A 144,179-nucleotide genomic window follows, 5' to 3' on the forward strand; every position below is an offset into this window, starting at 1 on the left:
ATGGCTCCAAAGACCATTCTTTCTGCAGAGTGTCGAACGGGGGTCTTTGTACCCTGCAGATGTAGTATGTTGATTTCTTAGGAGCATTCAATTCACGGGATGAATACTGGTAGACGGTCACTGGGGTTTCGCACAGAACTGACATACCTCTTGGCCGAACCGAGGTCTGATTTTCAACCATGGTTGTTGAAGTTGATTTTGGATCCTCATCATCGGTAGAGTATGTCATGACCGGAATTCCGATAGGTATCTCCGTTGAGGAAGTATATGATGCAGTTGCTTGTTCATCATCATCATCTTGGCACGCGTTGCGTTTCTCCTCCGCTTGACGATAAACTCTCTTAACTCTAGCCATTGTTGAACGGGTGTTCTTTTTTCCAATGAATGCTGCATGTAAAGTGCAGAGTTTTATCTCTGTATTTAAAGTAAACACTAAGGCACGCCCTATTGTTTTCATTGGGTTATTCAAGGTTTAACGATGCTTACAAACACACCCCCTCTATTTTTAATTGGTGCTGATGCCAAACAGTTTCCGATAATACCATATTTGTCTTGTTCTATTTATAACAAACACACCCCTGTGTTTTAATTGACTCATTTAAGGTATCGCCCCTAATGACGACAAGCAATCAGCATCCACGGTTACGCCCCCTTGGACACACCACCTGCTTGACCACGTGACCTCCTGCCCACATGGCAACCACATGGCGCCCACATGGCCCCCACCGGAAATCCTACCCTCACTGGAAGTCCCACCCACCTGTCAAAACGTTTGATGAAAGGGTGTACTTAAATTCTCTAACAGGGCCTTAATATATAAGAATACTTTCATCTAATACATGTATTTTCTCTTCAATCCTGATTTAAAGTGGTAATTAGAATACTGATCCAAAATGAGTTTAAAATCTTCTTTACCCCTCAGATCATCAGAGATGTCTCTATCTAAATGTGTTTGTTGTGACAGATAAATGGTGTTAGTGCTCCCCCTGTGGTGGCTTCATGTTAAAACTCTTCATGCACTGCAGAGTTTGTGTTCAGTGTTTCTACTTTCTGTGTCACTGTGGATCTTGAGCACAATAATAAACAGCAGAATCCTCAGCTGTCAGACTGTTCATCTGCAGATACACCTGACTTCTGCTGTTGTCTCTGGAGATGGTGAACCGGTTTCTCACCGAGTCAGAGTAGTAGATGTTCCTGCTGTCATCGCTGATCCAAGCAATCCACTCCAGTCCTTTTCCAGCTGCCTGTCTGATCCAAGCTGTGGGGTAATTCAGAGAATAAGAGACCTGACAGTTGATGGTCAGACACTGACCCGGCTGCAGAGTCACAGAGACTGGCTGTGTCAGCTGTTCACACTTTACATCTGTAGAAAGAGAAAATGTATAGCAGAATGAGAATAGTAAACTAACAGTTTTGTGTGATGATACTGTAAATATTTCTTAAGAGACTCACCGGATCCAGCAGCCAACAGCAGCAGCAGAGCTACAGATAACATGCTGGTGGTGAAGGTGATCTGGTGGGAGCTTCTCTTCTTCTGCAGCTGACAGCATCAGATCAAGAATTTAAAACCTGACTCTTCTGATTTGCATAATACCAAACCATCCCCTTCAGAAACACTCGAATAAATAATAAATAGGAATTCAAAATGAAAATCAGAAGGGGCAAGAAATTATTAATACAAAACAGGTGTACCAATTTACAGTAAAACAAGAAGTAAAATGAAGATTTACTTCTTGTCTTTATTTATTTATAAGATATTGATAAAATTTATGTAATGATTCTAAAAGTGCCCTTTTTACCCAAATATAAAATGTATTTTTAATAGTCACCTCAAACTAGAATAAAAGGTAAAAATCATTTATTCTTACAGATCCAGTTTCCTGACAAGATGAGTAAAGCAATGATGATCCTAGATCTGATCATTGTACAAATCTTTTGTCTCTGCTCAGTCAGCAGTGAGTTTATCGCTGATTTACTGCAGCTCTTCAACTTTGTAACTGAGACATAAAGATGGAAGCAATAAGAGTTTGCATCAACTGTTCCCCTTAAGAAAAAATGTGTTTATCCTGTCTATATTTAGCAAATAATTATAATTTAAGATTGTTGTATTGCAAATAAATGTTTTTCAGGTTAAACAGCACATTTGAGTAAATTAACATTTTACTTAAGATTAATGTGAGGCATAAACATTTAAAGTCTGGTGAAAGGAAATTTTATTAGCAACCACACATTTGATTTTGTATTCTCTTGGATTCTAAAATTTCAGACTTCTCTTTTTACTGTTTTAATCATTAAAACATAATTATAAAGGAACAAAATTATGGTTTAAATATTTTGGTTCAGATTCTCAAACTTATTGGGTAAAACAAGAAAATGTGTTTTTTTTAAAACATAAATCTTGACAGGACCCTTGAAAAACAGGAAATCCAAAGTCAAGATCTCATCTGTTCAGTTTCTGTGTCATTTTTCCACCTTCTGTTTACAGTGTTTTTTTCAAAGCCTCTTTTTATATACGGATCTCTGTGGTTCTAATAAAACACCAGTTTAATCTTCCTGGTTTTTGAGAAACACTAAACTGTTAAGTCAGCATTAAAAATTAAACAAAGAACGCATTAATAAAGAGATAATGGTTAAGAGGAAAACATCCGTTGTAAAATGCCTCTAAACCCTTGCATGTACTTAGAGGTCAGAAGTCCTTGAGTGAAATTATTATTGGAGAATTTTCTTAATAGTGATTTATTTTAGATATTGGCAGTTTTATATAGTTAAAAGCAACTCTGTTCATGCTTGTTTTTATGTCCTCTTTCAACTCTATTTATATTGTGACGTCTAAATCCAGCCTTTATTTAGAACAATAAAACTGTTATCTTTTAAAGATCTACAAATCAATCATGCAAACTTCTTCAGTTACTTCAAGGTAAATTAGAAAACTATTTCTAAACATTTTATCTCTCTATATATCTTAATGCATTCTTTTTTTCTTTTAGCTATGTGTCAACTTGTCAGTGTTTACATAACTATGTTTTAATTTATCCTTTTAAAGAAAATCATATTCATAGAGCTCCTACTCTGGTGGTTTCATATAATGTGCTCAGGCTCTGAGGGGTTTTTGTGCAGCTCTGCTGCTTGTTTGTATGACTGTGGCTATCTGGAACAATAATACACAGCTGAATCCTCAGGCTGCAAGTTCTGTCCTTTCAGAGTCACTGTTTTACTAGCAGAGTCTGCATTGATACTGAATTTGTTCTTCAGTGAATCTTTGTAGTGTGAACCTCTACCAACATGTAGTCCAATCCACTCCAGTCCTTTCCCTGCAGGCTGTCTGATCCAGCCTGACCAGTAGCTGTTCAGATCATAAGAGACCTCACAGCTGATGGTTAGATGCTGACCTGGCTGCATAGTCACAGAGGCTGACTGTGTCAGCTGTTCACACTTCACACCTGTGGAGAAAAAGATTGAGTTTTACTAAAATATCAGTCAGTTTAGTGTGATCATGCTGTAAATGTTTCTGTCTCGCTGAGACTCACAGGATCCAGCAGCAGCAGCACAGCTACAGAGATCATGTTGGTGTTCAAGGTGATCTGATGGAAGTTTCTCATCTTCTGCAGATGCTAGCATCAGATCAAGCCTTTAACACCTGACTCTTCTGATTTGCATAATAGCAACCCTTCCCCTCTAGAAACACATGAATAAAAAGCCTTTTTTTATCTACTATTGACTCGCATGAGGGATAAGTATGATTGCATTTACAATGCTGCTCTAAAATGAATTCTAAATTTTATTGGAAAGGGTAAATTTATACATTTATATCATGTAACGGTTTATACAAATACATCCTGGACATTATATTTTAACAATATATTTAAACCATTCTTTTTTCATGCTTGAATTGCCAAAAATAACTTAAATCATTTTTAGAACAATGAATGGTATACACACAATTTAAGTGATTGTAAGGCTTTTTTATCTACACAGGGTCATAATTATGCTTACAGGCTCATACATTTAGATACACCCCTATGGGTGGATAAAGGCTTATTAAGAAGTTGTACCTCGACCAAACACTTCATGCATTATTCTGGAGATTGAATTATATCTATATTTATTGCTGCTAGAAACAGATGATTCAACCCAAATGTGATCAATTTAATTAGTGCTTTTCCTCTGTGTTGTATAACCCAGTTTATAAAACAGTAAGTGAGGACACAGATTTTAAGCAGGACTGGAAGAAATGACTCCATACTCTGATCTGGACCATCTAACAACAACAAAGACAAAGGAACCAGACAGGTGACAGAGACAGTCATCTATAAGAGCTGTCAGCAGGTCAGACACAAGATCAGACTGTCTTATATCTGTGGTGCTAAATCAATGACCAGTGGCAGTAATTTACTAAATACTCACATACATCAACTGTGTTCTCTTTACATTGAGAAAGTTCATCCAAAAGTTTGTTTTTCTAATATTTTCTGACTTGTTAGGCCCAAGCAGCTAAGTGCTGCGAAGACCTGTTGTAATCGCTCTGTTCATATTATTATTCATCCATCAAATAAATTGTGTTTTTGGAGGCTTTATCATATTCAAACAGTCATCAAAATTCACATACACATCAATCCTAGTGTAAAATTACGTATTTTTGGGGTTTTGTTAAAGTCGCAATAAAAACAGCTCCACAGCGCCCCCCGGAAAGTTTCAAAACAATCTCCTCATTAGCCTTACTTTATTGTACAGGTATGAAATTCTTGTTATATTTGAAGATTTAGTTTTTCCAAGAACTAAACTCAATATTAAGTATTTCATGGCAGTATTTTAACAATGATTAGTTGCTTCTGAACAGCCAGATACAATTTCAGTGTTGGTTCAGATAAACTTAAATAATAGACACATTAAGTTTTGTATTTTCAACAGATATTGTATCGACCTGGCACAAGATCTTAATGAATAAAGTCAATTAACGATATATTATCGTTATCAGAGTCCTTGTTTATTGGTATGAGCATCAATTAATGTACATAAAATGGGGCAATATTGTGTCTGATGCACGTAATACTGGAAATGGACTCAGGCAGGGAAGTATACTGTCTCCTTTCCTCTTTAACATCTATATGGATGAGTTGTCAAAGCTTTTGAATTGCTGCAAAACAGGCTGTGTAGTTGGTGACCGCATAGTTAACCATCTGATGTATGCGGATGATTTGGTGGTCCTATACAGTGCTGGCCTTCAACAGTTACTAAGGATATGCTCTCAATATGGCTATGACTTTGACATTAAATATAACGCCAAGAAGAGCAACATTATGATTGTTAGAAGCAAGGCAGATAAGCATATGATAACCCCTGATTTTTCCCTGTCTGGTACTGTTCTCAACACATGCAATGAGGTTAAATATTTGGGACATTATATAACTGATGACCTGTCTGATGATCATGACATTTACAGGCAGTATTGTGTGATGCATGCAGAAGCTAATAAGATGGTCAGAAAATTTGATGTGTTCACCCTCCACAAAAATAGCTCTTTTTAAATCTTCTGTACTCCAATGTACACTGTCCATCTTTGGCCACAATACAAAAGAGGCAGCATGCAGAAACTTCAGGTAGCATATAATGACGCTATGTGGCTACTACTCAGACTACCCAGATGGAGTAGTGCTAGTCACCTGTTTGCAGGTGTTGGTGTATCCACATGTCCTGCTGTGCTCAGGAATCTTATGTACAGGTGTATGTATAGATTATATGTGTCAAGGAATGGGATAATTGTAATTTTAGTGAATCCTGCGCTGAGTACAGTCAGATTTACTTCAAGACTGTGGAATTATTGGCGTAATAATTTATTTGAGGGTCAATGAACAATATCATGTGTTGTGGTTTTTATAACTTGTCATTTTATTTGTTTTTATTTTCTTTTTTGTATGTGCTTTCTGTTGGTTTTTATTTTATCTTATTTTTATCTTTTTTTTTTACTATGGACTATCCTTGTGTCTGGAATAAAGATTGATTGATTGATTGATTGATTGGCGGCTCTCTGGCAAAGTAATACACAACAGAGTCTTCAGGCTGCAGATTTTGTCTATTTAGAGTCACTGTTTTACTGGAATCCTGTAAAGGTATGCTAAACTTGTTTTTCAGCAAATTATTGTAGCCTGGATTATATCCACTGAGGGCAGCACCAATTCACTCCCGCTGTTTCCCTGCAGCCTGTCTGATCCAGTGTGTCCAGCTGCTTAGGTCATAAGAGACTTGACAGCTGATGGTCAGATGTTGACCTGGCTGAACAATCTGAGTGGCTGGTTGTGTTAACTGTTTACACTTCACACCTAAAAAAGAAAAGACCATTGTATATAATTATGAAAACAGTAAAGCATTTTATATGAATGATCAAACTATTTCTGCCTCACTGAGACTAACAGGAGCCAGCAGCAGCAGCAGCAGGGCTACAGAGAACATGTTGGTGTTGAAGGTGATCTGATGGGAGTTCCTCTTCTTCTGCTGCCACCGAGCCATTTATAGTTGACTGCCTGGAGGTTCACTTTGAATATAGGGAGGGCCAAAGATCAGGTTTTGCTGTTGATATCAATTTTCATGAATAATGAAAGCGATACGATCTTAAAGCATCATAGTAAAAGTTTCTCAGTGCTTTTTCTACCAACAGTGATGCTGTAGCCAAGAGCTCCATGTAATGTGAGTTTCTACAGACCAGTTAACTACAGGTTCAGATTAAATTTGTGTGATTAGAATTACATTAAATGTAAAAGAAAAGCTGGATTTGAGTTTGGGACTATCTTGTTCCGTATTCGGTGTCACCGACAACTATGTTTTCTGCTAACTAATAAAAGCTGTGAATTTTATTTTTCTTATTTATTTTTTGTTGTGTTTTTTTAATAAGAGGTCAGTTGTCCTGTTAAACAAAAGCCAATATAGAATATTACCTGTACACAGCATGTATATAATAAGCGTTTCTGTTAATAAAGCTTTCTGTCTGACATCAGGAAGGTGCATTTAGAGTCATTTCATTTCTGTATTTTTAAATAATAAAGAGGTTTTTGTTCTCGCTCTTAATGCAATAATATAATAATATTAGTATTTCTAACAAGTGTGGAGTTCCAACTTAAAAAGGAATAAGATTTTGAATTTTTCTATCAGTATCAAGGTTTTATGCTGACTTTTGACACACATGCAGGGAAACTCTCAGAAACAATATAGAAGATTTCAATGAATGGTCTCCTTTACTACATTAGCAGTACTACAATTATGTTATTGCATGCATTATTTAGCTCAGGCACATTCATTTCTACTGTTTACATGAACCAGGCCTTCCCTATAAGAAAGATTAACATTTTCCCTTCTAAATGACAACAGAGGCTGAGAAGTTTTCAAACTATCACACTCTGGAGCCTATTTCTAAATTGTGCCATTTTCTGAGAAAACCTGCATCACCTTTAGCAGAACTTTTAGCAGAACTAAACTTTTATATTTCCACAAGAAAATATTGTGGTGTTAACAGGACCTAAATATATAAGAATACTTTCATCTGATGCATGTATTATCTCTTGAATGCTGATGTAATCTAGTCACTAAAAAACTGAAAAACTAAATAATGCAAAAACCGCTTATAAAAGAAAAGATTTAAAAATCTTCTGAATGGTCTACAAGGCACCGAAAGATTTTAGGCGTACAACGTCACAATGTTATTTCTCCAATGTGAACCTTCTTGATCTCTCAGATCATCTGAGATGTGTCTACCTAAATATTTGCTGACAGATAAATGGTGTTAGTGCTCCCCAAGTGGTGGTTTCATGTTGAAACTCTTCATGCACTGAAGAGTTTTTGTTCAGTGTTTCTACTTTCTGTGTCACTGTGGATCTCGAGCACAATAATAAACAGCAGAATCCTCAGCTGTCAGACTGTTCATCTGCAGATACACCTGACTTCTGCTGTTGTCTCTGGAGATGGTGAACCGGTTTCTCACAGAATCAGAGTACCTGATGTACCTGCTGTCATCGCTGATCCTACCAATCCACTCCAGTCCTTTTCCAGCTGCCTGTCTGATCCAAGCTATGTAAGGAGTGCTACTAAACCCAGAATATGTGCAGGTCAGTCTGTGGGATTCTCCAGGTCTTTTAACAACAGGTTCAGACTCAGTCAATGTTTGACCATCAGTACCTGCAGACATACAGATCATCAGGTACCTGAACTATAATAATTGTGTATTTATGACTAAAGAGGTTCCTTTAAGGACCCTTTGTTCTTACCTGTCCAGTTAACTGTCAGGATGAGAAAAGCAATCATAACCTGATGAGGTCTGATCATTGTAGCAGCCATTTGTCTCTGCTCAGTCTGCAGTGTGTTTGTCTCTGATTTACTGCAGGTCTTTAACTCTATCACAGACATGTAAAGGTGGAAGCAGAACAAGTTTTACATCAACTCCTCCCCCTGGAAATGAACTGAACTCATCTTGTTTTTCTGCAGAATTTTGATTTTAATAATTACTTTGGTTTATTTTTGGACATGTTGATGGTTTAAGTTAAACATTCCTTTTAAATTTGTCATTACTTGTGTTCAAAGTTATAAACATTTAAAGCCAAATAATGGCAAATCTTATGAGTGTCTGCAATTATCATGTCACAGGAAACCTTATTAGAAATACTGTGAACACGAAGCAGAGGTGGCTACAAAATGCAGATTTTTCTTTATTTTATAATTCAGGTTTATTTTGTCACTTAAAGCAACTCCGAAACTTGCTTTGATCTAAATAATAATCCAGTTGCCAAAGTCTTTGTGGAAGTGGTTAAACAACATTTATTTCTGTTAAACCACAAAATGAACAGAAGCCTGAAAAACAGGAGAAGACAAATATTAATTTGAGCAATTTTCTTTGTTTTGAAAGACGTCTGAATTTCATTTATTTAATGCCATTTATTCACGCATAAAACAACTTCCAAATTTTAACAGTATTAACAAAACTTGTGATCTAAATAATAAACTTTTGAAAGCTCATTGTAGAAGTGGGAAAACCACATCATGAATAAAAACTGATTAATATGAGCTGTTGCATTGTTTTGGAGCCCTGTGGGGTTTTATTCTGGTTAATTACATATTTGTTTGATAAAACTGTGAAAAGATTTAAAAATATGTCAGGTATATTTAAGATTATGATTTTTTTTATTTGAAAGGTTTTGCTTGTTTTTGTCATTTTAGGTATATATCAACTTGTCAGGGATAAACTTTGTATACCTTTTATTTTTCAATTTAGCCAAACATTAAACTGGTTCAAGAGTGCCTCCTCTGGTGATTTTATATTACATCTGTTATGAGGGGTTTTGTACAGCTCTACTGACTGTTTGTGTCACTGTGGTCTAGTCTGGCACAGTAATAAACAGCAGAGTCTTCAGGCTGCATATTCTGTCCATCCAGAGTCACTGTTTTGCTGGAGGTGTCTAAGTCAATACTGAACTTGTTCTTCAGGGAGTCTTTGTAGGAAGAAGCTCCGGTAGCTTTCATCCCAATCCACTCCAGTCCTTTCCCAGCAGGTTGTCTGATTCAGTGTGTTGCATAGCTGCTCATAGAATAAGAGACCTGACATCTGATGGTCAGATGTTGACCTGGCTGAACAGTCTCAGAGCCTGGCTGTGTCAGCTGTTCACACTTTACACCTGTGGAGAAACACATTAAAAATTAATTGTTACCAACAATTAATATTCAGTTTAGTGTGATCATGCTGTAAAAGTTTCTGTCTCAGTGAGACTCACAGGATCCAGCAGCCAGCAGCAGCAGCAGAGCTACAGAGAACATGGTGGTGCTGAAGGTGATCTGGTGGGAGTTTATCTTCTTCTGCTGCCGCTGAACCATTTATAGTTGACTGCCTGGAGGTTCACTTTGAATATAGGGAGGGCCAAAGATAAATCATAAGAAGTACAGCATCAGGATTTGCTGTTAACATCAATTATCATGAATAATGAAAGTGTAACGATTCTAACGAATGATAATAAAAGTTGCTCATTGCTTTTTTTTCCAACACTGATGGCAACTGTGGTGATCTACTTAACATTGTAGTGAAGTAGTGAAGTATTTAACAGTACTTAACATTAAACGTAAAAGAAAAGCTCTATTTGGGTTTGGTTCTAATGTGTCCCTTCCTGTTGTCACTGGAAACTACAGGTCCTTCTCAAAATATTAGCATATTGTGATAAAGTTCATTATTTTCCATAATGTAATGATGAAAATTTAACATTCATATATTTTAGATTCATTGCACATTAACTGAAATATTTCAGGTCTTTTATTGTCTTAATACAGATGATTTTGGCATACAGCTCATGAAAACCCAAAATTCCTATCTCACAAAATTAGCATATTTCATCCGACCAATAAAAGAAAAGTGTTTTTAACACAAAAAACGTCAACCTTCAAATAATCATGTACAGTTATGCACTCAATACTTGGTCGGGAATCCTTTGGCAGAAATGACTGCTTCAATGCGGCGTGGCATGGAGGCAATCAGCCTGTGGCACTGCTGAGGTCTTATGGAGGCCCAGGATGCTTCGATAGCGGCCTTTAGCTCATCCAGAGTGTTGGGTCTTGAGTCTCTCAACGTTATCTTCACAATATCCCACAGATTCTCTATGGGGTTCAGGTCAGGAGAGTTGGCAGGCCAATTGAGCACAGTGATACCATGGTCAGTAAACCATTTACCAGTGGTTTTGGCACTGTGAGCAGGTGCCAGGTCATGCTGAAAAATGAAATCTTCATCTCCATAAAGCTTTTCAGCAGATGGAAGCATGAAGTGCTCCAAAATCTCCTGATAGCTAGCTGCATTGACCCTGCCCTTGATAAAACACAGTGGACCAACACCAGCAGCTGACACGGCACCCCAGACCATCACTGACTGTGGGTACTTGATACTGGACTTCTGGCATTTTGGCATTTCCTTCTCCCCAGTCTTCCTCCAGACTCTGGCACCTTGATTTCCGAATGACATGCAGAATTTGCTTTCATGCGAAAAAAGTACTTTGGACCACTGAGCAACAGTCCAGTGCTGCTTCTCTGTAGCCCAGGTCAGGCGCTTCTGCCGCTGTTTCTGGTTCAAAAGTGGCTTGACCTGGGGAATGCGGCACCTGTAGCCCATTTCCTGCACACGCCTGTGCACGGTGGCTCTGGATGTTTCTACTCCAGACTCAGTCCACTGCTTCCGCAGGTCCCCCAAGGTCTGGAATCGGCCCTTCTCCACAATCTTCCTCAGGGTCCGGTCACCTCTTCTCGTTGTGCAGCGTTTTCTGCCACACTTTTTCCTTCCCACAGACTTCCCACTGAGGTGCCTTGATACAGCACTCTGGGAACAGCCTATTCGTTCAGAAATTTCTTTCTGTGTCTTACCCTCTTGCTTGAGGGTGTCAATAGTGGCCTTCTGGACAGCAGTCAGGTCGGCAGTCTTACCCATGATTGGGGTTTTGAGTGATGAACCAGGCTGGGAGTTTTAAAGGCCTCAGGAATGTTTTGCAGGTGTTTAGAGTTAACTCGTTGATTCAGATGATTAGGTTCATAGCTCGTTTAGAGACCCTTTTTATGATATGCTAATTTTGTGAGATAGGAATTTTGGGTTTTCATGAGCTGTATGCCAAAATCATCCGTATTAAGACAATAAAAGACCTGAAATATTTCAGTTAGGGTGCAATGAATCTAAAATATATGAATGTTAAATTTTCATCATGACATTATGGAAAATAATGAACTTTATCACAATATGCTAATATTTTGAGAAGGACCTGTATAGGGCTTAGGTCAAGAATCTGTGCAGGACACTCAAGCTCATTCATACCAAACTCACTTCACTATGTCTTTATGGACTTTGCTTTGTGCTGGTGTACTAATTTGTATTCAACAAGGGGAGATATAGATGGTGGTCACTCAAACAGCTTTATTATTGATAACCTCGCAAGGGAGAAGAGTTTACAGCACCAGATATGTGTCTCTCATTGGAACTAAAGGGCAAAGCCCAGCTCCTGAAAAACAACCCCACAGCATAAACCCCCCTCCACCAAACTTTACACTTGGCACAATATAGTCAGACAAGTATTGCTTTGCTCTCAACCACCAAACCCAGACTTGTCCATCAGATTGCCAGACAGAGAAGCGGGATTCGTCACTCCAGAGAACGGGTCTCCACTGCTACAGAGTCCAGTGGCAGGCTGCATATTCTCTCCATTCAGAGTCACTGTTTTACGGGAAGTATCTAAACTGATACTGAACTTGTTCTTCAATGAATCTTTGTAGTGTAAAGAGCTAGAAGATTCCATCCCAATCCACTCCAGTCCTTTCCCAGCAGCTTGTCTGATCCAAGCTGTATAGTAGCTGCCCAGAGAATAGGAGACCTGACATCTGATGGTCAGATGTTGACCCGACTGCAGAGTCACAGAGGCTGGCTGTGTCAACTGTTCACATATCACATCTATGAAGAAAAACATTTATTCAAATTGTTAACAGCAGTAAACCATAGTGGTGGGATAATTATGCCAGTCTTTCTGTGTCAGTGAAACTCACAGGATCCAGCAGCCAGCAGCAGCAGAGCTACAGAGAACATGTTGGTGTTGAAGGTGATCTGATGGGAGTTTCTCATCTTCTGCAGCTCACAGCTTTAGATAAAGCCTTTAAAACCAGCATGTTTAATTTACATAAAGACAAACTAGCCTTGCATTATTTTTATTCTGTCATTGTTAGACCCGTTTATTCAAATTGTTCAGCATGAAGTGAGACTAAAATACTTGCAGAGTTAACACTAGATTTATTTTATGCTTATGAAAGTAACATGCTGTTTGTCGGTGTTGATATTTCTATTTTCATCATTCAAACAATAAAAGATGTGAAAAGACTTGCATTAACTGTTTACAAAGATGGAAATCTCAAAGAAATAATCATATAATAAGATTAGTTCTCCTCATTATTAGTAGTACTTGTAGTATGCCAGAATTTCTTATTTATTTTTTAATGCTTTACTTACTGCTTTTTGTACTCCATGTTAATTTATTATTTTTATTTTTCCGAATCATTTCACTGCCAAGAACTATTCTTTTCAACCATAAACCTTTTTCAAAAGCATTTGAAACTGTTTGGTATCGGTGTGACTTATTTCCATCTAAAACATTTTGTGTTAAATTATGTTAGGAATATTGGATTTTTATTGTTGGTATTTTCTACTCTTCATAAACACTGAAAACTGTGTTTATGAAAATTTCAGTGCCTTGGATAAGAGCCCTCGTCACAACCCAATTTTCTGCAAAACCTAAAATAGTAATAACCCCCTCTCCCAGTTACTAAATCTATGGTCTAACTATGGTTAGACCATAGATTTAGTAACCACAGACATTTTTAAATCTATGGTTAACTTATCAGGGCCCAGAGCAATAGATTTACAGCAGGGTTTGTCTGACCCAGGGATGGTTGTTTGTTTGTTTTGTTTTTTTTAGAATACTCAATAGCGAGTGTGAGGAGCCAGAGACCTGCCCCCTGGGACCACATGGAGGAGATCAAAGCCACAGACATCCAAAGGCCCCCCAGAGCCAGGAAACCCAGGGAAACTACCCAGCAGCTACAATGCAAAAGCCCACAGGCCCCGCCGGCAGACGGAGCCGATCCAGCCATGGACACAGAGACCCAAAAACCAAGGGCACACTAACAGAAGCCCGACAGTGTGTGTCTCAGGCCCCACCAAGCTCATTTGGATCTTTAACTTTCTTCTTAATTACTGATTGCTGCTATAGAGAGGAAGACAGCTGCGGGCTAAATGTTGACCTTGATGACCTTATAGTTTATCGCAACTGATCAAATAAAATACTGTTTGAACTTACTGCACAGTCAACAGTCAATGAGTCTCTCGGTATCAAGTAGCCAGCAGCAGCAAAGCTACAGAGAACATTATAAAGAACAGTTTTCCTTCTTATGCAGCTGAGAATGAGATCAGCTGATCTACAAAACCTGAGTGTTCAGTTTGCATAATGACAAACCAGCCAGTCAGTATTCTAACTTGATATTGATAGATATTTAATATGTTCATTTAAGCAAGCAGAGCAAGTCTGCCTGAATTAACATTGTTGATAAAAACAGTTAGTTCTGTAAGAAACATAAAACTTATTGTAGCCTTCTTTTTTGACTTTTTAATGAAAAAACCATAATGTTTTTTTTCTGAAATCAATTCAGTTCATTTAAAATGGTAAATGAACCAAACTTATATAGCTCTTTTCCAGTCATACCAACTACTCAAAGCCCTTTACACTAGAGCCACATTCACCCAGTTACACTCAGCAGGACAAATTATCTTTATAAGAGAGTGTTTGTTTGTTTGTTTGTTTTGTTTTGTTTTTTATTTTGTTAGCTTTTTTATTTTTGTTGCTTGACTGACTAACTACATTTCTACATCTAATTTATGCATCATTCATATTTCTGATTATATTATGTAGCAGCCATGAACCACAGTTTCTAGCTGTAACATATATTTGAAAAAAATAAACATTTTATATGATACCTGTTGAGAAGTGGCTTGCGTCACTGTATTCAAGAGGATTATGTATCTTCTAGTGCCCCCTATAGGTTTTAATAAAAATATTAAATCTCTATGTTGAAGCGCTGTGTGTCTTCCTTTGCACACTGCAGAAGCATCTACCTTCAAGCTTGAGAGTCCCAAATGAACCATGCTATTAATTTCATCTCTAGTGTTCTCCACACATCCCCTCAGACCGCTGGCATAAGTGTTATAACTAGAGACAGATTAGTCAAACCACATCCATCCCATTGTCTTTCCCCCAAGTTTTCTGATCTAGTGCATATCACAGCAGGTAAATCTGAACCCAAATCCTCTGAGAGTTGGAAGAAATGGACTCCATAGTCTATTCTCTACTATCTTTTAACATAAAAAGAAGACAGATAATATAGTGAGACAATTATCTGGAAGCTTTTTCCCTGACCAACCATCTGCGTTAACAGGAGAACAGGCTGGACAGGAAAGAAGAAGCAGAAGAGTTAGTGGCTTCATTATCCTGAAGTTGGTGAAGATGAGACCCATGATGCTCCACACAAAAAACAGCACAAGTCAGCAGGACAGAAGTACCTGCACAGACTAGATATTTGCATCAGACTATCACCAGGAAGGACTTCATACTCTGAGATTAAATGTAATTTAATGAGAATCTAACTTTATTTCGTATAAACACTGTAATTAAATGTGATCCTCGTGTGTGTCTGCAATCAAAATCATTAAAAATAACCAATTAATTGCAGGTAAATTAAATATCTTAATTCATATATTGATCTATATTTTTGATAATCCACTGCTTTATTAATGCATCAGAAAGCTAATTGATGTTTTATCTAAACAGAACTTATTTCAGTTGAATATTTGTGTTGAATGTGTCTGGTATGGGGTCAAAGGTCAGCCACATGATGAGGGTCAGTCCTCTTTCAATCAGAGGTGCTTTTTAAGACCATTATGTTTATGGTATAACACATTTATATAAATTAACTGGTATTTTCTGTCAAAGAAGCAGTTGCTCCTCTTGTAATTTGAGAAATGGTTGTAAGGATTTAGATTATCATCATGTTTAACACATAAGTATTTCCATTTTTTATTTTTTGCTTTCTTAGTTTTTTTAATCTAAACTAAATCTAATAAAACAACTTTTGCATTACAGTGTTTGTGCTATTATTTGTTGTTAGAGATTGATTACAAATAGCACAAGAAAACAGTAAGATATAGCCACATCTATCTCATATTCTTCCAAATAGATAATCTGCTCCATTTAATAATCTGTTTTAATCTTTATTTAACCTTGGTATAATAAAGTATAGGGTAAAATGTTCATTATACATAACAAAGAAGCAACAAACAAGTGTTATACACAGTAAGGCTAGTTTAGTTTTACGATATTGCAGATTGGTGCAACAAAGATGCAGATGTAATATCTTCATTAACTTATTCTGTCAGAAAATATCAATTAAGATTTTTAAAAAAGGTGATCCAATTGAAATTTCACAACTCCAGCCACTTGGCCTTGGCTGGCATCTATGTGAGAAACTCACCTGTTGTAAAATATTCAATACAGTCCTGTCAAGCAGCATTAATGCAAGAAAAGGCCACAACTCTCAATGCAAAATAATGTATTTTTTAAAACATTACATAACTAGCATATTTATTTTCAGTGAAGTGTCAAACTGAAGAAGAGAATGTTCATGCTAATACAGCATATAGTTATTAAAATTTGCAAATTTCTCTCTTTTTTTAGAATGATTATTTTTAACACTTTTGAGGGTGTTTAACCCTTACTTGGTTGGTTTCTGTTGATTCAACAAAAAATGTTAAACATTGTTATAGAGTTTTAGCCTGAGAGGTGTGTCTGACAGCAGGATGTGTTGGGTTTTCTGATCACGGCTGAGATGTTTTAGACAAATTTACCCACCAGTAAGGTTGATATCTAAAGAAAGTCACGCAATATCAGTTACTTCCATCGCTGTTAATTCTTAATGCTTGATCATTTTATGTCAGGATGTAAGTCAGGAAGCTACTTGAACCGAGAACAACAGCTGACATTCAAATGAAAGGAGTTAGATATGTTTCTGCCATCTGAAAGGTTTATTTATATTTCTGGAGGTTTGTGTAAAGTTTCACAGTTGCAGGTGTTTACTCAGAGGAATACAGAGAAAGAGGAAGTGGCTTTCTGAAAAGAAACTGGAAACCTGCGAAACTCAACCGATAACAGCAGGTCACGCCATGGTGGCTTCAAGAGTTGGTTTCTGAACAAACTGATGTCTTCTCTGATCTGATAACAAAAACCTCAATCTCATTTGTATTTTACATGTTTAATGATTTTAGCACATGTAGAAATGAAAAACTGCATAAGATACAATAATAGCGATTTTTGCTGTACTTTGTCATCTCTATACTGAAAAAAAAGGTTCAGATTTGATCAATTGTATATAGAAAATGATGTCAATACTAACATCAGAGATCAGTAAAAGATGACAAATGATCAATATGCTGTATTTAAACAACCTTTTAACAAAGCAACATTGACAACACCTTTAGGATAACAAGACTTTGACAGTCACTTTATAAACATAAAAGTATTATTGTCAGAGGTCTACTCTCCATTTTATGATAACAGACAGCCATTTCATTAAAAAAATATTTTCAAAAGCATAAACAAGCATAAAAAAACATAAACAGAGCTGATTGCTCAGTAAAACAGAAAAAAACAATCACTGTGTTTGTCCCACATTATTTTCCTCTCGTCTCTAAAAAAGAAACAGATAAAAAAAAATTTTTTTACAGATTGTACTGCAGTTCTGCAACATTTTTTTAATGTATGCTTTCATTCAGTTTGTCAGCCAACAAATTTACCTTCTGCAGGCTGAGCATCAAGTTGCATGAAAGACTGAATATGAAGAGGAATAGGAGAGACAAGGCCGTGAACCACAGGCTGCTGAATTCATCTTCATCACCAACATCGTCTGTGCAGCTCCATGCAAACGTCAGAGTAGAGAATTCTAATAAAACCACAACAGGGACAAATTAGATATATGCCATATACAGGAAAGTAGTTGGTTGCACTGGACTTTGTTTAAGGGAATTACCGGTACATTAGAGGGGGCTGAATACATATGCATGCCACACCTTTCAGATTTTTTTTTTTATGCAAAAGATTTTGAAAACCATGTATCCAGTTTCTTCAACTTCACAGTTATGTGCTATTTTCTGTTTGTCTTCCAAAGAAGGTATTTAAAAATACATTGAAGTTTGATGTAATTTAAAAAAATAAAAGTTTATGAATATTTTTGCAAGGCAAGGACACCTGCGATACAGAGAAAGGTTTGTGTAAGCGCATAAGGATGTGCATGTGAAACAGTTTTGGCTTGCAGCAAGAAGGCCCTTGGTTTGAAACCCTGCCCGGGGTCTGTCTACATGGAGTGTGCATATTCCCCTCTCGTATGTGTTTGTTCTCTCAAAATACCACGGCTTCCTTCCCGTTCCAAAAACATACCGGTAGGGTAATATGGGTAAATTATTTTCTTTAAATAGCTCTTAGGATTGAGTGAGTGTGTGCGTGCATGTGTGTCTATAGGCAGGTATAAACAATTAATGGATGGGTTTTTGCTTGCATATGAGTGTCATGCAGTTCAGTTCTTTCTCATCTGATCAAAATTTTTAAAAACTGTAACTACTGACTTTATAAACTTTTTCTTTTAGACTAACTCTCAACTCCTCATACCCTCAAACTAAACAAAATATTCTGATTTTATACATTTTCCCTGTCTGTCAAATCTGAGATTATTATGTACTTTTTCATTTGTTAGTTATTCACAAACATACAACAAGGTACTTCCATGCAACATTTATTTCAAACATTTATAAGCTGGTTTGGCAGAGACAAATCTATGTTGAATAATTATCACAGTGACAAAAACAACCAACATGACTACATGACCTCTGGACATTCACAGTGACTGGTGGCATCACAAAATACACGTTTTCAAAAAGACAGAGCAACATATTTGCACAAAAAGGCACATTTAACACGTCAACTAGACTGTTTCACACTCAGTTGAGTTACCCATGGCTTGAGACACTCCTCTGGATTTCATGTGATTTTCAGGCCCAGTGGGCCACACGTTGCAATAGAAGATATAGCCCCCATTCCACTTCTCCTTGGTGGTGGTGTAAACACTTGTAACCAAGTAGCCGTTTTTGGTCTTTCTTGGTGGAAAGGTAATACCATCATAATATACTGAGCTGCTTTGTCCAACATCTTCAGTCCAGGCGATGTAGTAATCCTGAACCACATTACTGGAAACCAAACACACCAGAGTGACCTCAGCTGATGCTTCTTGGGCAATATCCTTCTCATGGAGCCGATGGACTGTCACTTTTGGCTCTGTCCCATCTGAAATAAACATGTAGGTTAAACCAGATATGCTTTTAGTGATTGGAATTAAAACAGAACACAGTCCCTTGCAAAAGTATAAATAGCTTTTATAACTGTTTTCTCACATTTTCTCACATTACAAACACAAACCTCTGTGAATTTAACTAGGATTTTATCTGATTGACCAATAGAAAATATAACATGAGTGTGAAGTGGATGTGAAAGGAAAACAGGAATTTCAAAATTGTTTGCTAATAAAAATCTGAAAAGTGTGTTGTGCATATGTATTCAAAGGCCTATGGTAACTCTGGAGGAGCTTCAGAGATCCAATAAGAAAGGCATTCCTGAAAGAAAGTCATAAGAGTTGATATTGAAAAGTTTGTCACAAATGATAAAAGGGTGGAAATAGGTGCTGTGGTCAGACGGGAGCACTATTTAAAATGTTTGGTATAGGGGATAACAAACATAGGGGAAACATAGAGGTGGCAGCATCATGCTGTGGGGGGATGCTTAACTTCAGCAGGGTCTATGAAACTGGTTAAAGTTGAGGGAATTGTATGAAGATGTGCAAGTTGTATGAAGCTAAATAAAGCTGTGAAGAATCTATGGCAAGACTTGAAAATAACTGTTCACAGATGTTCTCCATCCAGTTTAGTGGGGCCTGAGGTAAATTGTAAAAAAGAATGGCACAAGTTAAAAATGTGTAAAGCTGCTAGAGACATACCCTAAAAGACTTGCAGTTGAGATTACACCAAAAGAGGGTTTTACAGTCCTGAATACATTCATTCACATCACTTTTTAGGTTTCTTTATTTCTAAAATTTTAAACGCCATTTTATTTTGGTCTATCACATAACAAGAACAATTGAAGTTTGTAGTTGTGATGTAATAAAATGTCAAAATAATCCAGAGGCATGAATACTTTTGCAAGGTGCTACACATGCAGGCCATCTGAATTGTCTCTCCTCTTCATTGTCTGATTAATGTATTAGTAACATACCTCCTTTGTTGACAGTCAGATCTTGAATAAATGGTCCCATATCTCCTGCGAGAGCAGAACATCTCACTTTGCTCACTGTCCTCCAGTCAGAGTAATTATAAGTGAGGAAGCTCTCTTTGCTGTACTGAGGGCCTTCAACCTTTGTTGCTTCCCTAATGTTGCTGCTCACACATTTATCTTCATTAATATACCAGGTGATTTCAGTCCCAGATACAGTTGCGTTGTCCTGTCCAGAGATGACACACTCTAACTCTACCTGCTTGTTGCTGAACATTTGTTTAGGACTTGGAGGGTTCAGCTTCACTGTGAAAAGAGCTGCAAAACAGAAACAAATGATTTAAATACTACTGCCCCAAAAGATTAATTATTTACCAGCTTTAGCTGTAAAAATCTAGAGTGCATTACCTTTTGAAGCCTTCTTTGTATATGTTTTTCCAAGGTGAGTCACTTCACATGAGTAAACAGCTTCACTGTTCCAGTCCGAGCTCTTCACCTTTAGGACGCTGACAGCTGAATACAAGTCTCCGAGTTGTTTGGGAGGCCATTCGTTGTGTCCATGCACCTCATTGCCATTCTTTTTCCATTTGACTGACAGATTTTCAGTAGAGAAATCCTCAATGGTGCACACTAGTGTTTGACCCTCTCCAGTTGTCGCTGAGAGCAAAGTCAGTTTTGGGGTTGAGGAGGCCCCTGAGCAAGAGAGGAAGAAGACAGAACTTTTCAGTCTATCTCAGATTTTATCATCCAACTTACAAAATATTCAGAAACAAATACAAGGGAAAAATCTAAAGCCAATCTTTAAGTGATTGGTTAAGAAAAATATGAATATTCAAGCTATTAGATATTAAAACAAATGAGAAAACACTTACTTTTTGCATTCACAGTCTTGGTGCCGCCAGGATGAATCACTGAACATCGAAAAGACCTTAAATCTGCTTCAGATCTGGACACTTGAACCACACTGACTTCTGTAAATCTGTTGTTTGCTCCCACTACAGGATAACGTACAGAATCCAGCTGTGCTCCACTCGCATCACTCCACTCAAAAGAAAGACTCTGTGGGTAGAAGTCAAGAGCCAGGCAGCTCACGGTGACTTTATCTCCAGACGCAGAATTAAACCAAACCATTGGCACCAGAGTTGGAGATACAGGCAGTTCTGTCAAGGAAAGGGTTGGTTTGTTTTTTTAAACCACAAACTGGGAATATGACATAATAAAAGACCTAGTCTAATTATTTAATCAGTAATCCATACAAAAAATTTGTTAATTTTTTTCCCAAAGACAAATTCTAACATCTACATTAATAATCTTGCCAGCCAACTACAGTAATTATCTGTACAAAAGAAAATTTGAAGGTTATTTTTCGGAAGCAGTTTTTCTTTGAAATTTTAGATTTTAATTTTGCTGAATAATTTCATATAGCTGCTTGCAGTAATATTTTTCTCCCATTTAGTCAACACCAATCAAAATAAAAAAAATCATTGATTACTACATTTAATTTTAATATTCTATATGGAGAAAATTATAAGGTTTTAAGTGCATTGGCAAAACCCCTAACCCTTACTTACGTATAGAGTACGTGTATGTTTTTTGTTACGTACGAGCATCAAAGTCATTTCTTTTTGTGTGAGTTAAAGAAAATACTGCTAAAGTCAAGTAAAGTAGTAAAAATGTGCTGCTTTAAGGACACATTTCTGTTTTTACTATTGTGATAACAATATCACTAGATGAACATTTTTAAAAGAATAAACCTCTTTAAATATGACATGAAAATGCAACTTACCTGAAGTGACTGTGACTCTGGTCCCTCCACCCCAGTAATCTAAGGCATCACAGTGCAGCGTTCTCTCTCAAAGCCTGAACAAAAACATCAAGCATCAGAAAACACACACACACATTTATATGAAGATAAAACAAACACAGAGCAGGTATGTTTTAACATCTGTATAATATCCCAGTGTGACTCTTTTGAGTTTGTTATTCATTTAAATGATGGATGGATGGATTAATTTTAATCATGTGCAGGAAGGGCAGAGAGCAACTTTTAGCTCTTAACAAACATATTCTTTATCCTGAAAGATCTAAAAAAAATTTTTTTTCATTCATTACATAAACACAGCAATATTGAATATATTTAGTTTTATTTGGAAAAAAAGTGTAATTTCTTGTGTTTTTTCTTTCACCTCTTTCTTTGGTGGCTTTTTGTATTGCTGTTTTTCTCAGTGGCATAGCCTCCTTGCCACCACTGTGACAAACCCTCACACAAAAACATCAAGTTCAGATCTGCATTAGAATATACAGAACCTTGTCCTGTAATCTGAATTTTTCTTTAGAAATGTTTTGTAAAATTGGAATTAACAACTTTCTTTCATCAAATAAAAAGATAGCATCGCTTAAAATATATATATAATATAATTAGACAAAACCTTGTTGATGTTTATACAGTGAAACACATTATATAGATTAATTGCATGCAGACTGATGTTTTCAAGCCTTTATTGATGGACGGATCCTATTAGTAGATTTTATATTGCATATTTTGTTCTGCAGATGCCTTGTTGTATAAGCATAATGGATTTAAATAAAGATTTTAAAACGTATCTTTTTTGGTCATTGCTGATTACATGTTATGAAATGCAAAATGTTTGTTCTACAGCTTCTGAATTTGCATCAATAGTACCCTCTTGATTGGACTGTAACTGAAGGTATTTTAATTAAACCTTTGTTTTCCTGTTGATTTATGATGGGTATATTGTAAGTCTTCCTCCCTGTGCAATCATTATTTTAGATAAATTGTCAAATTAAATGATTTTTGTAACACTTAACTGTTTCACTAGTTGAATTCACCCCAAATTGACATTTGTTTTTGTCATCAAAAGCTTTATTCAGTCTGAAACATCTTTTAGAATGATCCAGGGAAGGAAACTAAGGATTAGGGTTGCGTACAGTGCTGCATAAAACAGAAAAAGCAAATTATCAAACCATCCATCTGGTGATGCACTTGTTGCATTCAGTCGGAGAAAACGACTCCAGATGTTCATGGAGAAAGAGATTACATTTCTCTGAATTCTAAACATTAAATGCAGAAGCCCAAATTTTAATTGTGAAGAGCATGTAACTAAATAATTATCACTGTTATTTTTTATAGAGCAACTACAGTTTTTTTTTTTTTTCCTTTTTTGGGTTTCTTTAACTAAAATGATACATTTTTATTTATTTGGATCTATTTCTTAATGTTGAGCTGATGCTGTTTGTACACTACATTTAGGATATATCCCAATGCTAAAATTGTGATTCCATTGCCTGTAGTTGTCTGGCAGGTTTTTACACTGGCAATGTGGTGTTTTGAGTCACTGTGCTGTATGAGCACAGAAGTAAAGAGCAGAATCTCCCTCTGTCAGACCCCTGATCCTGAGGTGTGCAGTGCTGGGAGACACATCATATGACAGATCAACACGACTTTTAAAGGATGAAGAATATTCCTTTAATGATGTTGATAGTCTTCCAATCCACTCAAGAGCTTTCCCTGTCTTTTGTCGTGTCCAGTGAACAAGTTCACCATCTATGTCAAATCCATTCACAGCACAAGATATCTTTACGGTTTCTCCAGGCTTTTTCACCACAGACGGTGACTGCTTCAGTTTGATTTGACTCCAGACTCCTGCAAGTAAGGAGATGATGTTGGATGAAGAAAAACATCACAAAAACACACAACTACCAAAGAGCATCCAGCATATAAAAGGACTGTGTTTCTCACCATGAATGGCAACTGCAACAAATAAACTCCAGGTTACTAGATTTATCATTTTGCAGGAACTCAGACACACTGGTTTCTGGTTAGTGTTCTTCTCAAAACTAAACCAGCTCCTAATTGTTCTGCCTCAATAGTCTGCTGGTTAAAAAGTCTGTCCCCTATGGCTTTAATATGGGACATACTTCTGAACTATTTACATGTATTTAAAATTTACAAAAGGAAAGTACTTAAATGGCATGGTTGCAAAGCAGCACAACCCACAGGAGGGGTTGACAGGCTTTTTATTTCTCCATAATTGACAATTAAATCACCCCCATCCTAACCACCTTGACTTTTTCAAAAAATATATAACTATAAAGACACTAAGCAGTTGATTCAGCTGCAGCTACCATTTATACAAACAATAACTGGGCATTTTACAGTTAAGTACATTAATCTGGTCAGGAAAACTGGAGCACAACAGCTTGCCATTAAACCTGACTGAGCTAGATTAGTATGTTTTAGCCATTCAAGAAGGAGAGTTATTTAAAAAAAATAAAACTTGTCCAACAATCCTCCAGCTGTTAATGGCATCAAATTATCTGACCCTAAATATTGACTTTATTACACAGAGTTATTCTCTCCTCCCTGAGAGTTTTTAGGAAACAAGTATACTGACATAAGATCACAGTCCAGGCTGAAGAGAATGGGATAAAAGACATTAATGAATGAATTTTGGGACCATTTTGTCACCTTTCTTTCCGTTGCACGGAACATTCAGTTGCATGAGTTAATATTTTGTGTTTTGACTTCATGTTATGGTGTTAGTTTTCTATCACTTTTCTATCTTCATTTCTATTGACTGTTATAGGGTATGTAAGCAGCCTAAAAGCTGTTGGAGACAGAAACTCTTCTTCCCGCTGGTTCAAGTGCATGAAGTGACATGATCATGTCAAATATTTTGCCATCAAAACCTGACATATACCTGTGACCTTCTTCCACCTCTCCTCTGTGCAACAAGAAGTCATTCCGGTGAAGTCACTTGAAGTGACTTCTTTGATAAGAAAAATGAGAGTCTTTTCCTGTCCCTATGACGTTCTTTCCACAGCAGTACTCTAAAAGGTTTTGGATACTATTTGCCCAGGTGTTATAGATATCTCTAATGTGTCTCTTTGGACAGGTGTGGTTTCCAGGTCTTTAAAAATATGCAGTCAGTCCAGACTAATAACCATAGGTCAATATCAAAACCTCAATTTCTGTCTAAAATCTTTGAAAAACTTGTAGTAAAGCAACTCTCTTTTTTGGAGGAAAATAAAATGTTGGGGTTTTTTAAAGATTTATTTCTGGCATTAGTGACCTTTATCTTTTTTGGTGTTGTTTTTTTTTTTTTTTTTTGGACAGACAGGAAATAGGGGAAGACATGTGGTAAATGTTGCTGGGGCCAGGACTCAAACCCAGGACTGCCACGTTGAGGACCAAAGCCTTGGTACATGAGCCACACGCGTAAACCCCTATACCAACAGCACTGCACCCAAAAAATAAAATGTTTGATAAATAGTGTGGATTGAGCAGTATTTGACTGAAACAGGCTTATTTTGAATGTTAAATGACATTATTATGGTGGCTGATAAAAAATCGACAGTAATGGTTTTATTGGATCTCTCTGCCATTTTTCACACTGTTCACCAGAAAATCTAAACCACTAAAGTCGGATCCCTTTGATCGTCATTTTCTGTTTTCCTGCCATGTTTTACCAGTTAAGATCATTTATTTGTCCCTTTTCATCACTCTACTACACCTGGCACTGAAATGTTTATCACAGATAAATTTTACTTAAAATTCTGATAGATATGGTTACAATAAAGATTTAAACATATGCCTTTTACTGAAATAAAGTCACTAGTTAGGTGGAGAAAAATATTCCATTATGATGGCTGGATTTACTGTATGGTTTCACTGAGGATGGAAGATCTTGTGAATTGTGAGATATGACTTAAGTTGGAAAAATAAAAGTATCAGCCAATTTAACATTTTGTCCTGCATTTGCTTTACTTACCACATGGCTGTGACATGCTTATATTTGCTACTAATCAATTTAAATCAAAGTACTGCAAAGTTGATTGAATGAAATGATTACAATGATAGTTTGTGTCATGTCTTAGTTGACCTTTCCTCATAGTGTCTGTTCTGCAAGAAATTTGCTTTTATGACTCTTCTTGGTTCATATATTACATTATTGTTCATTGGAATTTCTTGAGATAAATTTACATTAAATGGACATAAAAAATAAATCTATTCAATGCTTTACTATTTGGCTGTATTCCCTGATAAATGTCAGTTTTTTTAAGGGTTTTTATAATATTTAACTGGACATGACAAAGATTAGAGCAATGATGCAAAACACACAGAAGATTATTAATGGATTTGTAATTTCTGGCTTGATTCCTATTTTGGGCGGCATGGTGGAGTAGTTATTTGCACTGTTGCCTTGCAGCAAGACGGTCCTAAGTCTTTCTACATGGAGTTTGCTTGTTTCCATGTTCTCTCTAGATACTATGGCTTCCTCCCACAGTCCAAAAACATGACTGTTAGGTCAATTGGTCTCTTTAAATTCCCCTTAGGTATGAAAGTGTGCATGCAAGGTTGTCTGTCCTATGTGTCTCTGTTGTTTCCTGTGATGAACTGGAGATAGGCACCAGACCCAAACTACTACCCTCTGAATATGTGAAACTATGGTCCCCATTAAGCCCATGCTGTCTCTCCAGACAAAAGCTGAAAAGATAATCCACACGAGACGTCACCGCTCATCGCTGCAGAGACCAGTTCACCACTGCTGGGCTCAAACACAGAAAGGTCCTCAACAAAGACACCTGTAGATATATGCTGGTGGAATGTAAGGCGGCAGATTTAGTTTCTTTTATTTTTTTTACCAAGCTTTAGCTATTAGAAGAGGATATAGACTGAGCATCTCATCATGAGTGTAAAGCAGCCCTGCATCTTTCTCAGAGGAGGAGGAGGAAAGAAGAGACAAGTAAGTCAGTGAGGTTTGTTGATTTAACAGTAAAGGATAGAATATATGCTTTAAAGTTGTTTTACTATTTTTAAATGTATTCTGATCTTAAAAAAAATATTAATCCAAGTGATTTAAGCAATTTCAAATTCAGTCACTGGCTAATTTCCGTTTCTTGTAGCAGCCAGTTTTTATGTGACCTTTAATTTACTGTACAAAGGAAACTTAAATAACTGTGGTACAGATTAAGGACGGAAGAGCAAACTTTTTGCAAGTTATGGGGATTTATGGGAACTCAATTATTCTTCCATGTCATTATGTTTTATACAGTTCCATTGTAGTCATCACTGATGGTCAGATTTTGACCGTAACCTAAAAATCACAGAAGGCCTGACCTAAAATTTATACATAAACCTTATCTTGGGCTCTAAGATTAATTGCACTAAATGATTTATAGACTCAATTATGTATGTATATTTTAGATGTAATAGATTAATTGTGCATGAAACTACTAGAAGATGTCTAGCAAGATGAAACAGACAGATTTTAGTTCCATTGATGAGTATATGTTTCATTATAGATTATTTCCTCCTAGTTTGGCACGTTTTTTATTATGTAAAATGCATTTCCATACATTTATGCGTGCAACTTAGATCTTTTACAAATGAACATAATGTAAAGGTTCTACAAAACATAACGTTGCGGTGTAACTGCGATGTGCACTTCTTAAGCTGAGACAAAATGCCTCTGAAACAAAGTTTTCATTGCTTTACAGACAAGAAATCTTACTCAGGATGAGCTCGAAGGTAATGTCCATTTGGCGTTTTCAGATGCAATCGTTGAGTTAATGTGGAACAAGTTTGATCATTCTCCATTTGATTTGTAGAGCTACGTGAAGCCTTTATAGAGTTTGATAAAGACAAGGATGGCTTTATCACCTGCAAAGACTTGGGGAACCTGATGAGAACCATGGGCTACATGCCGACTGAAATGGAGCTGATCGAACTGAGCCAAAACATTAACATGAACTGTGAGTACTGTGTAATAAACTGGACTAAAAAATGTTTAATGGAATGACTTCCAATGGTGTTACTTTCTCTTATCTCTGCTTTGAAATAGAGCTCAGGCTATTTTTCAGAAAGGAACATGTACTATAAATTATGGCATCTTTCTTAATGTTTCCCAGGAAAAGAAAAATGAAACAAATTCCACAGTCAAAACTCTCAGAGCAAATATTTATCTAATAATATGGATTTGCTTTGGGCTTTTTTATGCACATCCTGTACTTGCACTGTGAAACAAACAGAGTAATTATGTAATTTTACTGTCTTGTTGGCACAGTGGGGGGACGGGTAAACTTTGAAGATTTTGTGGAACTGATGACCCCCAAGCTTCTGGATGAAACCGCCGGGATGATCGGGTTAAAAGAACTCAGAGATGCTTTCAGAGAGGTGAGCTCAACATGTAGTGCAGCTTTTTTTCTGTCTATGTACCGTATGGGACCTCCTGGGGGATATTAAATGAATTTCATTAATATGGATACATTTTGTTCTTCTTTTTTTTACAGTTTGATATAGATGGTGACGGAGCTATCACATCTGAAGAGCTGAGATTTGCTATGATAAAGCTATTAGGTGAACAGACGAGCAAGAAAGAAATAGATGAAGTGGTCAAAGATGTAGACAACAATGGAGATGGAAAAGTTGACTTTGAGGGTAAGAAACAAGAAGACAGTCATACAGACATTAAAATATCAGCCTTATGTAACCATCTGTAGTCAGATGTTAAGTTAGAGGATTGCTTTGTGAAATTGCATAATTGATGTGGTTCAAAATACGACAATGTAACAGTTGTTATGTAAAAGAGGATTATAATTAACTTCTTTCTAATAATACATTGCAATCTGTTGGCTTTCATTGCTAGAAAACTTTTTTATTCATTATTTCTGACTTGCCAGATCTGACTGCTCTGAATTGAAAAGGAAGGATTAAAATGAACTGGATGGAGTGAAACTGTTATTATTGATAAAGTATAATTACATTTCAGTTGGACTTGTTTATTTTTGTCACAAATGACATCACTTGACTTTTTCTATCCAAATATTTCTATAATGAAATTTATAGTATTGAACAAAATTTACATTAATTCAACTGAATTCCGATGATTTCTGTTGAGCTAAGATGGCTTAAATTGAGTTGGCCTGAGTTTAGTTAAGCTAGCTTTAGCTGAATTCACTTGATATGACTTAAGTTGTACTGAGTTGAATTTTCCTTTTTTTTTTTGTTTGTTTGTTTGTTTTGTTGAGTTTCATGTCAATTTTGGGGAGTAAAATGCATATTCTTGTGGTTGGTGGTGCATTTGTTATTGCACAGGTAAACAATGATCTGAAATCATTCCTAATTCTCAGTTCCCTAATTAAAGGAGCTATTGTATGCCCGTTTTCAGTTTGAATGATTCAGATAAGTAATCTGTTGTGGATTTTCTCCCCAGAGTTTGTGAAAATGATGTCGAAGAATTGAGGACAACAAAATGAAGACAGAAGAGGATCCATGCTGTTTTAAATTCTCATCTGACAAAACCTAATTTTTGTAAATAGTCTCACTATCTACATCCACATTATGTTAATTTTTGTAACAAATAAGTTATTTTGTTTGTTAAAAATTATGTGTATAAATTTCTATTAGCAGTCCTTAATAAAAAAAATAAGAAATAATGTTTTCCTTTGTATTATTTGACAGTTGTTTTAAAAAAAAATTGTTATATTTTTACCTTATGTTCTCCAGAGCACTCCCAGTGAAATAACGGTTTGTGTCAATTGTTAAAAAAAAAGCTAATTAACAAACTCAGAAAAAAACTTTTTAAAGTAATGAGAAATGTTATTACATAAATAGCTGGCATAATAGTAAAAAAATAAAATGATACATTAGCAGAAGTTCAAGTACAGATACCAACTGTATTAAAGAAGCTGCGTTTTGACCAGTAGCTGTAAATTGTATTACTTTGTATTGCACCTTGAGTCTTGAAAAAACAGGCAAATTAGTGAGTCTTAGGTAATTGCATGATAAAGGTGGAGTAAAGTTAGTGCACATGCACTTTACTAACTTTTTACTAACATTTTGATAAGACGATGGTATAGAGTTATGTGCTAGGAAAACATTTTGACATGAAAATCCCTTTTGACTAACTTTCCCCAATAACTGTTACTTGATTGGGGATTAATGTGGACATCCTGATGTGCCATAATAGTACTGTTTTAGTGGCTCCACTGTTTAGTTTGTCCTATTATAGATTTTGTGCAGAGATTTTTCTCGCTCTGCAGTTATCTGTTGTTTGTAAAGCTCATTTGAATGACACAATGTTTATATTGTAATGCTATGTACAGACAATAGTTGCTCTGTTTGTTGGACCAACATTGTTTTGTAACGTGATGATTTCAAGAGGTTGATTAAACGATTATGATGTTAAACACATGAAGACATTATTATGCTTGGTAAACAGCACTAAACAACAGTCAGTGGAAAACATTAAGTGTTAGTATTACAGTTTTGTACACTGGCAATTGGTATTTATATGAGAACGTACAGACTGTGACCAGGAGGAACACTTCTGTAAGGATCGAATGCAGCTTCCTAAATGTTATTGGTTGTATCTGCAGGGGACCGCAGTTGTTTTAATAGGGATCTGCCCCCCAAAGCATTACTGCAACCTTGGAACAGCAAGGCGGTTGTTTGTCTCATTGTTGACACCTAGAGGACAATCTTAGCAGCAAACAGTCTCCTGTCTTCTCTTCACCCCCAAAGGTCTGTTTTACATGGATTCTATCAGCATAAGGTTTTTAATTTTGAGTGTTTTAGCCTTGAATGTACTTTGTCTGAGAGACTTTTGAGATATGTGCTGAACCAGTTGCAATTTTATGAAGAGTGTTTTTTAATAACTCTACTGGGAAACATACTTTAATTAGAAATAAAGTAGGAATTTCTATAAGGTTTTACCCATAAAAACCAATCTGGTTTTGAGAAAATGTATAATTGATGAGACTCTGAAAGCCTTTTTTCTATCTTGCAATACATTCAGAATTTTTCTTTTTAGGCCAGTTTCATTTTAACAATATCTAGAGGAAAAAGCCCAATAAGCAAAACAAAAATGTCAAATTAAAATAAGGCATTCTGTAATACCACAAATAAAACGTTCCACATGTCTTTTGCAGAAGAATAAGAAATCTGATCATAATATATAGATATTGAGCCTGTTCAGTGCAGACGTATAACTGATTACTGTGCTTAATAAATAATATGCATCCACTAAAACATGTAAATTTCTTGCTAAACATTAATCTAAATAAATCACAAGCTTATAGCCACCACATTAATCCGAGCTCAACAAGAATGACTGGCCTGGTATCATGTTTAAATGACAGCTTATTGTTGGTTATACTGGATTTTTTTTTCTCCCCAACCATTTTACTCATCTGCAGATTTTCAGTAATGCTATTGCAAAACCATTTAACCATTAAATAACCATTTAATAATGGGATTCTGCTCTGTTTGCTAACTAAATATGATTACAATAAGAGGTCTAAACATTTAATGTTTTTACCATACATGAATGCAACTAGTGGCCTGCAAACATTTCTGCATAAAATCTGACAGAAAATGCATTCCTGCAATCTCCATAAAACTGGCAGTCTTATGGAGAGAGTCTCGTACTCAGCAACCAGTTACAGGTTTGTTTTTCAATGAACTTGACTTGTAAACCTTTTACTTCCAACTGTTCTTCTTCTGCCCTTTTATGGAACAGAGGCAAACGGGTTATACATCATGGAGCAACATTCATACAACCACATGTCAACAATCTCGGGACTAATCTCTCTGGGGTGGGATTAGTTCCAGTCCTGTAATCCTCAACATGGGACCCTCAGATGAACAGATGGCAGATAAGATAAAATTGCCACACTAATTCTCATCTACTGTCTACAAAAAAACAGAAAGAATGATACCAATGTGATAAATAGGATAGGTGGAAATTCTCAATGTGATGGTGTAATTTTAAATGAAATATATTTTGAATAAATGTATAAATTTTACTGGCCAATCACTGGTATAAGATACTTTTATTAAAACATCACTAAGGTATTTAAAAACAAATTATGAAATATAACAATTTGCAATCAGGCTTTTATATATAATTATCATTAGTAATTCCTTTGTCCTGTCATGTTATTGGCCAAGAATTAACCTTGTTTCTTATATTTTAACTCCATCCATTTCCTATGCCCTTAATCCTGTTTGAGGTCACAGGGGTGCTAGATCCTATCTCTAGTGATCAGTGGGCAAGGGGCATACCCTGGACAGGTCAACAGGCAATCACTGGGTCGACACAGAGACACAAGAGACCGAGAACCATAATCCTAAAGGTAACTTAGAGTCAACAGTTCACTAGTTTAATGTGACATGCAGGCTTTTTCACTCAGGAAAACGGATTACCTGGAGCAAACTCACGCATCCATGGGAACAACATGCATAAGCATTTACACTCACCGGCCACTTTATTAGGTACACCTTGCTAGTACCGGGTTGGACCCCATTTTGCCTTCAGAACTGCCTTAATCCTTCGTGGCCTAAATTCAACAAGGTACTGGAAACATTCCTCAGAGAGTTTGGTCCATATTGACATGATAGCATCACACAGATGCTGCAGATTTGTCGGCTGCACATCCATGATGCAAATCTCCCGTTCCACCACATCCCAAAGGTGCTCTATTGGATTGAGATCTGGTGACTGTGGATGCCATTTGAGTACAGTGAACTCATTGTCATGTTCAAGAAACCAGTCTGAGATGATTTGTGCTTTATGACATGGCGCGTTATCCTGCTGGAAGTAACCATCAGAAGATGGGTACACTGTGGTCATAAAGGGATGGACATGGTCAGCAACAATACTCAGGTAGACTGTGGCGTTGACACGATGCTCAATTGGTACTAAGGGGCCCAAAGTGTGCCAAGAAAATATCCCCCACACCATTACACCACAAACACCAGCCTGAATCGTTGATACAAGGCAGGATGGATCCGTGCTTTCATGTTGTTGACACCTAATTCTGACCCTACCATCTGAATGTCGCAGCAGAAATCGAGACTCATCAGACCAGGCAACGATTTTCCAATCTTCTATTGTCAAAGTTTGGTAAGCCTGTGTGAATTGTAGCCTCATTTTCCTGTTCTTAGCTGGCAGGAGTGGCATCTGGTGTGGTCTTCTGCTGCTGTAGCCCATCCGCCTCGAGGTTCTACGTGTTGTGCGTTCAGAGATGCTCTTCTGCATGCCTTGGTTGTAACGAGTGGTTATTTGAGTTACTGTTGCCTTTCTATCAGCTCGAACCAGTCTGGCCATTCTCCTCTGACCTCTGGCACCAACAAGGCTTTGCGCCCACAGAACTGCCGCTCACTGGATATTTTCTCTTTTTCGGACCACTCTTTGTAAACCCTAGAGATGGTAGTGCATGAAAATCCCAGTAGATCAGCAGTTTCTGAAATACTCAGACCAGCCTGTCTGGCACCAACAACTATGCCACGTTCAAAGTCACGTAAATCACCTTTCTTCCCCATTCTGATGCTCAGTTTGAACTGCAGCAGATCGTCTTGACCATGTCTACATGTCTAAATGCATTAAGTTACTAACGTCTTTCTATTTTTTCATGATGCCACACAAGGAAGCAGAGTGTTTGAGTTTTGGCCTTAAATGCCTCCACAGGTGTGTTTCCATTTAACTCAAATAATGTAAATAAACTTTCAGCAACTTACAAAGCCATTACATCATCATCTGGGCTTTCTCAAATGGTTTGACGGCTTACAAATGTTAGTGTATGTAAACATTTGACTTTGAAGAAAGAAATAAAAACATTTCTATAATCATTCATTAGTATTTATTCTACCATATAACATATAATAATTATAATTTGGTAATCCTAACTAACATCAAGAAAAATGTAGTCCAATTTAGTGTATAAACATTTGCTTTCTATTGTATTTTCTCTTAAATTTTTTTCCATTCTATTCAAATTCCTATTTTTAAAATTCACAACAATTCAGGCTTATTTATCCTTTCAATCATTTTTTATTCAAGTAAACGACATCATAGACAACAAGTCTAATTTCCATATATTTTTTACATTTTACTGTACATAAAATATGTAACAACAAACAAACTAGCAGAGAGAATTTGTTAAGAAAGCAAAAATATAATAACTTTGTCGACAGAAACTTTCAGGCATAAAAAGAGCTGTTATACAAGAAAGAAAAACCATTGTAAATTTGGTTATGTTTTGATTGGGATTATCTTAAGAGAAAAAAATACATTTAAATTTATACATTTATTTAATTTTCATGTAAGTATTCACAGTTTTTTGGGTTGAATCATCTAAAAATTTCCCATGCACGTGCAACAACAGCTCAGATAAGACCAGTAACAATAACAAGTCTGAGGCGTTTCATGCATACATTAGCATATTAAACGGCCTTTAGAGGCTAAAGTTTACAGCAGTTAACCCCTGCTCTGGTTTTTGTGCTTCTAGGTGCTGTCAGTTTGCATTTTCAAATCAGAAGGTCATGCATGAAACATTAGCTAAATACTGCACTGTTTTGACACTTACAAATGTGGACCAAACATACAACGCTGCTTGAATGCATGGATAATGGCTTGTCTAACACTTAAGTGAGGATTCGCACAGTGATTCACTGACTGGAGTGAGACGCGTAAACTGGGACGAGCAGGGCTAAGTTAAGGCATCCCTGCACGGTGTTCACAGGAAGTGCTGGTGCAATCTCAGAGGTCGGGGGTGAACATGAAGTCCAAAGCTTGTCTCTCCGCTGCAGCCACATTTGGATGCCATAGGTCTACGTTTAAAATGACTCTGGGTCCAGACTCTGAAGGACCTTTGAAGAAACAAAGAGATGGGTCTATGGATTGTTTCTCAAAATTAAACTTAATAGAGCTTGTTTTTGCTGGACCTGGCTCTCATACCTTTGTGAGAGATGATGTGAAGGAATGAATCATCAAGAAGCAGGCAGTGCCCCTCTGACCAACACTGAGGCTCCCCTCCAACCACCAACTCACACAAAGGGGGAGTCTTCAAACCTATGGAAGAGAATTTTATGGTATTGTTCAGCTTCCAATATAACAATATACAAAAACGTCCCATCTGTTTTTAAAACTGAGAGGATTATTGACAGATGGCCCAAAGTACAAGATGCACAACATAGAAATTAACCTCAACCTCTTGCTAATGCATTTCTAATAATTTACATAACTTTGAGCACCGTAGTCTCACTGTTTACTGCATTGTACTCACATGAGCTGATTTGTTTTGTAACAATGTGCGAGTGAGAAGTTCATGTAATAATGGAATTGGATTTATAAGACACATTAGCAATGCAATGCATTGAAGTTTATCCTAAAATTCTATGAAAACATAAATAAATCACCTTTAGGTGCATTGAATTTATTTTAACTACAAAGTACATATCATTCACATACCAAGGTGACAGCGAAGGCGTGTGTTTGTTGGTCCATAGGAGCTCCCCAGTATAGCTCCGGGGCCCAGCAGCCAAAATCCCGCAGATCCCAGCGAGTTGCTGTTTATGAATGTACGCAGAGAAAGAAGCGTGCGGTATGTGGAGGGACAGGAGCGGCAGTTTTTTGCCACACAGACACCTGCACTGTACAGGGGAAACACAGCCTGGCTCTGAAAAATAAAACAGTGCACATTAAAATCACAGTCACGATTTAACTTGCACACATACCCCTCGCTTTACACTTTTTGACACATTTGCTCTAATTGTTTTACGAAGGAAATCTGAATTGAGTTCCAGGAATTTGTGTTCAGTTCTCTTGAGTCCATAATTTGTAGATGCTTTCTTTCCTGGTGTTAACCGCTGTAAGGGTTTTGGAGAATATCTCTTCATTGAAAAATTGGTCGAGCTGAGTCAGCTTCAGTGAACAGTAAAACTGAACATCGACTTCCAGGTGTTAGCATAGATTTCCAGTTGAATTTAGGTCTGGAGTTTGATTAGGCCATCTAAAAACATGAATGTGTGTTGATTTAAATCGGTCCTTGTACTGTAGCTCTTCCTGTCAGTATGTTGTGCTCAGAAAGATGTGCAGTGTTATCTTTCTGCTACAATGAGTATTTTGCATATGGGCCAAGAAGTTCAACTTTAGTTTCATCTGACCAGACCACCTTCCTCCAGGTGTATGCTATGCCCTCTACATTTGAAGAAATTTCATAGGGACTACTTATGGCCTTATCTGACTAATGGCTTTCTTTTTTCCTCTCTTTGACAAAACGTTATCCTATCGACAGATTCTCACACCTAAACTGTGAATCTCTGGAGTTCCTCTTGATTTTCCGGACATTTGCGCAGAAATAATGTTCTGCTTGCTAGGCCTGTTAGTTTAGGTGAATGATCAGGTCCTAGTACGTTTGCCTTTGTACCATACTTTTTCCATTATAAGATGATGGATTACAGTGGCAGTTTTTGCATCAGTATCGCCCCAGGTGTTCCAGTCCTTCTCTCATCTTATAATCAATCAAAATATAGAAAATCATCTAAATTCTGGGACAGGATAAAATGTAATGTATTTCCGCATAGAGTGGTTAAAATATTCTCCCCATTCGCACCAGCAAGCATGGGGCGCCAACTCCCCATTGCCAGCATTTGCATAAAAGTAATAGAAAACGTGTTCATATGTTTCATTATCTGTCACCTGTGCTTCCCTAATTACGATCACTTGCCTATCGCTTTCTCTAAGTGTTAGTCCACAGACTGTTGCACTCTGTACTTAAGTTTCTTATTGAAGCAAAAAACATTATTGTCAGTGTAGTGTGTGTGTGTGTGTGTGTGTGTGTGTTCCCAGTAACCCATTACATTTTTGTTGTATACCTTTGGGTTCAGAGAGGTCCAGCCCAATTTGGAATCGATGCCTCTTTGGTAAACAGCCTGGAATTCAGCCAAGATAGCAGGGTAGTTAGCTTCCAAGACCTCAATATCATGTCGATGAGCATCACGTGGGAAAAAAGGAACACTTGGGACATCTGGCAGGAAGAAGAGATGTGGCTTCTGTATGGTGGAGAGATCGTTCAGTCTGACCTGAATTTGGAAAAATGACAAATTAGGGTTTTTTGTTGCAATGTTTCTTTGGATATATATGCATTACATAAAGAGAAATCAGTAACGTTTTAAGTAACTTTCATGAATGATTCTTAACTCTCAGTAGGAGGAACCAGAGTCTCTTACCTGCTCACGAAGGCCTTTATGAATGCGGCCCATGCCCACCCAGCTGTAACGCTTGGCATACTCTTGCAGTGCTGCATACAGCTTCTTGGCTTCTGCAGATGCCTGGGCAGGGAACAAGGTATGACTCAGCACTGGGGTGAGGTAGCCCTGTCCCTGCTCCTCATTCTTCGCTGTTTCCATAGAAATGAAGGGAGCAAGTTGTTCGCTTCTGGACAACTTGGACCGGGCACTGCAGTTTGTTCCTATACACACACCACTACGGGAAATCATGGACCGCCTTGAGCTCGATTTTGAATTTACAGCATGGCCTGGGATTGGAAGGTCAGTACCAATCCTGTAGCAGTGCCACAGAAACAAAAATAGCAGAGTCCACAGAAGGCCACTCAGTGAACGGACACCAAGCTCAACATACTCAGGCAAAGGCAGTGTGTTTATTGACCAGTGCATCCTTTAGACGAGTGAGACACAGAACAACTGCAAACAAAACAAATAAAGAAATCTTTAATAGATGTTTGCTCAACATTAACTTTAAAGTTAATTGTACTGTGTTGCAAACTTATTTATAGCACCAAAACATTTTCATATTGGGTCATTTTACAACTACAAACTTCACTGCCAGGGTGCCTGGTGGCACAAGCAGAATATGCAGCTGCCAGCATGGAAAAAAATAGATAATCAGATGGATTGATAGACAGTAATTTGCATTGTTTATTTGTTATAGGCCACATATTGCATTTTTATGCATTGCAGAAAGTCTGATTTCAATCTCATCTGAGCAGATCAGCTTCCTGCACATCTTTGCTCTGTCCTCTATATAACTTCTTACAAACTGAAAATGAGGCTTTTTTTGTTTGCCTTTTTCTTGAGACTGCACAGTGCTCTGTGGGAAGTTCAGAGCTTGGTGTATTATTTAATAAGCTAACTCTGCAATAAACCTTCTACAAAATGATCCCAGGCCTGTCTTGATAAGGCTGTTATATCATGCTTTTATATAATTTAATAATATGATTAAAATCCAGTAAAACTAATTGTCTTCAAAATAGAGTGCGAACAGTATATATTCTTGCATGGTACTGTATGGTTATATTTGCTATTTTTGTTACAGTCTGTTCCTTATGAATCAGAATAAAAATAATAATAATTATGAAATGTGGAGCTTTCATCTCTGTCTAGCAAATATTCAAGGTTTACAGCAAAGAGGACAACTGTTCCTTTACTCTAATCTCCTTGTGGGTCCGTATGGATTGGGGGCTTTCCCAGCATGCACTGGGAGTCAATTTGCTTGACATTTAGGAGGAGAAAGTTATCCAGCACAGAACCAAGGACCCTTTGGTGTTTCCTCTTGGCCATATGGTGTCTCATACATCCAGATCCCATGTTCTCCTGGCAAATTATAATTAAAGAAAGATTTACCACAGCAAAAAACCTGAGGTCATGCACTCAGTGCCTGGTAAATTTGTCTTAGCCAACATGAGGGTGACACTGGCCTTGTTTAGTGGCTTCTTTTCACAAAGCCAACGGACTGCTTCTGATTTTGTATTTTGAAGAACTGCATCTGATACGATTTGTTTTTGATGATGGACATTTTATTGCAACAAATATATTTGATAGAAAAGACCCAATTAAATGCAGTGCCTGCAACATTTCACACCTTATATTTTTTTCTGTAACTGAAACCCATACTGATAACTTTGGAAAATCCCAACCTTTATTTTGATCAACGCAATTCCAAGACAAAATTACAAATGTTAAGAAAGTGTTTTTATCAACATCACCAGTGACCCTGTTATTGTTAACTCTGCTGCCTTTGTGGCACAATCACCCTTTGCTAACAGGACGACAGTTAGTGTTCTGCAAAAAGATTTCCCAAGGTTGCAGAGAGAATGATCTTTGATACTTCCTCTTTCCACAATCTCTGTAAATCATCCAGAATCCTGGGTCCTCTTTTCTAATATCTTATCTTTAGTTCACCCTGCGACTTTTTATTTGATTTAGGCCTTAGGACTGAGGTGGCTATAGAATAAATTTGATTTGGTGTCTGCTGAACCATTTCTGTGTTGATTTGTAAATATGTTTAGAATTGTTATTCTGCTGTAAAACTAAGTGACAATCCACCTTTATCATATTTAGTTTACTAAAAGAGGCCAAACACATTTTTATTTAAAGTCTCGTGGTATTTTAAAGAGTTTATGATACCATTAGAGATACTCCACCATACATAACATTGGGCATGCAGTATTTTTCTACATAAAAGTGCATTATTTCACACCAATACCATTTGGCTTGCTGTTAAAAAGTTCAACCTCCGTTTTTTCTGACTAAAGCACGTAGTTTGAGTTAAAGTTGAGACCTGTGTTAGGCTGTATTTACACTCTTGTCTTTAAAAAATGTATCTAAATGCTTTAGATGCATCACGTTAAAAGACTTGTTAAGAGTAACAATATTTGTGTCAAATGTTCTTTTATTAAAAACTATGAGTTATTTCATGCCATTGTTTTCCTCTTTGAATAACTAAAGATGTGATTTTCTTTGCCATGGGAGCCATTTTAACTAATAACAACATAGTTATGAACCTTAACAGTTTTTTATTGATTCAGTGAAATGAGCAGAGGTGTTATTTTCTGAATGACACTAAAAACCCAAAAATATTTTGTCAAGCGCTCAGTCATCTGAAGATGGCAAATCATGTGTGATTGTAATAAAGAGACAATAGAGGGAAGATCTTTGTTGTTTGTAATTTTGTTGCAGTATACGGTTAAACTAAGGCAGAAAATTAAAGTGAATTCACAGTTTTATATGTGGGTGCATGCCAGTTTTGTTGCAGCAGACTTGTTGTTGCATCAACATCAGTGATGCACTCCATTGGCAGGCATTGAATGCTTCATAAATTCATGCTTCTTGCAGCGGCGTGAGCATTCATTTTGTTCTTTGCTCTGCCCCAGCCCGCACAGCTCCACTGGCTCTTGTTTACTTACCACATTGGCATAAACATCCACCATTCAATGAAAATCCTACACTAAACGTTTGCCATGCATTACCATACAGCACATGCAAGCGAAAATATCTTATAGCGCTGCATCCCGCATCTCTGTCAGATTACCTTGATGCACCGTGAAGCTCCGTGTCTGACAGCTTCAGCACCGTGTTGGTGGACAGCTCCTCCAGCTCTCCGGCAGACAGAAATGTGGACTTCTGCAGTTTACCGTTCGGCCGCTAGGGCGCACTGGACGCTCCAGCACAAATGCCCTCACATCATAGCCGAATGCGTCAACCACACGGTAACCAGCTAGAGGCAATCTCACAAGCACAAACACAGCCGTGTTTACGGCCTTAAGCAACGCTAAACCCACTGAGATACGAGATTAAAAAGAGAAATAAAGGGCAGTGGACGCGTCCTGGAAGACAGGTAAGCAGCTTGCACCTTTTATTATTGCTGCGGAAACAGCGGTGATGACTGATTTATTATTATTTTTTTTTTAATCGTCCTCCGCACAAAGAAGGCCGGGTTATTCTCCCTCAAATAAAACCCCATCATTTATGCCACAGACCCGGTTGGCATTTTTCACAGAGGAAACGCCTCGAATAGCAGCGAAGAAGCTTTTTGACACTATTAACAGGTTGGAAACAATAGGGACCCTTCGGAGACCATATAGGCTCGCTAGCTGGATTTTGGAATAGCGCATTTTTTTCGGCGTGTTGTTGCAGATTTGGGTGAGAAATTGCGGAGGGAAAAGCCTGAATATCAAACGTGTAAAACCAAGTGTATTCCTATGTTGTATTCTTGAACATCTGTGACAAAGCTTTGCACATGGATATGCATCTTTATGTTTTATTCTACGTATCAATTACATGAGCAGAGCCTTTTACAGTATCATGTCGAGATGATTCCAGTCTGTAATGGCCTGTTTGATGTAAACAGAACATGTGAGACATGCGGTCACTAATAAATTGTTGGCCTTTTCATTACGGCTCTGTGGTTTTTTTTTGCCTCTAGTTGCTATTGTGAGCTATTAATAGGCAGACAAACACGTGCAAAATCACCACTTGTTTCTTTTCATTCTGCTCCCTTTAACCTTCGCAGGTCATTCAGCTTAATCCAGAAACATGGGGTTCGCGCAGCTTGCTGTGATGGTCTCTGTCACCATGATGCACATGGTTTCAGGTGATTTTGTTTGTTTTCTCCATTGCATGCATGTTTTTGATGCATGGATGCATTTTGTATTTTGTTCAATCCAAAGAAAAATATTCCACTCATATTCACATTTTGTCATTTTGCCGCAATAAACTTTAGTTTAATTTAGTGGGATTTCATGCTAAATATCAACTCAAAGTAGCAAATTATTTCTGTAGTGAAAGATAAATGATAAATTCTTTCTAATATCTTTTTTTGCTAATAAAAATATCTCTCCCCTCTTCATTTTGATTCCCCTAAATAAAATTCATTACAAGTAATTGTCTACAGAAGTCAACCCAGTTAGCTAAATCAGTAGAAAGATTTCTTCGAAGACCTCAAAGATTTGTTAGGAAACATTAGTCAACAAACACCAAGAAACACACCAGACACGTCAGGGATGAGGCTGTGGTGAAAGCATATTTAAGTTATAAAAACGATATCCAAAGCATTTGCCATCTCACAGAGCACTGTTTAACGCCAAGCAGTTGTGGAAAGAAAGTCCTGTTTAAACTCTGCAGCAAACCATAAATGGTGGTGGCAACATTATGCTGTTGGAATGCTTTTTCTTTTGTGGAGATTTTGTGGAGAATCCAGTCACAGGACATACGTAGATGGATGGAGCTACATGCAGGGCAGTCCTGAAGAAAAACCTGCTAGAGGTTCTTGTAGCACCAGGAACATTTAGCATAAAGCCAGAGCTACAATTAAATAGTTTAGATCAAAACGCATTCCTGTATCAGAATGACCTAGTCAAAGTCTAAATCCAAGACTTGAACATTGATCAAACATTTAATCCTAGCTGAATAAGCATGAGCTTTTTTGCAAAGAAAAAATCTTTAAATATTGCAGGCTTTAGACATGCAAAGCTTGTAGAAACATAGTCCGAAAAGACAGTAAAAGGTGGTTCTGCAAATTACTGACTCAGACGGGCTGTTTACAAGAGACAACAAACTTTTCAGGAGATAATTTGTGAAGAAACAATAATATTAAAATGCACTAAAATTTGTGGTGGTAATGTGACAAAATGGGAAAAAGTTAAAGAGACAAATAATTTTGCTAGGCATTGTGTTTTGTTTTTATTGTAAATAACAAATACAGTAACTAGTGCTGACTGTTTCAGGTATGAGCTTTATGACTCCTGACCCTGATCCTTCACCAACGCCAGCTCCAGACTCCTATCCACCAGGTGAGCTGATACACGCTGCTCTGCAAAGTAAAGAGTACCTGGGACATGTTTCTGGAGGCACAGGTACACTAACAGAAAACCTTGCCTTAGGTTCTGCACGTACTTTAATCCATGAGGTGATCTCTCATTGGAAAACGCATTAAATTGAAGCTGTTACCTTTGCAGGTACCACCACAAATCCAACACAGGCAGTGCCTGGGCTTGCTTTGGCTGAGTCTACAGCAACAGCCATATCACCGGGGCTTCTCACCACAGCTTTAGGGTCCTCTTCTGCTGCGGGCAAGGCTGGATCAAGGAGTCCCATGTCATCGTTCCCTTTAGAAGAGGAGACCACCACCACGTTGATTACCACCACCACCATAACCACAATGCACATGCCAGGTACAAGTTTGCCTTCTCTTGTTGGTGCCTTGAAATGGGTGTTCTTTTTTAAAAGACTTCATTCTGATAAGAGATGTGGTGACACTTTAAACGAAACATTTGGAATATTAACACCTGTTTTATTGCTGCTCATGTTTTAGTTGTATTTGGATCAGATATCAAACATAAATGAACCACGTTTCTTCATACCATAACATAAAGTATTTTATCTTCCTGGTCCCACTTCGTCAAAGGAATGCTGAATGTACTGATAATAATCACAATGTGAAAAATGTATAAATTATAAATTTATGTAGAAAAATTGTTGTGTTACATATTTTAATCATTTAAAATGTGTTTCATCTTTTAAGTTTTTATTCTGTCCATGTTTTTGACACTGGTACAGATTCCACATTTATCACCTTTTTAACCCTCCAGATTTTAAAACAAACCTTTTAAAATGTGTTTCTTTGACACCTTCATATAGCACTTTCTACAATAGGTGCCTTCTATGTAAACACAGTCATATTCACTCTGATAAACATCTTAGAGGCCAAGGGGGTTGCCCAGTGCCCTTTCCAGAAAAAGTTGGCACGCCACAGGGCTGGGAATGGAAATCCAGTCTTCTGAATGAAATATTCTAGTTTGGCTATCATGCAATGTTGATATGGTTAACTACATTAGAATAACAATGTTGGTTCCAATAAATTAACATTTTCCTCACAACTCTGTTCATCACCTCTCATTTAAATGCTTTCAACCTTCTCTGTGACCTTTAGCGTCTTTGGCACTTTCATCTGCATCAGGTGGGTACCACAGGGAGACTCCACAGGGAGGCTGCATACAGTTAAAACCAGATATTTGCTTACACTGTATAAGATCCATGGCATTTTTTCTTCACTGTCTAAACTTTTCCTATTTAAGGTTAGTTAGGATTATTAAAATTATAATATTTGATAAATTCTAAAATAATAAGGGAGATTGTTTTAAATCAGAGGTTTTAGACTTTTTCCTTAATATTTGGTAGAACAACCTTAAAAAGTGCTTGTTTGTGGCACCCTTCCTCCAGCTTCTCATAATAGTTTACTGGTTTATAGTTTAATTTGTGATTAAGACAAGGGCTTTTTGATGGCCATGTTGAAATATTAACTTTATCATTAATCCACTCCGCATTATTGTTTGGTTATATGCTTAGGGTCAATGTCCATTTATTACGCCCATTTGTATCCAAACTCTTGATGCTGTCATTTTGATACTTAACAGTTGGGATGGTTTTCTCAAGTTTGCAAGCTTCTCCGTTAATGTAACGATGGTCAATATGACCAAATACATTATATTTAGTCTCATCGGAACAAGAGACTTTTTTCCAGAAATGAAGATCCTTTCTCTCAACTGAATTTGCAAACTGTTATATGGCTTTTTATGTTTCTTTTGGCTTCATGGCCTTTTCCTGGTTGAGCTGCCTTACAGTCTATATCAGTAAAAGGACTAGCTTAACCATTGATAATATGGATAATGACACTCTCTGACACTCTCTTACATTTGCATTACAGAAGTCAAACCCTTCTTACAACTGATGATGATCTCCAAGTGTTTAAGGTTGGAAGGCCTCCTTGCCATTACCCTAAACTTTAGCTACCTCCATAGATTCTCTATGAAATTCAAGTAGGGACATGGGCTAGGCCCCTCCAAAATAATAATACATACTCTATTATGCAGCAAAAACATGCTGGTAAAATTAAAATTAAAAGTTTTAAACCTAAATCTGCCAGGGGTATGAATAAGTTTGGTCTTGTACATTCCCATGTTCACCTCCATTTAACCTTATCATCTGAGTTTTCACAAATTGTTTGAAGGTCTTCTAATTTTAGTGTCATTGAATGTCTCAATGTAAATACACTCATAAATAATTTTGTTAATCCTAACTAACCTAAGACAGAAAAAGCTTGGTCTGACTCAATATCAGACCATGAAAAAGAAAGAATATGTATTTTTATGCATGTAAACACCTGGTTTCAGTGGTGTACTTATTAGCATGTAAGTCATTAATCCCTGAGAGTTGACTTCCAACCAGTCCTTTGCCATTTTAATTTGCACACTGGCACTGAGATGATATTATATTTGGTATAATATGTTGGTTTTAGTTTTCTTAGGGCCCTTATAGTTACGTATTATCTCAATAAGCAAAAATTTGCATACTGTGTTTAGACTATATGTTTGCTGTTTATCTACCTGAAAATAGGTCTAGGTTAAGTTCTATAAAACTGTTATTACAGTGCATTACTTTCAGACCTTTTATTATTAGTTTAAAGTTGTTTTTTATTTATTCTTGAAAGCAATAAGAATTCAGTCTAAGTCATGAACACTCATGAGCGACTGGGTTTATTTATTTTTTTTTTTTATATTTCTAAGATTCATGCTTTTAAAACCAGGCAAAAATGAGTTTACAGTCACCTACAAACGTTTGCATACCCCAAACATCAATCTATTTCCTGGGATTTTAAGAGATGCTCCAACCAAACTAGTGGACACATGAAAAGTGTTAGAAACAGAAACAAAATGTTTTAAAATAAGAACCTGAAAAGTTGGGTGTGTATTTATTTTCAACTCCCTTCACTCTAATAGCACTCAATAAAATACTCTGCACCAAAATCTGATTTTTTTCCCCACTTGATAACCATGCTCTACTTTATGTTGGTGAATCACATAAAAGTGAAAGAATGTGCAAAGATTCAAAGGTTATGAATGCTTTTGTAAGGCACTGTATACCGAGCAGAGGGATTAAGATGATGAGCTGCTTTGAAGTGTAGTGTAACCCAAAGCAAGAAAAGAAACTGAAAATGAGTTAAATCTGTTGTTTTTATTCCATAATTTTCTACCATAATATAATGGATAAAGTCAATACTAGACACAGAGCACAGAACATTATTATTTGATGACCATATAAATATTAATAGTAGCACTATCTTTGTCTGCCTGTGGTCTGTCAGTCAATGCTAAGTCTTATAACCAGCATGGGGTGATAGACAATCCTGTTCTAATGAGTGTCAGAAAAAACACTTGAGACTCCAATACAGCATTTCTATTGGCTCGGGTGCCTGAGCAGCTCTCATGGCTTGTGATTGAAAGCTGGTGAGCGGCAGTAACAAATGGGAATGAAGGAAACAAGATTCAGTTGGAGGGGGTCAGCGAATTTGCAGCAAATGTGGGGAGACAAATGTCATGTAAGAAAGATGATCTCTGAGGTGTGAGTGTGCTTGAGAGAAAAAGACGGAGGGAGCGTCACCTGGCTCTTGAAGTGTTTCATTTTGCCGTCAGAGGTCATTCTCATGTAGTCTGCGAGAAATGTGCAAACATGTTTGTTCGCCTGACACAGCAGCAAAGCTGTACCTTAAAGTAATGCTCTTGAAAATGTTCTTGCCGTATCTTGGTTGTGCTGTGGGGCACGCTAAATTTGAGTCTGCAACAAAGTGTTGATTGATATGCAGTCACCCCTCATAAATCTGCAAACAGCGAAGATCATCTAAAAATGATTTGGACAAGAAGGGATAAAGCTGGCCTAACAATGAGAGCATTGTTTGAAAGAGAAATGTTAGACTAGAAATTTTAGAGGTCCTAATCGACCACAGCTGCCTTTCTTTGCCATAATCCGAAAGTTAGTTTAAAGCAGTCAATTTATTAGTAAAACAAGCCAATCTGCACTATTTTTTTCATTAGAATACATCTTTTGGTACATTTATAATGTTTTGTCTGTTATTTCTCTGTTTTTTTTATAGTGCAATGCAATGCCACTTTGTCAGCAATGGAGGATTTCGTTGAGTCTCCAGATCCAGGATCAACGTCCACATTTTCTACTCTGGAATGCACCTACAGCATTACTGTGTATCCAGGCTATGGTGTGGAAATTCAGGTTGTGTGAAATCGAAATCCTTAAGCCTAAATCATTTCAAATTTGATCAACTCTTTCTTACAGGAAAATAAATGTATTGATTTATTTTACTTTAACTTTGAATGAAGTGTGCAGACAATATAATTCATATTATTATTAAATATCAAACCTTATTCAAAGAACACTTTATATAAAAAAGACCAACACAAACTGTTTTAGTGGTTAGAAATGGATGAACAGACAAAAAAAACAACACTAGAAATTATCAAAGTAATTAAATAAACAAAGAACATTGTCAAGATAAGAGACTGGAAAATGTATAGTATAATATAATGTATTGTAGTATAATGTAATATAATATAATTGTTGTTAGTAGCAATAATGTTAATGTTAGACTATCATCCAGGACACTGTTTATTTAAATTCAGACTACAATATAAATAGCAGAAATGCAACACTGTGCAATTTATTATTTTGTGGGCAAAGGTGAAAATCAATAAACAGCAATGCAGGATATACAGTTTGCTCTGACAGTAGGAGTCTTTCATCCGTAACTAAGTTGCTTGCAGGTCGTTTTCTTAAACTTAGGCCGTGTTCATTTTCTTTTTTTCTTCCTCAAGGTGAGGAAGACGAACCTCTCAAAGGAGGAATCTCTGGTGATTATTGGTCAAGGCGGTTCGGGGCCAGAGCTCTTAGCCAATGAGACACTGATGAAAGAGGGCCAGGTGATTCGCAGCACAACCAATCAGGTTTCCATTCACTACCGCAGTCTCCGGCAGACCAACCATGGCACGTTCAGCCTCCACTATCAAGGTAAAATAACCTCAGCCTGTTTAATGTCACCAGTAAGGCCTTTAAAAAATATATACGTGGAGCTATATTTTAGAAAGAATTAGCCTAATTTTGCATCTTTAGCATTACCTTTTCTTCTACCTTTATGCCAGCGTTTCTACTGTCCTGCCCTTTCCCCAAGTCGCCTGAGGGCGGCGGAGTGACTGTGACAGACATCCATCCTGGAGGCCAGGCACACTTCCATTGCGATCCAGGTTTCCAGATCCGTGGCCATGAGGTGGCAACATGTGTCAACACGACGCAGCCACACTGGAGCACTCCTGAGCCTCAATGCGTTGGTTCGTTCGATGATTAAGATGTGTAATAATTACCCCAGCACTGGCTGGTTTGCAGTTTGTAGAAAACAATACTATGTTACTATTTTTCCTCAGTGGTTTCTTGTGGAGGATGGATTCGTAATGCGACTGTGGGACGGATTCTGTCTCCACTTCCTCCGCCTGTCAGCAACCACGGTACTGGAAATAATCTGAGCTGCCACTGGCTGATAGAAGCCAAAGAAGGACACAGGCTGCACCTACACTTTGAGAGGATTGCTCTAGATGAAGATGATGACAAGTAAGCTTGTATTTTGAGATTTCATATCAATACTCTTGCTAATCTGAATCTATAATTGCAAAGAGATTAAATGGATGAGGATAGAAATACCAGACTAGTCTATTTAGAGTAAGAACTGCTTTGGCAGCATGAGCTTTTTACTGCTACAAAGGGTCTTTCATTCTTTCGCTCCTCTCAAGGCATTTGTGTTTTTGCTGTTGTAATGGCCACTGTAGTTTGTGCTACTGCAGAGCTGGGGTAGGGGATAAGCAAACGAAGTTGCTACTTAGGGCCCTTCACCCCAAGTGCTTCTCACACAGAATAAAGACCTCAAAGCCTACTATTTGTAGGTATTGTTAACATACAGAGGAAATTCCTCATAATTTGATAGGTACTAACTATTAGGAAATAATGTTGCAAGTATAATCACGCCTGCTGTGTGTGTTTGTGTTGGAGGTACATTTTATTCAGGCATACTACTGCTGATAATTATTTATATTTAATGAACACCATTCTGTGCTGCTTGTGAGCCCAACCAATTAAACTTCCCCCCTCCTTCCTGACCCTGTAGATAGGTCGGAGAAATAATCTTGTCTCCAAATTTTAACCAATAAATTATGTGAAGTGACTAATGTAAGAGCAAATACTATTTATTCTGTCTAATGGTTAATTTAATTGTTGGCCTACTAATAAATCATGAAGCTAATACAATATAATTGATGCTTAAATCCCTGGTAGGTAAGGGGCTTAACTGGAAGTGAGCCCCCAAATCAAAATATTATTGAGATCGACATCGAACTGTAGGAAGGATAGGGTATGACATTGAGTTACATGAAATTTGCAACTCTCCCACATCTTTTTTTAAAACAAGATGCATTTTCTTTGCAGGTGTGATTCATAAGAAAGAGAGCCAGACAGAAGCAACCTTAGTTGGTCTTTTTTTCTTGTGTTTAATGTCCAGTTGTTGGGGAAAGGTAGTCCAGTAGATACTTGGAAATCACTAAATCAAGACTCACTGCAGACGTTTTTGCAACATGAAAACATTTTGATGTCATAAAATTGATGATACTGTTTCACTCTCACTGGCAAATGCTTCATCTGTAGTACTGAAAGTGCTTTCCAGCTGACTTTTTGATACAGGTAAACAATTACATTTGTAATTTTTTATTTCTTATGCAGTCACCCTCAGCATTCATTGTTTAAAGGGCAGAAAGTGTGATCACCATCAAGACTCTTAGGTGAAAATGTTTGGGTAGTTTTACACAAAAGAAAGATGAGATGAGGAAAAATGGTTCAGAGACCTACATGGTTTACCAGAAAAGTTTTCAGTTTACCTTTCAACCACATTTCTTATTGAGACAGCAATCGTAGTGCTTTAGCACATTTATGTCTTGTCTTTTTACAGGTTAATTGTCCGTAGTGGGAACAGCTCCTTGTCCCCGACTCTCTTTGACTCTGATCTCGATGATGTCCCGGAGCGCGGGCTGCTGAGCGAGGGCTCCATGTTTTACCTGGAGCTCACAGCTGATTCTTCCTCCATCCCGCTGCTGCTGGCACTCAGATATGAGGGTGAGAACGGTCTTCAGATTCTTAACCTGCATCTTACTGTTTACATTTTTGTTTTCCAAATTCTGCCCAACAGGCAGCAGAACTGCACCCCAGGTAGAAATTTATAGCAAGAATTTGTTTCAGTGGGATTTTTTTATATAATCTGTAAAAACATTTTTGTGCTTCACAGCTACATTTTTTCTTACCAACATTGAAAATCAAGATCGGTTTTTTAGCAGCTTCACTGTCCTTTGAAGTATTTTCATCTTTGCAGTGGTAGCCTTATTCTTTTACTCTTTGTCTCTGAAGCTTTTGACGATGAGCACTGCTGGGAGCCCTACATGCCTCATGGAAACTTCAGCAGCAGTGACATCTCATATCAACTGGGCACCATTGTCACCTTCAGCTGCTCTCCAGGCTTCGTCATGGAGCAGGGTTCAGGGACCATCGAGTGTGTTGACCCAGGCAATCCCCACTGGAATGACACTGAGCCTGTGTGCAGGGGTAAGTTTGATCTCTGAGAAGGAATATAATTAGGAAATATATTTTGTTTTCTCAGAGCCCTATATTTTCATTCAGTAAGGTATCTCTAGATAGCTCCAACACTAATCTGTGCTTATTTGAAGCACATGATGCATCCCGTGTGTCTATTTCTGAATATTCACGCTGCATTTTGATAAGGTAGGTGCCTGAAGCTGCAAGATGTTGGATCCACACTGATGGTGTGATATGTTGTTATGCTGTGAACAAAGAACAGCATGGAACCTGTGATTCAGATACAACTGATGCTGTGCTTCAGCAGCTCCTGAAAACACAGGTGCTATAACCTCAACCAAGCACTAAAAGCCAGATAATGCATTCATTTTTTTAATTACAGAAATGCCATCTCCAGTATTTTAGGGAGGTTAATGATTAGACAGTAATAAGTTGAGAATCCAGAGTAGCAGGCTGAGAGGCTCAGAGTGGAAACAGCTAACGGTGATGGTTTGACATCTGTTTGTCAGAACAAGTATCTATGACTGGTAATATTAATTTACTTACAGAGTACAAGCATTTATCAGCAGGGATCTACGTATTCTCTGACATAAGAAGTCTCTGAAATATGCAATAATGTGCTTTCTTTAGTTGTTTAGGTTTTGGTTCCCCCAAATCAGACCTTCTTGTAATCTTTTAAATAAGTTTTACAAAAATGTCTTCAAGCTTTCTGAGCATTTTTAGTGAAACATATTTTTGTTTATTAAGCTTCTAAATACTGGCCTAAATGTTGGTCAGGCATAAAAAGGCTCCCAAAGTCAAGGGTTGAGCAAGTGATGTGCATATTTTCCAATCTCCAATTTCCAGAATTTCCAGCATTCATTTTTGCTGCTTCTTAAACTATGAATAGAAAAGTTCAAGATGGATACACAAAGGCTCAATTTGTTCTAATCCCTTGATCTTTCTAAAAAAAAAACCAGTTTAACACACACATTAGGATTTTAGTATAAACAAGATAATTATTGTGTTTGCCTTGTTTTTATTTAGCTTAAAACCTGTTTTATGTGCTCTATAAATGAATAAAGAGAATGAAAAGTTGTCATTCAGTAGATGATCAGCTGATGCATCTCTCAAAGCCTGCGTCAGATCAGGATGTCATTTATAGATATTGTTCTTCTGCTGCAGAGAAGTAGAAGGACGACTGGGCAGGAAATCAGAGAATGGTAAAAGATTCCAGTAAAAATCTTTAAAACCTTCCTCAAAGCCTGGAGAACTGCTAATTGTGACAACTATGGCAAAGTATAGCAGTATAACCTCAATACCGCAGTTAAACTGTATTGTGTGTATGCATCAGGTTAGCATTAGTTTAAATTAAAGGGCAAAATACAAGAGTTGCCACTGATTCTTGTATCTTCGAACCACTGGATGTCCGTGGACAATATTTATTGTTGTTGGCCAGTTTATGTCTTTATTTATTCAAGAAAAATCCATTAAAATAGACCTTCTCTAGCCCACATGTCCTGTCTAATGTTAGCACAAAAAAAACTTGAAAGCCACCACCTTTCAACCAAATTTTGACTCCTTGCACATATTTATATAGAACAAGTGCTTTTAACAGGGGAATCTATAGCAGCAGGATTAATGTGCTCTTCATTGTTTTTTTTTATTGATTATGAGGCCAACAGCCCATATACAAGTGTTTATTTATGCTCTCTCTTTAATCACATTTGATTCATTTAAACTTTGTTTTGTGATCTGCAATTTAGACATTTCCTGTCTATCAGTCCAGACTCTTACCCAATAATTTCCTGTCTACTGTGCTCTGTAAGCTCTGTGTGGTGGAGAACTGACCGAGCCTTCTGGTACCATTCTGTCCCCTGACTGGCCCCAGAGTTACTCCAAGGGTCTCGACTGTGTTTGGCAGATCCATGTTAATGAGGAGAAACGAATTGAACTGGAGGTCCAGATGTGAGTATACTGATAAAGAAGCTTTAGCCATATTATTACCGATATTATGGAAAAACTAAACTAGTGAGTTATTGCAGTTATTATTCAGAGTTAAGGTCTCTTTAATAAAAATTTGAAAAACAAATCTTGCTCTTGGTAAAATAATTGTTGTAGGAAATTCTCAACTGTGGCAAAAACCCCAATTTCGTTTTTTTTTTTTTAATTAGGCTTCTGAATTTACTTTGGAAATTATAAAACTGCATTAAAATTAGATTAATTGAACTTTAGAGCATAAAAGACAAGTCAACAAAAGACCAGACTATCCACAACTGTTCAGAAATCAGGACAAATGAACTCAAAAGTTTAACAATAAAACATAAAATATTTGTTTTTTCATTTATTTATTTACTATATCTGTTTTTATTTGATTTTTCAGATCATTAAAAAATGTCATATCTCTACAAAGCATAAATAACTTTTATAGGTATATTTTCCTATGATTACTGAATAGCATTTTTCACATATAACATAAATGAGGCAAATTCAAGTCTTACAGTTATTTTCGTTTGCAGTTAATTACTTTTAAAGGCTATAGTGAAAATAATGAACATTTATTATGAGTGAACATAATGCTGAAACATTTTGAAAAGATGAACATGCAGTAATGAAGCATAATATACAAACATGTCAACGCTAACATGCTATATAAGAATGTCAGAGTATTTGTAATAGCCCAGAGGAGGTAAATGAGGTCTACTGGTGAACATAGTATTGGTAAATTCAGCACAAATCAAATCAATTAAAAACTGCAGAAAGGTTGAATAAGGAAAAACTGCTTAACTACTTCCATATCAATTCTTGTTATGTAGTAATTATCAATGAAAGAGACTGATAAATAGCTTAATGGGGACGTTTTATATAATCTACTGCCTGTAGTGCCTTCTCCTTCATTCTCCTCTGTATGATTACAATAATGCGCCAGGTGGGTGGATTAAATTGAAACTGAATTGAAAGCTGATTTCTTTTTTCTCACTTTTTCTTTTAGCTTGAATATTCGTCACACTGATGTGCTGACAGTTTTCGATGGGCATGACCTCATGTCTAACTTGATCGGCCAGTACCTGGGCTCTAAAGAGCGTTTCCAGGTCGTGTCTGGGGGGTCAGAGGTCACTATTCAGTTTCAGAGCAACCCGGATGATTCCAGTTTCATCCTTAGTCAGGGGTTCCTCATTCATTATCGTGGTGAGTCAACCTAAAATCCATCAGTCTCCAAATTGGCCTTATAATTAAGAGTTAGTTGGTGTTTTAGATGTGTTTTACTGATCAGAACCAACAGAATCTCCTACAACTTAGGAGTGGCATGCTTTACCTGATGTCTCTCATTCTCCATCTCGTCTGCAGAGGTTGAACCGAATGATACCTGCTCCTCCCTCCCTCAAATCGAGTTTGGCTGGATCAGCTCATCTCACTCCTCTCCTGTGAGAGGCAGCGTGCTGACCTACCAGTGCCAGCCAGGTTATGACATCAGCGGTTCAGACATCATCACCTGCCAGTGGGACCTGTCCTGGAGCAGCGCTCCACCCACATGTGTTAAAGGTGAGAGAATCAATAGGATAATATAAATTATCAGAAGTTACATATTAAAGTTGGGAAGCTTTTTGCCAATACTTTGCTTTTGTGTATAATGCCAGATTTTCAATACACTTAGCTAATAAAACCTATGCTTTGTTGGAGTTCTTTGTTTTCATCCCATGACGGCTTGCTCTGCTTTAACTCTCATTACAACTGGTTAACACCAAAGAGATTTAAAAACCACTATCTTTGTTAAGAGGCATCTTCTCTCAGACATAATCTACTCCTGCAGGATTCCTATTTACAAATTGTTAGACTCTTAGAATTATTAGTTTGCATTGCTTTTTTGCAGATGTAGAGTAATTATTTTTTTTTGAAGGTGTGTTCCCCTATAGCTACATGCTGTACCTTGAAGAAGTATTCCTACTGCTTGAACTTGCAGGTCCTTCGGGATAAATCTGCCACTTTTGTACTTCTAAAGATTAAAATGTTTTCGCATTCTTCATTGTAAAATAGGTAAAAACCCATTCTATTATATGCATATCCTTTTGATATGCCTCGATCAGACTGTTTGCACTGTGGTCATGGTCCAGCTGGCAGGTGAAACTCTGCCCCAGTCTCAATTCTTGTGCAGCTTATAACAGGTTTCCTTCCAGGATTGCCATGTATGTATGTATCTCTCTCAATCCCAACACGTCCTATCAGCTTCCCTGTCTGAAGTAAGACATCCCCAAAGCATAATGCTGCCTCTCCTGTGTTTCACCAGTGGGATACTGTGTTCAGGGTGATGTGCAGTGTATGTTTTCTACCACGCATGACACTGTAGGACATGGAATTACATTTTGGACTTATCGTACCAGAGTATCTATTTCCACATGCTTGCTGTGTCCTCTACATGGTTGTAGCAAAAAGATGGAGAGGCTTTTTAAAGCTTCACCTTTAACAATTGCTTTTTTCCTGCCAATCATCCATAAGGACCTTATTTGTAGAGGGCACAGCTAATAGTTTGTTTCATACTCTTGTGCAGTTCTGCCATACCCCATAGGATGTATAACACTTTGATATTGTTTTATAATCTAACCTTGTTTTAAACCTGTCCTCAACTTTCTCCCTGACATGTCTGCTGTGTTCCTTAGTCTTCATAATGCTGTTTGTTCACTTGTGTTCTCCAGCAGACCTTTGAGGCATTAATAGAACAACTGGATTTAAGTTGAAAATAAATTACACACATGTGAATTATGTACTAGTTAGGCAACCTCAGATGGAAAGGTTTTGGCCTGGATTTAAGTTAGTAGTATCAGATTATAGGGAGTTAAACCAATACAGTATATGCTACTTTGTGTTGGCCTATCACATTACACCCCAATAAAAGACTTTGTTTGTGCTTGTAATGTGACAAAATAAATAGAATTTGAAGAGGTCCGAACATTTTGTATCAATAGAGACACCAGCATTCATTGAGATCCTAATAATCAATCATCGTCCAATTATACTGCTTTTCTCATTTAGCCTACACCTTCTATGTGAAATATGGAAACTGTGGAGGTGTTTAAATAAGTTTCCGTTGCTTTTGAGCAAAGATTATGTTTAACTAAGCTGACTTGCGTTCATATCTTAGATCTTTAGGCTTGCCATGAACACTATGGCTAATCTGGAGAAAACGTCCCTTAAACAATGGTTTTATAGAAAGCTGGTCATTATATAACTGGACTAAAGAATGAATGGGAAGTTTTATCTTAATATTTATCAATCATTCATGTGGCTACTTGTCTTTTTGTGCAAATGTATTTTGGTCAAATCTGGTTGTGTTCCACTTTCCCCTCACAGTCCAACAGTGTGCTGACCCAGGAGAGGTGGTGAACGGGGCCCGCTCTGTGCGTCCAGAAGCGGGCTTCGCTGTGGGGACAGTTGTGCGTTTCTCTTGTAACCAGGGTTACCAACTTGAAGGCCCCAGCCAAATCTCCTGTCATGGGCGGGATACTGGTACCCCTAAATGGAGTGACCGCAGCCCAAAGTGTGTCTGTAAGGCCCCTTTTTGTTTCTTCTCCAACATCTTTCATGTCCTACATGATTGTTTCTGTCAGTTTAAAAATAAGAGGTATTTTGTTTGTTCTCTGCAGTGAAGTATGACCCATGCCCAAACCCTGGAGTACCTGACAACGGCTACCAAACTTTGTACAAACACAGCTACCAGGCCGGAGAAACTCTGCGCTTCTTCTGCTATGAGGGCTATGAACTCATTGGAGAAGTCATCATCACATGTGTTCCTGGCCACCCATCTCAGTGGAACAACCCACCACCCTTTTGCAAAGGTATTTTAGTTTAGTTTAGTTTAGTTTAGTTTAGCACCTTACGCCTACACTCCACTCAGCCTCAGTGTACTCAGTAGGAAATCTGTTGTGTTTCACTGACTCACTAAAGTCAGGAGGTGCGGTTTGAAACCCCACCTCCAGCCTTCAGCTTGTCGTCATTTTTCCAAGACACCATCGAGCTCCCGCTGAATATTGTCATCTCCTACAGTGTGCAATGAAAAGCCTGCACCTCACTGGTGCACCAAGGGTTAGACTTGTTGGTTCTTGTGAGGATTTCATGGCTTTCCAGTAGTGAAGCGAATTTGGAAAATGGCGGTTGTTTTTCTGCTCACAGACTCATACAGCTCACCACGTCCATGTCCAATCATGTTTATTCACATATAATCTTTGCCCTGCTCAGCCCCAACAAGACCTGCTGCCAATCAGGTACCAAAAAAGCCAGTACCATGCCAGAAAAGCCAGTAATGGAAAAGGTCACAAAACGGGCTGAGTGGAGCCGGCTAATGTAGAGCCCATGAAAAAGGGGTTAAAGGTGAACCTGCTACCAAAAAAACATCAAAAGGGCTCTTTGTGTTTTCACAAATGCAAGCAGGTTATATAACTCTACAACTGTGTTTTAAAGAATAAAGTCGTCATGAATGAAGATTTATTGATTTCAGTACGAAAAAGGCCTTAGTATGAAAAAAGCAAGTGGCAAAAGAAGATCAAATTCACCTTACAGTGGCACACTGAAATAAATATTTAAAATGTCATTAGTTTACATTGCAAATAAAACACAACCAATGTTAACCTTTGTTTTAAATACATTACAATAGTTCAAGTTTGACCAGTTTAAGTGATATATATTTTGAAATAGAGATGAGAAAATACAGTCCAGAGCCATTAAAAACCCTTGAGTTCAAGGCAGGATCAGAAGCTATGAACAAAACCAACTTGAGGATGATGGCGATGTTTTCTTCTATAGATATCACTCTGCATACCACTTTCTGTATGAACTTACAGAAAAGCAAAAGGAAGGTCATTCAGGGGACAACCAAAACATTTAGTTATTTTTTAAATGTTCTCGCCGCCCGCTAACAAAATGGCATCAGGGATGGTGATTTCATAAACCACCATCTATTACTGCTCCGGGTCAAAGAATAGAACAGGAAAGTCTTATTTATTTACTGTTCCTCACTCAGTTTGGGACATAAATAGTTTTAATTTTCAAAACAAAGTTTGACTTCCAGGTTTGTTGGTTATAAATGTATTTTACTCTTGCATGTCATTGTTTTAGTCACGACATATACTTGAAAGAAAACACACTGATGAGATGCTGACTATGTTAATATTTTATTGTTCTCAGTGGCATACGAGGAGCTTTTGGATGACCACAAGTCAGAAGGTGATTTCTTATCTCACCCCCTTTTAAAACTAATTCCTATCTGCTCTCTGTGAGATCTAAATGAGTTTCATTAGTTGTGTTTTTATCACATAGTGAAAGGCACTTTGAAGAACAGAAAATCATCACAGTTGACTTTTGAATGTCTTGCAGTGTCCCAGTCTTTCGAGCCAACCCATCAGATCCTGAGCGAAAACATTGCCTTGGCAATAATTCTGCCCATCATCCTGGTCATCCTCCTGATTGGAGGCATTTACATGTACTATACAAAGTAAGTGTTACGGTTTAAAAGTTACTATTTCAAAACAATACAAAGTGTCCATCATTCCTGTGGTGATGAGATGCCAGCAAAAGTGCCTGAGTGAGCAGAATTTTGTTCCGCATAGGGTAACCCAGCTCTGCTCCTCCCACACCTGTTGCTACACACTGCATGTTTGCTGGCTGAAAAAGGCTACTGAACTCTCCCTTGTTCACAAGAAAAACAAGCTTTGTTAGTGGCAAAAATGCAGCTAATCATAAAATGCAAACTAAAGGAGCACCACATATCACTTTTTAATAATGTATAACTATTATAAAACGACAGTTGGCAAGCTACAACAGACATGTCTGTTAAACAGACAACATCAGGATGGTTACTGGAGGAGCTAATGAACATCTATATATTGGAACAGTGTAATATCCCCGTTACAATTATCCATGTCATCTCAATGGTTTAGGAAAAAGCAATGCCATAGTAAAACTAGAAAAGCACTCAGAGCACACAGACCTCTGCCAAGGCATGAGGGTGACTGACTCAGGTCAGCTTTTTTCTATACTGATGAGGTATACTCTGGATGACCTCTGGCCACTATATGTCAGCTGGTGACAGGGTCGCAAACCATGTGGGAATTCCAAGTTGTTACACCATGGTGTGGCAATGAAAAAGAATCCTTCAAAGCAATCCTGAATCCAGATGCTGCTCCACATCACCACCAAAATTTAATATTCTCTTTCTTTTCCTAATACACACTTTGTCTGAAAAATTCTCCAAATCCATTGAGATATTTTGACAGACACAGACAGACAGACAGTGCTTCCACATTAGTGTGTTTATTGGACGTTATGTTGTGCTGTCTTCGCTGATGCAGATGCACTTATTGCAGCTTGCTGGATGCTTGAAAACAACTGACCTACATTCTGATTATTTCTGCTAATAATTATCCAACTACTTAGGAGCACACTTAAAGTATTGTAGTTTCATACCCAGATCTGCATGAATAAAATAAAATAAAATAAATAAAATAAAATGAGATACTGATGACACAGTGAAACTAACACAACCCATCCTGAAGCCGCAGGACACTGTAACTTACACACTCTTTATATCAATATCCATGCACCATTCAGAATAGAATGCCATCTAAAGTGACGCATACTTCAAAAACGTGATAGGACTATATGTTCAACAAAATCCCCTTCAGTTCCTTATGTTCAGATCTGTGTGACACATGATTTTCAATCTGCCAACATACATGGCAAGATATGAAAATGTGACAGCAGCTCTATTCAGAAAGGCAGAAAGGTAGATTCTGTAGCTGCTTTTTATTCAACATTTCTATATTCTAGGTATTAAAATTAAAATAATAAACACATGTTAGAGATAACATTATTATAAATGTAATAATTAGTATGTTATTTTCTAAAGGGAGATGCAATTAGAGGAATTGTGCAATCAATATGAATGTGTTTACATGTAGTTTAATCTCATCTTTTTTTAACAAACTGCTTCTATTTCTCCATTTTACATAAATTTTCTATGCACAGACCAGATAGTTTGTTTTCAATTTCATCGTACTTTTGATTGATAATAAAGGATATTCTATTCTATTCTATTTTAGTCAATTGTATTCTATTCTATTTTACATAATACGTAAATTACATAGGTTATACTTTTTTAATTGAATGTTTCTTTTAATACTGTGAAATGTGGAGGTTTTACTCAAGGTTATCATAGCGTGAGATTCTCATTCTGGCCCATGCCTAGCTTTACTACTGCTTTTTTGGTTCTTTGCCTTCATTCTATACACAGTGAATGATGTGTTCATTTTCTGTCTCTTGTAGTATTTGCAGACTAGAATGGAAGCCTCTCTTCTGGAAGTCTCTCTCTCACACACACTCCTACAGTCCCATTACAGTCGAATCGGATTTCAATAACCCTCTCTATGAAGTGGGAGTAAGTAAAGAAGTTATCATTTAATGAAATCTCTTCACGTTGCACCAGTTAAGCTCACAGTTTCTGAATGTTGCTAATTTCATTGCTCAAAGCTGGCCCTGTTTTCTACTTTGATCACAGGATACACGGGAGTATGAAGTATCCATTTAAAGAAGAACATTTCTGGGTGAGAAATAAAACCACAGAAGCATTAAATTCTTGAAGAAGACAAAGTCTTTTTATATAAAAAGGCCTCACTCACCCTATGTTTATTTTTTTCTCTATTTTTGTTTTTTTACCATCTCAGTTATGAACTATTTTATATTGATAGCGTTGCAAATGCCAGAAGTGAGACCCAGGTAATAGTATAACTTTCTGTAATAGTAGGACTGGTGCCTTATGAAGGATAAGAAATTGAATTCCAAACAAATGGAAGTAATTATAGGCAAAGAAAATGTAAAAGAGGAAGGGGGAGTTCTTTTATTTGAGTTATTATTCTGTTCGGTCATTACAAGGCTAAAACATTATGGCATAGCAATACTTTATTTGAAGCAATCAAGTTATGTTCAATGATCCTGTAATACATGCTGAATGTTTGATTTTACTTTCTAAAGCGGCTCTTATTACGTTTCAAAGAGTTTTGCAGCTAAGGGAAAAACTTTTAAAAACAATAATCGTTTTGTTTCTTTTTTTTCACAAGTTGTAACAAATTCACACTATTTGAATATAAATATCTGACTTAATATATACACTTGGTGGCAGGAGGTTATATATTTTCATTATATACACATAATGAAAGTTCTGTGCCAAAATATGATGTTAAATAATTTAATGTCTCTTAGTGTTTTATCCGTTGTTGGAATAGTGTTTACAAAGGCAGTGTTTATTTTATTCCTCGCTGTTTCTGCCGTCATCTGCCAACTGTCGCACCACATACTGTATAAGCAAAGGTGAGGACATGAATGTCATAACGCTTCGAGCATGCACTGATTGTAAATTATATTGCTTATGCTCAATCTCTTACATTAACATTATAGTTGCTGGCAGGTATCATTGTTATCGAATTTGATGTTGTATGCACTACGTTGATGAGAAACTTTAAATCTTGCCGCTTGCTGTGATGCGCATTATGTATTTATTTATAAACAATTGTTTGAACGGTGAATTTTAGACATTCACTGGGCCATGTGAGGGATCCTGGAGACTTGCTTTGTTGACCTAAATCTTCTACGATCATCAGCAGCATTTCTTTGCTTCATATTATAAATGCACTCTTTTAAAGACAGTGAATCATTTGCAGAATTGGAAATAAAGTCTTTGTTGAATGGTGTAACAAGTGTGTTTTCATTTGCTAAATAATTGTGGCATCTACTTCACATGCATACACGCATTTAAAATTAATAGATAAATAAAATACTCCATCCCAGTGAAGGAAAGACAAAAGTGACATCGATTTATTTTATGTATTTATAAACTTATTGGCTAAACCCTTGATAAATATGTGAAAAAAGCCTTAAAATAAACTTTTCATGTGGAAAACTTTTGAAAAATACATTATTTAATTATAGTATATGTAGTATATGTGGAGAAAATGTTAAATAATTGTTTTTAACAAAATCAGCAATGGCACAATTATTTGCACGCTAGCTGTTAATACTTTGCACAACCCCCTTTTGAAAAGTGAAGAAAACCTCCTCTTCCAAAACATTACAAAAGGTTGGAGTATTTGGAGAAAAATGCCATGGAAAAATGTTAATTTCTTATCTTATGAACCTCTTTGTGTATTTGGTCATATGTTTTGCACCATTATCCTGTCGAATGACGCAATAACAACCACAGTTCGGTTTTTCTACCAGAGAGCAGCAGTTCTCTTACAAGGTCCCCGGGTCCTTTGGAAGAGAAACGGGTCCATGGCATAATATATATTTCACCATACTTAAAAGTGGACATGAAGTGCTTTCCAGGTATTCATGCTTTGTTTTATGTCAGGCCCACCTAGAATGTTTATCAAAACTTTGATCAGCCTCATTTGACCAAAACACATAATTCCTGTTAAATTCCCAGGCCTTTTTCTGGACATTCCTCTAAAACAACCATTTTGATAGTAAATAGTGTTCAATTTCTGTTTTGGAGATTTAGAAACATTAGTGCCACTGAGACTAAGATTGCTACAGTTTTCTTTTTTACACCTTTTTATTATTTTGTGGGTGGTTACAAGATAAATATTAGTTTATTGTGAAATAACTAAGTGTAAAACAACATTTCCAGTTGTTTTATAATTAATAAACTCATATACTTAATTACTGCACTGTGCGTAGATATGTACAAGTTTAAGCAATCAGCTATTTTGTTATATTTGCTGACTTATGAATATCAAAGCCAACTTCCTTACTTGAATGATAGGTTCTCTAGTCTTTCCCTTGTTTTAAGGGTGGCTACGATAAACCGTGAAGTGTTTATTCTTTTCCCTCAACAAAAGACAGCAAAACATAGGTCAATAATATTTTTGTGTTAAATTGAATATAATTTCTTGTGCGCCATGAAAATCAGTCCGTTGAAGAATAATGGTGTTACAGTTTCCCATTTTCACCACCTAGGAGCAACAAAGCTTACTTTCATCTCGTAATTACAGAAAGACACTTTTATGTCCCGTCAAGCACTCTTACAACAACAACAAAAATCATACATTATGATGAGTATTTGTGTTGTGTATTTTATCATCTGCTTTTAAATACAAGGAGGTTTGTCAAAGCAAAACAGACACAACATCTGAGACTGAAATCAATACAACCTGCCACCAGGTGGCGGTAGTCAAGATCTGAATTGTAGAAAGCAGCGGAAGCGGATTGTCTGTTTTTCATTTCCGAGTGACCTATTTAGCGTCTCACATTAGCATCAGTTGATAATCAGCGTCGAAAACAATGGAAGTGGCTTTAGTTGATATAATAATGTGTTAATTTGATTAGTATATTTAGACTGTTCGTCGCAGAGGAAGCAGCGCTCAGTAAATGAGTTTTATTAGCCCGAAGCGTATGAAAACATAGCAGCCATTGTTAGCTTGTTTATTTGGGAAGGTGATTGCGGTTAAAAAAAAGAGATGTCTGTGCTAGCTGCGTTTTAAATGATTGCGTGTTATTCAGCTTGTTTATACTAGCTAATCATAATTTCCTGATCTATTAACGCTCACGCAGAAAAAGAGTTTTCCTTCTTTAGCACCCTTGGATGTTCAGCGTGGTGAGTTTATTTTTTAAAATAAGCTACTGGAATTAATTGCGTGTTTACGTTTGATATGTTCTTATCTAATAGTTGACTGGAAAGGAAACTAAGGTATAAAATACAACTAAAAGATAACCCCATTCCTCGGAATGCCTTCAACATGTTAAGATTTTCTATACCAGGTCTTAAATCACATTTAGCTTCATCTTTAGATGTTTTTGTTTGTTTCTTCATTGCTTCTTTCATCATTTTCTTTGATCAAAATGTTAGAGAATATATCTATAATTTCAGTTATTTTTTGTATTTATTGTAGGACCTAAATAATTGTCATTTTAAAAACTAAACTTTTTAAATCTGGGAAAAATGATGAAAACAGCCACAATGGTGTCATCATCCACCCTTCACTGATGGTCATCCACCTCATTTTCTAGTTCAATATTATGGGGGAAAATAAGCCCTCCTGTTTCTTCTGTGCTGCAGTCAGGAAGTGAGCCCACAGCCCCATGTCTGCGGAGGCTTCAGTCGGCGGTCGTGATGCCGACTCCGTCCGGTCTGCAGCGCCCCAGCCTGCCTGCCACAGCACAGATGAGCGCAGAAATCCGGGCCTGATGGGCAGCAAGTACGTCAAGTTAAATGTTGGCGGTTCGCTGCACTATACGACCATCCAGACGCTAAGCAAAGAAGACAGTCTTCTGCGAAGCATTTGCACTGGAATAACAGCTGCTACCATAGACTCTGAAGGTCAGTAGAGTGTGCCTGATAGCTACTCACCTATTAACTAATCGTTGTATTTTCTGAAATGCTGGGTCAACTTTCAGAACCCTGACCTGATCTATTTGAGATTTTGTTTTTGTTTTTTACTTCAGGGCTGTTTTACAGTGCTAAGCTTTCCTTGAGTGTGAGTTTATTTACTCGTTCTTCTTCAGTTTGCAGAGAAATTTCAGAGTCTGAGAGAAAACGTTCCTGTTTGTTTAGGTTGGGTGGTTTTGGAGAGGTCTGGCCGACATTTTGGACTGGTTTTGAACTTCCTTCGTGACGGTTCGGTACCACTTCCAGAAGACCACAGAGAACTTGATGAGGTCCTAAAGGAGGCCCAGTATTACAGAGTACAAGGACTAGTCCAGCACTGCCTCAATGCCATGCAGGTAATTAGAAGAATTGAGATTTTGGACTTGCAGCGGAATAAAGATTTTAAAATGAGCTGAAATCAGCAAAAAATTTATATTGTATGATTTTTATTTTTTTTTTATTCTAAACAAATTTACCAATGAATTTGTCTTTTTGTCCTAACTATTTTAATTAGTTAACTATTAAACTGACTAACAATGTGATTACGGTTGCATTTCCACAAAATACCAGTTCTGGAATAATGAATCAAATCATAGTTAGGAGATTTTGTTGTCATTATTTGTTTTGTGATGACTAACCAACATGTCTTGTTTTATTATTATTTTAACTAATACAGAAATCTTTGTCTTCATTTGAGATAATTAAATGCTTCTAAATTGTTTCAGTTTGTCAGAAAATCTCTAAAAACATTTTGTTCGGTTTATTTTGTATCTTCAGTATCATTGTGCTTAATTTTAGCTTTTCTGACAGTTTAAGTCTTAAGTTACATTGTTTTGAGATTTTGTTACAAGAAAACAAATATTGTGAATGCATGTCAGTGTTTCTGTCTGTTTTAGTTTGAATGAATTTGGAGGAAATATTAATAATTACCAAGAAGGTTTCAGTATTGTAATGGGCATTTCCCATTAACTTCATTATAAACTGGTAGATTTTCACCTTATCTCAAGCACGTCTGAAAAGAATCAGTTGTTTTGTCCTTTACTTTTAGAAACAACAGAATATTTTTGAAAGTGTGTGCCGCATCCCAATGATCACATCAGCCAAAGAAGAGCAGAAGATGATCGCTACATGTAGAAAGGTATCTTCAATCAAATCTAAATCTCACATATTTTGAAACAAAAGTTGTGTACGAAAAATATTTCAATGCAGTTTTCTGTTCCCCCCCTTAAAATAATTTTATGTTCAATCACTTTTTTTGTATTGAGTCTTTAAAGACAACTAATCTGCTGTTTGTGTCTCATTTATTCTTGTTTCTTGTTCGCAGCCAGTAGTCAAGCTCCAAAACAACAGGGGAAACAACAAATATTCTTATACTAGGTAAAAATCTTACGCTTGTCGTTTTTTTTGTGGATCCATACGGCTGATTATTCTTATTATTCTCCATCTTGTCATTTTATCATGTGACTAGCAACTCTGATGACAACCTGCTGAAGAACATCGAGCTGTTCGACAAACTTGTGCTCAGGTTCAACAACCGCGTCCTGTTTGTCAAAGACGTCCTCGGTGATGAGATCTGCTGTTGGTCTTTCTACGGTGAAGGCCGCAAGATCGCAGAAGTGTGCTGCACCTCCATTGTATACGCGACTGAGAAGAAGCAGACCAAAGTAAGCATTGATGTTAAATGTGTCGGAAAACAACTTATTCACTGTCTGGCTTTGGCTGAAAAATGTGTTCAATTCTTTGAACCTTTTACACATTTTGTCATGTTACAACCACAAAGGTTCATGAATTATATAAGGATGTACTGCAAGACAAAGTAGTGTATGATTGTGAAGTGCAAAGGAAATATAAGTGTGGTGTGCATATGTATTTAGCCCTCTTTACTCTGATACCCTAAAGTAAAAGTGAGCAGAGACCCAAGCACTCCTTTTTGGTTAATACAGGCAACTGTTAGCTTCCTACTCTGCAAGTCTGGCCTTTTTATGGAAGAGTAGCAAGCAGAAACTATAAAACGTGCAATTTAAAGTTTGCCATGTAGGAGAGACGGCAACATGTTAATCAAGGTGATCTGGTCAGATTAAAGCAAAAACAACTTTTTGGTCTACATGCAAAAAGCTCATATGACGGAAAACTAACCGTTCACCACAGCGAAACATGGTGACGGCAGCATCGTGCTGTGGGGAAACTTTTCTTCTGACAGGGAAGCCTGAAGAAAATGGATGGAGCTAAATACAAGGCAATTATGGAAGAAAGCCTGTTTGGTTTCACTTTCCAGGGGTATGAATACTTTTAGAAGGCATTCTTTGAAGGAGTAATTTAAAAAGAGGTAAAAATGAACAAAAAGTCTTTCATATAAAATAAAACATTTGCCAAATCTGTGTTTTCAGGTTGAGTTTCCTGAGGCGCGGATATTCGAAGAAACACTCAATATCCTCATCTATGAGAACAACCGATCGGGTCCAGGAGACTTCCACCTTTTAGATTCGAGAGGCTCCGGTTCATCACTCGGAGCTGGCCAATCAGAGGAGGAGGGTGCCGCGGGAGGGGACAGACGAGTGCGGCGGATCCATGTAAGAAGGCACATAATGCACGACGAAAGAGGACATGGCCAGCAAACTGTGTACAAGGACTAACTGTGACAAAAATACGGCATGGAAAAGTTATTCAAGATGTTTTCTGGTATGTTTGCAAAATGAAAGATGTTCTTAATCATAGCAATAGTTCAGTCTTTACTTATTTCATGAAATGTCTTTAAGCACACTTGCAGAGACCCGGTGGTTGACTGATTTGTAAGTGAGGAGAGAGTTTGGTGATGTTTACAACAAAATAATTTGCATACTTTTTTTTTTTTTTTCAACAGAAAGTGTGAAAAGTCAGCTGTGACTGAAACCGGTAGAATATTATTTCACATGTTAAAACCTCCCGCATGTTACTGAATGAGCCTCAAAACCCATTTCTCTCGTAGAACCGGCCACCTGCCATGGATATGGGTGTTAATAGTTTGTAGTGGCAGCTTTGTCTGTGTTGAATATGTAGGAAACATTTATCCAGGCTGTGATACATCTGGTTTCTCTGTTGGAGAAAGATGGTACTGCTGAGCAGAGACTGACTGACAGAAGTCTGTGAAGTTGAGCCTCAACATGTTAACACTGGAATTAAAAAGATAAGCCATGTTTTCGGTGAGATTGTTGAGCAGCTCAGTTTTCTGTGTTTAAATTATTATAAATGCTGCTTCAAGCTTTCTTTTTTTATTAATTTATAAACTTAATTTATTGTTTGGTATTTAACTTTTGCAAATGAAATCAATCTGTGTTACCTGATGCTTGAGTGAGTTTGAATTCTGCTGCTATTAAGTGCACTCCTCTGCACTTAGCAGATTGTGAATTTGTTTGCCTAGATTAATACAACCTGAACTATTTGCTTTAGTTCAGTGCTTAAAAAAAAAAAAGAAAGAGCTGTGACTGTTTTCTTTGCATGTTTTCTGAGCCATGTTCACACACTTTTGCTTTATCTTTTACAAAATCCCAGGATTTTGCTTAAATGAATTTTTCTACAGTCGGTAGAAATGTATTGACTTTATTGTCATTTTAGAGAGGTTAAGGTACTATTTTCTTTCTAATTTTCACTGGTGGTAACCTAAGCACTCTTAAAAGTACGAAGGAAAAAAAACACATTGAATGCTAATAATATGTATGTACTTCCCTTTACCTTGAAAAATGCACTAATTCAACTTCCGTCCTGGAAATGTTCAAAATAAATTGCTTATGAAATCCATCTTCAGCTCCCTGTTTTTATTTTGTATTGTTTCTTGAATATGATAAAGTGCTGGACAGATTAATAAAGCCGATACCAACTTGAATTAAGTATGGATTGTAGCTTCAGAACATCTTTATTATAAATTTAAAATTAGTTTGTTTTATACAAGAAACTATGCAACATTTTCCATTTCTTTATGACTTTGAGATGTAGAAGTGACATGCCTTGCAAAAGTATTTGTACTACTTGAAGTTTTCCACATTTTGTTCCATGACATCCACAAACTGCAATGTTTTTTGTTTTTTTTTTATTGGTAAATCATTTGATTAATACAGTAGTAGTGCATGTCCAGGAAGTGATACATGGTTTTTATTTTATCTGAAGTGTGGTGTGCATCTAAATTTGGTTCCCATGAGTGAAAACCTTGTGGAACTACAATGGCTTGTAAAAGTGTTCATACCCCTTGACCATTTCTGCAAAGTGTCATATTACAACTGCAAACATAAATATATTTTATGTGAAAGACCAACACAAAGTGGTATACAATTGTGAAGTGGAAAGAAAATTATACATGCTTTTTTTTTTTTTTTTTACAAATAAACTTAAAAGGGCACTGTTCAAAAGTATTCAGTCCCCCTGAGTCAATACATTGTGGAACCACCGTTTGCTGCAATTATAGCTGCAAGTCATTTAAGGTATATCTCTACCAGCTTTGCACATCTACTGACTGAAACTTTTGCCCATTCTTCTTAACAAAACAACTCAAGATCAGTCAGATGAGATGGAGAGTGTTTGTGAACAGCACTTTTCAGATCTTGCCACAGATTCCCGATTAGGTTTAGGTCTGGACTTTGACTGGGCCATTCTAACACATTAATATGTTTTGTTTTAAATCCTTCCATTGAAGCCCTGGCTTTATGTTTAGGGTCGCTGTCCTGCTGGAAGGTGAACCTCTGCCCCAGTCTCAAGTCTTTTGCAGACTCCAACAGATTTTCTTGTAAGATTGTCTTGTATTTGCCTCTATCCATCTTCCCATCAACTCTGACTACCTTCCCTGTCTCTGCTGAAGAGAAGCACACCAGAGCATGATGCTGCCACTACCATACTTGACAGTGGGGATGGTGTGTTTAGACTGCTGTGCAGTGTTAGTTCTCCGCCACACATAACGTTTTACATTTTGGCCAAAAAGTTAAATTTTGGTCTCGTCTGACTAAAGCACCTTCTTCCACATGTTTGCTATGTCCCCAACATAGCTACTGGCAAACTGCAAGTGAGACTTCTTTTGGTTTTATTTTAACAATGGTTTTCTTTTTGCGACTCTTCCATAAAGACCAGATTTATGCAGTGCACAACTAATAGTTGTCCTGTGGACAGATTCCCCCACCTGAGCTGTGGATCTCTGCAGTTCATCCAGAGTCACCATGGGTCTCTTGGCTGCATCTCTGATTAGTGCTCTCCTTGTTCGGCCTGTAAGTTTAGGTTGACGGCCTTGTGTTGGTAGCTTTACAGTTGTGCCATTCTCTTTCCATTTCTGGATGATGGATTGAACAGTGCTCAGTTTAAAGCTTTTTATAGCCTAAGACTTTAAACGTCTCCACAAATGTATCCCTGACCTGTCTGGTGTGCTCCTTGGACTTCATGATGCTGTTTGCTCCCCAATATGCTCTTAACCAACCACAGAGCAGCTGTATTTGTACTGAGATTAGATTACACACAGGTGGACTCTATTTAGTCATTAGCAATCTTCAGGCAACTTCTGAAGCCAATTTGCTGGTTGAATAAAGGGGGCTGAATACTTTCACACATCGCACTTTTCAGTTTTTTATTTGTAAAATTTCCAATTTTTGTTCCACTTCACAATTGTATACCACTTTGTCTTGGTCTTTCACATTAAAAGATTCAAGGGGTATGAATACTTTTACAAGCCACTGTATCTTTGCACATCGACCAACTTTCCACATATGAGGACAAACATGTTGGCATTTTCTTCTTTGGAAAATAGATCAAACTGAAACAGATTAAATACAGAGCATCTCAAAATATTAAAGCTCAAGTCTTGCCTCAGATTCTCAGTTGGATTTTGGTTTAAACTTTGACTAGGCCAGTCAAGTAAATGAGCTGGCTTTGATCTCGGGGATTCCATTTGCCAGTCCCACTGAAAGGCAATCCCATGCCCTAGTCTGAAATCTTTTGCATTCTGATTGATGCTGTCCTTCCCCTCCAAGTCAGTTTAGATGGGCGACCAAGTCTTAGATTTTTCCAGAACCTTATTCCTGACATGTTTGATCTGTTCCTTGGTCTTCATGGTACCATTTGTTTACTTATGTTCTCTAACAAACTCTAAAGCCTTCACCGAACAGCATGAAAGCCATGTTTCCTGTTCTATCAACTTCACAATCATGCACTATTTGTGTTGGTCACATAAAATCCCAATTAAATACCTTGACACCTGGGTTGTTATGAGACAAGACTGTTAAAACTACTTTTGCAATGTACTGTGTATGAGGTCATACAGGAATTATACAGAGATCAAATCTATGTCAACCTAAATTTATTTGACCAGCATTTATTTACCAATGTTCTGTATTTAGAAGGTTCTCAAATGTTCCTTGCTTTGTTTTTTTACGGTAAACTAGACCACGTTTGTATTGATTTTTGATTTTTTATATTGACATTTTTATTCATTTTCAGTTGTTTTTATATGGATATTAAGTAGATTATCCTTGTTTGTAAAAAGCTATAATTTAGCAACTGATGTAATCGCTTGAGAATTTTTGATGACAGCCAAATGTCTGTTTCGCTTGCTGCCGCACATTTTTATAGACTTCTCATTATTTTCACAAATTAGAAACGAGGAAATTTGCATGTATTCTATCCAAAACATAACCTAGAGCGAAAGCTCGGTGTTGTTGTTGCGAAAGAGGTTTGGTTGGTCCTGCGTCACTTCCGCCTAAGTTTGAGAGACCCGCCGCCAGAAGAAAAGCAAGCAATGATGGCGTCAGAGCATGTAGTTTCTTTTTAACATTACTGTAGTTCAGTGGAATCCAAAATGTAACTGTGAGTTGTTCCATCTGTCATGCTCGTCAAATGTGTTCGTTTTCTTATTTTGTTTCAGCACGCTGACCTTGGGAATATTGAAAAAACGATATCTGGGTCATGCAGGATGTGAATCATTAAACTCTGAAGCTAGAAAATTCATGAAACAAGTGGTGGAAGAAGAACTCGCAAAAATGCAGGTATCTGAAACAAAAGGGCTGTCGAGCCTTCACCTGCTGGCATCTGAATAATTTTTTTTCTGTTGCAAGTCAGTGAAGGACAAAGGAAGACATAACTGTCCACAAATGTTCCCATGTTTCTTGTGTTTCCCTTGTTTCCAGAATCCAGTGCTAAACACTAAACCTAACGTAACATCAGTGTGTTTATGTGTATAATACTTTAGGAAGTATCGGTACTGTTCTTTTCGCAGTAAACAAGTTCTGTTTATTTTAGAAAAACGATGACGGCGGAAGTGAGCCTGAAACCAAGAAACCGCAGAAAAAAAGGAAGAGAGAAAAAGAGGAGCTGGAAAGTGAAGATGAAACCGAATCCACAGCAAAGAAAACGTGTTCACAACAGTCAGGCTCATCATCAGGTAGAATATAAATGCTGAGTTTTTCTGTTTAGATATCCCATGTTTCAATGATGAGCCTGCTGCTGGTAAGTCAGTATTAAACACATTAGACTATAAGTGCTGATTCTAAATAGCACTAGATCCTACTCTACTCTGCCCACGCTATTCCTAATAAAGAAATAAAAATAAAATAAATGGATGGATTTTACTTGAAGTTTTCCTTCTGGGGCAGCGGGTGAGAGAGGGCAGGGGGGACTTACGGTCAATCTCCGTCTTCTGACCTCCTTGGCGAAAGGGGCGAAAAATATGATCTGACCGTCAGCAGTCGACTGGAACAAAAACAAAGGTGGCAATCCGTCTCCTTGAAACTCCGTGGTTTTTTGGTTATGTGTTAAACCCATGTCTTCGATCGGTAAAGTTGAAAACTTACAAGCCTTCTTATTCCTGTAAGCTTAATTCACTTAGTTTTCTCATTGGCCAATGAGGAGAACGAATGAAAATCCACGTGGGACTTCTTCTCCAGAATGCTGCTTCAGTTGCGTGGTAACCGTGTCTAGGTCCCAGGCTGAAAAGCAATGGTGGGCCGTCTCATACTCTGATATATAGTTGACTGTGGCATCGGAGCTGCGACGCCCAGTCCTATCAGCCGCAGTGGCCGCTGGGATTTGCAGTAGCGGACTGTCCTGGGATACAAAATGGCCGAAAACGCCGGAAGGCCTGGTGGTGTCCAGCAACGTGCAAGTGGTCCAATATTTAGCTAAAGCATGGTCCAACAATTCGATTCAATAATTAATGTATGATGAATTTATTTATTTATTTACCAGGACAGTGCCTTTTTACAACAGCACACCTGTAGCATGCCAGAATTAGCCAAAGGGCAGTTTTCATCAGTAGTCCTGTTGGCCAGTTATGCAGTGGCACCCTAGAAGAAGGATAACACATTATAAACAATAAATTTAAATGACAATGAAAACAGCATATGAAGACTGCGTTTGTCCATTGCTGCGTTGGAGCAGCAGCTGCAAGAAAGCCATATAAAACAGGTCAACTTTATCATAAAAAGCAGCGTAGCTATTTTGTAAACACAAGAAGCGGTAACAAAGGTTTTAGTGAAAGCATAATAGCAGCAATATAAGTGTCATGCATTAGTAAGACGAATTGAAACATTTTATTGATGCAGAAAGAAGAAAAAGAAACATTGTTGCAAAACATGCAATAATTACAGTTACAGAAAAGGTCATAAAGGAGTCACACGTTCATAACTGAAACACAAGATGGCAGCAGCAGGAGTTCAGTGTTGACATGTCTGGTTACTAATCAGCCAACATTTTAGATATTTGTGAAATAGGCTATATGTGTTGATGTCTCTGATTGAAAGGAAGCTGACTGACTATAAAAACACTTTTCCTAAGTGGGATAACAGGGTCACCTCTGGACGCTTCTCGGGTGATTCTGTGTGTGGATGTTCCGAGACTGACAAAAATCATGTACGAATTTTGTGAACTTAATGAGATTATCCCACCTTAGAAGACTGTATTTTGATAAAATGGAACAGTGATGAAATTGTGTTGATTTGTTGTCGAATACTTTGAGTGTCTGTTTGTATAAAATGGTTTCAGAGAGGTGGAGTTAGTCTGGGATCAGCTTGTTAAACAATAAGTTAAATGGGAGAAAATCGTTGAGTGCATGAATATCTCTTATTACATCACGATCAACAACCTGAAAGGTTTTGACTGTAGCAGGTTACAGATCCTATTCTGTGTTACTCGAGATCTGAAGATCCCTTGTTTGTGAAATACATCTAGTTTATCTTTGTAGTCATTTTAAATTCATCTTAGAATATCGAAACTGCACCACGTAGAATGTTTTCACCCAAAAAAGGACAAACCTCTCCCTGTAACAATGATCTGTGACCAAAAAAAAAAGAGTGTGAACACAAACAATCCGATCAGCTTTGAGGGTTCGTTGAGGTGTTTTCCCTCTGCAGCAGCTCAGTGTGGAAGGTACAGCTTCTCCACATTTAATGAGTTGAATTAGTTTGATCTTGTAAGCAGGAATTCTAGATGCAAACTCAAGAAATTGCCAGAGTTGCTCTCCTAATACCTAAAAGCAAGGCTACAAGGAACAAGGAGGTCTCTTGTTTTTACAGCTCCCCGATAATCCAGTCCTTTGCAGAAAACATGAAAAAGATTCATTTTTTAAATATTGTGAGCTACACTTGTACTCACAGAACCTGATTTGGTGGAACATGTAACTATCGCTTTACAGTGTTGGCTGAAGCTTGAAGTAGCTGCAAATGCACACAAAACGTATCGATGACATCTTTTGTATGCAGCAGTTATTATTGGAAGCTTATGAGCTGCAGTGGAAATCCTTACTGTTTGTTTCCATGAGTCTTATAAACACTCTTATAACCTGTAATGCTGGGAAAATGTTTCCTTGCAGATTTAAAGGTGTAGGCTGGTGCATCTTACCATTTTCTCTTACTGTAATCAACATTTAAAGGTAAATAGATTTTTTATTTAGTTTTTGGAGGGCCACTAATTTGAATCATTTTAAGAGTTGCAGTTTGTTTTAAAAACTGTAGCTATAAAACATTTAATTGAATCTTTATCTTTAACATAAGACTTTCTCTCATGTTTGCTGTGTTATCTCCATGTCCTGGAGATAACAAGGAATCCAGTAATTCTCTATTTGCCGTAGTGCTTATGCTGCGTTTCAAGAAAGTTCGGAGATTTAACCTCAACTATATGGATACAAAAAATGTAGCTTGCCTGAAGAAATGTCACTCAGACTTTTTTTCTTTCTGTTATGGTGTCCATCACAGATTCAGAGGATGAGCAGAACTGTAAAACAGGAAGTCAAAGCAAAGAACAAAACAGATCTCAGTCTGAAAATGAAGAGGCAGAAGAAGAAGAATCCGACAATGAAAAAAGCAAAAAACCTGAACGGTGTGTCACAGATGATGACCTTTCGGATGAGATGAACGGGTCAGAGGAGAGTAGGAATGAGAGTCCAAGTCCTGAGGAAAGGATGAAAAAGAAAACCAGCACTACTAAGAACAGAGAGATAAGAAGTGGAGGGGAAAAAAAACCAAGGAGCGATGAGGAGAGTGAAAGTGATGCAGACAGCAAGTCAGGGAAAAGTGACAAAATCAGTGATGGTGTTTCTTCTGCCAGTGAAAAAGGTAACTATTGAAAATGGCTCCAGTAGGCATGAGTGGTCATGCAGTAATATGGTCGTGATTAACATGCTGAACACCTTCCTCTTGTGCCCAGTAGAAGAAAATGTGAAGAAGAGAAAGGACTCAGATTCATCATCACTGTGTTCTCTGGAGGAAGAGAAGAAAGGCAGCGCAGAAAAAACTAAAGATGCGAGGGGAAAAAAAGCAAAGAAGAAAGACGAGAAGAACCAAGGCCCAAAGGTGAACTCATTGCTGATGCAATGAATCTTAACAGAGAGGATCTCGCTTTTAGGTTGTTTTCTTTACATTGATATTTATGATGGTATGATGACTAAAAAAGGTGTTGCTGTTTGTTGTAAAAAGTTTTTCAATTAGGATTTTCTCCTAATTGTCTTCTTGTTCCTGCAGGATGAAGATAAAGCAGTCGTGCGGCTCAAACGCTACATCGCCCTCTGTGGCGTGAGGAGGAATTACAAGAAGCTGCTGGACGGCTGCCGCTCCACTCGCTCCAAAGTGGCTGTTCTGAAGAAGGAGCTTGAAGATCTTGGTGTCCATGGTCAGTGGAGATCCGTTTGTCTTTTCACAGACCCCAAACCTAGAGGCGTTCTTTTTAAGTTAGAGTACAGCATGATGATCACCAATACATATAATTACATTGTACTAACTTTTTCATTGTTAGAATTAAAACGGTGTTCTTCATGAACATAAACCGCTATTTACGCTGAAAATCCAGATTCAGCAGATTCAGCATCCTGAATCAAACATGAATTGCTCAGATTTGAAGCATCTATGCATTCCAGTCAAATGAGTGAGAGGTGGAAAATACCTTAATCAGGAATGCAGTCAGGTTTACATCATGATTTAGAACATTAGTTGGATAGGAAATAAAGCCCTGTTTCATTGACTTTAACAGAGTCTGAATGTCTAAAGAAATGTCACTCTGATGACATCCAAAACTTCAGCTTTTATTAACTCCTCTGACTTCAGGCTGGCACACACTTTGAAATTGTCAAAGGATCAGCAAGTGAGCTCAGACTGACAGAGTTCCCGTTAGGCTCCCATTCAATATCTGCTGGCTTAGAGAATAAAATCTTAATGCGTTAATATTCAGCTGCCAGGACCCCTACAAGTTTTCTTGCATTTCGAAATGAGCCAATAAAACAAACCTCCATACAGACTTGATTTAAATTGTTATTGCAGTTTGGCATTTTTTGTTATTTGTAAAAATGTGTGTCTTTTCTCAAATCCGTCTCAACAGACTGCCTCAATTACTCTGCCTTCCAATAATATGGCTATCCTCCTACTGCTTAGGTAACCCCTCCATTGAGAAATGTAAGAAAATTCGATTGAAGAGGGAGGAAGCTCAGGAACTGGCTGAACTTGATGTTGACAACATCATCACCACTGAAGGTATGTTTTCATTATATTATTACGTTTTTTCTTGTTTGTTTGTAGAACACCAAATGAGTGGGGGCATAATACAACTACTAACATTATGATTAGTTGATTGTTTATTATGCAGACACACTGATCATTAAAGCCACCAATAACCAGTTTAGATGTTATTGTCTTCCAATAAACACATGGTAAAAGCAAGAGTAGTAATCAAATTGTTATACCAAAAGTTATACAACATTTATGGAGCTTTTACCAGCTTTAATAACTGAATAGTTCAGATGAAAGGCAATCAAGATATATTACTGTCTTGATCTGATGTTTTTTTTATCCTGTTTAATAAGCTTTTGTCATGTATAGCCTTGTAATATCTGAACACCTTTCAGGTCGGCCTAAACGCAGAGGAACCTCGGCCATGCAGGTACATCTGGACCCTCCATCCTCCTATCAGTGCACTCTGAACTCTGATTCTGACAGTGATCAGGAAAATGATGCTCACAAAAAATGCAGAAAGATGTCAGAGTGGGCCAACCTGCATGGGATCATCAGTGATGATGCAGACACTGACTAAACACGGACTGAACCACTAATATAATGTTTATTGTTGAGTTGTACATGGTCAATGCTTCTTTATTACTAAAAAGAGTATTTTGTAATAACGTTTTTGTAAAAAATTTATAGCAAGTATTTAATTGGTCCAGCTAAAATAAAAGTTATATATAATCTTTTTATTTGTTTTTGTGGTTGTTGTTTTTTACTTCAGGCCAAATTTTTGTCAGCCTGTAGAGGTCTTTTTAAAGATTTGACTGCAGATGCTGAGAGGAAGACTACAAAAAAGCAAGTTTTCTGTAAATGATTCACATCTCGTTTACATATTCAACTTTTTTCCCCCACAAATTAAAACGAGAGTAAAATCTTTTCACTGCATTTAATTACAAAATAATACACAATAAAAACAGACTACACTATACTGGAGACCTGCCAGTGTCATGATTGGTTTTAACACCAAAAAATAACAGAAAAATGTCAACTAATTATGTTATTAGGTGAGTTAGCAACTTATAGATTTATCCCCACATTTGTATTTGTTCAAGACCAATCTGCAATTTTCACAGAATATCACCTTTTGTCAAAAGCGATTGACTCGAAGTCAGCATTTTAAAAAGAAAAAATAAACTCGTACCTCGTTTGGTATAGGAAAATCGTTTTTATATTTCAGCAGAATTTAACTGATCATTGAAACTGCGACATTTTGAGTAAAATTCCATGAAATCGTACATAATTACCCTTCATACGTCAAGTGACGTCGTAAATACGCGTATCCGGAACTTGGGTCTGCAATCAAGAGTACGGAATGTTTCGTAGATGGACCTGTCCTACACGGTAATGTGTCCGCTTGCACTGCTTCAGGTGGGGTTTTTGTTTCGAGAACTTTAGTTTCTGTTTCTCTTTTTTACGTCCAGAACTGAGACGTTTAGTTTTACTGTTAACGTGTGGAGATTTATTCCGAAAACGTTACACGATGCAGAATGATAGCTTCCTGTATGTGTTCTTGCTAAATGTTAGCCTGGTTTTTTAATTTAAGTAGAACAAGTGCTAAATGATTAAATGCATAACGTGTCCACTGTCTACTTCGGATCAGCTTTACCGGTATGTAACATAAACTATATCGACATGTTTTTCATTTTAAATATTATTATTATTCATGTTTTGTATGTGTGTGGTCTGTTAAAGGGTGCAGTCTAAACATCATTAGGTAAAGGTTGGGACATGTCTTTCTCTACACATGAATTGAAGTAGTACAGCCTCTGATGTGTTACTACAGCGTCATAAACTGTTTGTAGTGCAAACTATATAGATTCTGTATCCTCGCCTGGACTACATATTACCTGGACATTTCCATAGATATATAATTTTTTGTAGTATCTCAATTTACTTGAACTCAACCCATACTAATTTCCAGCAGGGCCAAGCTCAATTTGTGGCAGTGGCAGGCAGAACTGGCAGTTCCGGTGGCAGTGGAGCTGCCACACAGCCTGCCGGAGCTGCCACAGCCTGGCATAGAGTGGCAGGGGATTCCTCGAGGATGCCAGAAGGTGCCAGACCGGCTGTAAAAGCCTGCCACGGCAGTTGTCGCTGTTTTTGTGGAAGCTAATGCTGATTATTGGCAAATGGGTTGTCATTATTGTTATAGCCTGTTACCTTTAAATAATGATGTCATTATTGATTATTATTTAATAAACAGCTTTAGACCCATAACATAAGGTGATTGTATTTACTTGACATGAAAAATAAATAGCACTATGTGTTTGTGTGACGTGTTGAAAGGATGATGAAGATTTATTGCACAAACAGCCGGTTTATTATAGAGCATGAGCGGCTATTCTGAATTGTCACTCACAAAAAATTATAAATAAATGTTTAAAAACATGCTGGATGTCCCAGGCCATAAGGCTGCCAAAAGGGTGCCAGAGGATGCCACAGGATGCCACAGGGTGCCAGTGGATGCCAGAGAGACAAGACTGATAGGTCATTCTCCATGTATTGTTCGAAGCTCTAACCTGTTACTCAGTAGTTAGCTGCAGACAATGATGCAGTTATTGGTTGTTTCTTAACCAACATCCTTAAACCTAAATTCAAAGTCACTCAATGCGCACTCAGAACTATCTGCCTTTAGCCCCTCTTTACACTCATCGAGTCTACCTCTCCTTCATAACCTCCTGGTCGAAAACCATCTGGACTGAACATGAAGAATGGCTGAGCACGACATTTCCCTGGGTATGGAAGGCTTATGGTGTTTCTCACTTCAAAGGAGACTTCCCAGAGGGTGAAAGCCGAACACATGAAGGTTTGAAAGGACCTTATTATGCAGATATGTATGTCCAAAAACTGCCTAAGCCAGATGAATTATTGAATGTAATGGCAGGAGATTTTTATACAATTGACCAGTGTGTGGCACAACAAGTTTTTGACAGTCTTAACTCCGTGTGATCAAGCAATGGAGCTTCCCCCCAATGTGACCTGTGGCAAGCTGGCATTTCAGTCATGTCAACATGGCGATATGACTGCTCCGTCCTAAATAAAATCAAAAAAGCAAAGATGCTCCTGCTGGCCTGGGCTGAAGGACACAGCAGATATTGGTCCTGAACCTGGTGGGGATTGCAGGAGTATAAAGTTAAAGAGTGGGTTATTCCCTGTTTGCCTCAGACTGATAACTACTGGGTTAAATACAAATATCTAGCAACAATTTACTCCAAAGAGCGAGACATTTGGCCTCAACCCTTTTATTGGCCAGAAAGATTTGTTCACCCAAGACCCTGGCGAATGGAGTGTAACACTGACTATACTCAGTGCACCATAGGCCTTGCCCGCAGACCCTGTCAAGAGCTCACAGGCTGGACTGAATTATGCCAATCCCACTATGATAACGAATACAACACCTATGCACATGAAGTTGTGTGGAAGAAAATTGGAGGAGTGTGGAGAAGATCTCTACCTGTGCCGAGACCGTACTGGGACACTATCTCAGGCATAGGAAAAGCATCATGGATGTTATTGTGCCTTTCATTCCTGATTCAGTAATTGCTCTGGCCGAATTGTATGCTTTCTGACAGCATTTATGCTCTGGCAGCATAGATAACGGTTTGGACTGGGTAGGATATAATCTTTTCTACTCCAACCTCACATGTAAGCCACCTAAAGAAACCTGGAAGAATTGTGGGGAAGGAGCGTATCAGCATGCTTGTAGCTGGTATGAGACATTAGGACACTCCGTCAGCAATGTAGTTTCTACAGTCGCCCAGGAAGCCGGACACATTATAGGGTAAGGGGTTTCTGTAGTTGAAGGTTGGATCGCTAATTTGTTTCTGATGCTTTGGCCTTATTTGCTTGCAGCTGTAGGAGTGAGACCAGCGAACAAGATCGGATGGAGAAAAGAAGCTTAGATGGAAAAGGAACAGAGACACAGCCCAACTTATTTACTGCATTAAAAAGAGGATCAACCGGTGAGCCCAGAAAGAACCGTGCCTCAAAATTAAGAATCTGATTTCATCTAAAGCCTTTTTATAAAGACAACAGAAGTGAACTTGATCGGTGAACAGCTGATTGCTCTAAGTTTCAGGCTTCTGGAAGTCCTGAATCAACTTCATTTATGTCTCCGGGTTTGCTTCAACTCCTCAGCCTCTGGAAACTACTGTCTTTGGAGACAATTAACAACAAAGATCCTGTTTAAACATTTCAGCGTTTGTTTTATCATGTAGTGTGTTGAGATTTCCTTAAATATAAAGTGCAAATACAAATAAAATTTACTATTACATCCACACTCAACTGTAATATCATTGCATTATTTTACTGGTTATAGTTTTATTATTTTCACCTTTTTTAAGTTTATTAGTTTTCTTTATTCTAATTATTTCTGCTTAGTGGTTGAAGTCTTACTAGCCTAATTAAAGAGTTTGTTAATTGAAATATTTTAACTTGGAGATGTTTTTTTTGGGGGGAGGGGTTTTTTGGAAATAAATTCTTATATTTTGGAGATTAGTTGTGTGTTTATTCTATACATGAGTACAGGACCTGCTGTTCCACAATGCCCTAGCTCAAATGACCTCTTCATCTATTGTCCTATAAGACCACGCCGCTTTGGGCTGGTGTTAATAGGACAATACCTGACAGACTGAAAATTGTTTGGCTAAAATTAAATTTGTGTTGTTGCACAACTCTGTCAACTTTGTGCAATGCACCTATACCACTGACAGCATTAAATACCCACAGTATGCTATAGTAGGCCACAATGCTTGCCATCTTGTACAATGTTCTTACTGTATGAATGAAATGTCTGTTTGACTCCTTCAAACACATCTTGTCATCGTGGCCAAATAACTCAACCTTTGTCTGTCAAAAGCTTATTCAATTCAATTCAATTCAGTTTTATTTATATAGCGCCCATTCACAACACATGTTGTCTCAAGGCACTTCACAACAGTCAGGTTCATACATTCCTATTAATCCTAACAATTGAACAGTGCAGTCCGATTCAGTTATTTATTCAAATTGGATAAAAAGTTTTTCTATCTAAGGAAACCCAGCAGATTGCATCCAGTCAGTGACTTGCAGCATTCCCTCCTCCTGAATGAGCATGTAGAGACAGTGGACAGTCACTGGCGTTTACTTTGCAGCAATCCCTCATACTGAGCATGCATGTAGTGACAGTGGAGAGGAAAAACTCCCTTTTAACAGGAAGAAACCTCCAGCAGAACCAGGCTCAGGGTGAGCGGCCATCTGCCACGACCGACTGGGGGTTTGAGAGAACAGAGCAGAGACACAAAAAGAACAAAGAAGCACTGATCCAGGAGTACTTTCTATGGGAAGGAAAAGTAAATGTTAATGGATGTAGCTCCTTTAGTCGTTTCACCTAGAAAGAAAGAACAGATAAACTCTGAGCCAGTTTTCAAGGTTAGAGTCTGAAAGAAAGCACATAGAGTTAGTCACAGTAAAAGTTCAGTCGATCGCCATGTCTAGGAGAGAGAAAGTGTTAAACACTAAAAGACAGGGCTATGTGGATTATTGGTAGAGGGTGAGCATTAAGTTGTTGCCAGCAGAAGCTCGGACGATTCCCCTCTCCAGAAAGGTGTCACAGGTAGACACAGAGTCAGGCCAGGTGTAGCTTCTAGGAAGAGAATAGAGAGAACAAAGTTAAAAGCTGAAATAACAGCAAATAATGCAAAATTGGAGAGTAGTGTGAGAATGTAGCGAAGAGGGTGAAAGTGGTCATTATGTCCTCCAGCAGCCTAAGCCTATAGCAGCATAACTACACAGATAGTTTCAGTTCAAATTATTTAGTTAAACGGCGCTTATTTACAACAATGTCGTCTCAAGGCACCTCACAAAGGGTCCCACTGATGGTCATGGTTATACTAAAAACCACAAGGATTGGGATACCTCTCTCTGTCAGACTGATTATAACCGTTGGAAAAGAGAAGGGGTCATACAGGTAGCAGAAATGGAGTGTGTGTTTGCACCTCAACCATAACTGAGCCGGTTTAGGCTAAACCTGACTCCCCCTTACTCCAACCAACAGGGAGGGAGGAAGGCTCCCTCCCTGATAAACTAAGCCACTCTAACTATAAGCTTTATCAAAAAGGAAAGTTTTAAGCCTAGCCTTAAAAGTAGACAGGGTGTCTGCCTCACAGACTAAAACTGGGAGCTGGTTCCACAGGAGAGGAGCCTGATAACTAAAGGATCTGCCTCCCATTCTACTTCTAGAGACTCTAGGAACCACCAGTAAACCTACAGTCTGAGAACGAAGTGCTCTGTTAGGAACATATGGAACAATCAGATCTCTGATGTATGATGGAGCTAGATCATTAAGGGCTTTATATGTGAGGAGGAGAATTTTAAATTCTATTCTGGATTTAACAGGGAGCCAATGAAGGGAAGCTAAAATAGGAGAAATATGATCTCTAATTTTTAATTTTCATCAGAACTCTTGCTGCAGCATTTTGAATCAGCTGAAGGCTTTTAACTGCATTTTGTGGACATCCTGATAGTAAAGAATTACAATAGTCCAGCCTTGAAGTAACAAATGCATGGACTAGTTTTTCAGCGTCACTCCTGGATAGGATATTTCTAATTGTGTCAATGTTCTGGAGATGAAGGAAGGAAATCCTAGAAACCTGTTTAATATGGGATTTAAATGACATGTCCTGGTCAAAAATAACACCAAGGTTTTTTACTTTATTATCGGAGGTCAATTTAATGCCATCCAACTAGAAGGCATTTGGCTTGTTTACGTGGGCAGCTGCAAATTACAGTCAGACCTGAAGGAGCTAATATTAGAGGACTGACTTCTTTCTTTGGTGTTTCCCTCTCAAAAACGTAAACGTAAAACGTACTTCTTGGTGGACAGTGACCCTCTATTCCAGCAGTTTTTCATTCATGGCAGCTTTCAACCTTACTGTTTCAGAGGTTGTTTCTGAAAAACCTTTGCATCTGAGGAGGATAGACTGAGTTTTTTGCCAAATGTTGGCCAAGAGATGAAAAATTTGAAAAACCTGTACTTACAATCATGCATTGAAATCATTTTTTTTCTAGAAAAGAGAAAATACTAGCTTAGTCAATGATGAATGGCAATAGGATGCTAATCCGTCCTAGGCAGAGGATTTCCAAGCAGCAGCTTATTTTGCTTCTGACTCAGGCTGGATCTGTCAAGGGATTCCTACACTAACAAAACTGAAGAATCTGAATAAAATAATGTATAGTCTTTGTTTTGAAGAGAGGAAGGGGAAAAAGGTTAAAAAAACATAAGATAAAAGCACGCAAGGAAACCAGTTTCAATGATATCTTTGAAAAACCTTAATTGAGTGCTGATTGCAGTGGTTCTGGTGTTTGAGCTTACACAGGCAAGGCAAGAAATCCTCCCAGTACTTTCAAGCACAATGAAACTGTCCTAAACTGCAAATAAGTTTAATTAGTGTTTGTCACACATTCATGCATACTGTATGCAAAGACACCTTAAAAGCAACGGCGATATGTCAAGATGGCTGAGCGGTCTAAGGTGCTACATTCAGGTTGCTGTCTGCCCTTGAAGTGAGGTTTCGAATCCTTCTGACAGAAATTACTGTATTTAAGCGGATTGTGGAAGTGAAATATTTTAATACAGGCATACTACGCTTTAACAGATCATTATGAAATACAATTGGAAACTCTTTAAAAGCAGCACAAGAGACCTGCCAGCTCTGCCAACAAAATCCTTCGTAGACATTTCAGGGATGTTGGTAGTTGTAATAAAAAGTTTACCTGTACTTGAGCTTATATGCTTACACAAATGCTATAGTACCTCAACAAACCCGGATTAGCACACTTTCTTTGAAAATGAATGACTCGATTCTCTTTATCCAGGTGTTCAGGTCACAGTCTCCTTTAGAGGCTTAGGTTTGAATCCCACTTCTGATAACGTCCCATTGTTTTCCAGTACATACTGTACGATCTGAGTTGGCATTTCAGAACTTTCCAATATCTCTGTCATCAGAAATTAAGGCAGTTGAGGAAGAGGATTAATAGCTCAACCAAAAAACATTTGCAAAGCGTGTGACTGCAATCAGCCATCAGCATTCTGGTATGAGGCTGTCTTGACATCTTCTGGTGGATTTAAGAGCCACAATGTGTTTAGTGAGGCTTATTTTTAAAATTCCACCGAGCTCCTTCTCAGCATCTGGCTTCCCCGCCTTAGCAGCTTCAGCACCTCGGACAGGGAAGCTCTCTATAGGCTTGCAATCCAGCGGCGGGCCAATGACTGCAACGACGCGACTGTGCAGCAGCATCAGCAGTATCCAGGAAGCAGCCAATCAGAGACCGCCGCTTCCCGTCCCACATCCAACCCGAATAACTGCAGATGCCCGCAACCAAGCAACGACTGTCTGTCTTTGCTTCCACCTCTCTAGCTTCCACCTCTCTATCTCTCTCTTCCTCTGGCAGGTGCACTGAGATAATATCTGCCCTCTATTTTTGGATTTCGTCGAACCCCCTCAACCTTTTCAGCTTTTGTTGTGATTTAAGTTTTCAAATCCAAACCGGTTGTCTCGTTTATGTTTGATAACGGTCAAACAGCTCTTAGGCAACAGCCTCAACCGACCAGATTATCACTTCTTAATGGAAGACATTTTCTCTCTCGCTCCGGGGCGCTTTTTCGCATCTATTTTGGGTCCGTATTTCCATCGACGAAGGAGGGACCCTCAGTGAATGAAACGGGGGCAGAAAGCGCGTCAGGCTCTGTTTATATAGGTTATCAGCGGGAACGGAAGCCGCTTTAACCGCTTCTGGTGCCACAGTGGATGCCGATAGTGGGTAGTTTTTTTTAAATTCTGAATCAGCAATCCTTCAAGAAGGAAAGTCGATACATGGATACATGGATCCCAGAAGAATAGTGGATTAATTAGACGGTAGGAAAACACAGAGATGTATGTTTTATTCTCATGCAAGACAGTCCAAAAAGAGGGCTAAAGAACAGGCACTTAGTGGTTCAGTATGAGCTGGCGTAATCATTCTGATTAATTGCATAAAAAAACAGAACACAAATCAGCTTATTGTTTTTTTTAACATGTTTGTACACCATGGGTTGGAGCAGGCGCAACGCGCGGGGGCTGATGTCTGGTGGTGGGGGTAGATTCAAGGCTTCCATTTTGAAGCTAAGATGGATGCCTGCGCACATTTCTTTTTTACTGCCTCTGCATGTGGCCTTTTCTTGATTCTTATATAATGCCAATGATGCCAGCTGCCTGTGTCATGGCAACAAAAAGGGCAACACGCCTCCAACCACAGTGGCTTGTTGACATGACCTGTGCAATGAAATGTGTATTTTCATTATTTATCACTCGTAACATCTAGGCCTGCATTGCACAACATTTTGTGTGCTAATGTACATTACATTATTGAAACACGGTACTGCAAAAATCTGATTAAACACCCTTGTAACACCTTTCCTATTTTATAACTTTCAGCACTTATACATGATAAAGCCTACAGCTATTCAACCCTTCTTAATTCATATTTGCAGTTAATAACACTGTTCATTGGATGCCTCGCGAAGGTGTTCACACCCCTTGAATTTTTCCACATTTGGTCACATTACAACTGCAAACCTTGATGTATTTTATTGCAAATTTATGTGAAAGACCATTTTTACACGAAAGAAAAAAAAAATTGTAGATGGTTATCAAACAGTCAGTCAGTCATTTTCTACCGCTGCTTCCATGGTGGGTTGCAGAGAAGCTGGTGCCTAACTCCAGCAGTCTATGAGCGGGAGGCGGGGTACACCCTGGACAGGTTGCCATTCCATCGCAGGGTTATCAAACATTTTATAAATAAATGAAAATCTTAAACTGTGGCATGCATTTGTATTCAGTGAATGGTTTGTTGAACAACCTTTTGACATTGCAGTTACCGTAGCAAGTATTGTATGTTTAGGGTGGTTTTCTTGCTGAAAGGTAAAGCTCCCCAGTCTCAAGCCTTCTAATAGGTTTCCTTTCAATATTACCCTATCTGTAGTCCTACCCATCTTCCCATTAGCTCTGACCAGCTTTCCTGCCCTGCTGAAAAAATTATAAACACACTATGATGCTGCCACCACCATGTTTCAAATGGTGGATGGCATGTTCAGAGTGCTGCACAGGGTTTGCTTTGCCACAAGTAATGTCTTGTACATAGGCAAAAAACTTGTGCTGTGTGTCCTACATGTTCTGTGGCAAACTACAGGTCCTTCTCAAAATATTAGCATATTGTGATAAAGTTCATTATTTTCCATAATGTCATGATAAAAATTTAACCTTCATATATTTTAGATTCATTGCACACTAACTGAAATATTTCAGGTCTTTAATTGTCTTAATATGGATGATTGTGGCATACAGCTCATGAAAACCCAAAATTCCTATCTCACAAAATTAGCATATTTCATCCGACCAATAAAAGAAAAGTGTTTTTAATACAAAAAACGTCAACCTTCAAATAATCATGTACAGTTATGCACTCAATACTTGGTCGGGAATCCTTTTGCAGAAATGACTGCTTCAATGCGGCGTGGCATGGAGGCAATCAGCCTGTGGCACTGCTGAGGTCTTATGGAGGCCCAGGATGCTTCGATAGCAGCCTTTAGCTCATCCAGAGTGTTGGGTCTTGAGTCTCTCAACGTTCTCTTCACAATATCCCACAGATTCTCTATGGGGTTCAGGTCAGGAGAGTTGGCAGGCCAATTGAGCACAGTGATACCATGGTCAGTAAACCATTTACCAGTGGTTTTGGCACTGTGAGCAGGTGCCAGGTCGTGCTGAAAAATGAAATCTTCATATCCATAAAGCTTTTCAGCAGATGGAAGCATGAAGTGCTCCAAAATCTCCTGATAGCTAGCTGCATTGACCCTGCCCTTGATAAAACACAGTGGACCAACACCAGCAGCTGACACGGCACCCCAGACCATCACTGACTGTGGGTACTTGACACTGGACTTCTGGCATTTTGGCATTTCCTTCTCCCCAGTCTTCCTCCAGACTCTGGCACCTTGATTTCCGAATGACATGCAGAATTTGCTTTCATCTGAAAAAAGTACTTTGGACCACTGAGCAACAATCCAGTGCTGCTTCTCTGTAGCCCAGGTCAGGCGCTTCTGCCGCTGTTTCTGGTTCAAAAGTGGCTTGACCTGGGGAATGCGGCACCTGTAGCCCATTTTCTGCACACGCCTGTGCACGGTGGCTCTGGATGTTTCTACTCCAGACTCAGTCCACTGCTTCCGCAGGTCCCCCAAGGTCTGGAATCGGCCCTTCTCCACAATCTTCTTCAGGGTCCGGTCACCTCTTCTCGTTGTGCAGCGTTTTCTGCCACACTTTTTCCTTCCCACAGACTTCCCACTGAGGTGCCTTGATACAGCACTCTGGGAACAGCCTATTCATTCAGAAATTTCTTTCTGTGTCTTACCCTCTTGCTTGAGGTTGTCAATAGTGGCCTTCTGGACAGCAGTCAGGTCGGCAGTCTTACCCATGATTGGGGTTTTGAGTGATAAACCAGGCTGGGAGTTTTAAAGGCCTCAGGAATCTTTTGCAGGTGTTTAGAGTTAACTCGTTGATTCAGATGATTAGGTTCATAGCTCGTTTAGAGACCCTTTTAATGATATGCTAATTTTGTGAGATAGGAATTTTGGGTTTTCATGAGCTGTATGCCAAAATCATCCATATTAAGACAATAAAAGACCTGAAATATTTCAGTTAGTGTGCAATGAATCTAAAATATATTAATGTTAAATTTTCATCATGACATTATGAAAAATAATGAACTTTATCACAATATGCTAATATTTTGAGAAGGACCTGTACAGTACTTCCTAAGGTTTAAGGTTTTTTTTGTAAGGTAACTAATTGCACTGGATTTTATGTAGGGGTTTCAGAGTAAAGGAAGCTGAATACAAATGCATGCCCCATTTTCTTTCACTTGTGAAAATTTTAAAACCTTGTTTCAATTTTCTTTTATAACAATTAGACGCTTTGTGATGGTTCAGGAGAAAAATGGCCATATCATACAACCATAGATACAACAGACTGGTTTCGATCAAACCATATTCAGATGTTACATTGGCCCAGTTAAAATCTAGAGCTAAATCAAATTGAAAATCTGTGGAAAGACTTTTATGTTGCTGTTTACAGATGTTTTTCATCCAATCAGACTGAGCCTGAGCCATCTTGTGAAGAAGAATGGGCAAACATTATTTAGACATGCAAAGCATATAGAGATAAACACCAAAGGATTTACAGCTGTAACTGCAGCAAAAGTTGGTTGTACAGTGTGTTGACTCGTGATAGACCTACATAAAGTCCCAATAAAATAAATTAATGTCCTTGTTTGTGATGTGGCAAATGTCAAAACATTCAAGGGACATGAATGCTTTTGCAAGGCATTTTGCCTATTATAGTAGTCCCTGTTTCTGTGTTTTTTGACTTGGTTTTATGCCAGAACGTCATCTTTTATTTTTCAAGACAATAAGTCATCCGAAAAGGTTCCCAGACATCTTCCAGGAAATGTCTAAAGACTCAAGTGTGAGGGTTTATCCTTAACTGTTGAGATTATAGTCACTATTGTGTACCAGTCTTTTAGTAACACCAGAAGACACTGTGTCACAAGAAAAGCATGTTACTACATTCAATTCAATTTAGTTTGTTTATATAGTGCCAAATCACAAAACATGCCTTCTCAAACCACTTTACAAAAAAGTCAATTCAATCAAATTATACAGATTCCAAATCAAGTAGATCCATTCCAATTAACCCTAGTTAACAACAAATGCAGTCAAGTTTATTTTTTAATTAGGTTGAAAATATTTCTCTCTAAGGAAACCCAGCAGATTGAATCGAGTCAGTGAAGAAACCTCCAGTAGAACTAGACTCATCTGCTAGGGGGTTGGAGAAGACTCAGCACACACACACTAAAGCACAGATGATACAGGAATACTTTCTATGATAAAGAAAAGTAAAAAGTTAATTGCAATAGCAGTTCCTTTAGTGGCTTCATATAGGAGAAAAAGATAGCTTAAGCAGATAAACTCTGAGCCAGTTTTCATATCTATAGGATAAAAAAGAGCACATACAGTTAGTTGCAGTAGAAGCTCAGCCAATAGCTGTCAAGGAAAGACGGGGCTAAACACTAGAAGACAGGACCAAGTGTATCATCTATAGAAGGAGAACATAAACTTGCTAGCAGCAGTAGCTCATCCGATGCCACCCTCCAGGAAGGTGTCACCGCTAAACAGAAAGCCAGGCGAGATGAAGCTTCTCTGAAGAAAAAAAACATAGAGAGAACATAAAGTTCAAAGCTGAAATAATGGTAAATAATGCAAAAGTTGGGAATTTTATAATTTATTCTGAATTTAACAGGAAGCCAGTTAAGGGAAGCTAAAATGGGAGAAATGTGATATCTCGTGTTCATTTTTATCAGAACTCTTGCTGCCGCATTTTGGATCAGCTAAAGGCTTTTAACTGCAATTGTGGACTTCATGTTAAAACAAGAAACAGAAGTGTTTTTAGTGGTTTGCAATTTAAAGTAGGAAAACTAAGGTTTAGATATTCAAAGAACTGTAGCTATTAATTGGCCTGAGATTAATCAGTAAGTCTGACTGAAAGATGGTTTCTAATCCTCCTACTTTTCCACTGTTTCAAGGAATGTGAAAATAAAAATAATTACAAGGAGTTAACTAATTTTTCTTATGTCAGCTTTCCCCTTTCAAGGGTCGCCACAGTGAGTCATCTGTCTCCATTTAACTCTATCTTCCTCATCTTCTTCTCTCACACCAACTACCTTCATGTCTTCTTTCGCTTCATCCATAAATCTTCTCCGTGGTCCTCCTTTAGACCTCCTATCTGGCAGCTCCAGCCTCAGCATCCTTCTACCGATGTACTCACTATCCCTTCTCTTTACATGTCCCAACATCTTCCTCTCGTACAGCATCACTTGTCTCACCACCTTTTTGAACACCTTTCCTTTCATTTCCGCTGATACTTTTTTATCACACAACATACTTGACACTATTCTCCATTCGGCCCAACCTGCTTGGACACATTTCTTCATCTCTTTTCCACACTCACCCTTGCTCTGGACTGTTGACTCTAAGTTACTAAAATCCTCCATCTTCTTTCTCTCTGTTCCCTTTAACCTCACGGCTCCACTTGATCCCTCTCATTCACACACATGTATTCTTTCTCGCTCTGGCTAACTGTCATTCGTGTCCTTTCCAGGGCAAACTTCCATCTCTCTTGCTTTTTCTCCACCTGCTCCCTGCTCTCACCACAAGGAGTTTCCTCATTTGTACTAACACAATCATCTTGCTGCAGCCAGGTTTCTGTGAGACAAAATAAATCAATATGATTATTACAAATCAAGTCATTAACTAACAAAGTCAGTCATTAACTGAAAGAGGTTTACAGACATTAATCATGGTTATATTTTTGGGCCTCTAATCATGCAATTTAACCAATCTTTCAGGGTGGAATTATAATACCACACAAATCGATTATGAATTGTATATTATTCCAACACATTTAACACTAGCATACACAGTGGCGTAGCATGAAATTCTGAGCCATAATCTTTGTTGGCCTACATAATCACTTAATAAATGTCTTTTATGCATATTTTTCTCATGTTTTATGAACATTTAATAAATGCCATCTTAGTTTACTTTGATATTGTTAAGATCATCAATTCCCAACATTGCTCAGGCTGACATTGCCATCCTTTCCTCTTTTTCCCTCTCCATTTCTTCCTCACTGCCTTTCTCATCTTCTTTCTTTCTCTTTCTGCTACAATGAGAAGAAAATACAGGATTAGTTTAACCTACTTATAGCTTTGCACAGCAAAAATAAGCTACTTGATGTAACAGTTGCTGAGATCCTTTCAGTTCAATCACCTATTATTGATTAACTATCTACCATTGTTGATGTACCAATGAAAGACATTTATTTGGTATAAAATGTCATCTTTAGTAACTTTTCCATCCTGTTTTCTGCTCACAGGTTGTATTTGCTCCACAAGTAAGACACTCTGTCCCCCTTAGAGCTCTTTGTCTTAACCAGTCAAAGAGCCTCTACCCATTTTACCCAGTCTGTCTGCAGAGCCTGATCAGACATCATGGGAACAGTACTATCGCTCTCTCCGAGCTACCGTAAAGCTGCTCTCTTTGAGGATGGCCCAGCCACAGTGGGCCACTATACAGCTGTCCAAAACAGCAAGAACGCCAAGGAGGCTGCAACAGCTAAGTCCCTCAAACGCCCCTCCATCATTGGCGCTTTGCCATGGAAACGGATTGTTGCTGTATCAGCAAAGAGGAAGGGTTCCAAGAAGCTTCAATCAGAAGTTGGGGATAGCGGGAAAGGGAGGTCTCCAGAAGGCCATGCAGCCACCACAACCAACTCAGCCTCCAACAGCTTAAAGTTAAAGAAGTCTCAGTCCTGTGCTAACCTCACGTCATGCTCATCCGGTCAGGACCCCTCAGCTACCACTACCACTACCTCCTCCCACATGCCCACCTCCAAGACCGTTGCAAACGTAGCTGCCGTAATCGCCAAAAATAATTCCCTCACAGGACCTGAAATCCAGCCTTCCACTGCTGCTGGTACACCAAAACGTATCATCGTCCAGGTAACCCAAATATTTAGTTTTTAATCTTTCTGTATCAATTCGACAGATCCTCCACCATGCACGTTCTGTTTCTTTTTAATGACCTATATTCTCTTTTCTAAACCCAGGCTTCCACCAGTGAACTGATGCGTAGCCTTGGGGAGTTCCTCTGCCGTCGCTGTTACAGACTGAAGCACTTGTCCCCGACAGATCCAGTGCTGTGGCTGCGCAGCGTGGACCGCTCCCTGCTCCTGCAGGGCTGGCAGGATCAGGGCTTCATCACTCCAGCCAACGTGGTCTTCCTCTACATGCTGTGCCGGGATGTGGTCTCTTCCGAGGTGGCCTCGGAGCGTGAGCTTCAGGCCTCGCTGCTCACCTGCCTCTATCTTTCCTACTCCTACATGGGCAATGAGATCTCCTATCCCCTAAAGCCCTTCCTGGTAGAAGCAGAGAAGGAAGCCTTCTGGGATCGCTGCCTGGAGATCATCAACCGGATGAGTGGCAAGATGCTTCAGATCAACACTGACCCGCACTTCTTCACCCAGGTGTTTGCAGACCTGAAAAATGAAAGCAAGAAAGAGGAGGAGAAGACGAAACTTCTCATAGGCCTTGATTGATAAGACAGATCTGGAAGGGGGTATGGAAAGATGGAAGAGTAGAAAGGTTTAAGTCAGGAAGGCCAATAGACCAATACATTTTTTTTTGCCAAACAGCATTTTGCATGTTGGTTTAATTTTGCTATAACCTGACCAAAGCATTTTCCTCCATATTTTTGGCATGTCCCATACATGGCTTGTAACAAGAAGATGCAGTTGTATCTAGGGATGCACAACATCAGGAAATGAGTAATTGAGATGGCATTACTGAAAACTCACTGAAAATACTGATTATAATATTTTCAGAATTTCAAAATCTAATTTCTTTCCCTTCATCACAATGTTTTCACCACTCCCTGTGAGCTTAAGCATTAAGGCCAATAAAACTATTCATCAAATATGGGACAATAGGGGAGTTAAAGTTTATCTAATAGGACAACAATATTTTTGCCATTCAGAATTTGCATACATGTCACTTGAAATGTAATATTTCTCAAAGTGTTGCATCCAAGCAGCTTTGCAATTGAGATATTGCACACGTGGATAAATTTTGATATATTGATGTATTGTGCAGTTTAAGTTACAGTATAACATGACAAAATGGTAAAAAACCTAAAGTATTAGAATACCTTTACAATGTACCGTATGAAATATCTTATCTAGAAAGCAGAGATCCTTTTTGGGACATCGACAGGGAGTACATCTGAGATTTTTATGACATTAGTCTTTAGCCTCGGGCACAGACACATGCGATAGTCTGACCTGTAACTTGTTTTGGCAAGCTAAGGAATATTGGCTAAAATCCTCCAAACTGGATCAGAGACGCCAGACACACACCCCAACATACATATACAGCACCAGTCAAAGTATGAATTTTGAATCAATGACTTGACTTTTGAAAAGTATTGTGTATTTACATGCATTTGCATGAAGTCACTACATGAAATCCAAACACGCAACCAACATCATCCTTTCAGTCTTATTCTTATAGACTTGCCCAAGTTCCTTAACTAACCCTTATGTGGCTGAGTTGAAGCCACACAGTTATATTTCTACCCAGTGCAATCTCAATGTAATAAAATATTCCATCAACAAAATATCTAAAGTACTGTATCTTAAAGGAACATTTACATTTTTGTCAATGAAACTACAGGAACCTACTATTTATTCAGAAGGGTAACTGAAATGTTAGTCCTTCTTGCACAGATCATTGACCATTAAGCAAACCCTCGCTTAAGATGTTTACATTTATGAAACATGAAAAGTGCAATATTGAACTCTCCAGGGCACATTTTACATGGGGAACATGTTTAATTGTTTTACCCTACACCTTTACCCATGCTACATGTTGGTACTGAAAACATTAGGTAGGTAGGTAGGTAGGTAGGTAGGTAGGTAGGTAGGAAGGAAGGAAGGAAATATAGCATTCTTGATTACTTGTTTTTCTGTGTCATGAGTGGGATCTTTAGGCATCATGATCAGACAATGTCAGAAAACATCTGAAGAAGATTTGATCATATAGGAGAGCACAGGCGAACACAACATGCAAAGATGCGATTCCTCTTCCAAGGCAGTTCTTTGACTCTGTTTTCCCTGCTTGGTTCTAGAGACCTCGGCTGCCAGACCCCAGTTCCCACCTCTATTTCCACCGCTCAGTGCTTTCAACAGCAACATGGACAAAGAGTCTTACCCTTCACCTGCCCTGGTCTGAACCAGTCACGTCCAATCCAGTCCATTTCAAAGACTAGACACTCTTTGGTCAAGTGACCAAGCTGTTTGACATGCATGTGTGCTTCTGTATGTTCCCTAGCATGCTGCTTTGTGTTGGACACGCCACACCTCAACATGCAAATAAGACTGAGGGGAGGTTTTGCTGAACTACTGAAAGTAAGACACGATGATGCGGCCTCAAGACGACACAGAACAAGCCCTCTCTCATGACGGAAATTTGTGGCATAGTTTAGAATTGATCAGTTAATGAAAGAGCCGGCATTAGCCCTTCATTTTAAACTTCTGTTATGTGTTAACATAGCACTGGGGGCATGCCAGAGCTCACATTTCTGAATTACCTCCATTAGCTGAAGTTAGCAGTAGGATACACAGGCCCTATCTCCACCTCTCCAGGTATTTTTGAAATGGATTTTTTACTCCTCTGGTTTGGAAAAATCTACACAATCTGTAGGAGTCCATTTTGCCCCAGTGGTTGATAACAATGAATAGCTTTACAATATTATATACTCTTAACATCTGGTTCATGCCTGCCTTTCTGTCTTCATGAAGGGCCTCTCAGAACAGAAACACCATTGCATGCCCTTACATGAGCATCAATTTGGCAACTTTTTTAGTGGTCTTTCAGTTTGGTGGGTCATGAACATCCCCATTTTTTAGCTTTCCGTGTGAGGAGCAAATATTATTTCCTAAACATGAAGAGCTTTAAATTAGAGTCTGAAGATGGTTAAATATAGATACCAAGGGGATATTTATTGCAAAATGTCAAAAAACAAGTTAGAGATAAACAATTTAGAGTTAGTTTTTGGAAGGCACATCCTCTATATAACCTTCTTCTCTTATCAATTGTTGTATAAATGCAGATTGTATCTGCAGCACCATCTACAGTTTAAAACGAGAAGTGCAATGTGTGTGTGTTGTGCACTTTAAGTGGAAGTATAAACTTTAAAGCAATGTTCTTGACATCAGAATTTTCTGTAGACATCTAAAGCAAAAAGCAATACTTGAGCTATATGACCCAACACCACTCTCACCAAGTCCCCACATTCTGAAACCTATTCTGGTTCATTCATGTAAATTATTTGTGGTTGTCACATGCACAAAGGAAACACCTGTCAGTGTTCAAGTGCGCTTAGAATAAAACACAGTTTTACTCAAAAACTTACCAATGAAAAAATGTTTTTTTTAGGGATCAAGGTTAGGGTTATGTTTAGTCATTAGGGAATTAGGGTAAATAATTTACGAACCTGAAATGGTCTGTGAGTGGTGTGTCCTGGGAATGTTGGGGGCTAAAAAAGATTGCTCTCTAATATTTTTCCAGCAAGTAATGCTGGGTTTAAGATTCAAAAGATTCTTCCAAAGCAATTCTAACTCATGTCATCTGTCACATTTGTAGTATTTTTCTTTAGTCAAATAACTTCCTCAGCTTACATTTCAAGTTTAATGGAAGCAAGTCAGGATAAATTGTGGACAAAAATAAGTTTCACTGTGGTTGAGGTTTCTAGCCTAGACAGCAATCATGGGCATGCGCCAAGCAGGGTGCTACATCATAATCTTTAATAATCTCCTAATAATGAGTCAATTTGAACATGCAACAAACTTAGTGGAGTTAAAGTTTTTTAAACAAACTTTAAAAAATCACCAAAAACGCAGCCTGCATGTGAAGGGGAAGCGTTAACTGAGCAGAAAAAATCTGTTTTGCAAAATATCTGGTTTGTGTGGATGGGGCCTAATGGGGTCTAATTCTGAGGAAACCTTCATATGCCATTTATCAAGGTAAAGTAATAGCAGTAGATCAACAGAGCCACACAAAATGAGGGAAATGTTTGACATTATCAACCCAGAGGGTTTATCTTGATAATTTAATGTCATCAAGTCCAACTGTAGCTAATAAACTGTCTTCAGTTGTTAAATATCTCTGCCTTCTCAAAAAGGTCAGAGATCTTGTGCCATATCATTCTGAAGACTTATTATTTCATATAAAACAAAAAAAAAGAAACATGAGCCAATTGAGAGTCTCTGACTCCTGAACAAAAGAGACTATAAAGAAAAAAAGTGTTTTCATACATTCTGTATCAGAGATGTAGAGCTGAAAAGAATGACTTTTGATGATGGATTAAAAAAAAAAATTGAAGCTTGTGATTTTCTTACACAATGAAATTGTATGATTACCTTTGTTAAATGTATGGCAACGTTGGAATCACCTAACTGGAGCATTCAACACATCTATATGGATTTGATGATTTCTGGAGAATAATAGGCTGTTTGATATTTCTGAGTACTAAACAATATCAGAATTACATACGCAGCTGGATTTAAAAAGAAAAAGAAATGGATTTTTAAAATGATGAATGACTATGAATAATTAGCAAATTCCAGGCAAGGTGTTATCATGATGCAGAAAATAATCAGACTCTGGTTGCAGTTTGGACATAGATTATATCCAACTGAGCTGCAGCAACTAGAATGCTGAAAATATGTAGCCCTATTACCACTTCAGACCTCACAGGTCAAATATGCAGAAAAAGAATGATATTAAGCCAAAAGAGCTTATTTATGTTTCACTCTTCCTGAAAGTTTCTGATGGCTTAATCAGACCAGTAGCATCTCTTTTAAAGGCATTTCCAACTCGACTGTTGAACATCTCTTTCGCATATTTTCTTCTATTCAGCAGTTCAAGCTCCGGAGGGTGATACATCTGTTGCTGCAGGGTAATGGATAAAAGTTGGGTTCAAAGGTTAGTGATACTAATTTCCACAAGAACATCCCGTAAACTCATAGAAGTCAAAGTGAAAACAAATACCTTGTTTTTCTAGGTTTCTGTGATTTTAGAGACATTGATAGAGCGACAATGAATGTGGTATTATTTCATTTGGAGTCTTGGAAAATTGTTAAAATCTTAAAGGTTTGCCAAAACCGATCAATCTTTCCTTTCCCCTGCAGTGATTTTGTAATAGTTATACCTTATTACATTGAGTTCACTATTTAGCTGACTTTACATTGCAGGTAATTTATTTCTAATTGACCTAATGTAGGCCTATTTTACATGCAAAAAGGAAATACTGTGCTGAAAGGCTTTAGTTATACCAAATAGCCAAATATCTTAACCATATTGTTCTTGGATTGTGGAGTTGGTAACTCTTGGCATATTAACTATCATATGATAAAACATAGATTTGCACTGTTTAACTGCTTTACATGTAATGTAATGTAGTGACAGGAATTCAATGTGAAGTCATGCTAGCAGGTTTACTAAAGCATCCTCCCAAAAGAGAGCAACATTTTCCCATTGACTAACACCCCAAACACACAGAGTAAGTTCAACAAAGTAAACATGAGAGGCACCACACACTAATGTGTTGGGCATTTGAATTAAATGGCAAATGCTCGCACGACTGTAGCTTAGTTAGCCACACAAGCTAGTTAGCCAATTGCTTACTAGTGCTAATTTTCTCATGAAATTCTATTAATATCATTTCAGTTTAAGTTTCTTGGTTTGTATGTCATGAAATCAGTCACTAATCATGATAATCACACTGGACATGTTACAGTGTTTTCATCCATAAAATGTAATGACAACTTGTACTACTTATAACAGTTAGCCGTTAAGAGTAGGTTCTCAGTTCCCACTTGTTTTCCAACTCTCAGCTGGAATATATATTTAAATTCGGGGTGACATCCTTTCCAGATTTTTGACCTCAGAGATAAATGGACCGTAACAGTATATCCTATATACTGTTATATCCTATATATATAATCGCATTCTTTAACACAACCATGTAAATGTCAGAGTAAGATTTTAGTCAGGCAAGAGTGTTGATGTGTTATTCCATGAAACAAAGAAAATTATCCCAGCTGCTCCCAGATGTGAGGGAACATTGACTTTAGAGGCTTAAGGTAAAAAAAAAACATCTTTAAGGAATAAAAGTGTGTCTTGGCTATATCTGCCCATGTTCATGCTTTCATCAATGATAAATTCATTACAATGTGCCATATTTTATCTTGCGACACGCACAAGACAAACACTATTGTGTGAGTTTCTAATATGTTGAAGTTGGTACAGATGTACTCCCTTTTAATTTGTGACTCATGTTGTGTAAAGAAAAATCTTTGTTGAACAAAAGTCAAGGCTACTAGTGTTTCTAGAGTGCTAATACTGCAATATGTAACTATGTGGATGTATGAATATGTATGTGAGAAATAAGAATTATTTGATCAACCATTACAATGACTTTATATAAAAATCTTTCCAAGCACTGTGTTTTTTGTTGTTTTATTTTATTTTTTTTCAGGTCACGGGACTTTATTTTGATAAATGGAGACCATTTTAAGAGTTTGGGTACAAGAGGGCAACAGAAAGTCTTTGAAGGAGCAGATTGCAGACATTAAAAGCCTCAGAATATGTACAAGAATACATACATTGGAGTTCAATTTAAGCTTCTAATACACTGACAGCAACAAATGTAGAAAATGCATTGACCACAAAAGTTCAACCAGAAAAATTTTGTTAGGGTTAGTTACTCACACAAAAACTGTTTTGTATTCACATAAAACATGTATAATTATTTTGCCATTTAATGAATAAGTATTTATTGGCTTAATTACCACACCCTGAATTTATGTACTCTGTCAGCCTTATCCATCAAACAACAAAGAAAGGCAGCAGGTAAATGGTCCCATCAAGAGGACTGGATTTAATTGGGCTTGTAGTTTAGGTTAACCAATCAGACCTTAGAATTAGTTTGATGACCTACAGTGAAATAATATCTTTTTTATAAATACAGAAATAATTGTACATTCTTTTTCATATGTATTTATTCAAATTTGATTAATTTGTCATGTATTTATTTATTGTAAATGTTTTTTAAAAGTTAATTATAACACGTATAAGGAATTATTTAGTGACTGATCTATTTTATTGGATTGTGGCACATTTGACCAACATGGTCCTGACTAGTGACTGAAACCAGACTACAAAATAGTCTTCAGAATCCTTACTATTTACTGACCAACTCTGCAGTTTCTACCTTAACCCACCTCTGCAGGTTAACGTTTTTGACAACTAAGTTGTTTTACATTGTGTGTTTGCTTCTGCTTTGAAGTTTAAACCACATCCTGCAGCAATCCACATACAAAGTTGATTCTTATAAAAGTTAAACATGGTTAAATAAGATGCTGAATGAATGTCTCAAAGGATTTAGGAAGAAATGAGGCACAGTGAAAAGCTGTGGTCTAACTAACCACAAAATAAAGAAAAGTTATCATGATGGTTTCATCAAGATAATAAATATACAATTTTTGACATAACCCTCTCAGATGAGTTTTGTGGCAAAGGATCATCAATACAAACAAAAGTATCAATACTCTTAACTGCTGATGTTATCTTTTGAATTAACATTGTGAGCAAGGCACTGTGAAAGGGGTGTAATTCATTTTTGAATAGTCTTTTTTTGTTGTTTTTTTAAATCTTGACAGGAAAAAAATCTCCCTGTGCTCGCTAGCTTTTTTGTGTGTATTATGTCTTCCTCACATAATCTACAAACATAGATGTGTCATTGATTGGAGACTACATTCTGAACTGAGTGTTGCACTGAGTGTGTTTGCCTGATTATTACATTAGGTGAAAAAACAATTATTTAATAAGCAATTAAATGAATCAGGAAAATATGAAGTACGCCATTATAATAATTTAATAACAGTGTATAATGTTAATAAATAAGAGAATTTAAGTGCACCCTTCCATCAAACATTTTGACAGGTGGGCGGGACTTCCGGTGGGGGGCATATGGGCGCCATGTGGTTGCCATGTGGGCAGGGGGGGGGGGGGGGGTGTGTCCAAGGGGCGTAACAGTGGATGTTGATTGGTTGTCGTCATTAGGGGCGATACCTTAAATGAGTCAATTAAAACACAGGGGTGTGTTTAAGGGTGTTACGGGGAAGGCCTTAAATGAGCCAATTAAAACACACAGGGGTGTGTTTAAGGGTGTTATTAATAATCTGTATGTTTTTTTCAGGCGTTAATACATCTAAAAAACAAAACAACAAAAAAAAGACATGCATCCTTTTATATTTTTAAAGGTATAATCAACTTAATGTTGACCTATCACATGAAATCCTAATAAATGAACTGTGTAACCTGACAGAATTGTAAGTTAATTTTTGCTTTACAGCAGGACCTATTTGTTGAATATATGAGCCAGTCTAAATCCGTTCAAAATAGAAAAGACCTAAAAAAGTAAATAAAAAAAAATTGTGCTTCACTACATCGATGGAACGAGAAAAACCTTCAGCTTCTGCGTCAACATACTGGAAAAGCAGCTGAAAATAGGTAAGACGAATATCAGATTAACAGAAAAAAAAAAGAACTTCAGTATACTGTTTCCAAGTTACAAATTGACTAGCAATGATGTGTTTGTTTTTGAATCATGAGAGACTCCATTTTAGGAAAAAGGAATGATAATTTAAGTTACCTGTAGCTTTTCTAAAAAACATTTTTACTTTTTCATCTTAGAGTTACAGGGGGTTACAACTGTTAGGGGCGATGTCAGGAAAGGGGCAGTTACGTCTGTTTCTTAGATAACATATCACCTTTGAACTCAAGAAGGGTTTTGGTCTTAAAAACATAGGCAGCTGAAATAGGTAAGACGAATATCAGATTAACAGAAAAAAAAAGAACATCAGTATACTGTTTCCAAGTTACAAATTGACTAGCAATGATGTGTTTGTTTTTTGAATCATGAGAGACTCCATTTTAGGAAAAAGGAATGATAATTTTAGTTACCTGTAGCTTTTCTAAAACATTTACTTTTTCATCTTAGAGTTACAGGGTTACAGTTATTCTATATCCAACTGTTAGGGGCGATGTCAGGAAGGGGCAGTTACGTCTGTTTCTTAGATAACATATCACCTTTGAACTCAAGAAGGGTTTTGGTCTTAAAAACATAGTCTTTGCAGTTGAGATAACACTGTCATGTTCTGGTATAAATACTGTGTGTAAATGTTGGGGGCTCTGTTTCATTGGTTGACCTCAGTGTCAGGGTCTTCAAATGCTGAATGTCATTGAACCATAACACTTGTTACATTGAAAAATACCAGTACTGACAAGAAAAAATGTCGGTAAATATTTCAGGAAACCCGGAAATTGTGGCTTCTTCTTCTGATAATTCACAAAAGCACAATGACATCTTAAAACGTAAGTAAGTAAGTAAGTATCATTAAATGCATGTGAATGTTCTCAAATTTTTGTTTATATATATTGTTTATATATATATATATATATATATATATATATATATATTTGTTTCTTTGTCATAGAACCCACCGCTGATGACCTTGATGATTTCATCTTGACACAATCAGATTATGGTAAGTAAATGTTAAATGCAATAAAATATATATATATATATATATATTATAGTTAACCCTTGACAATGTTTCAATTTATAGATTTGATGAGAGAGGTAAACCCGAATGATCAAGTTGGAGGGTTCAGCAGCTGGAATCGACACTCCAAATTAAGGAGGCGAATTATCTCCAAACAAGAAAAACTCCCAACTACATCTGAACTTTCTTCTAACACAGAAATTACGACAGATTCTTTGAATACTCCTCCGCCAATTATCATCATTTCCCCTGAAGACACACCGGATAAGTTACCGGCACCTCCAGAAAGTAAGTCCTAAGAACTAACTGTTTTTCTTTGAGAGTGAATGTATTTTATTTATGTGTTATTAGAGACTTTTGTTTTAAACCTCAGATAAAACTGTTTACAGATTCGACTGAGAGCTCTGTGGAAGACATAGTTGTCGAGCAGGAGCAAGGTAAGGAAATAAAAATTAAATAAAAACAATATATATATGTATTTTAAGCATAGTTCAATAAAAATGTCATATAAACCTGTTTACAGATACATCCAAAGATGCCACATTAAATCCGCCCACCAGAAGGTCGCTTTTCAAAGATCAAGACAGCTTTCAGCAGAACGGCACAGTTTCAGTCCAACAAGAAGTGAAATCTGGAGGTTTTACCGCAAAGAATCGGAGTAAGATTAAAAAAAAAACTTGTGTATTTTAAAAACTATTTTTGTTTTATTTATGAACGCTGTGCTGCGCAGCGTAAGATAACTTTTTATTGTCTTCTGTTTTTACAGAATATTTAACCCCGGCCAAAAGACAGCGACTCTTTGCGCTACAATCCCGAGCAACGCTAGTGAGTGGTTTAATGAACGGTACGTTTTAATTCATACATACATACTGAATTAATTTTAATTCCCCTTTTTTTTTTTTTTCAGCTTTAATGTGATTATTTCAATATATATATATATATATATATATATATATTTATTATCTTTTTATTTTTTTTTTTTTCTTTATCTTTCCAGAGGCAACGTTGATGGTGGAGCAGATTTCATCGAGACCTGGACAGCGCAGGAAGACAGTCTCTACAGCCTCACGGGATCTTCGTAATAAGGCCTCATCGTTAACGCTTCTGGCTGCATGTCAGATTCTGTTAAAGAAGCATTTTGGTGACATCAAGGTGATTTTAAACTGAACTGATCACTGTGTTTTTTTTTTTTTTTTTTTTTTTTTTTTTTTTCTGTAGGTTAGTTTTTTTTTATTTTCGTTTCTTATGTTCATAGAAAATGGATAACCGAATCAGACTTGCCCTGGATGAAATAAGAAATTTAGTTAATGAACTTAACGAAATTCCCGTTAATGCAGAAGAAAATAGCACACCGTCTCCACACAGCATTGAGCAAAATGATCCACCTGACACTCATCATAACCCCTCTACGACACACTCCGCAGATCATCACGGGGGTCATTTCAATACGGGAGTAGCGGTTAGTTCTGATCAAGTAATCAGACTTGCCCTGGATGAAATAAGAAATTTAGTTAATGAACTTAACGAAATCCCCGTTAATGCATCTCCTGCTAACAGTGAAAATTTAATAAATGAACATCAGCACGGTGACGTTTTAAACGTAATCAATCAGGCTCTTTCCGATTTGAACAGCGAACCGTCTCCACACAGCAGCAGCATTGAGGAAAATGATCCACCTGACACTCATCATAACCCCTCTACGTCACACTCCGCAGATCAGCACGGGGGTAATTTCAATACGGGAGTAGCGGTTAGTTCTGATCAAATAGAGCGAGATCCTCCAGCTGTGGTTGAACGTGAACATTTTAATAACCATGAAATAAGGAGACCTTTTACCATACCGCCGCCCTGTCCAAGTAACGTTCCAGATTTAGCAGCATTCTATACAGACATCATGCGTATTATAATTGAATTAGCCGACGCTGCGAGATCTTTAACCAGACGTAACGACGTTGTGCAGCTGGAATTAGTGGGTGAAAATCTCAATCGTCACATCACATTTACTGTTACAGATGATGGAAATATGATCCTGCCTGCTTTCGAAAACTTCCTCGACGATTTAGTACAATCGAATGCAAATATACCTGTAGATAATAACATGGAATTTGTTCTTCAGGTTGTTAATGACCCAGCAGGAGGTTCTAAGCGTAAAGCTGCAGGAACGTTAGACTGTGAACTGTTTAATAAGAAAATGCGTCATTTGTATATTATAAACAATACCGGTAATCAGTTATGTTTTGCAATCAGCCTCGCACACGTCTCTGATCCTGAGCTCACGGATCACCGTGCTGTAGAACTGGGGAGGAGATGGCAGCATCAGGCAGGCCTCGACGAGCAAACAGCAGTTACTTTTAGTGATATTGGTAAATTTGAAACCATTCTGAAGAGAAAAATTGTAGTGTTTCACAGAACCACGGGCTCTACTGCTCTGTGTAAATTTGAGACCAGTTTCCCCGATCGTTCAAACCCTCTGTTTTTGCTGTTATTTCAAGGTCATTACTATGGGATAAAAAATCTCAAAGGTTTTATGGGGTGCAGATATATTTGTAATTACTGTTACGCCAGCTATCAGAATGCCAATACACACCATTGTGAAGGTTATTGTCCAGTGTGTCGAACATATAAATGTATGCAAGAGATTAGCAATCCTGTAAGCTGTGCAGGCTGTCAAAGAATCTGTCGTAATTCTTCATGTTTCAGCAGACACAGGGAACCGCGCATCAGAAATAGTGCTGAAAGGCCTATCAGTGACTGTGAGTTAGTAAAACTGTGTAAAGTATGCAAACGGATATACGTTATTCCAATCAGTAAACCGAATAAACCACACGTGTGTAATGTAAAATGCAGTATTTGCGGTGAAAATGTACCCCCCAGCCTAGACGTTACATGCGATGATCATAAGTGTTACATTCTGCCTTGCAGTGCAATTAATCAGCTTGATGATAAACTGATTTTTTATGATTTCGAATGCCTCGTCAATGAGAGCGGCATGCATACCCCCTTTCTGGTCTGTGCTAAAACGTTGAAAGGTGATGAATGGTACGCTTATGGACTGAATTGCACCCAAAAATTTCTCCTGCATTTCAGGAGGCCAATGTACAAAGGTTACACCTTAATAGCGCACAATGCGCGGGGGTACGATGGTTACCTGATTCTCACAGCAATGCTGCAGTTAGGCATTAAACCACATATCGTCATGGTAGGGAGTAAAGTTCTCTGTTTAACCGACCCTGATTACAGGTTAAAATACATTGATAGCCTGTCCTTCATGTGCATGAAGCTTAGTGCCATGCCGAAAGCGTTAGGCTTTACCGATCAAAGCAAGGGTTTTTTTCCCCACCTATTTTCCTCTGAACAACATCTCCAGTATGTAGGGGCTTTTCCTCCTCCATCCTGCTACGCTGTAGAACACATGAGTCTTCAAGAACAACAGGTGTTTAGCAGCTGGTACAGAGAAGCGAGCAAAGAGGTCTTTGACTTTAAGAAAGAAGCTATTCGTTATTGTAAAAATGACGTTGAAATTCTTTTTCAAGGATGCTTAAAATTCAGAGACGAGTTCTTTAAGGAGACAAGTGTGGATCCGTTTAAAAGTATCACAATAGCATCAGCCTGCATGAAGGTTTTTGTAACCAATTTCCTTCCTCCTCAAACCTTAGCCATTCCATCACCTCTGGACTACAGACGTAGCAGTAAAACGTTCTCCAGCGCGTCCATTCAATGGCTCGGCTGGATTGCAGACAGCAGAGCCATATTTATCGAGCATGCATTAAATAGGGGTGAAAAGAAAATCGGGCCATATTCAGTGGATGGGTATGCAGAGATTAACGGTGTCAAAGTTGCGTTTGAATTTTATGGCTGTTTTTTCCACGGCTGTAAAAAGTGTTACATGCCTCATGACAAGTGTCCGTTGAGAGGGGTCGCATTTGAACAGTTTTACGCAGCCACTGTTGAGAGAAGCAAGGTGTTACAAACTGTGTACGGCCTTCGTCTCGAAGTCATATGGGAGCATGAGTGGATTGAAATGAAAAAATCAGACCCAGGGGTGATCAGCTTTCTTGCGAAAGTTAATGCACCCGAACCGTTATCACCCCGGGATGCGCTGTATGGTGGACGCACCTGTCCTATGAAGTTGAGGTACACAGCGGAACCGGATGAAACTGTACACTATGTGGATTACACATCTCTGTACCCTTATGTAAACGCCAACTGCGTTTTTCCCCTCGGACACCCCACCATCATTTACAAAGATTTTGATGACCCCAGCAGCTACTTCGGTATAATCAAAGCTGTGGTCTACCCACCACGTAACCTGTTGTTCCCTGTTTTACCTTACAGAACATCCCAAGGTAAACTTGTGTTCACTCTCTGCCGCACATGCGCTGAATTAAATTACCAGTCAGGTCCTTGCACGCATAATGATCAAGACAGAGCTCTGACGGGAGTTTGGGCGAGTGTAGAACTCTGTAAAGCGTTGGAGTGTAGTTATCGTCTTGCTAAAATCACAGAGGTGTGGCATTTTGAAAAGAGAAGTGATACAATTTTTAAAGGTTACATTCATTGCTTTTTAAAGGGTAAGCAGGAGGCTTCAGGCTATCCGTCTGATGCAGTGGATCAGGAGAGTAAGTCAAAGTATATAAGCGACTACAAACTGCATCAGGGCATCCAATTAGACCCTGAGAAAATTGAGATGAATCCTGCCAAAAGGCAGGTTGCAAAATTGTTTTTAAACAGTTTTTGGGGGAAATTTGCGCAAAGAAGTGATCTGTCTCAGACCACAGTCATCACTAACCCTGAAGACTTTTTCAGCTTCATGTTCTCGAGTAAATACAGGGTTAACTATTTTCATTTTTTCAACCCTGAAATGTGTGTAGTGCAGTGGAACTACAGCAAACGTGTCATATATCCACCAAGTAAGACAAATAATGTGTTTATAGCAGCATTCACCACCGCTTATGCACGTTTAAAACTTCTCAGCAGCATGGAGAAGTTACAGGACAGATTGATTTATATTGACACGGACAGTTTGATTTATGTGACAAAAAGTGGTGAAACTCCTCTGGAATTGGGGAATTATCTGGGTGATCTTACTGACGAGTTAGATGGTGACAGCATTTCGGAGTTTGCATCGACAGGACCCAAGAGTTATGCATACCAGACCAAAAACCGTAAAAATGTAATGATACGTGCTAAAGGCATCACTCAGACGCATGAATGCAGCGAGAGGGTCAATTTTGACAGCATCAAAGGGCTGGTCGAGGGCTACTTACAGAGGTCAAGTGAGGGTGTCATTGAAATCCCTCAGCACACGATCAGGAGGGATAAAAAGAGATTCCGTTTGACAAACGCGACATTTCTTAAAAAGTTTCGACTGGTGTATGATAAGAGACGTCTTTTTTCTGACGGGACAACTCTGCCTTTCGGTTATTAGAGTTGAAGAAGAAATAAAATAAAAAGTCACATGGATTTACAGGAGATTGATTTTGATCCTAGATTTAGAGCCCCTTTCTCATGTATGATTGTTGGACCCAGCGGCTGCGGGAAATCTTTCTTTGTAAAAAGTATTTTACAAAACTGTAATCATGTCATGGATATTGTTCCAGAAAATATTGTATGGATTTACACATCTTTTCAACCCATGTATGCTGAATTGCAGAAGATGAATAAAAATATTACCTTTGTGGAAGGATTGCCTCATTCTTTTGAAGATGAAAACCTGTTTCCTCCTGATCAGAATCATCTGATTATTCTAGACGATGTTATCGCTCAAGCCTCAGATGATGAAAACGTGATGAAGGTCTTTACCCAGTTTTGTCACCATCGTAATATGAGTGTTATGATGTTGACTCAGAATGTTTTTCATCAGGGAAAGTTCAGTCGCACTATTAGTTTGAACTGTAATTATATGGTGTTGTTTAAGAACCCGAGAGATAAACTCCAGCTGAACATACTGGCCCGCCAAATGTTTCCATCTCAAAAGGGTCTCTTCTTGGAGAGTGTTGAAGCTCATGGATATTTAATCATCGATTTTACGCCTACCTGCCCAGAACATTTCAGACTGAGAACGGGGATACTTCCTCAGCAGTGGCCTGCTGTGTACGTACCCAGAACAAAGTAAGTCATCATGTCAGCGCGTATAAAAAGGAATTTACCATTATTCAGAGCTTTGTACCAGGCCTGTCCACAGAAACGTAAAGATATTCTCGCACACTGCTCTCCCGACTTTATTCAGGCTCTGTGCGAGATTGCACTGAATATCCTAAAAGGTAACATTAAACTATCACCCTCTCAACACCGACAATTGAAGAAACAAAGAAATATCATCAGATTGTTGGGTGATAAAAGAACCGGGATAAAAACTAAACAGTTGGCTCTCAAAAAGCAACGAGGTGGTTTTATTCTGCCCATCTTAACGGCTCTTGCACCCTTGATTGGTGATCTAGTGGGTGGAATCATCAGGAGATAATGTCTCTCAGAACATCGCAGAAGATGTTTCTCATTTCACCTCATCAATTCAAGCGTCTGACCCAGTCAGACACGTCCATCAGACAGACGGCGGAGGAGAATTTGGATGCTGAAATGAGAGCGATATTAAACGAGCCGGGTTTGACTTCTTATGAAAAAATCAAGAGATACGATGCTCTTCTCCAGAGGTATCTGACTTTACTTAAGCAAGGTGTCAAAGAAGAAAAACAGCGGGTCAGTTTAACGCTGCAGCGTGACACAGAGGTTCCTGAACATGAGCGGTCCCAAGAAAAACAAGGCCCAGGGCAGGACAAGGCCCCTAAGGATCAGGTTCTTACGGAAGTACTGAAAAGCCTTCCTAAACACAATCGTAAAAATGCAGAGTACATTTTGAAGAAATTATCCGAAAGAAGTGAGAGTTGGACTTCGCGAGGTGAATTTGTATTTAACGGAAATATTATAAAGGGGTCCCACATGATTGATTTGTTGAAAAATCTCATGCTTCCGTTTAAAAAATCTGGAGCATCACAAACCCGAGGATGGTCTGACTTTCTACACACCTTGTCAGAGGTAAACATACCTATATCTTCAGTCATTAACCCTTATGCTCGTGAAGAATATAGACGTTTCAAAACAGAGGGTACATCGATTGAAAATGGGGGTACACCCCCAGCGTTAAGCAGAGAAGAAAAAGAAGAAGAAGGCAGATAACTCATTCTCCCTACTGGTCGAGATCTGAGCTGGAAGATCCAAAAAATGCTGATGGGAGATCAAAAAGGTCTCTTCGTAAGACGACACTACCACCCCGATGGATTACATTTTCACCATAAACCGTTATAAGAAAATGAAACATGTAGCCTATTTCTTTTATTCAATAAAATATTTATTGATTATATTTTTCAAGTCTAACTTCGTTCTCTACTTCACACACTAACATATGATATAATTACACAAATATTAAATCATAAGAAGAAAAAAAAAACAAACAATGAAAAAAAAATAAGACATTTTAAATTCCATAACAATCCAGAAACATCTCCAAAGAGCATGTTCCGTGAGTATAAAATGTACAACTTTGATTAATGACACATTTCTGATATTTTTTCACAAAGTTAGATACCATTAAATCATTCTTAATCACATCTCCGGTGTATTTCGACAACACTTGCTGCATTGATAATCCGCACGCTCTATGACATAGATAAAAAATGCAATGGTGACCGCACACAGTGGACAGAGTGTTTTGAAGCTGATTATTATAATACAATATTTTTGAGGATCTGTCTTCTAAAAATGTTACGATGCTTGACGGGTAGAACTCGAAATCCGGAGAGAATCCATAAGAGTCAAAAAAGCTGGATTGACCATTCTCATCCAATGTCAGAGCTAGCCAGTGTTCCCCCGGCATGTGTGAAGGATGTGTATTCACGATAAAGTAGGCCGGCCCTGGGAATTTGTCAGCTAGCAGCGGCAGCTGGTCGCACGGCCACACACCGCAAAACAAATCTCCCAGCAGATAACGCATCAGGCTCTCAATTTCATGATTATTCATGCCTGATTAGATTAATAATAATCCACCAGCACACGCCTCTTTGAATCAATCTCTAAAATAGAATCATAACAAGCGTAGATGATCAGCGTGGTGGTATATGGCAACGGGTTTCTGAAGCGCATTTCCAATCTTAAATTCCCACTGGAAACTGGAGATAGAGCATCTGTGTCCTCACCCGGGTTAAGATTAAATGTGAATAGAGAGTATCCTCGATTAAATTCCTGACGTGATATACTCAGTGGAAGATCTTTTAGATGTCGTCCTGTAGCCGTAAACAAGTTGTAATACTCTCTCACTGAATGACCTTGGTTAAAATTTGGCTGGAAGGCTTTAGCAGGAATTTGTCTGCCATCCTTACACAAAGCTAAATATTCCATATCAAAATGATTAAAGTCAAACGGATTGAGATTGCGTGTTCCTGTAAAAGCGTCATGATCCAGTAACGCAATCACCACATACTTGGGAAAGATGCCTAAGAAAAGATTCTCTTGGTTGCATACCCTTGAATTTTCAGGGATGGAATATGTTTTTACATTCACACGTGAAAGTGGATACAGAGCATTTGCTTTCATTAAAGCTGAAGCGTGCCCCAGTCGTACAGCTGGAGAGACAGTAACTTTTTTGATAAAAAGAGATGCTCCTAATATCCTGAGTTTGTAAGTGGAGTCTCTTGCGGCCATGAGACAAAAGGCATCGTTGGCTCTTGTAAGTTTAATTTTAAGGTCAACAGAGTTTAAAAGAAGTCTCTCGCAGAAAAATATGTCGGCATGCAGGGGGCCTAGGAGATGTACCTCCCTGGAATTTGCCGTAAAGCCTGCTCTGCTGTTAAGACCTTGGTTAGGGCCGTTAGTTGTAACAATAGAGTTCAGAGCACCTGCAGTGTCTTTATAAAAAAGACCGGAGCTAAACTGGGTTTTTAAAGAATCCTCAGAAAAGTTTAACAATGTCTCAATCATGGCTCTATATGGATGTGTAGCGCTGGATTGTGAAATCATTCGATCTCCGAGAGTGACGTCACACTGACTGAAGATGGTGTTTAACGGGTAGTTGATGAGCCCTACAGGTGCATCATCTGGCAGGTTTGTTCCATTCTCGTTAGTAATTTTCACTCTGAGATGCAACAGCGTATCGTTGAGATCCAGATACTTTTCTCCGTCTCCCGGAATGAAAAACTCGATCGGCCCTCCATCAGTGATTGCTGATAAAGGCTGGATCTCGGTGTAAATTTTATCTTCGATCGATAGCTGCGTCATCGGGGCAGAAAATAAGTCCAACTCTGCCAGCGTGCACTCTGATGATTTGTTATGTAAAGAGCCATTATTTAAATATATCAAAACTTGCGGATGACTTCCTTCCTCTTCGTTTGTCAGCTGCGACTGATCTCCTTTTTCACGTTTGTTGTTTTTTAACCGTCCTTAAACGATCACCAGGGGGTCTTGTTCTGGGTCTTTTGGATAAAACCATAATTCCTGAACCTTCTTGACCGTCGGTGTGTGTAGAACCACTCATTTTACTCACGGCTCTACCGATGACATCCGAAGCGATATTTGATGCAGCCGTTTTAAGATGGGGTTTTGCAATTGCAAATCCTTTTTTAACCAGAGGGGATACGAAGCGGAATAATTTTGAAAATAATGATCCAATTCCGCGTCCGTACATGACCGGGGCCCCATAAAACCCTGGCAGATTACCGCCTGATTGACTTACATAGTAATTTACAAAGCGATTTGGATCACGTCTCAGACTTAGCTGTGCCATGTTCTCTCTTGCCTGCTTGATGCAGTGTTGAATGACCAGCGTAATATGAATGATAACCAATCAATCTTAGAGGTTATATACATATCTCTGGAATAGTTTATACAAATAAAATTTATCTCAGGCTACGTTGTGATATCACCGGTCTGAAGTGTAGTCTTATGACGGTCTTTCCATAGACGAAATTTACAGGAACGATTTGGTCCGATTTAATTTCTATATTGATATTTTCAATATGTCTTCTGGAGACTGGAAGGTAGTGGGCGGGGTTAAACGTCTGAGTAATCATATCACTGAATGTGCCTTGTACTTTGACGGTCCGCAGTAAAGGTGCAAAAGTGTCGCCTACTATTTGTGGGCTGACCACGTCGCTGTAACAGTATAGGTGATAGAAACCAGCCTTTATATCCGCCGGAAAAGGAGCCAGTTTTGGTTCAGAAACATGAATCCATTCCCCTGGTTTCATGCCCATCATATAAGCTAGAGTGCTGAAGAAGCGTATTTCATACGGACTATTTGCTTGAAATGCAAATCTCTTTTGAACTTTGCTGAATTTAATGCGTAAACCCGATTTCAATTTTTTGAAAAACATTTCCATCTCTGTCTCGAGTTGAACAACGCTGTTATAGTAGCCACTTCTGATCCTTTGCGTATTGATCTCCACATCACCAACCTTCCTCCATTCAAAGTAGGCATCATAATCCGGTAAATTATGCCATGTATGAGGGTATGAAATCTCGGCTAATGCAACCATCCATTGGCCTTCTAAATCAATATGTTGAGCTAAATTTACACGGAAACTTGAACTGGTATTATTTTTAAACACTTCCATGCTAGCATTAGATGGAAGAGTAACGTAAAAGCCATCATCCTCTACCTGACGGTTCATGATGCTGTGTCAACTGTGAGGTTTAGTGCAAACCTTTTTTATACGTTTCGAAGTTCATCAAACTTGATCCAACTGTTGAATTTCTCAGGCCAGTTTTTCCAGCTTACAAAAACCTGTTTGACTCCCTTGACTGTACGTCGTTTTAATATTTTTTCCACTTGATACATCTTGTCGTTAAATATTTTTACTTTTTGAAGTTCCTCAGCGTAAAAGGAACCCTCGATAGGTTCTCCATCCAAATCTTTGAGTTTGTATACAGGAGGAGAACGGGGTATCCGGTCATAGACTGTAAACACTTCATCCGTAAAACTCTGTTCGTATTTTTTGTCAAACACTCCACGGACCTTGGATATTCTGACAAGATCCCCTTGTTTAAACGTTGTCACTGAGTCCTTGCAATATCTGTTGGACTTGACATCATACAGATTCTGAAATACTTGAAAGGCATTTTCAGGGGTCACTTCCATAGGGCTCATTTTAATGCTGGAGTGGTAGGAATGGTTGTAGCTTCTAGCTAGGTTTTGCAGTACATCGACGTACCGCCGGGTATTGTTAGCTGTAAAATATCTCCACATCCTTGTTTTTAATGTGCGGTTAAATCTCTCGACCACTGAAGCTTTTGCTTCACTCGCTGTGGCAAAATGTTCAATACCGTGTATCTCCATTAAAACTTTAAATTTCTTGTTAAAAAATTCTTTACCGGCATCAGTCTGAAGTTTTTTGGGGATCTGACTTTCTGTAAAAACTGATTCAAATGCCTTTACCACCTCAGCGGCTGTTTTCCTCTTCAAAACTCGTACATACGCCCTTTTTGAAAAGATGTCAATGACTGTTAATAAATAATTATAACCATCATTTTCCATGGCCAGAGCTTGCATGTCACAGAGATCAGCCTGGAACTGCCTCAATGGTCTGGTGACAAAAACTCTGTTTCTCGGGAACTTTATTCTTGCAGGTTTATGTAGAGTATAGGTATCTTCTCCTGATAAAAAATCTTTAACTTTTTCAACCGCAACCTTCTTTCCCGTTTCATCTTGCATAACCCTCCTCAGCCTATCTACACCCCCAAAACTTCCCGGATTTGAAGGGCTATAATATACTTTCTTCATCAGCCGTCTTCCTGCCATCTCTGCCGATTACTTGTTAAATAATGAGAAAAAACACACAGGAGGGTAGCTTTATCCTTATTTTTTTTCTTTTTTTTATTTTATTTTTATTTAATATAAACAAAAAAAAACAACCAGAAAACAAAATCAGATAAAATGCAGATGAATTCAAACACTACTAGCTTTTTAAAACAACACTTTTGGGAAAAGGTTCCTACTTTAATTGTATTTAATAGTAAAAAAAGAAAAAAGAAGAAAAATCATATAATGCAGATTAACTAAAGTACTGGAATACTAAAAAAAAAAAAAAATGATACAACAACAAGTCATCAAACATGTGAGATCAGTTTGTCAGTCCATAGCACTCTGAAACAGAGTTAAGTTGTTTGAGATGTTTCTCATCGACCATGCGATCATAAACGTGCGCTATTGCACTGTGGATGCCTTGTACCGATTTCAGTTCATATAAAACCGTCTTGGCAATCGTCTTCACTCTGAAGTCATCCGCTTGTATGCTTCGAAGTACCAGAAGATTCTGAATAGCAGGAATGAGTTTGGGGGTTACGAGTCGTCGTACGATGCGTTGAAAGTTGACTTGGTAATAATCCTCCCCCAGTACCTCCAGGCAATGGTGTTGACGCTGGCTTGGGTGGTTCGTTATACATCCATAGCAGGTTTCTCTGAGATAGTTCAAAGAGGTTATGTTGAATAAATGAAGTATCGCTGTTTTCACCGTATTGATGAGGGTGGTTGAGAACCAACCGTCAATTTCGTCCTCCTGGTTACTCTCATCCTCTGCTGAAGGCTGAGGGTCCTCCATCGGTTCCAGGGTTTGTGTAGGGGCTTCGGTAGAGGGTGAGTAGCCGGTGGCTACCTCCTCCTCCACGACCACCTTCATGTCTTCAGGCAGGACATTCGCGTCTACAGACTCAGCCATGAATAGCGGTGATGGTGAGCAGAGGTCTGGAGAAAGCGGTAGATATTTCATGTTGTATCCTGTAGGTGATGCAGGACTGTAGTGGTTTTCTGAGAATGAGGATGTTGAGGTGGATGGTGAGAAGAGGTCAGGGGAAGGCGGATGATATGGTCCAATGTTGAAGCTTTCATCGTGCTCAGGAGAGAAGTGGATCTCTGCTCGGTGGTTGTAGAGATCCCTGTATGGTGTCGGTCCACTCATTCTCATGATACGATTCTCAATGTCTGTGAGCTTGCAGTTATCCCCCCGTATATATATCATAGGAAGGGGCGTGTCCTCAGAAGAGGGTTCGTTCTAAACGTAAAACAGGAAACGTCAGCGTTTTTTTCACTGACATGACATCGATCCAACTTCGTGACTTTTGGAAAAGGTCGGAAAGACGATGTCCAATTTCACTCAGCTTCTCTGCCCAAGCTTCAAACGGCAGAGCCAGCATTGTCTTGAATACGCCGCAGTCCTGATTGAAAGCCTCCAACACAAACAGATCTGAGGGACTCGTCCGGTTGTTCCTGCGTCTGCTTGCCCGAAAAGACCAGCGGCCATTTGCTGTGGTTTTTGACCCCCACACTGCGCTAAAGAGAGGTTCTCTCTCAGCTATTTCAACATCGGATGGTATATGAAACATTCTCGCCCGTTTTACAGGTCGAGGAGACAGTTCATTTTCTTCTTCTTCTTCTTCTTTCTCCCTCTCCTGCCTTGAGACTGTTTCAGGGCTATCATTAAGGTGCGGGATTGCAAGCTTTAACACAGCCCAGTCGCTGTGGGTGAGTGTACACAGAGCCAGTGATCCATTAAATACCTCGTCTTGATCCAATTGATACAGGCAAAGCTCTCCTATTTCATACATAAAAATATAACCCCAGCTGCCAACCAGGCCATATGGCTCCAAAGACCATTCTTCCTGCAGAGTCTTGAACGGGGGTCTTTGTACCCTGCAGATGTAGTATGTTGATTTCTTAGGAGCATTCAATTCACGGGATGAATACTGGTAGACGGTCACTGGGGTTTCGCACAGAACTGACATACCTCTTGGCCGAACCGAGGTCTGATTTTCAACCATGGTTGTTGAAGTTGATTTTGGATCCTCATCATCGGTAGAGTATGTCACGACGGGAATTCCGATAGGTATCTCCGTTGAGGAAGTATATGATGCAGTTGCTTGTTCATCATCATCATCTTGGCACGCGTTGCGTTTCTCCTCCGCTTGACGATAAACTCTCTTAACTCTAGCCATTGTTGAACGGGTGTTCTTTTTTTTTTCCAACGAATGCTGCATGTAAAGTGCAGAGTTTTATCTCTGTGTTTAAAGTAAACACTAAGGCACGCCCTATTGTTTTCATTGGGTTATTCAAGGTTTAACGATGCTTACAAACACACCCCCTCTATTTTTAATTGGTGCTGATGCCAAACAGTTTCCGATAATACCATATTTGTCTTGTTCTATTTATAACAAACACACCCCTGTGTTTTAATTGACTCATTTAAGGTATTGCCCCTAATGACGACAACCAATCAGCATCCACTGTTACGCCCCCCTTGGACACACCACCTGCTTGACCACGTGACCTCCTGCCCACGTGGCAACCACATGGCGCCCATATGCCCCCCACCGGAAATCCCGCCCTCACCGGAAGTCCCACCCACCTGTCAAAAAGTTTGATGAAAGGGTGTACTTAAATTCTCTTAAATATCTTGTCAGACACTCTTCCAGCTGTTTATGGCTGGCCAATATTCTCCTGCCTAAGGTGTGTTGGGACATCAATATCTTACTGGGATTTCAGTGTCTTGATCAGGCCGACGAAGGTGGGGGAGTCCACTACATTTGGCGACACCATGTTGTCGACAAACAGGTCTGGAGTCCTTATACTCACCACAAATTGAGGGATGCCAGTGACAGCAAGTTTGGACAAACACCTCTCTAACGGTGGACTGGTGGACGCTTTTACACATGGCTGCGACAACTGGCTATCAGTACCGCTATAAGAACATAGACTGTGTTTCCCACAGAAAGAGCTGGCCTTGATCCTCTCCTCAAACTAGTTGGCATGTTATTTTGTCTTGACATGCGACTTGAAGTTATAGAGCAGGGGGCACAAGTCTAGTCCTTGAGAGCTGATGCATCCCTGCTCCAACACACCTGAATCAAATATCTGATCAGCGTGTCCTCCAACTTTGGAAAGGCCTGGTAACAAGCCATTTATTTGATTCAGGTGTGTTGGAGAAGGGATGCATCTAAAAATTGCAGGATAGTTTCTTTCAAGGGACCGACTTGGGCACCCCTGTGATAGAGTTATTTTTCCCTTTATGCAGAAAGGAGTGGGAATCAAACCATGAGTTAAAAGGATGGTTGAAGCTGTTCATTGGGGAGGATATGGGAAGTGTCATAATGAGAATCAGGAGACTCTTGAGCCGGCACAAAACACGGAGACTGAATTAAAGATTTACATTGTTAATTTAATAATATGAATGATGTTTGATCCGGATAATTTGGAAAGTGAAGAGTAAGTTTGAAGGCTTACATCTTGTGGATTAATTATGTTCAAGGAGAGGTGAGCAAACCATGGAGGCTGAGGCTTGCAGGCTGGTGTGCTGCAAGAGTGAAACTCCTACAGCAGGTGAGTGGTGTTGGAGGGTTGACAGGCAGGACTTAGAGGCTGAAGCAGCGGTTCTGAAAATCCATCCAGAAGATCCACAGGAGTCATAAGACTGCAGTAAATACAGTTAAGTATTTATCGAAGTCGGTGGGAGGCAAACCACGAAGGGAGTTTCACGAAGTACAAACCAGAACAATATCTCACGGGTGGAGAACCACACTAGGCAAGTCAATACTCTGACAGCTTTTCACAAGTTCCAGCAAACAGCACTCTTTGCGCTCCGTGGCATGACATCCGTCCAGGGGATAACTGGGCACCAGGAAGAAGATCGATACTACAGTCATACACTGTAAACCCCAACCTCTATACCAACTTATAATATTTATAGACATCACACTCAGAACCGTTTTTAGTCTGCCATACTTAAAACATCTGGGCTTTGAGAACGATAAACTTTAATAGTGCAGTTGTGGCAAAGCTTTTGAGTTAATCAAGATGACGTTGACGGTCTTTTGGTCTGTGCCACGAATTTGAAAAATCAAGATGGCTACCCAATTCAGTTGAGGTGAGCGCAGTGCAAATTCGGAAGAAACGTTATTAAATAAGGCTTTTGTGGTCTTGTTTTGTAAGATTTGTCAAGAATAATAACATTTATTGTTTAAGAACTTTTTTTTTTTAGTGACTGTAGTGGCTCAAAGCCAAGTTAGCAGGCTACCTAAGCTTGCTAGCTAGTCCTTTACAAGGTTAAATTTTATGGTCACATCTTGGACAGCGTCAAGCTTCGCCAGTCTTCGACTGTGATTATTGTCATAAGTCTCTTATCCCTGCTCGTGCTAAGCGGTCTAATTTGCAAAGTAAAACATTTTCATTAATCACCAAAAAACTATAATACAGCTAGTTGTAGTCTCTGACGGATCAGCCGAGTAGTTCACTAACACAATTTAGGTTAGCACTGAAGTTGCGTTAGTCTAGTTACTTTTAATTTATTGCATTATCCAGCTCGAAAAACAAATGGCATTACATTACATGTTGCATTTATTGGCATGGTCAAATCTTCAGATGTGATCAATGGACAGTATTGTTGGACATTTGGCTGCAGCGAATGGTCCCATCTTTATATAAAAAGAAACGCATTGATAACAATTACTATTAATTAAAGGGCTATCAGAACCAAAAAACTGAATGGTATTAATTGCATGTGTCACGGAGTGACATTTTTGGACTCTGTTTGTGGCTTTGTGTTTGTTTACCTTTTGCTTAGATGTTTCTATTTTGGTTTTTGTATCATGTTTCCTTTCCAGTTAATTCAGTCAGTGTTGTTAGGTTTGTTTACTTTTGTATTCAGGTTTTCTTTATAGGTTCTTTGTTTGTTCTTAGGTTGTTATTGTTGTTCCTATGTTCCCTCTAGTTTCTCTGTTTACTTTAGTCATGATTATTCTAGTTTTCTTATTCCCTATTTGATTATTTATCGTTGTCTATAGGTTTGCTTGGTCTGTGTTTCTGTTTATTGTTTATTAGTTACTTTGCCCATCCTCATCCTTTGTATTTGTTTCACCTGTTCCTTCTGCTTCCCTGCCTCCTTGTCACACCTGTTCCCTGTTTTCTCTGATTACATGCCCTTTGTTATCCCTCAGTATATTAGTTGGTTTTGTGTCATTGTTTGTTGCTGGTTCCTTGTGTTTGTCATACCCTGTTCTCAACCCACGTATTTGTGCTGAGTTTTTCCCTGTTCCTGCAGAACCGATCTTGTAAGTTTTTGGATCTGGACTTTGTTTGTATCTGCAGCGCTTTGTTTGGTTTCTTTGATAACCTCTGGAAATAAAGCTAAAAACCTTTTACAACATGTTGCTGCCCAGCTCATCTGCACTTTGGTCTGCCCGCAAACCCCATTATGACAGCATGTTAAGTACTAAACATTGTAACCTTGCCAAACATGCATTTATGGAATCAATATTAAATGTTTATAATAGAGGTAGTATACCAAAAAGATGTTTGTCATTGGCATTGTATCCAGTTAGACCAATACAATAAAATAACATAACAGTCTTGTATTATTTCTTTCATGTGCTGCAGGTTAAAGTGGAAAGTACATTTTGAAGAATTTAAAGAAGCACCTAAGTCTTGTGGAAATACAGGTATGATCACAGATTGTTTACTGCAGATAACCCATGTCAAACACACTTGTAACTAACATAATGCATTAGTATTAAATATTTCCTTTCTTTCTCTGCTTATGTTTTTAAGGTTGACTGTATGGGACCACAGATTTCTGCTCTGGTCCATCTGTTCTGATGAAAACCTAGAAAAGGTTTTACTGCTTCACTTCAGTGGCCGAGGTACATATTGTCTCTGACATATTATATATATCAACATGTAGACATCGGAATTACAGGTTATTAGCTTTAATTAGTACCCAACTGCTATGTGCATTTGTTTTTATTTCAGGTTTGAAGTTATCCACTGGAGTGGAAATGCAAGCTTTGCTCTCTAATTTTAAACACAATAGAAAAATTATTCACACATTATTTGCCTTAATAATGTCTGTATCATGCCAGTTTTTCCAGAGTTAATCCTTTGCAATGTCTTTATGACAACTGTTTTTGCACATTTCCAACATTCAATGCAATGAAAACCCATATATCTCGGTATTGTGATGCAGATAATTCTGTGCACAAAGAGGCACAAGTATATTTCACATGAACTTTGTGTGACTTTAAGAAACTTTTTAGTGAGGCCAAAATCTTTAGTTATTTACGAAGCCATTTAAGGATGCATAAAATGGTAGAATGCCCTTTCAAAAACTGTAACTACCACACAAATGCTTACTCATCGTTTAATGCTCACAAGTCTAGACAACATCATGGAGGTTCAGACTTTGATGAAAATGCTGTCTCAGCAGTAAACGACAATGCTACTGAAACATCTGTTATGCTTTCTGATGAAGATCTTGCTCATTATGAGGATGCAGAGATGTTTGAAGATCTAGAGGATGATAATGGTCAGCGGGATCTTGACAATTTGAAAGCACAACTGCAACTTAATCTGGCTTTGTTTTTAAAGATGAAAACTGTACTTCATGTTTCAGACATGGCAACTCAAGAAATAATAAAGCATTTGATTGAGTTGTTTACTTTGTCCCAACCTCTCATCAAAAGAACTATTGAGAATGTGTTTCAGAACCATAATGTTGTAGCTTCTGAAACTTTAGTAAATGAGAAATAGTTAGTTCTGTATCCGACAGTAATATTCTTGCCACTACAACAGCCAAAGGAGAGGTATTTTCCTCACACAAGAGACACAAAACCTTAATTGAGAAAAAGTTTCCTTTTGTTAGTCCTGTTCAGTATGTTATTGAAGCAGGGCACACAGCAGTACATATTTCAGTTCTTCAGATGATTCAACAAATATTTCAACACTGACATCCCTGAGAAAATGAAAGAAACGAAGGCAAGCCCAGGTGGTTATTATGCAAGCCACCATGATGGCTCTTACTTTAAAGATAATAACTTTTTTTTCTTCAGAGGACCTACTCTTGTACATTGATGACATAGAAATAGCAAATCCACTTGGCACATCACAAAAAATTTACAAACGAAGCACAATACCGGATTTTTGCTGATCTCCCATGTAAACACAGATCAGCCTTGCATGTCATTCAACTAGTAACTCTATGTAACTCTTTGACCTTGACAGATTTGGGTATGAGAGAGTTCTCGGTCCTTTACTTAAAGACATTCGTACTCTTAAAGAAGATCGAGTATTCATAGAGTCTCTTGGGAAAGCAGTCTGTGGCACTGTAATGTGTTTGGTGTCTGACAATCTGGCGGCTCATTGTTTGGCAGATTTTGCTAAATCATTTAGAACCACACATTTTTGTAGATTCTGTACTGCTACTCAAGATCAGTTTCAGACACATGAAGTTAGGGATGGGGAATTTATTTTGAGGACGAAAGGAAGTGTCAGAGTTAGACACATTAATAAACTCAGAAAAGGTATGCATTGAAGACACAAGCGAGTTAAAGTTATCTTTGGATGGCCAGGGAGGGACAGTCCATTCTCTCAGAAGAGCTGCCTGGTGTCACAGCCTTTTATTAAAGAATGAAAAAAAAAACACTCATGTTACAGCATCATGGGTGTGGCTGCACACAGTTTCACAAATACAAGTCCTACTGAATAAAACTGGTCCTGTCCAGATACTGATCCAGCACACACGTCCACATCTGGCATTCAAGGACATGGAGATTGGCTGGGGTCCGAACAGACTGCTTCCCAAACTCCTCCACACACACACAAGTTCCTGCTCAGTCTGCATAGCAACCACCCAAATGCAACTCTAAGACAAGATGACAATTCTGTTAATACTTCATAAAAGTACTTCAAAGATAAATGTAAAAAGTATTCAAACCACTTCTATCACAGTTCACCAAACTGAATTGATGGAAATGTATTTTACTGGTAAATCATGAGGATAAAGAATCTTTTTAAACTAAGTAATGATAATTTATGTACAAATCTTCCAACACAAGCCATGCTGGTGTTGTGCAAGCAGTGACAGAGGGGCAATGCCAGCAACAGTGTGGGGTCCAAAAAGACTTTGTTTTTAGTGTTTGTTTCAGTGTCTAGAATATTTCTACACGGTTACAGCGTTTCCACCTGATGTTCTCCACAATCTGTTTGAGGGCGTTGTACCTGTAGAGCTGGCACTGTGTTTAGGCAAGATGCAAATATTTTACTCTTGAAGATTTAAACAAACGAATATTCTCCTTCCCATACAAGCACACAGACAAGGTTGACAGGCCCCAGCATATCCCAAAAACATTTGCAGCAAAGCACACTATATGTGGCAATGGCAACGAAAATGCAACTTTGCTTAGACTACTACCTTTGAATATCGTGACAAGATTCCTGAGGGTCATCGGACATGGTCCGTTTTCATGGATTTAAAAGACATAGTTGAATTAATGTTCATAGTGGAATTAATGTTATCTCCGACATTTACAGAAGAAACCATTCAGTACTTGCAGTCAAAGCTACAGGATCATAGACAAGTCCTACAGGAAGTTTTTCCACATTTTCAACTCCATCCTAAACATAACTACATAGAACACTACCCTTACCTCATTTGCTGTTTTAGATCTCTTGTTTACTATTGGACGATGAGGTTTCAGGAAATACACCGCTTTTTCAAGCGAGTTGTTCATGACACACAAAACTTCAAAAATGTACTGAAAACATTAGCTACCAGACACCAGGACATGGTGGCTTTCTACCTCAGCTCTTTATCTTTTTTCAAACCTCACCAGCAAACCTTTAATGTCACATCTGTAAATGTCTCAGCATTTCCTGATACAGTGAAAGAACATTTCAAAGAAAAGACAGGCAGTGACCTCATCTACTCAACATCAAGAGTCACTATTGATGGAAGTGTAGAGTTGGCATGTTTGTTTCTGCTGGTCATGGGGAGGGTTTGTCGCAATTTTGCAAGGTTGAAAATATTTTTGTAGTTGACAACGAATCAAGATGAATGCTCCCCAGACGTTTTTGTGACCTTAAACGGTCATCAGAAGCACTGGCCCAGCACTTTTGTTCTCCCTGCTTTTTCTTTTGAAGTAGAGCATGTACTTGAAGACGGAAACCAGGTTTATAAAAAGTCTCGCAAAAGATTAAAGTTACCTGATGTTAAACTCACTGTGTTCTGGAAAAAATGGTTGAAACAATCTTTAGCTACAAACCATACCCAAATGAAAGCCAACTGCCGAAGGTAGCGGAAGCCCTAATTAACGCCCATCCATGTCTTTCACAGCGTGGTAGTCACAATCCTTGGTATGGCTGGAAAGTCCTCTTGGGGACTTATCGAACAGTAATGGCTAAATCTGGCTGTGCAGAGGTTGCTGTCAACGCAGGCAGGAGGAGCAGAAACAATCCTGACTATGACCATCCTCATTCCAACATCAAGAAAGCTAGACATTCTGAAATCAACTTTCTTCTTAACTTTCCTAAAGGGGCAAATCAGATGTCCCTTGAACAGATGAGACTGCAAGTACTAGAAAAAAGAAAAAAGCCTGAAAAAAACAAAAACTGTCCATCGAAAGGTGCATGCAGACAACTTTTGCTTTAGGATGCCAAGAGATTGTGAAAGGAGATCTACTGGTAAATGATCATTTGATCAGATGGCCAGCACTGCAGACTGAGTCACAGGTAACATTTTTTGGTCTATATGAAGTTGTGTATGACCCTTGTGCTACAAGTATTTTATCTGTGTGATTATGTGGGAGAAGAAAGTTTCCTAATTTAAAAATGATGAAGAGACAACTGGTTTCCACTCAAAGCCGACGCGGGGGACCTTTTATTCAGAACACATCTCATAATACATCTTCATACAAAATCCCAAAGAATCCCAAAATCCCTTTCACGAGTCAAGATATATATACAACAGTCATATCATTGTTGTCTATGTGAAATTTTTTGACCATTCAGATGTACCCTTTCACTTATGCACATTTTGGCACTCACAACATTGATTCTCAAGCGTAGTTCCAGGAATACAGAACCCACAAACATCTGCAGGAAATCAAACTGGTCTGCGTGACAGTTTGTACCATAACACTTTCATCACTCCGGTCAACTCCCCATTCCTGAGCTAAACTGGACTGCTGAACTAATGTCAAAGCGACCAGGCAGGATTCAGGATAACTGTTTCCATCCAGACTACAAATTTGCTTCTACAATAACAAGTCCATCAGTCTTTCCTCACGCCAAGACTGTTTCCTTATCTATCTTGTTCCCAGACAGGCCTTGAATGCTGCTCAGAGTGACCTTTCCCTTATGCCCAGAACAATCTACACAGAATTCATTTTGAATGGTAAATGTACTGAACTTATATAGCACTTTTCCAGTCATAAAGACCACTCAAAGCGCTTTACACTAGAGCCACATTCACCCAATCGCACTCACTAACGCTCACACACATCAACATATGGCAGGAGGAAGCTGGAATTGAACCCACAACCTTCTGATTGCAAGACGACTACTCTTCCTACTGAGCCTCGTTCTGACATATGGTAAAAACAATAGTAACACTTTTTGATCTACCAAACGAAGCTTTACGCTTCCACATTTGCAGGTGTTTGCTGAATTTCATCGCATTACCAACGTGAACCTGAGGAACCCATTCTACGCAGAGTTTGATCACCATACACCCACAAAGACTGGATTGTACAGACAGAAGGCATCACGCACTGGTAAGATAGCAGAGGCACTACAGAAGATTCTTTTAGCCTATGACATTCAGGTACTAAACTGTAATTTATCTGTTTTTCAATTAGGTGTTGGGTTTGCCACAGGGCTGTATGTGGTGTTGTGTGGCATACTTTGTGTGCACTTTTACCAATCTTGTTTTAGTAAAAAATATTATTTTTTTTATATTTTTACTGTTCTTTGCATAAAGATATATAAAGTACTACAGGGCCATTCAACTAAGGTGCTCTGGGGACCACAGATTCCAAGGGCCAACAGCTCAGGGGCCAAACACCCAGCAGTTAGTAATTTTTTACATCTATAGATATTTACACACATAAAAAAACAAGTTTGCCTTTTAAATTTATTTTAGCACTGAATAATTGGTACAATGATCCTAACATATAACCTAAAATGTCTTTCCATGTAGAAATAACATAATGGAACAACAAAAAAACACATTCTTTCTCCTGTTTAGAAAAAATATTATTCTGACATCTGATATGCAAAATCTTTACACGAGTTTATTTTACTTCTCTTGTTTTTATTCTATGAGGCAGAGATGGAGTGGTGGTCTGAATTTAAATAATAACACTATGAAACTCAAACTTTAATGAGTGACAGATCTAGACACCACATGCTAGTGAGAAAAAATGCACTTCTTTAACTGAACAATGGCAGAACAATCAGCTTCAAAAGATGTAAGAGCTATGCACAAGCAATGATGCAGGCGCTCATTTGTTAAGGAGGAACAAGTATTTGTTTTAATAGCATTCATGTGAGAAAAGCACGACTCGCGTGTGCATGTGGACCCAAACATAGGACATTAATAGCCAGTTCTTTGCAGAGCCCCTTCATTGATGTGAGGTGACACAAGGAACTGCAGCACTTCGGATAAACCTTGGTGTCTACATATGGCTCCAAAATAAACTGACACGAACCCATCATCCAGCATTTGAGTCAGAAACGCACCGGCTCTGATGTGTTTGCACTCTGATGAAAACACGACAATTTCCTCCCGAAAGTCACAAACCCTTCTGAGAGCATTTCCCTTACTTAGCCAGCGGACATCGTTATGAAGGAGCAAGTATTTATTTTCAACAGACATGTCAGCGATCAGACTGCGAAACAGTCTCTGCTGCAGGTTGGATGATGATCGGATAAAGTTCATAATAGACATAACTGAGTCCATGGTTTTTTCAAGTTGGGTGCACAGTTCACTGGTGGATGAGGGGTATTTCTCATGTATTTCTTCTATTAAATGGTCATTTGTGGACTCTTGCTTTTTTTTTTTGTCTTTTTTATGTCATTCAAAGAAGAACAAGACATCAACGTGAGACGAATCTTATCTCTACGTGCACTTTCCATCTACCTACAAGAAGATGACTCAGACCTCTTTAAAAGCTACAATGTATGAATTATTTATTACACCTTTCTAGTACAACAGTTTATAGATGTACTTAAACAAGTTGAATTTTACCTCACTGTTAATTATTATTGTTAATGTGACTCAAATTAGACCATTTATATCTTTCAGCAAGATGGAGAACCAAATGTCTCTGAGTGTCCTCTTGCTCTCCTCACAGCTTCTGCAAACATCTTTAGACCAGGCGATGTCCCTGTTGTCGTTGAAGGGAACATTGTTGTCATTGAAATTCCAAAAATGCTTGATGCATTCTTACTGTTGTTTGGCCTGATTTATGTGTTTAATATTGAGTATCCAAAAATGAGCTCTTTGAAGAGTAAAACAAGTTTCCAGTTCAATTCAATTCAATTCAGTTTTATTTATATAGTGCCAATTCACAACACATGTTGTCTCAAGGCACTACACAACAGTCAGGTTCATACATTCCTATTAATCCTAACAATTGAACAGTGTAGTCGGAGTTAGTTATTTATTCAAATTGGATAAAAAGTTTTTCTATCTAAGGAAACCCAGCAGATTGCATCCAGTCAGTGACTTGTAGCATTCACTCCTCCCGGATGAGCATGTAGAGACAGTGGACAGTCCCTGGCGTTGACTTTGCAGCAATCCCTCATACTGAGCATGCATGTAGCGACAGTGGAGAGGAAAAACTCCCTTTTAACAGGAAGAAACCTCCAGCAGAACCAGGCTCAGTGTGAGCAGACATCTGCCACGACCGACTGGGGGTTTGAGAGAACAGAGCAGAGACACAAAAAGAACACAGAAGCACTGATCCAGGAGTACTTTCTATGGGAAGGAAAAGTAAATGTTAATGGATGTAGCTCCTTTAGTCGTTTAACCTAGAAAGAATGAACAGATAAACTCTGAGCCAGTTTTCAAGGTTAGAGTCTGAAAGACAGCACATAGAGTTTGTTACAGTTAAGCTCAGTCAATTGCCATGTCTAGGAGAGAGAAAGGGTTAAACACTAAAAGACAGGGCTATGTGGATCATCGGTAGAGGGAGAGCATTAAGTTGTTGCCAGCAGAAGCTCGGACAATTCCCCTCTCCAGAAAGGTGTCACAGGTAGACACAGAGCCAGGCCAGGTGTAGCTTCTAGGAAGAGAATAGAGAACAAGGTTAAAAGCTGAAATAACAGCAAATAATGCAAAATTGGAGAGTAGTGTGAAAATGTTGCGAAGACGGTGAAAGTGTGTCCTCCAGTAACCTAAGCCTATAGCATCATAACTACACAGATAGTTTCAGTTCAGATTATTTAGTTAAATGGCGCTTATTTACAATAATGTCGTCTCAAGGAACCCCACAAAGAGTCCCACTGATGGTCATTGTTATACTAAAAACCACAAGGATTGGGATACCTCTCTCTGTCAGACTGATTATAACCATTGGAAAAGAGAAGGGGTCATACAGGTAGCAGAAATGGAGTGTGTGTTTGCACCTCAACCATAACTGAGCCGGTTTAGGCTAAACCTGACTCCCCCTTACTCCAACCAACAGGGAGGGAGGAAGGCTCCCTCCCTGATAAACTCAGCCACTCTAACTATAAGCTTTATCAAAAAGGAACATTTTAAGCCTAGCCTTAAAAGTAGACAGGGTGTCTGCCTCACGGACTAAAACTGGGAGCTGGTTCCACAGGAGAGGAGCCTGATAACTAAAGGATCTGCCTCCCATTCTACTTCTAGAGACTCTAGGAACCAACAGTAAACCTGCAGTCTGAGAATGAAGTGCTTTGTTAGTAACATATGGAACAATCAGATCTCTGATGTATGATGGAGATAAATCATTAAGGGCTTTAAATGTGAGGAGGAGAATTTTAAATTCTATTCTGGATTTAACAGGGAGCCAATGAAGGGAAGCTGAAATAGGAGAAATATGATCTTTCTTCTTAATTTTCATCAGAACTCTTGCTGCAGCATTTTGAATCAGCTGAAGGCTTTTAACTGCATTTTGTGGACATTCTGATAGTAAAGAATTACAATAGTCCAGCCTTGAAGTAACAAATGCATGGACTAGTTTTTCAGCGTCACTCCTGAATAGGATATTTCTAATTTTGGCAATGTTCCGGAGGTGAAAGAAGGAAATCCTAGAAACTTGTTTAATATGGGATTTAAATGACATGTCCTGGTCAAAAATAACACCAAGGTTTTTTACTTTATTATCAGAGGTCAATTTAATGCCATCCAGGTTAAGTGATTGACTAAGCAGTTTCTTTTTTAAAGACTCCGGTCCAAAGACGACAACTTCTGTCTTGTCTGAATTTAGAAGCAGAAAATTTAAAGTCATCCAAGTTTTTATATCTTCAAGACATGCTTGTAGTCTATCTTAACTGGTTGGGTTCATCAGGATTTATGGATAAGTAAAACTGAGTATCATCAGCGTAACAGTGAAAATTTATCCTATGCTGCCTGATCATTTTTACCTATTGGAAGCATATATATAGTAAAGAGAATTGGCCCAAGTACTGAACCCTGTGGTACTCCACAATTAACCCTGGAGTTTAAAGATGATTTATCATTTACATGAACAAACTGGAATCTGTCAGACAGATAAGATTTAAACCAGCCTAGCGCTGTTCCCCTGATCCCTACAGCATATTCAAGCCTTTCTAAGAGAATATTGTGATCGACGATATCAAATGCAGCACTGAGATCTAACAGAACCAGAACAGACACAAGTCCATTATCTGAGACCATAAGAATATCATTAGTGACTTTCAGCAGAGCTGTTTCAGTGCTATGATGAGCTCTGAAACCTGACTGAAACTCTTCAAACAGGTCATTGCTGTATAAATGCTCACACATTTGATTAGCAACAATTTTCTCAAGAATTTTAAATAAGAATGGAAGATTGGATATAGGTCTGTAATTTTTCAGACCTATATCTGGATTGAATTGAACTGCGATTCACTGTACTTCCTGTTGAAAGATTTGTAATCTTGGCCCAGTTTGGTTATGTTTTGTTGACAATTGTCACATTTCATTGACACAAATTAGACCTAACTAGGATAAACCAAAAACTAAAGTTAGAACTAATAAATAACATTGGGATAAAATTTCTAAATTACTGCATTTATTAAAGCACATCACTTTATTCCTTAATAACCTAAGGTTTGTATACTGAAATGCTGAGTGTTTGATGTTTAAAAATGTTTTAAAAAGCAGTATACTTTAAACAAAAAAAGTTATCATTCTGATCCCTGGCCATGTGTGTTTTTATTTTAGTACCATAAATATTTTGAGTTAATTGTATTTGTATTTGTAATGTAACAACAAATTATAATGTAGGTTCAATTTTTGGCGTGATCGGTTACAACAAATGTTTTGAGTTCTGGTCAACTTATCTTTGATATTTTCATACAGGGCATTGCGGTAGGCTCCTTTAAGAGCAGGTTGATTCCATCCAGACTCCGCAGCCAGCGTGCGAAATTCAATTGTCATCTGTGCCACAGAGCGGCTGTTTTGTTTCAGAGTCTATAATTGTCTGGCCAGGGTTGTATCACTGTGTCTGAGAGAAGACATATTTTCAAACTGATCAAGAAACTCTTTAAGGGAGAAAAAATGTATTTTTATGTTTCATCAAGTAATGTCTCAGCCCACCTTAATTCCTGTCCTCGGACCAGTCCAATTATGTAGGCGATGAGGCTGGCAAATAAGAAAAACTACTCTTTGACTGTTGGAAAATGAGTGAACATTGTAGTAAGAATTCTTTACTCTTTTCCAGGTCCCCTGAGAAAGGTTCAGGTGTCAGAAAAGGAACTTCACGGTAGGTAGAGTGATTCACCGTGTTAGTAGAGCTGGAACCAGAATGAGGGGAATTGGATTGGTTCGACACCACAGGAGGAAGACAGCCATGAATAGCTTGAATGCTACGCGAGATCTCCATCAGAGCTTAGTTGGTTGCGGTCTGTTGTTGGTTTAGAGAAAGGAGAAGAGAGTTATGTTCCTCTAGCAAAATTCCCTGCTGGGATAATGCTGACTGAAATTGTGCCTCAGAGTCTGGTGGGTCAGAGTGTTCTGTCATGATGAGAACCAAGAGACTTGCGAGCAGGCACAAAACACGGAGAACAAAAGGTTTACAATGTTTATTGAATAATATGAATGGTGTTTGATCCAGAAGTTCAGGTCACGTCGGATTGCCGCTCTGGAGAAGAAAATGGAGGTGAGGAGGAAGGCAGATAATTTGGAAGGTGAAGAGTAAGTTTAAAGACGACGACTCTGGTGCTCAATTTAACAATATTCCAAATCCACATTTTGAGTCTATCAGTAGTTTAGAACTGCAATTCCACTGAAGTTGGGACATTGTGTAATACTTAAATAATAACAGATGGGAATGATTGGTTAATCCTGTTCAACCTTTATACAGTTAATTACACAAAACAATCAATTTTATTGTTTTATTGCAAATATTCACTCATTTGAATTTGATGTTTGCAACAGGTTCCCAAAAAAAGCTGGGACAGGAGCAACAAACGAAAGGAATGTCATTACAGTAAACCAGGTGACGAGAGCAACAATTACAGAAGCAGAGTTCAGGTTACACTGATTTTTTGATAAACAGGAAAATACAGCAGGGTCATGTGGGAATCTGGTTTCTGCTGGTCGGTGCACTGAGGAAAAGACGTAAGTGAGCACAGGTAGCAGGAGGTAATGGCTGGAAGTGATTGGAGATAAATCTTACTGTTAAGATGAAGAGGAGTTTCCAGGGGAAGGTAAGTTACGCCACAGACACTAAGTTTGACAGGAGAGGTTATTGTGAGGTGGTGATTGTTCCTATGAATTTCCTTCCAGGAGGTGCAAGTGAAGTTGGAGGGTGGACAGGCAGGAGTCTTAGAGGCAGGTGGTGAGGAGAAGAGGTTAGTTCCTTCCTTGGGCTTGCATATTCCAGGAAACTGAAGGAGGCTCTCAGGTAGGGAAGCACCGTGAAGTGCTTTCAGCCAACTGCGAACTGGGGCACGGAACATTGGACTCAGAAAATCCAGGTCTGGGTGTTCGGAGTCCTTTCCACTCTAAAGAGAGAGGAGGGCAAATGGGGGTCAACGACAAGTTCAGGAAACGCAAATGAAAGAGCTTAGACTGCTGGTCTGATTACCACTCTGGTGAGTGAATCATCTGACACCTCATTCAGGGTTTCTGCTGCTTAAGAAGCTCCTCTTGATTAGCCCTGATGATCTTCAGCTGTGTGGCTGCACCTGCCTGTCAAGCCTTGAAGGAGGAGGTGAGAGAGAAACCACATACACACACAACACAAACCTGTGCTCAACTCCGTGGCATGGCAGGGGAAAATTGAGGAATGCTCAAAAAACACCTGTTTGAAAATTCCACAAGTGAACAAGTTAACAGGAAACAGGGGAGTATCATGACTGGGTATAAAAACCAGGATTTAGCCGGACCAAAGTGCAGACAGGAATTTGGAAGCCCCATGATGAGTAGAAAGATTTAACAATAATAAAGTCAAAAACTTATAACCTGGGTTCTTAGAGAAACAGTATTTGGAACTGGCAAGAAGCGGTAAAACGGACAAACCAGCGAGAGCCAAAGAGAAGTATATATACTGGAGCAAGAGTGGAGAAAAGGCATGGAGAGCAGTTGAAAGCAATCAGGTGGGAATCAGGAGAGAGCTGGAAAGAGAGAGAAAAGGAATAAAACAGGAGAAGAGAGCAAATAGTCCTACAGTTTAGAAATCTCTGCATGAAAGCAGCAGGGCTGAAAACCAACATTGAATGTCTGTGACCTTTGATCCCTGAGGAGGCCCTGCATTGAAACTGACATCATTCTGTAACAGATATTACCATGTGGGCTCAGGAATAATTGAGAATACCCTTGTCAATTGACACAGTTTGTCAAGTACAAGTTAAAACTCTAGCAGGTAAAGCAGAACCCATATATAAACAACACTCAGAAACACTGGTGGCTTTTCTGGACCCGAGCTCATCTGACCCAAAGTGGTAAAGTGTGCTGTGGTCTGACGAGTTCACATTTTAAATTGTTTTTGGAAATCATGGACGTCGTGTCCTCTGGGCCAAAGAGGAAAATGACTATGATGGCTGTGGTCAGTTCATAGGTAGCATCTGTGATGGTATGGGGATGTGCTGGTGCCCATGGCATGGATAACTTGTACATCTGTGAAGGCAACATTTATGCTGAAAGGTACATACAGGTTTTGGAACAACTTCTGCTGCCATTCAAGCAACGTCTTTTTCAGACGTTATTACTGCTTATTTCAGCAAGACGATGCCAAGCCACATTCTGCACGTGTTACAACAGCCTGGCTTTGTAGTAAGAGAGTGCCGGTCCTTGACTGGCCTGCCTGCAGTCCAGACCTGTCTCTCATTAAAAATGCGTGGAGCATAATGAAGCGCAAAATACGACAATGGAAACCCTGGACTGTTGAGCAACTGAAGTTGTTTATCAAGCAAGAATGGGAAAGAGCTCCACCTAGGAAGCTTCAACAATAAGTGTCCTCACTTCCCAAAGGCTCATTGAGTGTTGTTAAAAGGAAAGGTGATGTAACACAGTGGTAAACATGTTCCTGTCCCAGCTTAGTTGCAACGTATTGCAAGCACCAAATTCAATTGAGTGAATATTTACAAAAAACAATGAAGTATGAACATTGAATATCTTGTCTTTGTAGTGGATTCAGTTGCATATAGGTTAAACAAATCCTTGTATTCTGTTATTAATGTTTTACACAACATCCCAACTTCATTGGCATTGGAGATGTAAGTCCCTTTGTTCCATGGAGTCTCGAGTGTCCTGTGAAGGGAGGAATGAGAGGTTTTCTTAGAGGGTAAACTACCTGGCGGTGATATTGCTGGTGAGAAAAGGTCTGATTTTTCAGAGTTTACTTGAAGAATATTATTAACTGGTTTTAGGTTCTGATCCAACAGTAAAGCCGCCGTGCTCAGCTCTGGCACTACCCCAGACTGCTCCCTGTGCCGCAGTACTGATCGGTTAGAGATGGCTAGAATAGTGATCTTTTCAGGCGCATCCCGCCCCTCTTGTCCCCTTTAGTACGCTTCCGCTTTAACCGACCAATCAGAACGCGATGCGCTGCAGCATATAAAGCGACCTGCCGTCGAGCCGTTCACCTCTCCGTCCCCGCCGTCCTATGAATCATTGAGCCGAGCTGCATCTCCATATCTACCGCAACCGTAAAGATGGCGACCCGGGTAAGAGCATCATTATTTCTCCCTCTGAAGGAAACAGACAGGGTTTGTATGGAAAATAGAAGGCTTCCCCTTGGCGCAAGATGTCGGTTAAGCCTAATCTCCCGCTAACCCAGGATGTAAAGCAGCCTCGTTTCGCCTGAATGTCACCGTGACTACAGAACGGACTGGTTATTTCACATGATGTGTTCTCCCGGCCCAGTTTACTTCGTATGTGTGGGAACATTTGGGCCAGGTCTGCATGGTCTCAGCCTGCTAATAGCTGACACTATCGCCACAAATGTAAGGCTTCGCTTGCCCTTGAACCACCGTGGCTGCCTGACATGCAGCCCTCTGGATGCTCATGAAATAACGAGGCAGTGGGCTTTTGGTGGAAAACAGCGCATACGTTTAGGCACAGAATGCGTTAATACTGCCTCCAGTCTGCAGCTCTGAGGCGCTGCTGGAGCCGCACAGCAGTGCATGGCTGGCAGCTTGATCGTGCATGTTGATTTGACTGGTTTTGTTCGATGCACAAGGAACAGGATGTTAAAGGTAGCTGGTGTTAAACCTGTCCTACTAGCCTGCAATCACTCTCATCACAGGCCCGTGATGAGAGTGTTAAAATGCAATGTACCCTAATAGAATATTTACAACTGTGCTCTATTTGCCTCTAGGGTGTATTATAAACTAGACGTATTAAACTGTCTTAGCTTTATTTTAAATTTTTTCCTGCACTGACCACAGACCATATTATACCAAGTTTTATATTTTATAACCTTTATAAAAAAGATTTCAGAAAAGGGACAGTCTTAACAGTCTCTTGTCTAAAAAGACCCTATGATTCCTTTTTTTCCACACTGAATAATGTCTAATGAGATCTTCCCATTAACTTGGTCAAGCTTCCACATTCTTGTAAAAGAACATCATCCCCACAGCAGGATTCTGCCACCACCATGTTTTACTGTGAATATAGTGTGTTTAAGCAGATGTTCAGTGTTAGTTTTCTACCACACAACATTTTGAATTTGGAGAGCATCTCTCAACATTTTCAGGCCCTGCCACTGATTATCAATTGGATTTAATAGGCTCGTGATGGGACCATTCAAGACAGGAGTTCGCTTTTATCTAAACCAATTCTAGCTCTGCCTGTATGTTCTGTGTTGTTGTCCTGCTGAATGGTGAACTTACACCCCAGTCTGAAGTCTTCTTCAGCCTCTAACAGGGGTTTTGTTCCAGTTTTGTCCTGCATTTAGCTCCAAGCATCTTCTTTTTAACTCTGACCAGCTTCCCTGTCCTTGGTGAAAAAAGGCCTGCCCACATCATGATATTGCAGCAACCATAACTTACTTTGAGATGATGTGTTCAGGGTCATATGCAGTGTTAGTTTTCCACCACCATAGTTTTGAATAAAGGCCAAACAGAAAGTTTAATTTTGGTCTTATCTGACCAGAGCACCTTCTTCCACATGTTTGCTGTGTCCCCTACATGACTCCACATGACAACGGTTTTCTTGTAGCAAATCTTTCTTAAAGGCCAGATTTGTTGGCTGGATGGCGTATATTTCTAGTGTCGACAGATTATCCCCCTGAGCTGTGGGGTTTCTTGCTGGCTCCTGGACATATGCTAAAAGATTATGTCCATTTAGAAATTTCTAAAAGGTGAATGAGGGAGGGAGAATAAACAACAGTGCAATCTTTGCAGCCCTGTTACACATCCTTTAGCTTATGACCTTGAAGGCATTCCAGCCCTCAGATTTGGAAGTCCACATATTGTCATTTTACTGTGTCAATAACACAATAGCACCTTAAAATCATTGAGCCTCTCATATCAGACATGCTCATCTTCTATTTAAATCAGTAGCATGCCAGATTTGTATCCTCATATTATCAGTGCAGTCAGAATGCATGGTCATGATGCTAATAGCTGTGTTAGCAGCTGCTAATAGATGATCAGTTATAACCGGCTAAATTTGAATATAGACATATCAGCTGTTTGGTTAGTGCTTTCTGAAATGCATTGTGCTGCTTGTGCTGAGACATTTATTTTCATCTCAGAGGAAATGACTCAAGCATTATAGAGGCATTGCTTTGACCTAGTACCACTACCCATTTTACCGTATTTGGTGTGTTAAAAACAAACAGAAATAGGTATAAAGCTCAATAGGACTGACCTACTGGTACATTCATTTTAGCTTGACTGCTGAGGCTATTTAGTTGATGGTGGTATCAGCTAGCTTTACTGCTGGCTGATTTGCTGTAGAACCCTGGAGAGATTTGGCAATACTTCCTTTAAACAATCTTATTTTTTTATTTATGAAGCTTGCTCTGTGTGAATGGTCTTTGACATGTATTTTGGTGAATTGCTAGGTGTAATGTGACAAAATAAAGCACATTTTGTACAACATCACATTCAGGCAGGTTTTTTGACGTATATGAGTCACTTTAATGTCTCCTGGTTTTGTGTTGTTTGTGTGTTCTGGGGTAAATTTCGTGGTGTTCTATTGCATCAGAACAGGGTCTGTTACTTTGTATTCCATTGGGTGCAATAAATGCGTCCAACTCATGAATATACTTTGATCTGAACCATTTCATTACAGCCCTGGCAGTATGTTTAAGGTTGTCGTCTAGTTCCGTTACAGGATTGTGCTGTATTTGTTTCCACCCGTCTTCCCATCAACTCTGTACAGCTTATCCGTCCCTGCTGGAGAAAAGTATCCCCCCAACATGATGCTGCCACCACAATTTGTATTTATTATTTTGGTGTGGGCGTGGTGTTTTAGAATGATGTGCAGTGTTAGTTTTCTGCCTCACACACTGTTTAGCATGAAGGCCAAAAAAAGCTTAATTTTTGTTTTATCTGACCAAAGTACCTTCCTTTTCATGGTTACTGTGTTCTCTACTTGGCTGGTGGCAAACTGCAAACAGGACTCCTATTGGCTTGCTTTCAACAATGTCCTTCTTTATAGGGGTCACTGTGGCTCAGTGGGAAGAATACATTCTTGTTTCCGGTCATCCAGCGTGAGTCAACAGTATCCACTGGCATACTGCTTCCAGACACTTTTTCAGACCTCTTCCTCACTTGCTGATCTGAACATGTACTGTTGCTGGGCATCCTGTGAGTTGTCAAAAGGAGACAGTGGAAAGCAACAGTTATACAGACTGACCTCAATGCCCATCTAAAGAAACAGAAACTCTTATAAGGGCATTTGAATAAATGGGGGTATATATTTATACATATTATAGATAGATAGTGTAGAGCAAATAGTTCTATGTGGAGCAAAAGTCCATTCTCAACTCTACCATAAAACGTTTCAGTGGACTACAAGCATATGTAGCAGCAACCTTTGCTGCTACATATGAAAGCTGAAATGACCACTTATTTAAAATGAACAAGTCTAAACTTGGGGTGTCAAACACCAATCAGGCCAGTGTCGTGCAGGTTTTGGATGTGTCCCAAGTCCAACACACCTGAATCAAATGGATGAATTTATTTTCACTCAAGTTCCAATGAGTCCTGTTAATGACTTTATTATGTGATTCAGGTGTGCTGACACAGAGACACATCTAAAAGATGCAGGACACCAGAGTTTGACATCTATGGTCTGAACCTTAATCATTTAGTTTATGTATTTTATTATCCTTGAGTGTTGGTGATTTCAAAAACATTATTTTAGATGCTGCAACCATCGAAACCAACCAAATGGGCAGAATCTTTTACCAAATCACTACATCTAACTTCGTGATGTTAATCAAATGTACTTCAAGGACTTTTATGTTTTATTTCTGAAAAGAAGAGTAAAAGCTGCGTTCGCATGGTTTCTTCCCATGAATGTTAAGCCATTTTATGTGGGGCTAAATGAGAAGAATTGTGAAACACTGGGTCTTGTTAGATCTATTGATGGCTGTGGATCAGTGGGAAGATTAGTTGCCTTGCAGTCACAAAGTTCTAGATAATATTTCAACTTTGTTCCCCACCACATGTTGATGTGCCCTTGAGCAAGGCTTGAATCTCAGGTTTCCTAGTGATTTTCGTACCTCGTACTTGTAAGTCTGGAAGTTGTTGCAGTCATGAAGAACACAAACAGTGATGGAGTGGAGGCTACAACTCTATTATTAAGGTAACACTGGCTTTAAACTAGAGCAGATTTTGCATTAATTACATAGCAGTCATCCATCCATCCATCTATCTATCTATCTATCTATCTATCTATCTATCTATCTATCTATCTATCTATCTATCTATCTATCTATCTATCTATCTATCTATCTATCTATCTATCTATCTATCTATCTATCTATCTATCTATCTATCTATCTATCTATCCATCCATCCATCCATCCATCCATCCATCCATCCATTACTGCAGGATGCTTCAGGTGTGCTTTGCCAGACAGAGATTTGAATGGCTAAAATTGCTTTTCAGATGTAAAGCAAACTAAAGTTAGAGCATAGAACAGAAGTTCTTGATAAAGTCTTTCACAAGACCATATATCTGACCTGTAGCAAATGACTCATTTTAACTAGGGGGGTAATGACATGTTCAGTTTATCAGGTGAGATGATACGCAATACTGAAAATATATATTTTTCACAAAAATACTATACTATGCCATGCCATATCATGCAATGACATGCCATATCATATCATATCATATCATACCAACTTTATTTATAAAGCACTTTGAAACAACCACAACTGAAACAAAGTGCTGCATATAGCTGCAAACTATAAAGATGCATTAAAAGAAAATGCATATATAAATATGGCATAAGCATGTAAAAGATTAAACACAATAAAACCAAAGACAAAAATAGTCAAAACTAAGTCTCGCTTATGTTGAAAGCTAAACAATAAAAATGGCTTTTAAGATTAGTTTTAAAAGCAGACAGGAGCCTCGCTAATGTGCAGGAGTATGTTATTCCATAATTAAGGAGTTCTGAGCTTCCTTGGCACCTGCAGAAGTTGCTGTTCGGCTGACCTGAAGGGCCTGAGAAGGTAAATAGGGATGAAGAAGCTCAGAGAGGTACGGTGGGGCAGAGTAATTCAAACCTTTAAAACAAAAATAAGAACTCCACTCAGTTTAAATCATTTTAGTCATTCTCATTGCATTGTATAGCCAAACAATAAACAATTTTAGTGCACATGTTAACAGTAGTGGTGAGTGTTGCTGGGAGCTTCCTGATTCTCCTCCCCCTCAGCTTCCTGCTTTCTCTCAGCTGTTCACATATCTACTGATTGGCACACACCTGTCCCAATGTCATACCCCATATCTCCCACAGCATATACTGTAAGCCCTTTTACTCACCTTGTCCTTTGCTGGATCCTCCCATCACTCTCCCTGTTTTCATGTTGTTTAGCCTGTGACTCTGCTGTTTTCCTTATCCTGTTTCCTTGTGCTTCTTGTAAGTTTTCTTATCACCGGACATGACAGTTTCTTTTTCTTAGAGATTCTACTTTATTTTAGTTATTTCAACCTCCCCTCGCTCTCTCGGGTTGATGTGTACCCACTGCCACATAACGTCTCTGACCTTGGATGCAAAGTTTTGGTCACAGTTGAATTTTTTTCTTCTCACTGCATGTGACACTGACCTATATTTCTACAGCAGACAAGTTACCGTGACTTTAAACACTGATTGTCCTGAGACTATTCAGTTCAGTTCAATTTAATTTAATGTTTTTCAGTTATGCAGACTGTCTAGCCATCTGGTCTTGATAAAGCCCAGGAATCAAAGATCAAATACTTAACAGTTCAACATCTAAACAAGCAAACATTCCATAACATTAGTCGTATTCTCTGTGCAATTGACATTTAGTTGTAGGACGGAAACAGTGTTATGTTTTAGTTTTTTAGAGGAATTTGAAAGTAAATTAATATTTTGTTAATATTTTTGTATTTTTGGATACAAAATATTTTTTTCATACCCACTAACATTAAATGTGACACCATAGGACCATGTATCTCAGATCTTTATAAATTCAGGGACTGCTTCATCTTTTATGGAGAGTAATGCTGAACTGAAAATTGAAACTGTTATGATTTATCAGCAGGTTTTTTCTGATTAATCCCAAGCACCAAAACAAATTCATTCTTTGCCAGAAGGCTTTGTGTATAAATTTAAATTATTCAAATTGCTTGTGATGGCACAGTAGCTCGTGGGGCCAGAGTGGATGTGTCAAGATCAATAACTGGAGATTGGGAGGTTACAGTTGGCAATGGAGAAAATATCTTGTTTAATGAAACAAGTGAGTGGACTGTAGAAGCTGGAAGCTGGTTTAATTTGTGTCTCTCCTTCTCTGTAGTCTCATTGGTCATGTTGTTTAATGAAGTGAGCAGAATATGTCTCTCTAAAACCCAGTAGCTCAGCCATGTATTCTTCTAAAGCCATTTTACATTGGCGTGCAAGTTGTTTCCATGCTTGTGTTTCAGCACCCAAACTCAAACTTTTCAGCACTTAAACTGATAGCATGGTAATATTCTGCACATTTCCTTTCTAATTAAAAGAAAAGATTTCAGATGTTTCCTTTGCTGTCTAATCAGTGAGTTGCTCCTTAGTTTAAGACTCCAATGCGGGACTATGGAGGAAAGAGGCCAAAGCCTGAGGAAAAGGGCTCGGAGTAGGAAATGACACCTAGGAGGGGAACACTTGGGGGGGGGGGGGGGGGGGGGGGGGGGGGGGGGGCGGGCTGAAAATATTGCAGGTATAAAATACAGGACAGAAAACAACAAAGGAACATATTTACTGAGGTAAGAACTGACTAAACAAAAGAGGTGATGGGCTTATGAAGACCTCCAATGTGATATGAATGAGGCAGAAAGCAAAAACCAAAACACTCAGAAAGGACATTTAACCAAAGCATTATCAGCGTCATCACCTAAACATTTTACATTGAAACAATATGGAATAAATAAAACATAACATAAAAAACATCCCAAAGGTAAACCAGGACCAATCAATGTTTGATCCAACTCATGCAAGGCTGATGTTGTATATGATATTATACAATACAATGTGATACACTAGGTCTATACATTGTCTTTTTATGAAACAAACAAAATTGTCTTATGTTATTAATAATGTTATTAACACTTAATCATTTCTGCCTATTTATGGATATGCCTCTATAGTTTTGTGCTCTCTGTATGAGTTACGGAGGAGTTCCACCCTGATGCGCAGACGGGTGCAACACATGCATGCACACAGGTAGACAAACACACACTCCAGCCAGTAGATGCAGATCGCACCAGAAAAGATATTGCAACCGCCTGCAAAACAAGTTAAATCCCAGACTTGTGAGGATAGCAGCACTCACTCTCCTGCGATTAGCAGCCATAACTCTCCTACCCCGTATCCAACTATAGAAAATAGCTTATGTGCTTCAGGCCCCGCCCCTTACAAGCAGCAAAAATTCACACATCACTGATGACGGTTTTTGACCCAGATGGGGAAATGCTCCCCCTGGCTGTATAGGGCTGATCTTGGTTCGTATGTATGTAAATACATAAAAAACAGATACAGATTGAGAGATGAAACGACACAGGAAACACATGGTTTCTGGTCCACTCACGGTAACTTAACGATGTAACATTTTTAAATCATCGTATGAAGACTTTACTATGCTAATATAAATTTGAATCCTGTCAGAACAAGACACAACTGGCTATACTTTCTAACCTGGCCTCAAAACATGAGAAATGTGGTTCACTGACTCTCAACCTGCTGGCTTCCATCGCCTCACAGTTCCAGCTAGCAGTATTAACTGTGAGAAGGACTAATACTTTTCCCAATGGCATTGGTTGTTGTAAGCTATTATAACTTGAAGCTATTAGCTATCACTTTGAAAGCCCAACAGTCAATGTATTTTCAGACAAGACAAACATCAGCAACAGCCTAGAGGGAGACCATCTTACAGCCTGCATAAGGCTTTCAAGAAATGGACAAGATGTCTCCCAGTTTCCATACGTAGAGGCTCTGGAAATGCTCTTTCAGAAGCCCAGGAAGATGCACTGCGGCATCAAAATCTGCACACTTTGTAGATAACTGATAAATGTTTCAATATTTGTTCAAGTGTTGTTACTAACTGTGAAATTGTTCCAGTTTTATGTTGATTGTTATGTTAAATTGATTAAAGCAAACAATTGTTATATTGACATTATCAAAAGAAACACATGATTATGTCTCCTTTAAGTGTTTGCGTTGGTTAGCACACCCATAACATTGATACCCTGATATGAATGTATACCAGTACTATAGCGGATGATAGGGTTTGGCACAGCCCTAGTTCACAGCTCCAATGTCTAAGCCTTTTTTGTGTGTGAATCAGATACCAGGAGCACCTCTGTGTGTCGGAATGTAAATTATAGAGAAATGGTTAATCCCAGATTCTGCAGCACCCAGCCTTCCTCTCTGAGCCCTGAGCTGTAGCTATATTTAGAAAGCTACTCTGCTGTGGTCGGACAACTCTACAGCAACACTCACGCCCAGTCACTGCAGACAGCCCTTTTTTTTGACTACAAGCAAGCAGCAGCTGTGATTTCCTTTTTCTTCTGCATGATAATGCTTAGAACACAAAGCTTTCAGGTACTAAGAGATAGCACAGTTAGAACACTCTCTATTAAAAAATGAACACATAGGATCAGCTTCATGTTATCTGCTGAAGTTGAACTTCCAGTTTAAGTAGTATCTTTGAGAAACAACCTTCATGTCTCTATAGAAAATCAGTAGAAAATAAGAAGATTCTTACTCATAGTGGACCTCCGCTGACATTGTAATTTATTCAAATCCACAGTGATTCTAACTGCAACTGAGTCATGGTGCCTCAGGAGCAACATCCACACTGAAGAGTGTTGTTGTCTCTGTGGCCTGATAGAGCTTAGATAAAGTGTGTTTACTGACTAGAAAAAAAGATACATTTCTAACCTCCAAATGGCGGCTGGCCAATAAGGGGCAACGGAAAATCATCGCATTCAGGTCACTAGACAATCTTTGATCTGTAAACTTGTTTCTTCAGTACGTCCAGAGGTTAATTTCTTTCCCAACAGCTGTACAATTATTATAAAAGTATTAATATGCAATGCAGCATTTTCCCAAGATGGAAAGTTTTTGACAAAGCATGCAAAAAACACTTATTTCTGCAAAAAGGACATTTGGGTCACTTGATGTTAGAGGAGGTTCTGAAGATGAACGGCAGACAGCAAGAAACATTGTAAACAAAAATGGGTGACGCAAAGATCTATGTTTTAACATGATTTGTTGGCATTATTAAAAAGCATGTCAATCTGAGCTCAAAGATAAAGATCACTGATCCATAAGCCCTGATTAATGCTGGCATGGATGAAGAAGCTGAAACAAGAGGTGACAGCACAAGAAATGTCTTCAGAACTTAAACTGACATGAATCTGTTTTGAAATACTTTGATGGTTTTCATTTAATTGATATCTGCTCATAAAGGCTGTGTTCTGCTGCTTTCACCTTGATTATTTGACATGCCAGAACCGTGCTTAGACATATGTTATATACCTCTACAGTTTCATACATGAAACACACTGAAAAGTGTGACCTTCATTTTGGGAGTTGAGAACTTAGTGTCTTAATCGGGTGCTACATTTGATTGTTCGCCCGTTCACTTGTTACAACATACCTCGCTCTTTGTGCTGTAATAAACATACCTTAAATTATGTTTCATGTGCAGTCATAGTGGAGCTAGCTAGCTAGTGGGAGTAAACACAGCGTCGTTTTCACTGATCACGGTAGAACATAACGTCGGTATTTAGGAATAAAAGCCGACCTGGTCCTCCAGAAACTCATGCAGTGTTTTCAATATGGCTCAAAGGTTTTTCTGCAGCCATACAGAATACAAGTAAAGACCCCACTGAAGAACTAATTGTTGAGGCCATGTGCATAGAATACATAAGTTGGTTGAAAGGGTAGATTTTGTAAAGGTAAATTACAGTTCATGAGAAAATGGATGCTGAACTATATGTTACATGAGTTTGGTTGATTTTAAATCTTGGTCTGGCCAGTTTGTGTAAAATGACTTTTATTACACACAAACAACAGGAAGTGACAACTTTTTAGAGACTTCTATAAAAAATATAAGCTTTTTCCTGTTTGACAGTTTTGTTTACGACCCTGTCAGTTTGTACAAGTTTGTTTTTGCTTGCCATGACTTGCCTGAATTAAATTAGGTTTTATAATATCAGCTGTTGATAACTAGTGCATTCATGTCCCTAAACAAAATGCCTTTGCATTGTAAGTTTCCTTACAACTCAGGAAAAAAATTAAACTCCATAACGTGTTTGATTTTCTTGCTGTCCAGAGGAGCTAAGAAATTACTTAGTTGGATTTATCGAAAAGTGAACAGCACTTGGATTGCTCATGGAGTTTATTGCTTTCATTGTGCACTCAGAGAGAGCTGATACCATATAACTATATGTGGTTTAGACTGAGATGCTAGTTCATCTTTATATAGTTGTGTCAGGATATAGTTCAACAAATATCTGTTGGGTTTGAATCACTTATCTTTCTGTTTCACTAATGGACAAAGTCAAACAGCAAAGCTCTCCAGTCTAATTACATGAAAAAAAGGAGATCCACTTTTTTTGGAGAATAAATTACTAATGTAACGAGGTCACAAAGCCAGAGTTGTAGAGGATCTAGCCTGAATTGAACAAACATGAATGAGATAAGCATATTTGTGACATAGTTTAAAATAAATTGTTTCCAGCTCAGATGTGCTACTGTTAGGTAAAGGTAAGGTAAGTTTATTTATATAGCGCTTTTCAGTAAGAAGAAATTCAAAGCGCTGTTGGATCTTTAGAGAATCTTAATTGTTAGATCATATAGAAGGTCAAATGAATCACACCAGCTAAGCTGATAAATAAGATGTTTATGTCATTGAACAAGTCTTAAAGTCTTTGCCCATCTTGCCTGCAGATGTATTTGTACCCTGCTGCCAGTGTTGAGTCACATCTGCACTGTTGGCACCATAATAGCCCACTCCTCGGGGATAAGGCAGTCCTGGCACTTGCTGCACACTCTTACTTGTCCTGAAATTTTCTTCATGGCAACTGAACCTCTTGCCTTGAAGTTTTTGATGATCTGCAAAACTGTTCTTTCAGCTGTGATCCGTTTTGATGCAAATCAGTCATGGCTTCACACTTTACTTAGAAGTTAAACCACTGCTAACAGAATAAGAAAATGATTTCATCTTTCCCTCTTTAACAGCAATCAGACTGCTAATTAGATTGATAGAATGATTTCCGCTTGATTTATTTGCAGCTTGCTTAAACATGTTACTGCCCTAAAATTAAGTTAGCCGATGATTTTATGCCAGTAAAAGAAGTCAAATGAAAATGTTTGGTTGTCATAAAGCAAACTTTTCATAAAGCAAGCTAATAAAGCCCTTTGTAGGAATTGAATAGGCATCTGATCACTGTAAAATAATCTAACAGCAGAATTGTCACAACAAAAACTGAAGCTGTAAACCCTGCAGGTTTTTGCTAGCAAAGTATTGGCTAGCTGATTTGCTAGTTTACTTGCTGACCAGATTAAGACTGGTTCTCAAGCCCTGTTTTGACCTGCCATTAAATTGGCTGATCCAGATGCAAGTAAACACACCTAATAACAATTCCGACCTGGCATTAAAATCTGTTCTGAGGGGTCAGATCACCTTTACCCTATTTACACCCCAATAAACCTGATGCCCAGTGACCGAGTTGGCTGTTAGTCGATCAGCCAACCAGTCTGCTGGTGTTTCTGTAACATCACAGATATATCCAGTCACTTGAACTATGTTATTCGGACCTCAGTATGGCTGGGATGTGTCTAAGTGACATTTTTGTGGAGTTATTACAGCTACAAAGTTTTTATAAGATCACATTTGTTGCTTCACAGGTGCAAGAGAGGAAACAAAGAATAAATAATGACTGCACAAAATCTGTCTTCAGCAAACTGATTTTAACTCATAAAACAGCAAAAGAGGTTGAACAACTTTACAGGTTCATGCACAGCATGAAGGTGACAAGATGTATCACATATAGATATCTTGTTGTTTGCGTGAGTCATTTTATAAGGGTGAATCTGAAGTGTTTTTTTTAGCTCCACTAATGATTAAAAACAACGTGCATAGAGACACAGAGCACATTTCAGTGACTCCCACAACATTCCGATGTCCCAATGAATAAAGCCCCAACTTTTAGAAGATGTGTTGCTTACAACATTTATATTAACAGTTTTCAGATTTAGGTGTTTAATTGCGTTAGATTGGCTCACAGCATGCTAAGTTTGGTAACGAAATTTACAGTTTTTGGGGTTTTTTTCAACCAAGAGCCATCCAGGTAACTGTTGCTTGACTGGAGTCCGTTCAGGTAAGCTTGT

At 38.4% G+C, this 144,179-nt stretch overlaps 6 protein-coding genes, 1 long non-coding RNA gene, 1 pseudogene and 3 gene segments (V, D, J or C); 6 read left to right on the forward strand and 5 right to left on the reverse strand.

Annotated features, from left to right (window-relative positions):
• Positions 1–1,055: 1,055 nt before the first annotated feature.
• LOC124864891 lies at positions 1,056–1,495 on the reverse strand. The segment is given in 2 exon segments: positions 1,056–1,363; positions 1,453–1,495. Coding segments are annotated over 2 exon segments (351 nt in total).
• Positions 1,496–7,852: 6,357 nt separating this feature from the next.
• LOC124864893 lies at positions 7,853–9,849 on the reverse strand (annotated as a pseudogene).
• A 2,234-nt stretch (positions 9,850–12,083) lies between these two features.
• LOC124864894 lies at positions 12,084–12,613 on the reverse strand. The segment is given in 2 exon segments: positions 12,084–12,445; positions 12,538–12,613. Coding segments are annotated over 2 exon segments (438 nt in total).
• Positions 12,614–16,615: 4,002 nt separating this feature from the next.
• LOC124864895 lies at positions 16,616–24,665 on the reverse strand. The segment is given in 7 exon segments: positions 16,616–17,277; positions 17,384–17,529; positions 18,594–18,923; positions 19,905–20,219; positions 20,310–20,594; positions 20,774–21,061; positions 24,623–24,665. Coding segments are annotated over 7 exon segments (1,443 nt in total).
• A 1,791-nt stretch (positions 24,666–26,456) lies between these two features.
• LOC124864682 (calcium-binding protein 5-like) lies at positions 26,457–30,071 on the forward strand. Its single transcript, XM_047359553.1, has 6 exons — positions 26,457–26,668; positions 27,423–27,453; positions 27,534–27,677; positions 27,989–28,098; positions 28,215–28,362; positions 29,138–30,071. Exons 1-6 carry the CDS (start codon positions 26,612–26,614, stop codon positions 29,164–29,166), a joined length of 519 nt encoding a protein of 172 aa, XP_047215509.1. The 5' UTR covers positions 26,457–26,611; the 3' UTR covers positions 29,167–30,071.
• A 3,704-nt stretch (positions 30,072–33,775) lies between these two features.
• On the reverse strand, positions 33,776–40,155 carry LOC124864981 (aspartate beta-hydroxylase domain-containing protein 2-like). Its single transcript, XM_047359953.1, has 6 exons — positions 40,037–40,155; positions 36,937–37,410; positions 36,583–36,789; positions 35,177–35,384; positions 34,664–34,777; positions 33,776–34,575 (listed from the first exon to the last, which is right to left on the reverse strand). Exons 2-6 carry the CDS (start codon positions 37,381–37,383, stop codon positions 34,466–34,468), a joined length of 1,086 nt encoding a protein of 361 aa, XP_047215909.1. The 5' UTR covers positions 37,384–37,410; positions 40,037–40,155; the 3' UTR covers positions 33,776–34,465.
• Positions 40,156–40,201: 46 nt separating this feature from the next.
• LOC124864982 (seizure protein 6 homolog) lies at positions 40,202–60,686 on the forward strand. The gene is made up of 19 exons (XM_047359954.1): positions 40,202–40,342; positions 41,018–41,098; positions 42,231–42,359; positions 42,462–42,677; positions 46,433–46,566; positions 47,166–47,358; positions 47,490–47,675; positions 47,769–47,952; positions 49,337–49,500; positions 49,789–49,983; positions 51,783–51,921; positions 52,946–53,142; positions 53,302–53,496; positions 55,300–55,494; positions 55,593–55,784; positions 57,130–57,168; positions 57,319–57,436; positions 59,266–59,377; positions 59,498–60,686. The coding sequence occupies exons 2-19, from the start codon at positions 41,041–41,043 to the stop codon at positions 59,525–59,527; spliced, it is 2,676 nt and encodes an 891-aa protein (XP_047215910.1). The 5' UTR covers positions 40,202–40,342; positions 41,018–41,040; the 3' UTR covers positions 59,528–60,686.
• A 1,501-nt stretch (positions 60,687–62,187) lies between these two features.
• Positions 62,188–67,135, forward strand: LOC124863927 (BTB/POZ domain-containing adapter for CUL3-mediated RhoA degradation protein 1-like). The gene is made up of 8 exons (XM_047358493.1): positions 62,188–62,590; positions 63,053–63,313; positions 63,548–63,717; positions 64,410–64,499; positions 64,686–64,738; positions 64,830–65,025; positions 65,749–66,040; positions 66,222–67,135. Exons 2-7 carry the CDS (start codon positions 63,076–63,078, stop codon positions 65,992–65,994), a joined length of 993 nt encoding a protein of 330 aa, XP_047214449.1. The 5' UTR covers positions 62,188–62,590; positions 63,053–63,075; the 3' UTR covers positions 65,995–66,040; positions 66,222–67,135.
• Positions 67,136–70,110: 2,975 nt separating this feature from the next.
• Positions 70,111–76,033, forward strand: hirip3 (HIRA interacting protein 3; the record flags this gene model as incomplete). Its single annotated transcript, XM_047359567.1, has 8 exons — positions 70,111–70,124; positions 70,233–70,353; positions 70,607–70,748; positions 73,555–73,914; positions 74,006–74,151; positions 74,320–74,467; positions 75,223–75,321; positions 75,693–76,033. Coding segments are annotated over 8 exons (1,215 nt in total), but the record flags the coding sequence as incomplete, so codon positions are not given.
• A 673-nt stretch (positions 76,034–76,706) lies between these two features.
• Positions 76,707–79,631, forward strand: LOC124864812. The gene is made up of 2 exons (XR_007037366.1): positions 76,707–76,956; positions 79,201–79,631. It is a non-coding gene; the product is annotated as an uncharacterized LOC124864812 (long non-coding RNA).
• A 4,046-nt stretch (positions 79,632–83,677) lies between these two features.
• Positions 83,678–97,534, forward strand: LOC124864989 (cyclin-dependent kinase 5 activator 1-like). 2 transcript variants are annotated; one of them, XM_047359960.1, is made up of 6 exons: positions 83,678–84,242; positions 90,351–90,975; positions 91,083–91,499; positions 93,158–93,255; positions 93,361–93,437; positions 95,950–97,534. In XM_047359960.1, the coding sequence occupies exons 2-5, from the start codon at positions 90,466–90,468 to the stop codon at positions 93,425–93,427; spliced, it is 1,092 nt and encodes a 363-aa protein (XP_047215916.1). In that variant the 5' UTR covers positions 83,678–84,242; positions 90,351–90,465; the 3' UTR covers positions 93,428–93,437; positions 95,950–97,534. The 2 variants fall into 2 exon arrangements, with proteins under 2 accessions (XP_047215916.1, XP_047215917.1); XM_047359961.1 differs by lacking the exons at positions 93,158–93,255; positions 93,361–93,437; positions 95,950–97,534 and having other exon boundaries at positions 83,682–84,242; positions 91,083–92,647.
• The last annotated feature ends 46,645 nt before the right edge of the window (positions 97,535–144,179 follow it).

The sequence above is a fragment of the Girardinichthys multiradiatus genome, chromosome Y, assembly GCF_021462225.1.
Source record: "Girardinichthys multiradiatus isolate DD_20200921_A chromosome Y, DD_fGirMul_XY1, whole genome shotgun sequence".
Lineage (NCBI taxonomy): Eukaryota > Metazoa > Chordata > Actinopteri > Cyprinodontiformes > Goodeidae > Girardinichthys > Girardinichthys multiradiatus.

Excerpts from the sequence above, each read along its gene's own strand:
- LOC124864682 (XM_047359553.1), top strand. The coding sequence starts at position 26,612 with ATGAGTGTAAAGCAGCCCTGCATCTTTCTCAGAGGAGGAGGAGGAAAG. Across the intron at positions 27,454-27,533 it reads TACTCAGGATGAGCTCGAAG|AGCTACGTGAAGCCTTTATA; the intron begins GTAATGTCCATT and ends TTTGATTTGTAG. Across the intron at positions 27,678-27,988 it reads CCAAAACATTAACATGAACT|TGGGGGGACGGGTAAACTTT; the intron begins GTGAGTACTGTG and ends TTGTTGGCACAG.
- LOC124864981 (XM_047359953.1), bottom strand. The coding sequence starts at position 37,383 with ATGCACTGGTCAATAAACACACTGCCTTTGCCTGAGTATGTTGAGCTT. Across the intron at positions 35,385-36,582 it reads GGACCTCTCTGAACCCAAAG|AGCCAGGCTGTGTTTCCCCT; the intron begins GTATACAACAAA and ends TTTATTTTTCAG. Across the intron at positions 34,778-35,176 it reads ACGCCTTCGCTGTCACCTTG|GTTTGAAGACTCCCCCTTTG; the intron begins GTATGTGAATGA and ends TCTCTTCCATAG.
- LOC124864982 (XM_047359954.1), top strand. The coding sequence starts at position 41,041 with ATGGGGTTCGCGCAGCTTGCTGTGATGGTCTCTGTCACCATGATGCAC. Across the intron at positions 42,360-42,461 it reads ACATGTTTCTGGAGGCACAG|GTACCACCACAAATCCAACA; the intron begins GTACACTAACAG and ends TTACCTTTGCAG. Across the intron at positions 59,378-59,497 it reads ACCCTCTCTATGAAGTGGGA|GATACACGGGAGTATGAAGT; the intron begins GTAAGTAAAGAA and ends CTTTGATCACAG.
- LOC124863927 (XM_047358493.1), top strand. The coding sequence starts at position 63,076 with ATGTCTGCGGAGGCTTCAGTCGGCGGTCGTGATGCCGACTCCGTCCGG. Across the intron at positions 63,718-64,409 it reads ACTGCCTCAATGCCATGCAG|AAACAACAGAATATTTTTGA; the intron begins GTAATTAGAAGA and ends CTTTACTTTTAG. Across the intron at positions 64,500-64,685 it reads TGATCGCTACATGTAGAAAG|CCAGTAGTCAAGCTCCAAAA; the intron begins GTATCTTCAATC and ends TCTTGTTCGCAG.
- LOC124864989 (XM_047359960.1), top strand. The coding sequence starts at position 90,466 with ATGGGAACAGTACTATCGCTCTCTCCGAGCTACCGTAAAGCTGCTCTC. Across the intron at positions 90,976-91,082 it reads CAAAACGTATCATCGTCCAG|GCTTCCACCAGTGAACTGAT; the intron begins GTAACCCAAATA and ends TTCTAAACCCAG. Across the intron at positions 91,500-93,157 it reads ACCCGCACTTCTTCACCCAG|AGACCTCGGCTGCCAGACCC; the intron begins GTGTTTGCAGAC and ends GCTTGGTTCTAG.